Source organism: Meles meles, chromosome 5, assembly GCF_922984935.1.
Source record: "Meles meles chromosome 5, mMelMel3.1 paternal haplotype, whole genome shotgun sequence".
Taxonomy (NCBI): Eukaryota; Metazoa; Chordata; class Mammalia; order Carnivora; family Mustelidae; genus Meles; species Meles meles.
In genome coordinates, this window is record NC_060070.1 from 35,205,114 (window position 1) to 35,349,292 (window position 144,179).

Sequence of the window (144,179 nt, forward strand, 5' to 3'; positions counted from 1 at the left end):
TTTACTGACCCGAAATCAATTACAGTATACAATATAGGAGTTTTACTTGTATCTTTGTGTGTATGGCAGTCTAATGAGGTCTTCTTTCTTCATAGTTTCGCATATGTGTATTAAGTCCACAGTGGCACTGTTTTTCAGCTCTAGGGAAGATCTCTGTGTCTGGCAATCTCGCATTTCCATACCCTGATCTCCCACCACCCCCAGAACCACAGTGGTTTGAACTCCAACTCTGTGCATGGTACAATACATATCTGATAATGAAGCTAAATTCTAAATATGGAATTATTTATATGTGAAAATATATATACTTAAGTATATGTATCAAAGGAGAAAAGAATCTCTATCTCAGAAATGATTCTGTGAATTTTAATTGTACAGATAGAATGCAAACCTGACCACGTGCATACTTGCCCATACACAAAGCAAAATGCTTAAACATTACTCACTGTTTAACTTAGAAAACATCACATTTTGCACGTTTTTCTATAACTGGTTAACTGAGACAATGTTACATATCGTATATTTATCCAGACCTTTTAAAAGTGCTTGGTTTGCTAAATATATAATGCACTATTATGTTCTGGATCATAGCACAATTGGTGTGTTTAGTTCTATACGTGCAATTTCAAACGATGCAGGAAAAATATTGAAGTTTTACCTACGTCTTACACTGTGAATGTGAAAAATTATCTTGGTGTTGTTACTACACATACACAAAAAAAGACAGTTATACTTTTCAAACAGCCTTTGTAGCCTGACCTTTTATTAGCAACTCTAAATTGTTAGCATCTCCAAACGTCCTTGCATTTTGAACTATTTCGAAAATTGTGTTTCCATAACAATTTTAATTGCATCTCCTGTGATACTATTTTAATCACTGTAATCAGCTACATCATATAATTAGGTTTCAATCAGAACCTTTAGTGCTAGGCAGTAATCTGAAAGTAGACACTTATAAAAATGTTACGTCCGTGTGGGTTTCTTCTGAACTCCCTCTACTCCAGCTAAGTGACACTATAACAAGGACAGTAATTGACCATGGAGAAAGAGGTTGCTTTCCATTTATCCCTCATAATGTGGAAAATACTGCAGCTAGGTAGGGTGATCATTAGTTGATGTCTGGCAGAAAGACACGCATAGACTTTTCATTAAGGCTGTTTCTTCTCTTGTGACCGATAAACACTGACTTATTTGTAGAATGACTGCTCAGGGTTGGGAGTGCACCTGTGGGCCATGCCGGAGATTGGCACTCTTGGACATGGTTGGCATGGGTTGAGGTGGGTGGCACAGGTGTGGTATAACAGTGGGGAGGGCTCATCTACAGCCCACTTTGCTATATGGTATTGCTTTGCAGGTCCAGAATTATCAGCAGCGAATTATTTTTTCTCACTTCTTATTATTACTAAATTTCGTCAAAGCCCACTTTCATGTCTTCTCATTAATCATCTGTGTAATTTTAGAAGGCAAAATGCATGAAGCTCAGAGGTAATTATGCATTCTATTATGCCTGTAGATATCTGGATGAAAGTCATGTTCCATCGCTCAATCCCTTTCCTAAAACTCATTTCCACAAGTGATGACTTAATGATCTATTTACTTTAAAGGTTTTCCTTTGGGGACAATGATTACCCCAGTTAGCTCATTTGAGAGAATAGACTTCTCTTTCATGGAATCTGTTAAGTATTTAGAAAAATCATGTGGGCTTTGAAAATGCGTTTGGTACAACATGTGTTGAAACCTAGGCTTTAACTATTCCCAGGTAGAGAGGACCCCTTTATAACCATGCAGAGTATGAGAGCCACAGAGTCCAAATTCTCATTTCCATTTGTTAAACATGGAACCAACCAGCTCTGGAAGCAGCATAGAGGAGGGCAAATTGCAGTTTTGTTTTGCAACTCCAAAGTCAGGATGTGTGAATAAAAGAATGATAAAGGGACAGAATTCTCAAATAGGATGATTACTGATCAGTTTTTCTGATTAGTTTTGTTCTACCAACAATAGCCAGTCTATCACTTTATATATAATTAGCTCGCTAGGAATGCAAACATTAGCTTCACATGTGCCTGTCAATTTAATCTCTCAATTTCCTTTTTTACTCTGCAGTTTTGAAAACATCAGTCTTTGGTAATAACACCCTTCCTTTTAGGTATAGGTCATATGTTTGATGACAATAAGGAGATATTTTCCTATGTTTTTAACAGCAGAGTGCAGTATTTTGCAAGGAGAGATGCCTTTGTGAGTTAGGATATGTTCATTCCTGTTCGACTGCTTTTTCTGAGCTCTTACGATACAGTTCAATCAGTGTGTGTGTGTGCAAAAATCCTTCTGCTATAAACTCTACATCAAAATTTGCTGAAACATAAGTCAGAATTACTACTTCAAGCAAGGTCTGAATTTAGTGAGAACAAAAGCAAGGTGGATTTCCGGTGAGGAAAGGCTGTCTCCCTCTAGATGTCAGTGTCCAATCCAGAGCCACATTTACGGCAGAAGATTTCCTTGTTCTGGGTCAGGAAGCCTTCCCCCACCAAGGAGACCGAGCACTTCCCACAGTTAAAGCATTCACTGTGCCACTGGCGGTCTTGAAAGCAGATAAACTTGGCACCTCTGAGACCTGTAAAGGAATTGGGGGAAAAATATTCTTCCAATGAATAGATTAAGGATTCCATCTGGTACTCTCCTAGGAACTGTAGAGAACAGCAATGAGCAAGAAGACTGCATAGAGGCAAGTATGTGGCCTTCCATGCCCCCGTGTCCACCTGGGAATGACACCCTAGCCAATTTCCTGATGAGATCCAGCCTGAGTCCCAATTTTTTCCATAATCTACAAAAGTAGTTAGAATCTGAATGTACAAAGCAGGTATTTTGGGAAACACATAAAGATCACTTAAGAGAAGGGGGACAGATTTCAAAGTAAGAGATATCTGGGTATGACTATCTTTTTTTCTCTCTTCATGACCCTGTTTTCTTAAAGCAAAATTAAGGTACAATAAAATAAATGTATACTTCCTAGCCTGGTGTCTGATGTTTTAATGACATCCTCTATTTCTATGTTTAGTTTTACTTAAGATAAATTTCCATGGTCATACTGTGGTTTGGGACACGATTTCCAAAAGTCCCCAGTAGAAGATTTCATCCAGACCATCATGTAACTAGCCTAACATGATGAACTGATTGCCTTGCCCAGAGACAACATCAGCCCAAGCTTGCAATAAAGATCTATGAGTCTGATCACTTGGACCACTGAAGCCATGCTATCCAGTAATTTGTCTCTAAGAGGTGCCTTGTCAGCCTCTACAACTTCCACCTGGGCTTCGCCTGAATCGTAATGTTTCCAAGAAAGGGAATAGAATTTGAGTCTTCAGTGACAATGTCTTTCCATATCCCTAATATGGATCCAGGCTACAGTTTAAGGAACTGGCTTTGAGGAGTTGAAAGGGAGAAAAGGTGTAGCAGTTGGGAATGGTTTGGGATGCCTTGGGTCTTCATTTATTTGCCAAGTTTTTTTCCAAGTGATCATAGTGTTACAAACCTCCCATGATTTGCTCATTACTCAGAGAGTGTGGCTAACATAGTTCGTGGGTTGATTCACATGTAATTTCCAAATATTCCATTTGGGGAAGCAAAAAACGTGAATAAGCATGCTATTTCAGATTTATATATAATATAAATATATGGTAATTTGTAAATTTATAATATATAAAATTTATATATAACACATAATATACAAATTTATAAAATATAAATATAAATATGGATATATAATATGATACTATTTAAATATGATAATGAACACTTATTTCCATACTAAAAATGTTATTTGATGTCTTTACATGAAATTAGTTTATAAGTAAATGCATATCAAATTTCCTTACCTTCTTTGATTAAATTTATAGCTTGCTTATTTATGATGCTGTCATCATTACTTGCTAATAAGAGTAAATCAGTAATGAACCAATTAATTCCCTGAGTGTTATTCAAAACATTAATAAGCTGACTGCAAGAATCATGTTCTATATATACATGAATCATCGCTGTTCATAAAACTAATTATTACATATCTTGCATTTTGATGCTCATGAGTTTTTCTTGATTTTATTTTTAGCCCATATAAGTGGTAAATATAAAAACAATTCCTCCAGAATTTTACAAAGAAGAGAGAAATAGAAGCATCTGGTAGCAGGAATTTAAGAGAGGTGGACTCAACATGTCAGATGCTTATAAATTGTTTCAATTTTGAATAAATTTCCTCCATTAGGTTGTGAGGGTCATTGAAGTAGGAAAGTCCCCCAGGAAACCCATCTCTGGCCCTTGTTTTATTTGACTTCATTTATTACTGAAAATTCAGTAGAATAAAAGCTAGCATTTGTTGAGCACTTGAAAATGAGTCCATCACTATCCTAAGCCCTTCACATATCTGCATCACATAGCTCTCATCTTACCTTCCTGAGTAGATATTATCATCAACTCTGCTTCGCAGACAAAAATTCATGAACAGAGAGGTTCAACCACTTGCCCAAATCAGCCATTTGGTATGTAGCAGATCTGGGATTCAATCCTAGGCCATCTGGCTTCAGGACCTGTGCTCTTAACTTTCCCAAATTCAGTCTGAATTTATCTTTTGTAAAGACCATAATCAGGAACACTAGCATTCTTTTCTGGAGAAATAACATCTGAAACTTCTTTTGCTCAAAATAAACAGAAATGGCAGAAAGTGAAGATGTGATCCTGTTCAACTCTGCATTTGCAAGTAAGGAAATGAGGACCTCCATGCTGGTGAGTTCTTTATCCGTGGTCACACAGTAGTCAGGGGGCACAGGCAAGGCCAAGTTCTTTTACTCCCACTACATCAAGCAGCTTCACTTATCCCAGAAAATTTGAAAGGTTGATCCTATCTTAGAGGAGAAAAATATTACAGTTCCACCTTGAATTTGTTCAAATGAATCAAATTTATTCAATGAGATTTAAAAAAATTCACACCTGAGACTCATAGATTTATTTAATATAAAAAAGTATTTTGAAAACACCCTAACATAGTTTCTTAGATTGACATATTGTTGGCATGAACGTGCAATTTTCAAAAGATAAATATATGGCAGAATAAGAATTCCCTGTGGAACATTAATTCAAAGAGCTCAATTTTAAAGAAACACTACTTCAAAGCGCACGTGTGTGTGTGTGTGTGTGTGTGTGTGTGTGTATTTTTTTTTTTTTGAGATAAAAAAATAGTGAAGTGAGTTTGAAGTTTTTGCAGACATTATAGTCTCAGGTGTCTCTCATCAGAGCCAAAGGAAGATTATGATAATTATAAAAAAGCTGATTATTCTGAATTAACTACATAATCCCATATTTGGATTACTTTTGGGTCAAATCTGTGATTCTTAAGGCATCCTTATATTACATGCAGGACAATGTGTTTTTTCTCTCTGAACCTCAAAGACCTGGGCTCAGTGATTAACAGGAAACAACCCAACAGAAAAAAGTCACTTAGCTACATGAATCTGTGATGGATCAGAATTGAAACTCCGCAAGTTCATGTACTTTTGGCTGCAGAGATGGGTTTTGCACTTGTTTCCAAACATGTGCAGGCCAAACAAAACAAACCTGCCAGCCAGCTGTAGCTCTGGACAGGGTGGGATGCTGAAAAACAGTGCCCTGTGCAGACAAATGGGATTTTGTTTGTCAGGGTAACTCTCTCTCTCCCCCTTGCAAGTCAGTGAAAACCTGCCAAGTTGGGTTTGCAGTGGAACTCTTCTTTCTTTGGAGACATAAGAAGATTCAACTTTTATTTTGTGATATATTTGAAGATGGAGGAGGAGGAAAAGGATAAAATCATCTTTAATTCTATGTTACATAAACTGAACTAAAAGAAATGGAATATGATCTAAGAATCCTAGGAATGGGGAATAGAAGTACAGTTCTGCCTAAAAGTATAGCTGCTGTGGTTCTCAGGTCATGCCAACTTCTTCTTCTTCTTCTTCTTCTTCTTCTTTTTTTTTTTTTTACTATAGGATTAGCATTTTGGAGGTATTTCCGAAGAAAATATAATGCATCATTTTACCTTGAAAATCTTTTAAACACGAATCAATTTATCATTTGTGATATTTTTAAATCATATCACATGTATTTTGTTCATTCAGCACAATGCTATCCTGTTTTATTTCATCTATTCATAATTAAAATGTATTGCAAGTGGATAGAAAGAGGATGATACACTTGTTAGAAGCATCTTAAAATGAAATTTAATTAATTCCTGACCTATGCCACCCTAATTATTACAGCTTTAGATTTTTGTACAATACTTTGCATTTAATTAAAACTTTTTCTATCTCAGGGACCCTTGCCCTTATTTGGAATTAAGCAGGATTTTTCTTTATAAATATCCCTTTCTCCCACTCAAATCATTAAATGTCAGGCTCCTCGTGAAGTTCTTCTCTGACCTCTCAGCTCATCCTATTCCTGAATGATTACTTTACTTTAGTCATTACCATTAGGTTTAGTATTAATTACCCTCTACAGAACATGGGTGCCCTAATTATGCTCTCCACTTTCTCTGAGGGGGTCTGTGTAATATTTGTATTTATGTGTGGGTACCCCTGCATGTGTATCTTAGAAGGCACAAAGAGATGGAAGACCATTCCATGCTCATGGATCAGGAGAATAAACATTGTTGAAATGTCTATACTGCCTAGAGCAATCTATACTTTCAATCCCATCCTGATAAAAATTCCACCAGCATTTTTCAAAGAGCTGGAACAAACAATCCTAAAATTTGTATGGAACCAGAAGAGACCCCGAATTGCTAAGGAAATGTTGAAAAAGAAAAACAAAACCGGGGGCATCACGTTGTCTGATTTCAAGCTTTACTACAAAGCTGTGATCACCAAGACAGCATGGTACTGGCACAAAAACAGACACATAGACAAGTGGAACAGAGTAGAGAGCCCAGATATGGACCCTCAACTCTATGGTCAAATTATCTTCGACAAAACAGTAAAATATATACAGTGGAAAAAAGACAGTCTCTTCAATAAATAGTGCTGGGAAAACTGGACAGCTATGTGTAGAAGAATGAAACTCAACCATTCTCTTACACCATACACAAAGATAAACTCGAAATGGATAAAAGACCTCAATGTGAGGCAAGAATCTATCAAAATCCTAGAGGAGCACATAGGCAGTAACCTCTTCGACATCAGTCACAGCAACTTCTTTCAAGATGTATCTCCAAAGGCAAAGAAAACAAAAGCAAAAATGAACTTTTGGAACTTCATCAAGATCAAAAGTTTCTGCACAGCAAAGGAAACATTCAACAAAACAAAGAGGCAACCCACGGAATGAGAGAAGATATTTGCAAATGACACTACAGACAAAGGGCTGATATCCAAGATCTATAAAGAACTCTCAAACTCAACACACACAAAACAGATAATCAGGGGCAGAAAATATGAACAGACACTTCTCCGAAGACGACATACAAATGGCTAACAGACACATGAAAAAATGTTCATCATAATTAGCCATCAGGGAGATTCAAATCAAAACCATATTGAGATACGACCTTACACCAGTTAGAATGGCTGAAATTAACAAGACAGTAAACAACAAGTGTTGGAGAGGATGTGAAGAAAGGGGAACTCTGTTACACTGTTGGTGGGAATGCAAGTTGGTGCAGCCACTTTGAACAGTGTGGAGATTCCTCAAGAAATTAAAAGTAGAGCTACTCTATGACCCTGCAATTACACTACTGGGTATTTACCCCAAAGATACAGATGTAGTGAAAAGAAGGGCCACTTGGGCCCCAATGTTCATAGTAGCAATGGCCACAGTTGCCAAATTGTGGAAAGAACCGAACCAAGATGCCCTTTAATGGAAAAATGGATAAAGAAGATATGGTCCATATATACTACTGAGTATTATGCCTCCATCAGAAAGGATGAAGACCCAACTTTTGTATCAACATGGATGGGACTGGAAGAGATTATGCTGAGTGAAATAAGTCAACCAGAGAGAGTTAAATATCATATGGTTTCACTTACTTGTGGAGCGTAAGGATTAACATGGAGGACATGGGAAGATGGAGAGGACAAGTGAGTTGGGGGAAACTGGAGGGGGAGACAAACCATGAGAGACTGTAGACTCTGAGAAACAAACTGAGGGTTTTGAAGGGGAGCAGTTTGGGGGGTTGGGTGAACCTGGTGGTGGGTATTATGGAGGGCATGTATCACATAGAACACTGGGTGTGGTGCATAAACAATGAATTTGGGAACACTGAAAAGACATAAAATAAAATAAAATGAAAAAAGAAGATTATCATTTTTCTACTCACCTTTCCCAAATCAACTATATAGCATCCACATAGCCATCGTAGGACCATATTAAACTGAAGAACTTACCAGTAATGGACTTGGTGCAAGCTGCACACTTTTTGGCATAAAGATGATTGTAGCAGTCCAGACAGAATGGATAATCATCTCTGGACATAAACTCTTCTTCACAGAGCTCTTTCCTACAGCCACTGCACAGAAAACACTCTTTATGCCACGGCTGGTCACGAAACGTTATCCCACCTGATGTTATCACCTGCCAAAGGATCACAAAAAGGCAGTGACCATGGGAGCTAGTACGATTTGTCATGATCCTCTTCTATGTCCACAAGTGGTACTTTGGGCTGCTGTATCACCTTGTGTCAAGATGTCCTTTCCTTGTGATTTTTTTGAATCAATATGAGAAGCAAAATGTTATAAGGATTAAATAGAACCAGCTAGAAATATCCTAATTTTTCTCCTACAGTGGAATAGAAAAGAAGCAGGGTCATTATGGACTCAGGAAAATGAAAAAGAAGTAGAGCCTTGATTCCTTTTCTCATTGTTCTCTTTTTTTGTTGGGCTTCAAAGATCTGCCATCAGAACTAAGATATTTTCTGCACCACGTTCTTATTTCCATGTCTAACTTTTAAGGATACTGAAAAAAGTGACCTTTCCCTGAAAGCTTTAATCCAATAGTAACAACCCTGCATGGCATTGTTAAGCACCATCATCCACTAATCATGACTAATATTTCTGAAGTGAGCTTTCAGTCCTCAGCCCTGTGCTAAGCGATGACCTCTTCTTTTGTTCTTTTTTTTTTTTTTTAAGATTTTTATTTATTTATTTGACAGAGAGAGATCACAAGTAGGCAGAGAGGCAGGCAGAGAGAGAGGAGGAAGCAGGCTCCCCACGGAGCAGAGAGCCTGATGCGGGGCTCGATCCCAGGACCCTGAGATCATGACCTGAGCCGAAGGCAGCGGCTTAATCCACTGAGCCACCCAGGCGCCCCATCTCTTCTTTTGTTCTTAACACCCAACACAGCGAAGACTATTATCTTTCCCCTTTAAGAGATGAGAAACTACTGAGTGTTAGAGTGGTCAGGTCACTCGCCAGGTCTCACAGAACTAGCATGCAAACCTACACAGTCTGACTCCTGAGCCAGTGTGCTTAGCCAGTAAAACAATACTGACCAAGGTTACTTTTCGCTCATGAACAGTTGATAAGTCCTTGTTGAATGATTGAACAAACTCCAAGGGAAAAAACATTTGGACAACAATTCTGGTATTGTATCTAGCACAGATGGAGTGCTGTGCCAACTGTGTGGGTTTTCAGCTTTAGAACTCTATGTAATGAGCACAGCTTGTATGTTGAACCTTAATGTGTGATGTGCGAGGGTTTTGTCAGACATACTTATTATTCCTCTGTAATATATATAACGGAGGAATTATATATATATATATATATATATATATATATATAAATACAAATACACACACACACACACCAAAACAGTTTATTTATTTATTTTTAAAGATCTTATTTACTTATTTGACAGACAGAGATCACAAGTAGACAGAGAGGCAGGCGCAGGGGCGGGGTGGGGGAAGCAGGCTCTCTGCTTAATGGAGAGCCCGGTGTGGGGCTTGATCCCAGAACACTGGGACCATGACCTGAGCCAAAGGCAGAGGCTTAATCCACTGAGCCACCCAGGTGCCCCATATTCCAAACCAGTTTAATCCATGGGTTGTAATTTTTAAAAGGTGGAGACATCTTTATTTAGAATCAGATGGGTAAATATTGGACAACTGTTCTTGGGTAGCAATTTTTAAGTCATAGTGTCTTTAGAATCCATGGCTGTTGAGCTCTTGGAGAGCTCTGGAATCTAGAATGTGTTCATCTGCTCCCTGAGGCAAGTCCTGCAATCTCTGTATTCAAATTAACTGGATATAGAAAATGTAGAGACTCTTCTAAGCCATCTTATTGATGAAAAATTTTAAAAAATGTTGTCTATGATACATGCTTTTGAAAAGATGATTCTAAAGATATTTTTGAATCTACAACAAATATCTTAAAAATTAAAGATATTTGATAGAAAAGTTACTTTTCCTACCAGAAAAAATGTATACTAGTCTAAATGAGTAATGGGAAACATAATGATGTGTGTGAACTAAAGCAATTTAAAATACCCCCTACTGATTTCAAATGCCTCATTGCAGGCACAGCAGAATTCAAGATGCCTTTGATTTGTTTGGTCAAATTATTAGCAGGCAACGCTTTAAAGATTCCAAACTTGAAAAATATATTCACAGCAAAAGAAAACTTGATATATACACCAAAGACTGTTTAATTAGAGAGAAGAAACTCTGGAACATTAAAATAGTTTGCTTGTGATGATGTTCCTTTTGAAGGGGCAAGCCCACTACGATGAAGCTGAATATCCAGGCGTGATGTTTGCCATTGGTTGATCCCGGGATTTGGAACAAGTTTCTTCTCTGGCAAAGTGGAGGCAGTATTGGTTTTGTGCTTAGTAGACCATAGCCAATGAATCAGAGAATATTCTATTTGAACCTCGAGGAGATTGGATTCAAAGCACCTGTGGTTTGAGGTTACTTGTTTTTGGTAGAAAATAAGTTTTAATCTATTTCTATTTTTTTAATTATTAATTTATTATTTCTATTTTATTAATTTATTTATTTTTTATAATTATTAATCTATTTCTTTTTTTTTTTTAGAGAGAGGGAGGGAGAGGGAGAGTAGGGGCGGTGGGGGCAGAGGGAGGAGGAGAGAATTCCAAACAGTCTCCATGCCCAGCAAGGAGCCCGATGTGGGGCTTGACCCCAGGACCCTGAGATCATGACCTGAGCCAAAATCGAGTCAGACCCTTAACCAACTGAGCTACCCAGGCACTCCGGAAAATAAGTTTTAGTTTTACAAAATGAAATCTATGAAATAAGTTCTAAGGGGCTGGTTGTCCAGTATTCTTTGCCCATTTTTGTTTGTTTTATTTGGTCTTTGGTTTGAGTTGAAACATTGTTTTTCTTGATCAGTAACATTTATATCCAACTTTCCTTAAAAGACTTGTGGTTTTAAAAATTAAATAGAAAATAATCTGGCATGTCGTGGTCTGTCTACCACCCAGTATAAATATTTCACAAAGTTTTGGTGACTTCAAATCATATTCTAAATATAGGACAGGCTCCTATAACTTGGAAAATGCCAGTGCTTTGGCCTCAAACAGTGCTTAGCATGGGTGTACTAGAGAAATTCCCCCTCTTGAATCTTTATAGCATTAGAAGAAGCTTTATATTGTATGCCCAATAATTCCTACAAGTCTCATTCATATTTTAACTTAAGTCTTTAAGAAACATAATGTGAACATGGCCCACTTAGTTGTCCTACAAAGCAGTGAGATAAATCTATTTGTTTCCAGCATGTTTCTAAAGATTTTATTTATTTATTTGACAGAGAGAGAGATCACAACTAGACAGAGAGGCAGGCAGAGAGAGAGGGAGAAGGAGGCTCCCTGCTGAGCAAAGAGCCTGATGTGGGGCTCAATTCCAGGACCTGAGCTGAAGGCAGAGGCTTAATCCACCGAGCCACCCAAGTGCCCTCTGGCATCTGTTTCTAAAATGGATGTCTTCAGGGCCGCCTGGGTGGCTCAGCCGTTAAGCAGCTGCATTTGGCTCAGGTTATGATCCCAGGGTCCTGGGATTGAGCCCCACATCGGGCTCCTTGCTCAGCAGGAAGCCTGCTTCTCCCTCTTCCACTCCCCCTGATTGGATTCCCTCTCTCACTGTGTCTCTCTCTGTCAAATAAATAACATCTTTAAAAATAAATAAATAAATAAATAAATAAATAAATAAATAAATAAATGTCTTCAGGGTGTCTGGGTGACTCAGTCGGTTGAGTATCCAACTCTTTTTTTTTTTTTTAAGATTTTATTATTTATTTGACACAGAGAGATCACAAGTAGGCAGAGAGTCAGGCAGAGAGAGAGAGGGAAGCATGCTCCCTGCTGAGCAGAGAGCCTGATGTGGGACTCGATCCCAGGACCCTGAGATCATCCTGAGCTGAAGACAGAGGCTTAACCAACTGAGCCACCCAGGCACCCAAGCATTCAACTCTTGATTTCAGCTCAGATGATGATCTCAGTGTTGTGGATGGAACCCCATGAGAGGCTCCATACCCAGCATGGAGCCTTCTTAAGATTCTCTCTCCTTTTACCTCTGCATCTACCTACCTCCCTTGTGTGTGCTCTCTCTCTCTCAAAAAATAATAAAATAAAAAAAAATAAAATGCAGGTCATCAGCTCTGGTAAATCGTCTGAGCTACATATATTGCAGGGTCATAGGATCTGAGGGTTGCCTATAAAGTCATTGTCTAAGTCAGTGTTTCTGATTGAATAATGGAAGTCTCTGGGTATAAGATGGTTTTCTATCATGTTACTATCAATTGTAATTTCAGCCATAATTATAGTGTATTCTTTTTTTTTTAAGATTTTATTTATTTATTTGACAGAGATCACAAGTAGGCAGAGAGGCAGGCAGAGAGAGAGAGAGGGGGAAGCAGGCTCCCTGCTGAGCAGAGAGCCTGATTCGGGGCTCGATCTCAGGACACTGGGATCATGACCAGAGTAGAAGGCAGAGGCCTTAACCCACTGAGCCACCCAGGCGCCCCCATAATTATAGTGTATTCTAATGGTTATGATGTAGGAGTTTATTGTTTTCTCTGCAAATGCAGTCCTTTTGTTTTAAATACATGTAGAAAATTACTGTGCACATGCGCTCCCATAGAAAGTGGTAGTGAGGCTTCCAGCTGTCTAGATGCAATTATACAAATGGTCTTGAGATCTGCCAAACCAACCCATAGATCAAAAATATTTAGACACCACTGCTTTCCCATCACAATTTATCATGTTATTTTAAACTTTATGATGCCTTATGGGTCAAGGATTTCTTCAAGTACATCAATATATATTAAGAAATACAGACACATTTTATCAAGGTGATAGAGATGAGTGACTTTTCACATTAATGCTTAAAGGCTAAAAAAGGTTGGACAAAGTTTACTTGAAAGCATGACTTTTTTTCTTATTGGAAGATATGGTTTGAATGGGTATCCAAGTCAGAACAATCTGGAACTGGAAGCAAACCACTTGCTGCCCTTGTCCTCTTTCTGTCTTTATGTCTAATGAATTTCCCTAATGATCTTGTCACTCTCTTGAGTCTACTTTATCTACTTTTTAGAAATATTAAAGCTTCAAGCCAAGAAGACATTTGTGTTGCTGGGACATAATGTGAGAAGTTAAACCCCGTTTAAACTGGTTCCTTTAGTGACTCTGAGAAAAATCGTATTTCTCTGAAATGAAATGGATCCAAAACTACTTTCTAAAAAATGTCTTGTATTCTACGAGATGTACGCCCTTTGCCAAAATACATGAATCTTGTGAGGTAGCAGTGAATAGAACTGGACTATCTTGAGCTTTTGGAATCTTACGTTCACATTCTGGGTGGAATTTCATGATGATTAAAGTAGGTGGCTGTCTTCATCATGACGGGCAGTGTGCGTCTGGCCATAATGGAATTCAAAACTAATGTGAACGTGTAAAGACAGAACATGATGGTATCGGTGCATTCCAAATATCTAGTGAGTTTAAAAAGCAATGGTCTGGAAGGTTCCACAAGCTTCATCCTCTTTAGATAATTACCTTCTTACAAAAGCTGCAGTAATGAGCAAACTCCTTCTCAAAACATGGCACACAATAATTGCCACTCTCTCTGGAAATCAAGGGTTTAGTTCCTATTGGCTGTCGGCAATGCTCACACACAAAGCAGGTTTCATGCCAGTAGTTTCCCTTAAATTCCATTTTGCGGGAACCTGTGACCCCCCCAAATAAGAACCTGTTAGTACAAATGAAACATCATTTTATTTATTTTAAGTAAAGATATGTCAAATTACTCAAACTGTATATTGTAATGTTAAGATGATAAGCCTAATTGTCCTCACAGAAAAACAGTGTTTTGTTGGCTTCTAAACCACTTACCTGAGAAAAAGAAGGTGGAGTTCAGCCATGATGAGGATGAGTCACTCTTTTATTGATTCTCTTGTACTGTGTAAGCTACAATTTTGAGATTTGAAAGTACAACTAGTGGAGATTCTGAAAGGCTGCATAGGGTTTAGACGGACTGGGCCATAATTATTAATCTGGGGATATTAGGGATGCCTGAGGCACAAACTCTTGAGATTGATGTTGTACAGTTATGGTCTTCTAGAAACTCTTTGAATTCATAATAAGAAAATGAGAGAGAATTGTGTTTTATGCTGCTGTCCCTGGGGATTTAGAAGATAATCAAAACAGAGAAGGTGCTTGCCTGGAAGTATAATCATATACATGAATCCTTGACTTGCCTAGAAGGAATAAAGATGAGGGACCCTCAAACCATTTTTTTTTTTTTTGTCCTGCTACAAAATGATGGTTGGCCCCATTCTCCTGTGATGAATTATGCTTCCTGATGCCATTGTTTTTGCCCAAGACAGGGTGTTTAGTGCAGTCTTAGTGTTATTGGTTTAGATGTTATCTTTTTTTTTTAATATTTTATTTATTTATTTGACAGAGAGAGGTCACAAGTAGGCAGAGAGGCAGGCAGAGAGAGGGGGAGAAACAGGCTCCCCACTGAGCAGAGAGCCCGATGCGGGGCTCGATCCCAGGACCCTGAGATCATGACCTGAGCCGAAGGCAGAGGCTTAAACCACTGAGCCACCCAGGCGCCCCCAGTTTAGATGTTATTTTTATTCTACGGCCCAGATTGTGGTTGAAAATGTCTCTGTGAATTAACTTCATGAAAATACATCGAACACTGTAATTTACCCATACAGAATAATTACCCAGAAAGAATAATCCTTTAATTTCTAAAAATGTACAAAATGAAATCAGGAGATAGCAAGATAGATGTCTTTCTCCAAAGGAGGGCTTTCTTAGCTACTCTGCTCTTCCTGTGCTTGGGTGTAATTCAAAGCCTTGCAGCTTCAGTGAGAGACTGGAGCTCCCTTGGGATCTTACCAGGCATGATGGTCTTCTTGCAGTGGAAGCACTTGCAGGAACACTCGTTAGAATAGCACTCTGAGCACAGCAGGCGCTCATCCTTGGCAGCAAAAGGCTTTTCCACCAAGGAGTGATTGCATTTGGCACAGTGGAAGCATGCTTCATGCCAGTGTCGGCCTTTGTAACAAAGATCCTTCGAGGCAGTAAATATGAGTTAATTAAATGTGCTAGTGACAAAACAGGTCATTTGATAAGACAAAAATGAACACTCCTGAGACTCTGGTGTCAGTAGTTTGTGCTGATAGCTTGAGGGAAAGTTGTCATTGATACTATTACCCATGGAGAGGAGGCTCTCTGGGGCAATTAAGAGCTGGGGCCTGGGGCTTTCTTAGTTGGTCACTGAAGACCGATGGAAAATAAACTCATTTCTTCAGATTTCCTCTTCCTTCCTTTTGTAAACTGAAGGATCATGGAAATCATGGAATGATTTTTATTTTTAGGTTGTAATATCCTATTATTGTTTGAGATTAAACAAAATCTCAACACCACAACACAAATACAAAAAAGAAAAAGAAAAAGAAAAAACCAGTAATGTGCATTGTGGGAGGAATGGGCTGTATGAGGGCACAGTGGACTTAGGAGAGATGAGCCTGATTCGAAGTTAGAAAATACAGATTTTTGAATCTCTACACTTGCAATGATTTATGTATTTATTCATTTATACTCTTGTTATTCCAGAAAGAAATCAGCATTTTCGCTGTGTAACATAACCTCCTTAATCTTTAGCATCTTTACCTATCTTCTAAGACCACTGTGAGGATTAAAATGTGTGTTATGTTTCATAGTGCTAGACGCCATACCTGGTCATGATGGTAACTTTGAAGGTGCTTATATCCAGTAGTGGAGCAATACAGTATTAACAGTCAATACTGAAGGAAACGAGACATTCCCAAGCATTGGTCTGATTGTTTGCATGCAATCATTCTGTGAATTGAAGACCTACCTTGGAACCTGATTCGATTGGTTCTTTGCACTCCTCACAATAGTTAGAAAAGATACGATCGTAACATGAAACACAATATGGATTGTTATTCTTTAGTACATACTTCTTCCCAAGAAGTGATGCTGTGCAGTATTGACAATCAAATTGAGCAGTTGTCATATTGGATCAGTCCTGTGAATAAGAAAATGATTCACGTACATGAAAGCAAATTTTTTTATAAGAGAAATTATAAAATCTTAATAGGAGCCAAACACTTGAATGAATTTATATCTTAAGCAAAACAAACAGACAAAAAAACCCCAAAACCACCAATTTAGGAAAATATGCTGTAGTCATGGTGACATTTGGAGTGATTTAGGAAAGGCTCCTCTCCCATTTTGGCAGTTCCTGTGCGTTTTGCTAACAAAATGCAGTAAGCCAGCAGCCAGATTGTGCAAAACATCTTGTATTCATCATTCACTAATGTGAACTTCAATGAAAATGTGATATGTGTTGAAAGAGGACAGTTTCACCTCAAGGATATAAATATGAACTGTTGATCGGTCTTTCACTAACTGTCATCACTTACTAACTTGCTGGAGAGTTCTGGAGGTAGAGTTCCTTGGAAATCACAACCATCTGAAATAGAAGTTACTAATCAAGCACATTGTCATTTTCTAGGCCATTCTTTTATTTCTCAAATTATTATTGGGCACTTAAGGAGAGTTCTGCCCATTAGTCCTTAGATCTGTCTGTACTACTTACTCTGTTGGGACATCCTCCTTCCTTGTGGCTTGAACCTCCCCAAATATGCTGTTGACTCCCAGATCCATAGCTGAAGCTACGCTTGCCTCCTGGGCATCTCCTTTGGGATGGCCCACACTAAACTGGCCAAATACAACTCCTAAGCAGGTAAGACTTAGTCCAAGCGCTTGCTCTTTCTGGTTGCTGTTGAGCAATTACCCAGACATAGAAGCACAGTGGAAACCATCAGTGGTAGGAAAGAACTCAAGCCTTCTTTAGGTTTTAGAACTAAACTAAAACTAAAATGTATATAGAATGGTGAATTACAGGGGCATTTGCTGAATGAGAAACTGTTATGAAACATAAAGCAAAGGCAAGGATAAGAAACCAGTAAAGAACAGAACATATGGCTTTCAAAAGGTTTAATTAGGCATCGAACATGAGTTTTTCATTGTCGTAAAAGCACTATCACTGATTTTCTTGGAAAATGAGATTTGTTATCTCTGGATTTACTGGAATATATTAGGAGCTATGAATATGTCCTAATTCTCTACCTTGGAAATTTTTTTTTTTAATTTTAGCAAAATCAGAAAATCCATTAATTATTGATGCTTTTTACAACATTTTTTGAAAAATTTATTATGTTGTTAGTTTTTACAGCTTTTTTTTAAAAAAAAGATGTTATTTATTTATTTGACAGAGATCACAAGTAGGCAGAGAGGCAGGCAGAGAGAGAAGGGGAAGCAGCCTTTCCGCTGAGTAGAGAGCCTGATGCAGGGCTCGATCCCAGGACCCTGAGATCATGACCCAAGCCGAAGGCAGAGGCTTTAACCCACTGAGCCACCCAGGTACCCCTTTCACAGCATTTTTAATGCCAGTTTTTATTTAGTACATTCAAATTGTATTCCCATACATTTTTGCCTTCTTTTATTTAATGATGAGGTATTCAGAAGACTGTCTTGTTGAATATATATTGTCATTAATTCTGTACATGGAAGCTTTGCTATATTGTTTTTCACTAACAAAGAAAAGACAGGATTTAGAACATGTGGGGTTTTTTTCCCAGGGAAGATGAAAATTCATACTAGAAAGTTCCCAATGGAACATGCCAAAATTATCTGCAAGGAACATTGAATTCCCTATTTGATTAATTCCACAGAAATGTCCTTTCCAAGTGAATACAAACACACTCAAAGAGTTACTGAGGATTTAGAAACAGGAGGAAAATAGATCTAATTCCCCTGAAAGATTTTGAAATGCGAGTTTTATTCACATTTGCAGTGATCATGTGTTTATCTCTTAATAGTGAAATAAGGTCTCTATACCTTTAACCTTCATCACTTTGTATGGAAAATGCCGTTTTCATTATTAGTATTTATTTGGCATTAGATGTATATAATAACATTGTGGAGCAAGGAAACTCCCAGTCTACTTCCATTTTGTGAGGCTTTTAGTATCTGATAAAATGAAGAAGCAACTAAAGGGATTACAAAACTGGTAGTGTTTCAGCATTTTAAACACAACACTGCAATACCTATATCTCATTTATTTTATAAATTTATACATATAGATATCAAAATATATATCAATAAATATAAATACTTATCTAAATAAGTATCACCATTCTAACCACATAATAGGTCTTGCTCCCTAGAAAGTTCTTAACAAAATGGACCATATTTTATTATTTTCTAAGAAAAAAGTTATTTCCTTTTTTTCCCCTAAGATTTCATTTATTTGACAGAGAGAGATAGATCACAAGTAGGCAGAGCCGCAGGCAGAGAGGCTGGGGTGGGGGGAAGCAGGCTCCCTGCTGAGCAGAGAGCCAGACGTAGGGCTTGATCCGAGGACCCTAAGATCATGACCAGTGAGCCAAAGACAGAGGCTTCATCCACTGAGCCACCAAGGCACCCCTAAAAAGAAAGTTATTTCTTATTTTCTCTCTTTTTTTTTTTTCCTTAAAGCAGCATCAGAGAGTTGGGTAGGGTGAGAACAGTCATTTCAACATCTCAAAACCTTGTGATTTTGCAGTATACAGTGAGATAGTCAACATGTGTTGAAAATCTACTCTGTAATATTTGAATTCCCTGCCCTCCAGAAGTCTGGATTCTCTTAGTTTAACTCTTACCTTGGTCGTGGTGGACATAATTTGAGGTAAGAGAACAAACTAAATGTTCATTTTCTTATTCCTGGTTGGGGAAAATACACTAAGAAATTCAGCCATCATGTTCATGAAGTCTCTTATTTACCTGTAGGTATGCGAACAATGTCCAAAGAGGCGTTGTAACCATATAAGTGATACATATTCTACTGGAACCATGGAGTTCTTAAGGAGCTAATAGAGAAGAGGGTGAGGAGCTATAGCATCAGGAAACCTTCCTGGGGAGATTTTAAGAATGTTAAGTTGTTGGAACTCAGGAAGCAAGGGAGGGAAGGTGGGAGGAATGTTCTTGATTTGGGCAAAAAAGGAAGTAGAAGGGGCGCCTGGGTGGCTCAGTGGGTTAAAGCCTCTGCCTTCGGCTCAGGTCATGATCTCAGGGTCCTGGGATGGAGCCCCACATTGGGCTCTCTGCTCAGCAGGGAGCCTGCTTCTTCCCTCTCTCTCTGCCTGCCTCTCTGCCTACTTGTGATATCTCTCTCTATCAAATAAATAAAGTATTAAAAAAAAAGAAAAAGGAAGTAGAAAAGACAAATGGGAGAATGGCATGGGATCTCTTCCAAAGTTGGGAAACGGTGAGTCTTGGAAACAGATTTTCAAGACCTTGAAACTAAAGCTTCTTAAAGCTATTTGAGCTTTTAATACAAGCAGCTCTAAATGGGGTGGGGGCAGGCAAGAGAAGCATTGTATTTCTCTAATCAAGTCACTTTTTGCCGAACCTTATTCTTTTCTCAACATCATTCTGTCCTTTTTCCTCTTCTTTATCCCTAACATTAGTATTTTCAAATACTTGGGGAAAAACTTTGTAGTTGGGAGAGCAGATGAAATGGCTTGCTTTTGATCATTTCCTAACACTCAAAGCTGTAAGAAAGGGGATGAGGACCATGTGATTTTTGTCTCAGGAGCCCCCATCTGAGGGTCAATTTGGCAAAGATACTGGGAAAAATTTCCCTTTCAAATATTTTAAATCTTTCTTTCTTTCAAAGATTTAAAAAGCAGATCTATAATAATAAATGATAAGAAATCTTAATATTAACAATGTAACCCAGTTGGATAGCATTTAATTTTTTTAGGTATAAATTCAGAAATACTAGTATCAATATCAAGTAGATGTTCTTGTCCAACTTCTTTCGAAGGGATTATATATTTCAACTAGATATATTCTAGTCAAACTTCTTTCAAAGTCATTCTGTAATTATACAATAGTTTAAGTACAGAATTTTTATCTTTGCATACTGGGGTTTTAAAAGATAGATTTAGAGATACACTGATATAGCAAAGAACTGATATATCTAAAAATATAATAAGTCGCTCAGAAATACAGTGTCATGACCAGTGTTCCCTCCTTTATTTCAGATTTCTACTTAAAACGATGTGAGTTTATTGGCAATAGTTTCCAAAAACTGAAAATGCCATTGCTTAGATGTTATTTTTTCCAAACCAAGAATAATTTTGTGTCAAGTTATATTTTATGGTGAATTATTGATTAGAAGACTAATGCTGTAAGCAATATATCCATTTATATTTTTACTACGCTGAGCAGAATTAATAGATTCACAAGAAATGTACTTGAGACAATGTCAAGCAGGAGGGATGCAGGGATTTGATGTGTGGTATCTTTAATATGCTTTTGTTTGCAAGGCATCATACATCATTTATTCATGCAGTCAATCAAAATTAAAGTTTTTTTTTATTTGCAAAGTAATCCACCAGAAGTTGTGAAGGACATAAAAGAGAGTAGATTCAAATCCTATCCTCAGAGAACTTGTAATCTAGTAGGAAGAGTAAGGACATTTTATAAATAACTAAATAGAAGTTAGGAAGTGATGAGGAGAAACGAAAGATTGTAAGAATTTAGAGCAGTCATTCTAAACACAGAGTGCACCTGGGAGTTTAAAAATTTCTGTAGTGCACCCCCACCCCAAACCAATTAAATCAGAACTTCTGGAGGCAAAGAACAAGAATAAGTGTTTTTTCAGGTCCAACGTGCTTTAATGTCCAATGAGGTTTGTCCAATGGTGGTGAACACTGCCAATTTAGAGGAGACGGAAGAATGATGACTTTTTACTAGGAAAAATCCAGGAACAAGTTGGAGAAGGTGGAGTTTGAATGAATCATGCAGTAGACATTATAGGTTAGCTCTCTCAACCTTGGCTTTACCCTCCTCGCTCGAGAGGTCAGGAAACTAAAAATATTTCCTGGCCCCTCTTCAGCTGGTGTTCAGGAGGCAAATTTGGCTCTGCTAACTCAAACCATGTGTGTAAACTGGATGCTGGGAGGGAAATGGAGGATGTGTTCCTGCTGCTGTTGATGCTGGCAGACTGTGTCTGAGCTATGTGAGTGACTTCTACTGTTTTGAAATGCTTGGGACTCAGGTTGTCCCGGGTTCAGTGACTGGAGTTCTGGCTGTGAGAAACAGTTGTAATGGTTTCAGGGGCAGCTGCAGCAGGTCTCTGATCTCTGGATTACAGAGCAGAATGGATGTAGGGGTGGGCAAAGATTGATCACTCCTACCCTTGGTATTTTATTTTATTTTTTATTTTATTTTATTTTTTTTCTGTTAATAAATTTTATTCTTGCTGCCACAACAATCCCAACTTAGAAAATAATTGAAAAATAAACCGGACACTCAAGCAGAAAAGTTTTCACAATGAATCCCAAAAGAAGATAGTTACACTATTGGGAAAGAGTGCTTCCTCCCAGCCCTACAACCAGACTATCTGATTTTTATGCTCCAGCAACTGGGATATTACAGAAACATCTCTTTCTGACATTGTTCAAGAGAATGCTCAATAATGGAGGGGGGGAATGAACAGGTTTTATCATTAAATAGTATATAGGATCCCAATATGCTGAAGTTGGAGCCCACTGATCCAAAAGTTACATACTGATCCAAAAGTTATATATTCAGAATTATTAATTTTTCTTCAAAGACTGTCTGTGGTTTTGATTCTGAGAGGGTCCTGTGATCCAGAAAACATTACAAGCCACTGAAACAGTAATTTCTTCCTGAGCTCTTTTGATCACCATTACGTTTTATAAAACTGAAGGGATAAGACACATTGTTTTAGTTATTTGTTCTTCTAATGCTTTAGTAAATACAAATATGACCAATGATATCAAATATTCATGTTCCCTGAGTCCCAAAGGCTGTATTAACCATTTTGTATGGATTATCTCCTTTATCCCTCACTTAATCCTCTATTATTATTATCCCCATAAGTATCCCTTTAATGGAGAAACCAAAGCTTAGTGAGGCCAAGGGCACCTGACTGGTAAAAATACTGGATTTAGAATTCAAATCTACTGGTCAGAAACTGAAGCCTAGGGTCTTAGCCTGTGCAAGCCTCTCTTTCCCTGGAGATGTGGGGAAGGGCACTTAAGATAGAGCAACAGAATTAGGGCAGACATTCATACTCAGATATATGAGGCAGGTATGGGAAGTGATAAGTAGTTTATTCAAAGTGGCTTACAGGGCATGAGAAGGCAAATATTGGAAGACAAATTGGAATTGAACATATTTTTTCTATAGAAAAGAAAATAACCACTGATGACTGAAAATAGATGACTGAAATTTTTTGAATGGAGACTCATGAAAATTAATTTAAAAATAATGATAGAAAGGGTTGGAAGATGAACATACCACAAACAGGCAAATCAATTGGGATTCTATTTTTGAATATTCCATTTGATCAACAAATATTGTTCTTCCCATGTAAGAAAAGTGTGTTTTACATGTTTTATGGGGAACATGAAGGAGAATTCTTTTCTTTCTTCTTCTTCTTCTTTTTTTTTTTTTTTTGAGAGAAGGAGAGAGAGAGGTGGGGGAGGGGCAAAGGGAGAGAGAAAATCCCAAGCACACTCCACATCCAGAGCAGAGCCTGACAAAGGGCTCAATCCCAGGACCCTGAGATCATGACCTGAGCTAAAATCAAGAGTGGGACACTTAACTGAATGAGCCACCCAGGCGCCCCAAGAGCATTCTTATTGAAGAAATAATGGTCAGTCTTCCCAAACTGACAGATTACATAATGATACAAATTTATAAAACAAAGCAAAGCAAAAACTATGAACTTCAACCAGGCTAAACACACACACTGAGGCATCTCAGGGCAAAACCACTAAAAACCAAAGGTACATACATAACATCTAAAATATAGGGTTAAAATATTATGTGCATTGTAAAAATAAATTAAGAAGTTACCTACTTCCTGATAGAAAAATATGGAAGCTATAAATGGAAGATAAGGTAAAAATTGCTGAAAGAAATTAGAAGCTAACCTATTTTATCCTCAGATAAAATGGTTTTTTATAATGAAGATGGACAAAAGATATTTTTCAGACAATCAGAAACTGAATATATCCAGAGCACACCCAAATTAAAATAAATGCCAAAAACCACTTCTCAGGCAAAAAAGCATTGATTGGTCTTAGATTGAGCTCAGAGATGAAGAAAGCAGTAAAAAAACAACAATTATAAATATGGAGGTATATCTAAATAAACATGGACTCTGTGGAAGAACTTTAGTTAAATAATTAGAAAATTTGGATAAAGTGGGAAACATCTAAGATAAATAAAGTATTAAAACTGATAAAACAATATAAAATTATAACTAGTTGGTAACTATCAGAGAAACTGAATTTGTTATTTAAAGCCTAGGATCACAGTAAAATGCAAGACCAAATTGCTTCACCAGTGAATTTTACCAAGCCTTAAGAAATAGCACCATGCCTAATAAGGTATACCAAATATTATGAACAGGAAGCATATTGTGAACCCATTAAAACTCTGATACCAAAACCTGAAAACATGAACGAAAAAAACTTATAGGCCAATTATGCTTATAATAAAAAATAAATTTTGCAGTATACATAATCTTTCCTCAAATAATAACTAACTGACCCTAGTGATATGTGAAAATGTTAATCATATCATGATAGACTGCGTTTCTCCCAGGAATGCGATTTTTGTTTAAAATTGAAAAGAGAATCACTGTATTTCTCAACATTTAACCAGTAAAAGAGAAAGCCATATAATTATCTTAGTAGATGCATTAAAGCCTTTGATGAAATTTGACTTCAATTCATAATCAAAAACTTAGTAAACTAAGAATAAAAGGAATTTCTTTAATGCAATTTGAAAAATAGCAAACATATTTAATGGTGAATGGTGATAACTTTTATTCTGAGGTCAGAAACAGAAAAAGAATGTCTGTGATCATCACTTCTATTCAGTTTTATGTGAGAGGTCCTGGCCAGTGCACTATGATGAGAAAAAGAAAAATATCAGAATTGAAAGGGAACAAGTAAACTGTCATTATTTGCTGCGGACTGATTTTATGTGAAGAAAATCTAAATAATTCTTTAATAAACAATTATAATTTGTAAGTGGGTTAATAGAGTTGCTGGATAAAAGGTCTATATGCAAAAATCTAATTCTTATAACAACAAACAGAAAATGAAATATAAAAAATTAATTGCAGGTAATGCATCCTCAGAGATGAACTTTACAATATTGAGTGAAGCAAGTAAGTTGCAAAAAGTAAATACACTTTTATAAAGTTCAAGAACAGCCCAAACTGATTATTAGGAATGATAATAAATAAGTTAACATATTAAAAATGCATGTTAATATGTTAGTTAACATGTCATTAAACATAATAAACATGTATTATTCAAGCTATTTTAAGAAGCATGATGGTAACAAATACAAAAATCAGAATGCAATTTAAGATTAACTTCTGGAATTAGATAGGGTATTGAGAAGTTGCAAAAAGGGTTTCATATATATAGGATCTAGGTTTTTACCCAAAGGATACCAAAACACTGATTCCAAGGGATACATGCAGTCCAATGTTTATAACAAAACTATCAACAATAGCCAAATTATGGAACGAGCACAAATGCCCACTGAGTGATGAATGGATAGAAGGTTGTGGTATATATACACAATGGAATATTACTCAGCCATCAAAAAGAATGAAATCTTGCCTTTTGCAATGACATGGATGGAGTTAGATAGAGTATATTATGCTAAGCAAAATAAGTCAGAGAAAAACAAACATCATATGATTTCACTCATATGTGGAATTTAAGAAATGAAACAGGTGAACATAGGGGGACAAAAAAAGAGAGAGGCAAACCATGAAACACACTCTTAACTGTAGAGAGCAAACTGAGGGTTGCTTATGGGATATGGATGGAGAATGGGTTAAATGGATGATGGGGATTAAGGAGGGCAGTTATGATTGAGCACTGGGTGTTATATGTAAGTGATGAATCACTAAATTCTACTCCTGAAACAATATTACTATATGTTAACTAACTGCAATTTAAATAAAAACCTGAAACTACAAAAAAATCCACATAGATCTAGAGGAAATGTTTGATTTCTTAGACTAAGTTGCTATTATACTTTGCATATATATTAGAAATATTCTTTCCTATATGTGAAATGCTTTATTTTTTAGAGATTTCAAAAAATGAGTTGATGATAAAGGAGAGTAGTATATATTAAGCAATCCTTTCTTATATTTATCAAAAGAGAAATAATCCATAAGGATGTAGTAATATCTAGAGAAAGGCTTTGCCTGCTGATGGTGGTCATGGAAATTGTTTAAACAGGGAAGATCCGGGATGCATGTTGACTGAATCAAAAGGGACCTGAGGGAGACCATTTTATTTTACTTTTTATTTTGTAAAGATTTTATTTATTTATTTGAGAGAGAGAAAGAGAGAGAGAGAGAGAGAGAGATTGTGCACCCATGAAGGGAGGGGCAGAGGGAGAGGGAGAAGCAGATTCCTCGCTGAGCAGGGAGCCCAAAATGAGCTCAATCCTAGGACCCTGAGATGATGATCTGAGCCAAAAGCAGATACTTAACCAACAAAGCTATGCAGGCACCCCAAGGGGGACCTTTTTAGATGCAAAAGAGGGGAGGAGTTGTCTCTCACACATTCTGTATTTCTCAGTACTGTGGAAGTGTGCAAGCAAGAACATGGTTACAATATGCATGAGCTTTGTGCCATGAACATTGTGCAAATCAAGGACAATTCTGTATGTATCTTATGACTCTCCTGTCATGGATTGCAAGTTTCAAATGTGAGAGGGCTTTTCCATCTTATGGTGGAGGTGAAATGTACAAAGATATAATTTGAGTCTTCTGGCTTCCAGTAACATCTCTATTTGGGGTGTATTTTTGAGGAATTTTATTTATTGAGGTGGTTGAATTACCCTATTTTTTAAATTTTAAACACCAATTATAACTCAGGTTGTTTGATAACAGCTTTTTGTTCCCTGTGGAAGCAGGTGATAATGTATAAAATCATCACATTGATTGCAATCCTAAAAATAGAGGATATACAATAAATGGTATTTAAGATTACTTCTGTCCCTGATACATGATTTGTAACTTTGGCAAAATAGATGCAAATAATGCCATAACTACTACTTTTGCACATATCTAAAAGTGTACTGCTCTCTAATTCAACGTTCACAGGGATTTCTGGCTTAATTTCCATCGGGTTATTCCAAGCAGCTTTGCTCAGTCTGTATGAATACATCCATGGTCCTAGGAGAGTGCGGCATGACTATTTCAACTGCCCATTCAGGCTTTATTTGACTCAGTAATGTAGATTTGTTTCTGCTTTTCTTTAGGGAAGAGCTCGGGGAGGAACTAAATCTAAGTGGTGTAGGGAATAGTTAAATCCTCTCGGGAAGTGTTAGTACAAAATGATGAAGTCTTTGAGATTTGTGATTGATCTACCAAACTTCAGTGGAAACAGAAAACAGGATGAGGAATCTTAATTCAGACTATACTTAACTGAATTTATCTGTGATTTTCCCATTTTGGATTTTATTATTATTATTTTTAAAGATTTTATTTCTTTATTTGATAGAAAGAGATCACAAGTAGGCAGAGAGGCAGGCAGAGAGAGAGGAAGGGAAGCAGGCTCTCCGCTGAACAGAGAGCCCGATGCAGGGCTCTATCCCAGGACCCTGGGATCATGACCTGAGCTGAAGGCAGAGGCTTTAACCCACTGAGCCACCCAGGCACCCCTCCCATTTTGGATTTTAATTTGAATTGTTGCTCTGATGGCCAGTCAGGAGCGTTTTGGAAACCTCATTGAACAAAATAGATTTCCCTATGCTCTGTGGTTATAGAAACCATCTACAATGCCTTATTAGATAATCACCTACACTCCTGAGGCAACTGTTTCTACCATTCTCCTCTCCTCCCTCCCTTCCCGCACCCCCTACCTATGTTTATTGGGTACCACAACCTATTGATCCCACTTCCGAAGCACCCTTTCAATCTTCATTTAGGCCCTTCTCATATTTCTGATGGGTCATAGTGGTTTACATTGACCTGAGAGATTATTAAAGATTTTGTCTTCTATTGAGTGGAAAACCAAGCACATTTCTACTACATGACTTTTGTTCTCTAATGATAAGCTCAATTTCCCCTAGGGAGTTTTAGAACATTCTCCACATGCTGAGGAAGAATCTTTCTCAGACTCCTCTGATCATCCCCCCTCTGGGGAAAAAACCCCCAGTGGCTCATGTTTTATTATAAAATGAAGTATAAACTCCATTAGTTAGCATAAAGACCCTTTGCTACCTTGCTACTTTCCCCCCTCTCTCCAGCCTTTTCCAGACCCAGCACTGCCACACCCTCATCCCATGTACGCTTCAGCTTCTACCAGTGACTCTCAGGTCTTCTAATACATTACATCCATTTATGCTGTTGAGCATCTACCCAGGGATTTTCTTCTGTATCTAATGCCCTCCTCCCTGTCACACTGACCTTGTCTGCTTGATGCTTCTCCTCATCCATCAAGGTCCAGTTAAAAATCCTTCTCTCTGTAGCTTTCTCATATCCCTCAGGAAAGAGTTGTTGCTCTCATTAGTTCATACATATGTCTGGTTTCTTTTGCCACATTTTGTGACAGTATTTTGTCCCATATATGTCTCTCTCACTTGTGAGCTCCTCAAAGAGTAAGGACATTGCTTATTTCATTTGTGTATCTCAGGTCTGAGCAGCACCTCAGAACATGATTTATGACTAAAAAAACAAATGCCTGGAAAACGTCCTGGTCTCTGAGGGCTTGGGTCCAAGACAAGTACTGATGGAAACACATATCTAAAGAGGATTTCTATCAACAGAATAAAGTGTACAGGCTCAAGTAGAAAAGAGCTAAGAATTAGTATGCTAAGTGTCTGTCCACTTGAGTAGTGAATTCATTTGTATCTGTTACCTCTGTGGCAAATATGTCAAAGGATGGAAAATGAAGGTGAGAGAACAGAAGGCAAAAACCCAAGGGCCTGTCTGTGGCAAGGAATGTTCTTTCACTTTCCCTGTGAGGGCAGCCAAAGAAGACAGCTGGAGGGCTCCTCCACTACCAGCCAAGGAAGATATCAAAGAAATAGTAGAAGTAGGTGGTTTATCTGCTGATATTATTAAAGGGTTTTTTTTTCCTCTAAACTAGGAGGACAAATATGCTTCTATTAACAGTTTTTTTTTTAAATATTTATTTATTTATTTAAAAATGAGAGTGGGGGCGCCTGGGTGGCTCAGTGGGTTAAAGCCTCTGCCTTCGGCTCAGGTCATGATCCCAGGGTCCTGGGATCGAGCCCCACATCGGGCTCTCTGCTCCGCGGGGAGCCTGCTTCCTCCTCTCTCTCTGCCTGCCTCTCTGCCTAGTTGTGATTTCTCTCTGTCAAATAAATAAAATATTAAAAAAAATAAAAAAAAAAATAAAAATGAGAGTGTGTGTGCAAGGGGAGGGGCAGAGGGAGAGGGGAGAGAGAGAGAATCCTGAAGCAGACTCCCTGCTGAACGTGGAGCCTGACATGCAGCTCGATCCCAGGACCCTGAGATCATGACCTGAGCTGAAATCAAGTTGGCAGCTTAACTGACTGAGCCACCCAGGCACCCCTATCAGCAGTTTTTGAGCTGTTGCATCAGATACTTCAGTTGTCTGTTGGAAGTTACACCAGGCTTTTCAGGTCTGTGCACATAGCATTTTGAGACAAACCATGTCTTTACCCAGATCACAAGGTCTTTGTCTTCTGAGATCTCTGATGTTAGCTATTTGATTGAGTGATTGAATTTGACAAAGTTTAGGGAAGTTAAATGAGATATATTAAAAAGTAAATCTTCCAAAGTTTGTGTAAACTAGGCCAGATGGGGCAAGTATATGTTTTACAGCAGAAGCAATTCAAATGCACATATTTTTAAAAATATGGAGGAGTTAAGATAACTCATAAAGAAGTTCTACTTTTAGGTTTTCCTCTCTTCTCCTGGTTCTGAGGGTTGAGTTGAGCAGACCTGCTTGTACTTCCTTAGCTGCTTTTGCTTGTAACCCAAGACAGAACATATTGAGAAGAACTAGGTTAGAAATCAGATGCTGTGGATGATTGCACTGTTTGCTTGAGCACTAGCATATAACTTATCCACTGTTGCGGAAACCATTTAACCTTCCAGGTCCTTATGTTCCTTAACTATAAATGAGAACAATAATAGCTGCTCATGATCCCACCCAAATGTCAGCTGAGATGTAAGAATGGAAAAGTCATGGGTAAATTAACTGTAGGTATACTCGACTTGATGGAAAATGTGTAATTATAACTAGTTCCCATTTTGAACAAGGAAGCTATTTCCCCCTGCCCCAAACACTACTTTTAAAAAACTCAGCAAACAATTTTTAAAAATAACTAAAGCCATAACTTCAGGCCATCAATCAAAAATAACCCAAAACAAGCTTCATAGAATTGTGGTGGAATGTTTGATATTAGTCTCTAGGGACATATTTGCAAACCCAGTTTGTTGGAAGCTGAATGTCTTGTGTGGAAAGGTCAAATACGAATTCTCCTGAGAGCTGATGAACTACTCTCCCATGAAACAAAACAGCTGACTAGAGCTTTCCATCTGGTTAATTTGTTCTATGGATACTAACAAAGGAAATAAAAAATGCTTTGATGGTTTTCTTGGAGGGATTACATTCAGAATCATCTAGTTATAGCAGTTATTACTGAAATAGTGGTAAATAGATTGGCAATATATAACTATATTTTATCAAACATTATATTCTTTAAGGATAAGTCATAAAATATATAGGTTTAATACCATCCTCGATTTCTTTTTTTCCTCACTGGGGTATAAGAAAATTGTCAAGACTAAAGAAAAAAAAAGTACTTTTAAGATGAAACTAGATTATCCAAATCTCTGTCTATTCAGATCCCAATTTTCTGTTTTTAAATTCATGGTTAAGTTTGCTTCTGTAGTTTTGAGCACAAAGGAACCACGAGCATTTCAGTAGGTTTAAGTTGAGTTTTCTCTTTTACTTCCTGCAAAATTACTGTTATTTCTGTAAAGTATGTATTGAAAAAGCAGATCTGTTCCTAGGTTGACTTAGGGTCTCCTCAAAGTCTTGAGGTTCTGATGAAGTGCAGGGTTTGGTAAACATAGGGACAGCACTAAAAGAGACATTTTAATCTAAAAGTATTTAGCATAGGTCAGCACATGGTAAGAGCAGGGACTGAATGTTTCTTGTATATGAAGCCCCCAATTAACCCCATTTCCTGCAGATGGAGTCTATGAAGACACTGCACATCTAATATAAATATTAGGAAGTATTTCCCTTGCCTCCTCTCTATGCTTTTTTGGAAAATTCAAGGAATACTCTTTGGAGTAGTAATTGTATCCTTAAGGGTAGTAATTGTATCAGTTTGTTTTGTTATGTTGGTCTTCCTTTCATTTGAAGATTGCCTTCATCATACTCATGAACTACTATCTATGTAAACACTAGGAGCTGTTTTCTAACACTGAGTAGGGAGCACCCTTGATTCCTTCATTTAACCCTGTTTCTATCTGCCTCCCCTTGCATTTAATGACAACTACAAGCTTCTTTAGCAAGAAGCGGAATCTGCCACTGTAAGAACGAAGGCTACCGAGGAAAGACTGAATCTGGAACCTCGGCCATGCCTGTAACACACACTCATCAGCTGAGTCACCCCCACAAGGTCAGCTGTTTGAGCGCATGAGATCGCATGAAAAATATGCTATGGTCTGGGGGATATACTTCATCAGAGAGAAAATACAATGTCTTTTGTACCTCTTTTTCTTTCCATTTTTGAGTTCAGTATCATGGGTTAGAAAAAGATTCTGAATTAATCACTGTAAAGCCAAGATGGTTATTTTATTTTCCCCGATGTTTTAAAATACACTCTAATTTCCCTCCGTAATTAGTGATGAGAAACTCAATCCTCATTCAATTAATTCATCTTAAGAGGATGTTCAGTGTAAGCAGGTTAGGTTAATAACCTGTTAATAACCATGGATTCAGGCACTGTGCCAAGTGCGCCAATCTTCGCAGAACAGTCGGTTCATCTGAACCCTCTCAAATCTTGAAAAAATTAAAGAAATACTCCTTATAATATAGGAGAACCAAACAAAAAAAAATACTTCCTATGATTTTCTTTTAAACAAATATGTTTTAAAATATAAGAAATAAACCATCTCTATTCACATAAAACAGTATTAGAAATTATCGAAGAAAAGTAAGGGTGTTCTTTATTTGGAAGGTGGGCAATATAAAATGATAGATGTATTCTTTATCCAATAAAGCCTATAAAGTAGTTTTTTAAATCCATGACTTACCTAAATGACAACTCCATTTCAACAAATTAGTTAGGAAGAACTTTTAGCCATTCAACTAAGAGCAATAAACAAGATTTCATGATAATCACATAATTCTTTCCTGAGAATAAGCCAAGTCTAACCATACAACATATTGGCTTTCATATATCCTGGCATTAATGTGCATTATAGCTTCTGTTGGTTTATGATCTTCAAATTCAGAAAACACAGTGCTGAAAGAAGAGTTCCTTTTTGAACCTTCCGAAACAAGGGCAGCCTTTCAACAAGTTCTATTTCACCTTGGGCTTACAGCTGCAGACATTTCTGAATTTTAAGGTATATAAAGGCACATTTATAAATTGTATTATGAATGTTTGATGAATGCCCTTTTTGTTTTCTTAGATACTGTTTATATTCTACCTTGTATGATAAATGTTCTGGAGGTCTGTTGTATTTCTTATAACCATAATATAAATTCACTGAGGGCAGCCACTGTGTCTTACTCATTTCTGTGCTCTATTTGAAGCCTAACGATGCCCCATACTTGGTGGGTGGTCTTTCAGAATGTCTTGGATAAAACTGATGGTAATTGTTAAAGGATTTCTGCGTTATTGAAAGTGATGATGGCTCAAGATCAGTTGTAATAATAAGCTGTAACACCTCCAGTCTTAGAATCTTCTGTTGGAGGGGGCAGAATATCACATGATTCCCCTGTATCACCTCCAGGTTGTAACACCTCCAGTCTTAGAATCTTCTGTTGGAGGGGGCAGAATATCACAGGATTCCCCAGCAACTAGAAGTGCTCATCAAACACCTTTTCCTTGATTTCTGGAGGGGAGGCTCCAGATACTCTCTTTTTTCCTTGGAACTAAGAGGCCAAATCAAAGGATAACAAGGGTCCTATCTCTTTGCATATCCACCAGCAGTTTTGCAGATGATTGTAGAGTAGGTATTTGCTGTCTCTTTGGATCTTTTTCTTCTGTGTTCAAAATTAGTGGTACTTGCAGTTTTTTGACTCCTACAGAGCCTATGGCTGGGAGGGAAATGCTGGACCTTGGATGAGAGGAACTCTGCCTGGTCCTTTACAGACCTGGGGAGGACAGAGTCCCAAGCACTTCTGTGGAGCCCAGCAGCCTGTTACTAAGGCCTGGTGTTAAGTCAGATGCATCCCTTCTCATATGCATGACATTTCTAAACTATCACCAAATTAATTAATTAATTAATTAATTAAATTTTTAAAAAAAGATTATTTATTTATTTGAGAGAGAGAGCAAGAGAGAGAGAGAGAGAGACAGGGAGAAGCAGACTCTCTGCTGACCAGAAAGCCTGACTCAGAGCTTGATCCCAGGGCCCTGGGATCATGACCTGAGCCAAAGGCAGATGCCACCCAAGTACCCCATCACCAAATTCTTAACTTTCAGTTGATTTTGGGGGACAGATAACAGTAATATTTTACAAAACCACTCAATTATTAACATTCTAATTTTTGGCATTTTGACAACTCTAAAATACATATATGGTAAGAAAAAATGGCATTTATATTTTGCCTTGCAAAGTGGAGTATTGTAAATAATGTCCATAAATGGTGCTTTAGAGCAAATGAGATAATACATATCAATATATCTTAAAAACAATCATGCAAGTATATGCAAGTATAAACATTGCTGAGGAGGAAAGCATATAGGAATGAGAATAATTATAGGTGGAAAATGACAAAATTTTAAGAATATTTACAATTTGTTATCCTAGTAGAGTTTAATATGTGGTATTGATCAAAGCCAATCTTGGTTTCTTAGCAACTAATATTTCACTTAAAAAATACTTAGAGTCATGGCACCATTGTGACTCAGTCATTTAAGCATCTGACTTTTGACTTCAGATTTCAGCTCAGGTCATGATCTCAGGGTAACGATCTCAGGGTCATACGACTGAGCCTGTGTGGCCAGGCTCAGTTCTGGTCATGGAGCTTGCTTAGGATTTTCTTTCTCCCCCTGGCTCGCTTCCTCCCTCCCCCATGCCCTATCTCTCTCTCTCTAAAAACACAAAAAAACAAATAAACTTGGAGTCATTCTTGGAGAAACCACAAGACAGTGTGATGAATACAGGGAAGATGTACTTTTCACAGTATAGTGAAATTTACTTTTCACTGTCTATATAGCCCCTTGTACATTTGAATTTTGTTCCAAAGGTATGTGTCTATTTTAAAAATTAAATAAAATCTTAACACAAATCAAAAGACTAAATATATTTTCACCTTACTCTCTTGTTCCTAATTATAGAACATAAGGCCTAGGAGAGATAGATTAGTTTCAACTCATTTTATGGATATGGAAACTAAATTTGAAAGGTAATATTCATAGTTACTTTCCAGAAAAATTAGGAAAAATGGAATATATCTTCCAAATTATATTTTGTAGGCACTTAATAGAAAATACCCACATTGCTAATCAAAATGAGTTTTTAAAAATATCACCATTTTATTACCACATCTGTCATTGCATGAATCTTAACAAGTTTCTTTTTAGACTAGATTACTGCTTTGTAATGAGTGACCTATACAGGACCAGGTTGTTAAATCAGTATGAAAGATTTTCTTTAAGATCGGCCAAAATTGATTGGCAGTTTAGTGACCCACTTAAAGAATCTTACATTTACCACCATTTTGGTAATTTTTCACAATTTGTTTCTCAGCTTTGCTCAATGTGACCTTGTTTTCTCAAGGACAAAGAACGTATTAACTCCCACCCCCCAATAAATCAGTTGCACAACCAGTCTTTGCTATAACAGTTTACTTAAAAAAAAAAAACAAACAAAAAACTTGACCATTACATCTAGGAGGGGGGGGAGGGAGAGAACGAAGGGAGGAGGGTGATCCCAGAAGAGAGTTTTGGGAAACTCAGGAAAAGGAATCCCCTCTGGGTACAATAAGATATTTAGAGATAAAGCCTCTTAGTGCCCCAGTCATTTTGATATTTGTCCTTCCCTGTAAAAGCATGCTTCTGATCCAGTCCCATTTTGACAGAACCACTAAATCTAGGAACTGGGCGGGATTCTTGAAATTCCCTAGTTTGTTCCTCTCATCTAATAAGTGAGAAAAACTGAAGTTCGGGCAGGCACGTTGTTTTTTAAAGCTGACAAAGTGGTTCCTGGAAAAGCTTCCATCGGAGTTCAGATTTCTGGCTGGTGATAGAAGCCATTTCATGTATAGAAAAGCTCGTATGGAGTGACGGCCTTGGTTACTGCTGTGATTTTTTTCCAAAGGCGAAAAAAATGAAATCTCTCCTTACTTCTGTCTGGCACTCGAGGTTTAAATTACTGACCAGGTGACAACCTCCCATGTGTAAGCAGAGAGGTTCATTCTGTCGCTCAAGCCGAGCTGCCATTAGCTGTAGAAAACAAACCAATTATCCTCAAAAGCAAGTACATGTCCCCTCCAACATCCAAGGCAATTCAATTTCTGTTGGGTTTTGGTTCATTATAGCTATTACTGATTTACTCTGGAGTTGGGACAAAAAGTCCAAAACCACATTTGGTTTTATTTTCTGGATCCTCATCTAAAAAACAAAACAAAACAAAACAACAAGGTAGCAATGTGTATGTGTGGTTTGTATATTTGTGTGTATGTGAATACGCGTGGGTATCTGTGCTGTGTGGCATGTGTGGCGTGTGTGGAGGTGTTTGGGTTGAGCATGGGGGGCGAGTGGTGGAAGTTGATGTTAACTAATTTTTCCTGTATTTTTGCCTGAGGCAAAATAATCTTCTTCCTACAAGAATGTGATTTAAAAAGACACAAGGCAGATTTATATCCTGTTCTTTGGTGATAACACTAATCAACAATTTCAAATTACCCTCTCGACAGTTTAAAATTTGTTGGTGATGGGGGGGTGACCATTTGAGTGGTTGTATGGTGATATTTAAAATCAGTTTTTTTTTTAAGATTTTTTTTTTTTTTAATTTGACAGAGAGAGAGAGATCACAAGTAGGCAGAGAGGTAGGTAGAGGGGGAGGAGGAAGCAGGCTCCCTTCTGAGCAGAGAGCCTGATGTGGAGCTTGATCCCAGGACCCTGAGATCATGACCTGAGCCAAAGGCAGAGGCTTAACCCACTGAGCCACCCAGGAGCCCCTAAAACCAGCTTTAATTTTTATCTGTTCCCAGTCTTAGAGACTTAGATAAAGTTGGTTCTCAGCATCTATCAAAGGGAAATGACAGTCAAAATGCTCACAGTCTCACTGGGCAACTGTGGCTTACACTTACATGATGTGTTGATCTCAGGTGGCTCGTGCTAATTTTGGAGAGAAAGTAAATGGGAAAATCTGTTATCATTCCCTTGGAAACCAAATGTTCATAGTATTAGCTGACAAATATTGGTTATGATTTATTATTATTTTCATTTTCACCCAAAGCCTCACTCAGTGTGTCAATTTTAAGGCATGTCAATGTGTCACACACACAGGGGCAGAGAACTCTCCTGCCTGGTTCAGGGCTGTGTCCCTGGCATCTAAAACAGAGCTTGGCTCAAATATGTGTTGAATGAATGCAGGAAGAAAGAAGTCAGTTGTTTGGCCACAGAATATTAAGGATTTAGAGCCAAAGAGCCACTTTCCTCCCATTTTATAAATAGAGGCCAACCCAGAGTCTTTGGATGACTTGTGTTTGAATCATGCTACTTTCTGTGACCTTCATAATCCAAGCTCGTTAGCATAGCATTCCAGATCTTTCATAATCTGGTTTTTTCACTTTTAAACCCAACAATATCTAACAGCTCTCTGAACACAGTGTACTTTAGGTCTGTAGGTTTCACAAAGAACTCTGGAGTGCCGGCTTGGCAGTGAAGGTAAAACAGTTCTTCCCTGTGAAAAGCTTCCATCCTGGCGTGGGAGAGAGACTCACAGAAAATTTCTTTACTCTGACCTTCCACCAGATGAGGAATCTGACTCTTAAGTTCTCATGGCTCTCGGTACTCCACACATACAGTTGGCCTTAGCTCTAGTTCATCATCTTTCCTACTCAACAGTAAACTTCAGGTGGGACAGATGCTCTGTTCCCACTAGACTCCTGGTGTCTAGCATCACACCACCATGTGCTGAGTACTCAGTAGATATTGCAGATGGAAGGAATGAGGACAGAAAGGAGAGATGACATGCAGAAATACTTGAACAAACACATGGGGTGCTCTGGGAATTTCAGGAAATTTCTAGAAAATTTCAAGAAAAGCTTCTTCTAGAGCTGCATCATGAAGGTTAAGAAAGGCTAGTCTCTAGAAAAAGGTGGAGGAAGGTTCCTAGGCAGTAAGGAGTCCACAGAGCTGTGGAGGGGATGTGGGAGCATGCCGATGGGTGTGGGTGACAAGCCAAGGAGCACTATGACAGCCGCTTGAAAGACCACAGCTGCAGGGAAGGATTTCGACCATAGTTGAATAAGAAAAAAGTCATTTAGAAACTAAATATTTTTACATGTCAGAGCTTTAAAAACTCAGCTATACATTGCCACGAATATATTTAGCCTACTGTTTTACTCTTTCAACTGAAGACCACACTTTGTAAAAGGAGGTCTTTGACATACACTTTTAACTAAACATCTCTGACTCAGCATTTCCGCAAGTCACCTTGATGACTTAAATTTATAAGAAGCCAGGAATGCTTCGTTGAATAAAAATCATGAAAGGGAAAAAAAATCACATGAGAGCTCTCATTTCCTCAGGTTTCAAAGTCCTCAGAAAAAGGAATTTTTCTTTTGAAATTAGAGATGTCCCCACCCCAACACGCCAGATCTCTGGGCTCTCTGATTCTGTTACACTTGAGGAGTGACTTAACTGATAAGTACCCGGGCAAAGGGGGCCTCTCCTTTGTGAGTGAGGGTAACTCACTCTCTTCCCCATCACTCTGATGGAAATTGCCAGTGCACAGGCTTCCACTCTGCTCTCCTCCCTAGACACAGCCCAAAGCAGCTGCTCAGCTCAGCCCCATGAAGGCAACTGTCACTGTGGGAGCCCTTCCTGCCCTGACCTGGGAGGGGCAGTCTTTGGGAGAAAACTTTTTTCAATTCAGCTTTAGTAAAAATAAAATTGCTAATAAGTTGATTCACATATGACACCTGTGTCCACTTCTCAGTTGTCTTAATACTTGAAAAGTAGAGATACACGATTAAGTGGCTCTTTCAAATCCACACATATGTTGCAATAAAGGTGGTTTTATTCTTCAGTTTCTTTGTTGAACTACTTATATGTGTATGTGGGGAAAAGGGAGGAGAGACAGGAATACATATACTGCTTTTATTAACCAGGATGTTGAAAATTGGGATTTTTCTGGTTATGCTAACTTTGTAGTTTATAACTTAAAAACAAAATGAAGGAATGATTAGCATTATTTTTAAGCTCTTGGCTCAGCCAAAAAATAAACAAAACAATAAATATTCTAATTACCTTGATCAGAATAACTGTTAATTCTTATTTTTAGTGTGTTTGGGAATTTGACTTAACTATTTTCTCTTTAGGTTCTAGTTTATAAGGTTTTTGGATTTCAAGTATCAGTTTCCTAGGTGCAATTTTGGAAATGGCATACATTTATTTCTATTAATCAATTTTTTCAGGTCATTTGGGGGTTTAATTGAGTAACATTATAAGTGAAATACCAATATGTGTTTTAATAAATGATTTATGGTTGAGATGCCTGCTTCTCCCTGTCCCTCTGAGCCTCCCCCCCACTTCTACATGCTCTCTCTCTCTCTCAAATAAATGAATAAAATCTTTAAAAAAATGTCTTATGATTCACAAAGTGTTTTCATGTATATTATCTGAAACATGATTTTTAAATATTTTAGTTTAAGAATTTGTTTAGCATCTAATGAAAGCTATGTACCTCTTCTTAAGAACATATATCAATGCATGTTCTCACAGAAGCTTCTCAAACCTGGTGAAGCCAAAGTTCTTGGAACCAGGTTTCAGATTAGAGGTTGCCTTCTTAAACCCAAGGACCAAAATCTAGCCGCTGCTTGTGTCTGTACGGCCTTTGACCTAAACATAGCTTTTACATTTTTAAATGAAGAAAAAGAAACATAAATCCAAAAGAAGAATACAATGTTTTGACATGTGAAATGATAGGAAATTTAAATTTGTGCCCATAAATAAAGTTTTTTTGGAACATGGCCACACTTCCATTTACATATAGTCCGTGGCTACTTTATTTTTTTTTAAGATTTTATTTTTATTTTAAGTAATCTCTATATTTATTGTCTGGCTCTTTACAAGGAATGTTTACTGATCCCCGATGTAAAGTTTCAAAGTATATTTTGTGTTTTTTTAGTTCTATTTTGTTAACTGCTTAAATTGTGTCTAAGTTTAGGATTTGAAAAGGACTTCTACAGGCTGCTTAAAAGAATATGAAATTATTTACTAAATGACTTTAAAATAATACTAGAAGTCACTAATATGGTGTTTGGAAGAGTATTTAATGATGTGGCAAAATGGTTCTGATATTGCTTTAAGTAAGAAAAAGAGTATGAAGTGAATAATTAGTGTGATCTCAACCACATAAGTATCATTGGAGAGTAGAAAACAAGTTTAGAAGAAAATACACTCAAATGCTAGGCCTCTTGATTGAAGTTATGGATTTTTAAAAACATTTTTACTGGCCAGTACTCTATAGAAATTGTATAATATATCCTTTGATAATAAGAAAAATAAAATATTGAACAAAGTTAAGGGTATAGTTGTTTAATTAAAAAAAAAACTTTCGAAGATTAGAATCTTCTGTGATAGTATAACTCTAAAAGTGTTCAAGAGAACAGATTAATAGAGTGAATGTAATTATAGGACCAGAAATCATTTTTAAAAATTAAGTCTTCCTTCATTTAGGTAGCATGACAGCTTGGTGTCAGATGCTTTATTTTTCCCTCCATGCAAATTATACCTACGAATCTGCTAAAGAAGTGTTGGTCTTAATGTTAAGACACAATTTTCCACAAAACTGAAGCATTGTGAGTTCTATACTGAGAGGCGTTTGGTCAAAATATATGCTTGACCATTCTTTGTTCAAAGGAGACTCAGGAAATGTTCATCATCATAATGTAGAGATTCACGCTCTACAGAAAACTGAACAGTTGACCCATTTCTCTAGATGCTGTGCTGACTTGTTCTGCTTGATGAATGAATGAGTGAATATATGAATGAATGAATTACCTTTATGTATGACTTTTTGGCTCTGTAAAAAAAATTAATATTTTTTTAAAACATGCTAGGAGATACATGACCATGTTAATTAAATTGTCTTATGAACAGCTGTAAGGAAAAGGAATAATTAAAGAGAACAGGATCAAGCTGGGAGACAGGAATCCCAGAAGCCTGTTCTGCACCATCTTCAGTGCTATAATTATGATTAAATTCATAATTTAATGTATTGTTAAATAACATGAGGGGAGAATCTGATACATCAAAGTGATCTACTGAAAAACAAGACTCGGGATCCATTTGGTGAATACCGCTCTGGCGGAATAAACAAGCAAAGGAATATCTCAAATTTGCTAGTAGCAATAGAATTGTAGCAGAAGAATTTGAGAAGAAATAAAAATTTAAAATTACTTTGCTCTAATACAAAATTCTACAAAATAGGTGTTTGTATTCCATTTTTAAGGCAGGGAGGCAAACTCATCTGCCTGAGTTCATAGGGGACTCAACATGGACCAGACCTCAAAGTCTTGACTCTCTTCTCTGTATCACACTATCACCATTTCATTGACTTATTAGCCTTGTTTATTTATTTTATGAATTTGAAACTTTTTTTCTCCTTTCCATTGTATTAACAGTCCGACCCAGAGCAGCATTTGGAGGGTTACATCAGATATTTCCCTTTTCTCAAACCAGATCTTAAAGCTCTCTGTTCCCTATCTCCATTTCTCATTTTACAGGTCTTTGGAAATGCGTCTATAAAATGCATTCATTCTTTACTGATCCCCGCAACCTGGAGAAGAGTGTGAGATGCTAGAAAGTCAGCAGTAATTGCCGCAGTCCTTTACTCTAATGGGACAGATAGTCTTAGAGGAGATACAGATAAACAAATGAGATAATCTGAGACCAGAGGGTACACTGGTAATGTGAGAATACTCAAAAGTGGTGTGAAGTGTGAACTTGGATGGAGGATGGTCTGTCAGTACTTCCTGGAAGACACATCATCTGAGCTGAGATCTAAATTAAGATGAGGGGGACCAAGTTGAGTAAGGTCTGTGTTCAGAGGGCTCTGGAAAATGGGAACTTGACGGAAAAGAGGCATTTGCTCTATTCTTAATTTGCTAGAGGTCATTTGGTATGAGTGAGCAGTAGTGTGTGTGTGTGTGTGTGTGTGTGTGTGTGTGCGTGTGTATGAGCACACACATCAGTGCCATAGTAAAAATTGGTTTGGAGAAGAATGGAGAGGCTAAGTTATTGAAAGTCTTGACTAATGATAGTAAGTAGCACTTAACACTTACTCTGTGTTAGGCACTGCAGCAAATAATTTTAATATAACATGTTTATTCCTTATAACAAACCTAAGAAAAAAGTTAACCATCATGATCTCCATTTTATATACAAGGAAAAGGAGACACACAGAGGCTAAGTGATTTCTTCACGTTCTCAGACCAAGTGAGTGACACACCTCAGACTTGAGCTCCAGCCAATCTAGCATGAGAAGCATGGTCCTTCAACGAGTATCATTAGCTTCACCTGGAAATCTTGTTAGACATGTAAAAATTCAGGCATCGATCCAGACCTACAGAACCAGAATCTGCATTTTAACAAAGACCAGGTCCTACCCGAGCACCTTAATGTTTGAAGAGATCTGCTGTAATCCCCTAGACTCTATTGTTTCTCTTTAACCTTGAGAAGGAATCTGGACATTATCTTAAGGTCAGTGGAGTATTAGGGAAACGTGTGAAGAAAGAGGTTGGCAGAATTAAATGTGTTTTTAGACCAATTGTTTTAGGTCAGTAGTTCTGGCTTCAGTATGGAGAATGTAGTAGAAGAGGACAATTCTGAAGGAATTCTGAAGGAATTCTGAAGAATGTAGTAGAAGAGGACAATTCTGAAGGCAGGGAGACCAGTGAAAGGGCTGCCGAGTAAAAGAAGATGGCAGCCTCAAGTAGTGTGGTGGTAGTGTCAGAGGAGAGGCATAGGTGAATGAATGAACTTGGAGATTCTTTGGGTCTCCAAAGATACATGAATTGAGGGAGGGAGGAGTTCCCCCAAATTTCTGGCTTGGGCAACTGGTTTCTTTATGGTATTGTTTACCATGTAAGAGTATACTTTAGGGAAGTAGGGTGGGGAGCAGGAGAGGGAAATGATGAATTTACTTTTAGATTAAATCATGAGATTTGAGACTTTGGGGTATCCAAGTAGAGTTGTTTAGCCAGGACTAAAGAGAGCACTGGAAACCATATAAATGACAGAGAAACCATATAAATTACTTGGGCATATTGGAAGGTGTCTTAGAGAAAGTCCTCGTTGTTCCTGATGTCCCTCCCTCCTTCCCCATTTTACTCACCAGGCCCCAAGCCTGCTCTACTCAGTTCTGTTTTCAGCAGACAGTTGAACACGTAAGTCTATAGCTCAGAAAAGATATCTCAGATCTAGATTTTTGGATTTGCCTATAGAACGGATGATAACTGAAGCAGTGAAATCGCCCAGGAAGAGAAAAGGAGTCCAGCATACAGGGAGAAGAAGGGGAACCTGCAAAACAGACCAAGAAGAGTGGTCTTAGTGGGAGAGAACCATGAGTTTGGTATCATGGAAGCTCTGGGTAAAGAGTGTCTCAAGATGGGGAAAGTGGAGAAGAGGGTGAAATTGATTTAAGACACTGCCTAGACAATGAGAAATGTCTGCTGGATTTAACAATACGCTAGTGATTGATAACCTTCATGAGAACTGGGGAAAACTGGTGAGGACGAAAGCCAGACTTCAATAGATTGAGAAGTGAGACTCAGGAAGTAGAGATTAATAGAGTGTAGACAAATTTTCCGGAGCTTGATCTATGAAGCTGCGGGAGAGGGGGAAGTGTAAGAGCTCAGTCATGAAGGAGAGGCATTTTAAGATGGAAAATTTGAGCATGTTTAAGTGCTGATGGAGGGAGCCAATCTAGAAGGGAAGGTTGAAGACGGTGAGCCCTGAAGGGTAAGGTATGCCCCATTAGGGCACTGGTTTGGCTCTTCCCTTTTAGGTTCTAATGTACCGATAGGTAGGTATGGAGATTTAGGAGGATGGTCGGAGAAAGAGGAGGACATCCCCACAGTCACCAATTCCACATTCTGGGGTACTCAGTGGGTTAATCCTATTCCCCTTCCATCCTCAGCCTTGTTCTCCACAAAAGGATCTGTTCTGCTATTTGAATACTCCGCTTTTATTTGCATGACCCGCTGTCCAGGACAGGTATGGCCATGAATTAACTAAGCACCTGCTTTAAAAATTAACCCTTAAACTAAAATCCTGGCCTTTGCCTTACCTATCTTCAGGTGAGGACAGTTTAAAGAGACAGTTTAAGTGTTCTTCCTTCCACCTTAAGACTTCTGAAGATTTTGGTGAACCCACTGGCACTAAGGTATGCCTAAATCTGAGGTTTCTGGCTTCACGGAAAACAGTGGTTCATAATCAGGACCTCCAAGAATACTCAAGGACAGATTTCAGGGGTCTGTCAATCCCGGAAATGTCACTGAAAAATCTATTTGCAATAGGCCTTTTTTGTTTGTTTTTAGAAGAGAGTACACTGATTCTGTCAGATTCTTTTTTTTTTTTTTTTAAGATTTTATTTACTTATTTTTGACAGAGGGAGAGAGATCACAAGTAGGCAGAGAGGCAGGCAGAGAGAGGAGGGAAAGCAGGCTCCCCGCTGAACAGAGAACCCGATGCGGGGCTCAATCCCAGGACCCTGGGATCATGATCTGAGCCGAAGGCAGAGGCTCAACCCACTGAGCCACCCAGGCACCCCTGATTCTGTCAGATTCTTAAGGGCGCCTGTAATCTGTGGAGACAAATAAATGCCCAAGCTGATCATTTCCAGGGCATCAAAAGGTAACCAAGAAAAATTATGACAATCACAGAGGAAAAAGACAATTACAAGAGCACAGAAATACAAGTTTGTTGAACTGATATCTGACTCAGAACTCCCCATGCGAACCCAAGGATTTGGTTTTCAATTCTAAAGAAATCATGTTTCCTAGATTGAAAACATAAAAAACAAATCAGAGCTTTTCCAACGTGTTCTAGATGAACATTTATTTTCAATATTACAGTAGAAAGTTACTAAGCTTGCCTAAGGAACGCAAATTAATCTACCTACCTTTATTCAAAACGTTGTTGGCAAGTATAATAAAAATAAGAGGTAAACTTGTCAGTGAGGCGATGTGACATTAGGAAGCAAATGTGCCCCTCTTGGTTAGGTAGAACAGACTCAGAACTGGCAACTAATGATAACGTGTGGAAATCAATAGAGCAAGTGTGGAAAATAGACGTGGGTGTTTACCTTCCCCATCAAATGATTCGGAGTATGGCTTCAGGCATATATCATAACAAATATGGTAAGAAATACCGTGTATGGAACATTTTTGCAGTGTTTGTGTTAAATATTCATCTATAGCCTTTGCTAATGGAAACGCTAGAATTTATACATGACGGATGTGAAATGACAGCTGAAGTGACTTGAGGATTTTCTTACATTTTATTTATCAGGATTACACGTTTTATTAATGATTCTTTTTAGTTTCCACCTTTCTGAAACCCAGACTGACAGCTGAGGGATTACATTTGGTTTTTCAAATGGCGGACAGACTCCGAAGGGAGTCTGACTATATGCTGGTGAAAAACGTAAACACGTGAGGGATGCATGCTTTTGCTGCAGTAACGGTTTGCTTCAGGACACAATGCTTTCGATTCCTGTACTAGATTGTATATTTGTGTGGGCCAGACACACAGACATTTCAGTTCGATCTTCGAAAACCTCACTTTAGGAATGGTGTTTAAGCCTGCATCTGGAAAATAGGCAGATTTTTCTTGAAAATAGAAGGAATCTCACTAACATTTAAAATCTGCAAATGACTTTGAATTGTGCTCTGGATGTATAAACCCAGCCATAAAATAACCACAGTAATAAAGTTAGTCATTCAAATAAGTGAAGCCAAGTAAATCCCCAGAATCCTGCCACCTCCTTTGCACGGCAACAAAACTATACATGCCCCCATATATAAAGACACTTTCAGAACAGAGGCAACAACTCGGAAGTGTTCTCTGACCGCTGTGTAACCGCCGCATGCATGTTATTGAAACGAGACATCTGAAAAGCTCATCTTATAAAATTTGACAACTCTTGGCTCAACTGGCTTTTGAAGAGTTTCTAAGAAACTTCAAGATACGCACTTACTTGCCAAGTAAGAATTTTCTCATAAGCAGTCACTAGAAACTTTATGACTCTCTCATACTTAAAAAAAAAAAAAAAACAAAACTAAAGCCGAAATACCACATAAAAAAACTACAAAGGAAATATTATGGAAAAGAAAACAAAACTTACTTTTTCTCAAGGCTGACTTTTCCTGTGATTTAAAGAGTATGAGAGGAGAATATATGATGATGATTTTGTCCTCCAACACTTTCAAACGTCAACTCCAAAAGGAACAGAATGGACCACCAGAGCTATCTGAGGGTCCCTCCCCACTGGAGCTTTTTCAGCTTTGTAGAAGGAAATAGGAGAGTGAGTTGGTTTCCTCCAAGTCTTGTGATGTGCACATAGCTGACTCCTACTGGGCTGAAAAAGCACTCCCTGTCAATTTTTACGTCGCATTGTGAGGAACAAATTCTCTGCAGGATATCCTTAAAGGGAAATCCTGCCAAAATTAGTACTTGGAATATCTGGATAAGCCCCCAAAAGTTTAAAATACAAGTGTATACACAGACAACTCACATACATACGCAAGAAATTTCCACTGCTTAGGCTAAATTAAGGGCATATTTAAATTTTTAAAAATTTCCAAAAGGATGATGTATTTTCTTTTTCCTTGATTAATATTTTTTTTTTTTAAATTTTGTTTTGTCTTGTTTTCTGATGACTCTCTGAACCTATCTTTTAGGTTATAAATGGTTGCATTACAGAGCTTTTCTGTTGAACTATCTGGAAAGAGATGAGGCCCCATGTTCTTACCTGCAGAATTTTTTGTTGCTTGAGAGATAAACCTTGGGGTATGGCCTCTATCACCGCATTCTTAGGAAATTTAAGAACTTAGAGCCTTGGATTTGAGTAGAATAACTGTAGGTAGTTACCTGCTTCCTGAACCTCGCTGTGGACTCACCATTCCCTGCTTTTACCTATTGCCCTATGAGTTGGCAACAATTATTATGTCACGGCATGGCTGTGTGACTTCATTTAAACAGAGACTTGTCTGGTCTTTTGAAATCTTTGATTAAAAAATGAGGAAAAGTGTCTTCTTCAATTTCTTTCATGAGTGTTCTGTAGTTCCTCGAGTACAGGTCCTTTACTTCTTTGGTTAGGTTTATGCCCAGGTATCTTATGGTTCTTGGTGCTATAGTAAATGGAATCGATTCTCTAATTTCCCTTTCTGTATTTTCATTGTTAGTGTATAAGAAAGCCACTGATTTCTGTACATTGACTTTGTATCCTGCCACGTTACTGAATTGCTGTATGAGTTCTAGTAGTTTGGGGGTGGAGTCTTTGGGGTTTTCCATATAAAGAATCATGTCATCTGCGAAGAGAGAGAGTTTGACTTCTTCCTTGCCAATTTGGATACCTTTTATTTCTCTTTGTTGTCTGATTGCCGTTGCTAGAACTTCTAATACTATGTTGAACAAGAGTGGTGAGAGTGGGCATCCTTGTCGTGTTCCTGATCTCAAAGAAAAAAAAAAAAAAATGAGGAAAAGTGGATTGGGATCCCTGGGTGGCTCACTCGGTTAAGCTCCTGACTTTGGCTCAGGTCATGACCTCAAGATCAAGCCCAGCACAGGTATCCTTGCTCAGCAGGGAGCCTGCTTCTCCCTCTGCCTGCTGCTCCCCTTGCTTGTGTTGCCTGTGCACTCTCTCTGCACCCCTCTCTCTCTCTCTCTGACCAATAAATAAATCTTAAAAAAAAAAAAAGTGGATAGAGATTTCAAGAGTTGAATCTAAAGAAATGTTTGAATATTGAACTAATCCAGGACAGGAATTTTCCGTGGGTCAATTTGATTCATAAAGCAAATAATGTTTGTTCCTAGGATCTCTACTTGAGGCTGTCTCTTTGTTTTATAAGGTGGGGTGAGAGGAGCAGTGTTCTGCCTTCACCCCATTTATTCCCAGACAAAAGCTGTTCTTGTTCTGAGTGCTAACAAAATTACATACTAATATTCTCTGAGATCGAACTCAGGTAGATACAACAAAAAAACTTGAGTTAGGGAAATGCAAAGCCAGTCAAGTGTGTGCATTGCTATTCACTTGAATTTGATGATTAAGATATGAAAATGAAAACATGAAAAAAAATAAAAAGAAACCATGCGAGCAGCGACAACAAATCGATTCAGTGAGAGAACACAAATACATTCAACTAGAAATAGATTTTAACCCTCATGATACTGTTGCTAGCCAGGAATTATTTTGTCCTTTTCAGGGTGAGGAAGTAGAGTCTTGGAGATATAAAATTGCATATGTTCCCACCTAATTATGGGGCCATCATCTTTGTTTACTCCTATGCTTCCCGAGAGGGTGGTCTACATTCACTGATAAAACTTCTGATCCTGGGGCGCCTGGGTGGCTCAGTGGGTTAAAGCCTCTGCCTTTGGCTCAGGTCATGATCCCAGGGTCCTGGGATTGAGCCCTGCATTGAGTTCTCTGCTCAGCAGGGAGCCTGCTTCCCCCTCTCTCTCTGCCTGCCTCTCTGCCTGCTTGTGATCTCTGTCTGTCAAATAAATAAAATCTTTAAAAAACAAAAAACAAAACTTCTGATCCTTCTGGTTCCTCCTCAGACTGTTGCATTAAGTCTTCTCCTTGAACCACTCCACCAAAATAGCTTACGTTCGTAAAAGGTCTTAATGAGCACTTTAAAGGGTGCTGTCTTTAACCTTACCTCAAATTTCTCATCTTTGGCCCTATTTCTTTCTGAATTTTCCCTTGGTTTTCCTAAGTTACGCGCTCCTGATTTCCTCCTTGTTCTTACCATCCTCAGCCTCCTCTCCCTTTATTCATCTCACCCTCCCTAGAGCTTCCTCCTCAGGTCAGCAGGCTTCTCTGCGCGCTCTCCATGGCACTCCTGATGGAAACCATTAGCGATTATATGACTCCCAAACCTGTGTTCTCACTTGTTCTCTCTCTCTAAGGTTCCAGACCTGTCTCCTGTTGGCAGTTGGCTGTCTTTGTCTACAGGTCCTCATGCACCTCAAACTGAAAAGTCCCTAATAAGTCATCTCATCTTCTCCCCACTCCAAACCTGCTAGACTACTGGAGTTCCTCCTCAGGGCATGACACAATCATCCAAGCCGTCACCTTAGACCGTTCTCCCTTATTCTGCACCAGCCCCATTATTTATTCCCATCCCCAACTTCTGCTGGTTCTACTTCGTTAAATCTCCCCCTCAAATTTGTCATCATCCCTGCATTCTGGTGTTCACTTTTCTCCCTTGGATTACTGTATCAGTCTTAAAATGGTCGGTATCCCCTCCTGTCATTTCTCTACATCACTGTAAAACAATATTTTTATCAGTTTATCAAATTATAAAATACATGCTTCTTGCAGAAAACCTGGATTAAGATTTGAAACAAATAAGGAAAATTTAAAATGACTTGCAATCTAAGAGAGTCGCAATCCAAATCTTTAGAACATTTTGTATGCATGCATAGAACTATACAAGGAAATGTTTATGTAAATGTACTTATGCAAATGTTTATACAGTATATTTAATTAGAAAACCAAGGCCACATTATATATATAGTTCTGCATCCTTTTCTACTTAATATACTGTGAATGATCTTCCAAATCAAACATTTTAAAGTGGTTATGAATTAAGGCTGCAAAATAATGAAGCACATGAAATATATTGTGGAATAGTGCACTTCTCTCTCTCTGATTTGTTCTCTTCAACAGGAAAACTTACCCTGAGCGTTTATAATGTATGAATCACAAGGACTTAGATATCAGTAAGAAAGGAGAAAAATACAGAACACTCATTTTGTTCATTTACGTTCATTAGATACTATTTAAACCACTATGAATTCTATACTCTGTATAGATCTGTAAGTCTACGTGATAGAGTTAAGGTACAGGTACGTTTTAGGTGAGTAGACAAGCTCAGTAGGAAAGCAATTTGACCAGGCACTTTTTCTTCTTCACATTGAATGACAAGAAGTATAAGAGAAAACCTTTGGGAACTTTGTCTTAGCTTGACTAGTCAGAGTAAGGTGTTTTTGTTTGTTTGTTTGGTTTCGTTTTAGTGGACTGTCATCTGAATAAGCAAGAATATTTCAAAGCCAAGAAGACCACCTCCTTTCTGTGTAAGACAGGTTGTCCATGCTCCTCTTTGACTACAGGCTGGGAAAAAGACTCCTACATACTAAGACCCCATTTTACTTTTCAGATAGAAGAGGCACTGATTTCACAAATACTGTATTTTAAAGGATTTTGGTAAGTTGTCAAACTGCCTCTCAGAATGGGTGGTCTTTCTGAAAGACAGATCTAATTACCTTACTTTCCTGCTTAATTAAATCTCAAAAATGTTTCCCTTATTTTCAGGAAAATGGCTAAACTTTCTCGCTTAGTGTACATATAAGGAATTTCAGGATCTCTCTCTGGTCTCTTCAGCTTCCTCTTACCCTACTTCCCCAGACCATTTTTCATATTTCTCATACTTAGGGTTTCCGAAATGTCTATTTCATGTTAGTTCATGTTTTAGTACTTCTAGATCTCTTCTGTCCCAGAAATGCCTGCCTGCTTTTCCTTCCCCTATTTTCCCAAAGCTAGTCCTCCTTTTCTTTCAGGACCTAGTTCAGGAGGTGATCTCTAGTCTGTTTAGTTCCCTCTCGCTCTCAAAGACAGTTGACTTTCATTTCTTCCCCCACATCACCCTCTGCTTATTTCTCTCAAAACGCTATATTGAACTACAGTTGTTGATTCTTGCCATCTCCTCGAAAACAAGGTGTATTTTTAAGATATACATTGGTACTTCTAGTACTTGGCAGTCATACCCGTATCCAGGAGATTGTTGCGCCAAGGATTTAAATTCACCACATCTCCCTTTCTTCTATCACACGACATAATCCCTTCCTTCCTGTTCTTTAAACACACATCAAGGTTAAGTTTTGCTACTAATCATTGAAGGGAAATAGAGGTACAAATAGAGGCAAGGCTGGTAAAACAAATAAAACATAACACTGGGAACTTATAGAAATTTAATACATGTCCAAAGTAATTATTCCTTCTTGTTTGGTGATGTAAATGAAATAAACACTGTATTTCTGAAAGCCTGAACGTCAAGGTTTCTTTTTTCAATGGTTTGGAGTCTGTCTCTCTTGGGTTCTATCTATTTAGTGTGGTCTTTAAGGTAGAACAACTTGTGTGAATCCTTAGGCCATTTTAATGGCCACTTTCTTAGTGGTCCCAGATTTCTGTGGAAAATATACATCCCAGAGGAGTTTATCTATGTGTTTCTTTCACCTCTTTTCTTCATCTCTTTTTTCATTTCATATACACTGGGGTAGTCTTCATTGGTATTAGTCAAAGAAAGCAAACCTTCCATTGATCCCAGCCTCTACCCAACTCACATGCTAGTCCTTGATAGAAATAAAGTCCCATTTGGCCCTGGGTTGAGTAGTGTTTCTGGGGAAGGAATGAACTGCTCCTTCTCAACCTATACACTGTACTATCACAGTTGCACTTTGACCTCATCCTTGGTGCTTTATGTTCTGACTAAAATATATTCTCTAAGAGTTCAAGATGGTTCTATATTCAGTTTAAGCAACTTCTACACTTATTACTCTGATCCCGTATTAATGTCTTTTCTGAAAATTCACTGATTTTGATAAGATATGCCACTGTTCATTGAATTCTTCTGATGACCAGAAGTGGGTTTCCCTTGACTCTTCAGAAACACATGGTCTGGAGACAGAGACATGAACACATTATTCAAGTATCTCTGCTGTACCTGCGACAGTAGGAAGTAGCAGATATGAGAGTACAGCTGCACATTTCCTGAAATTCAGCTAACTGAAAATGATTTACTAAGGTGAAATGGTTCATGAATGGTAAACATTTAAGGAACGAGATACTGAGGACTATGGAACTATTTTTGCTAAGAAAAATTTAATAAAAAGTTTGAAAAATGTTCAGTATCAGAATTTCAAAACGTAAATACACTACATATAACACACACACAAAGCATTCTAGTAATTAAAATAATGAAAGCTTCAAAGTACCACAAAATTTAATAGAAACAGAACTTTATTTTTAATAACATCCTTAAATTTGCCTACAAAGATCATAGTAGATAACCATTTAAGAATTTTTATTTTATCGAAATTAGAATTTTACATACAAAATCAGCTGGATTTTTTTCAATAACAATAAAAACTCTTATTTACTGTGGAAAAATATGAACCATTTTGATGAATGAAAAAAAATGAATGTGAACAGGACAGAATGGTTTTCTTTTTATTTGCTTGGTTGTTTCTCCTATTTTTATTCCCACAAATTAATAAAGTCAGAATGATTTTATTTGCTCCATTGTCTATGATCTAGTTTGACACAAATGTGGATTACTTTGGTATCTGCTAAACATAATTGAGAAGGTTCTTGAAGACTGAATAAAACATTAGACTGGGTGTTCAGTATTTTGAAAACTGAATAAACAAAATTAACTGAAATTTGTGGTCACAGAGGATTTGTCATTTTTCTTCCTTTGCCCATATGAAAATACATTAATAGAAAATTACCAATGGAAAAACATTTTAAAATTTATGTTACATTCTTACCAACTTTAATAATAATGCTTAGTTAGCAATTATATCAATTTCTTTCACTCAGTATTAATACTTTGGAATTAGAAGTAGACTGATATTTGTATTCAGATATTTTGAAACATGTACCATACAGGGAATTACATAAAATAGTACTTTCTTGATACTTGAGATTTAACTTACTATTCTATTCAAAATAAATTTTTTGATGTATAATAAATTGTTGCTTAAATCTCACTTGCTTGAAATTATTACTCCAAGGAACTATTTGTTACTTTTAACTACTAATAATCTTTAGAAAATAAGAATACCTATTTTCTTATAAGGATTCTCATTTTTGGAAAAAAAAAAAGTCCTATAAAGTCCTAATGACTTCAGTGCACTTATGGATCCTCCCATAACAAAGAATTAGGTGCCAGAGTGACTACTGTTATAGAAAAAAAAGACATTTAGAAATGCAAACTGGGTTAAAGAAAAATACTTGAATTACACTTTTAGTTATTCTAATGTTAAAATGTGACCTATACCTCTTAAGAAGGAACTTTTTTCTCTCACTTGTTAGCATCTTGTGTTAGAAAAGACCACAGCAGTGCATGGGCCCCTCTGGTATTTTGCACCTTTAAAGATATCCCCAACCGCATAAAAGTTCACTCTTGTGGGGGATATGGGAGGCCCTCTATCTGCCAGAAATAAGAGCAAGGACCTAGTAATAAAAAAAGTTTTTGTAAATTTCTGTATTTTAGGTTTGAAGCACTATTAATTTTAAAATCCATGATTTTATTCTGACACCCAAGGGTTTTCTCTTCCTTAAAAAAAAAAAAAAGGACCACATTTTAAGGTGCTGCCTAATATGTATATAAATGTAAGAATGCCACTTGAAATCTAACAACACAATGCATGAGTCCTTTTCTGGATGAAAGATTTCAGAAAATTTATTCTTCATTCAGCATCTGAAAAGAAAATAAACCTGAAATGGTAATTTTTAGAATTATAATGTGAAAAAGAAGTCTTCTATGGTTGAACCCAATTTACAAAAATTTCACATTTTTCTAAGATTTACACTGAATACAATGACACTCCTCTTTAAACTGAATTGTGTGTGGGGGGGTGTTATAGGGGGAATTGAGGGTTGTGAAGGGAGTATTTTTTGGTAACCACTCACTTTAAACTTCGGGAAAAATGTTTACTATATGACAAAAGTAAATCAAGATCATTACTCTTCTGTCACAGATGATTTCCTGGACTTGAGAACAAGGTCTTTAATGGATGAAGAAAGTTCTTGAAGCTCTTTGCGAGTAGTGTTGGTGGTATCTTCTTGTTCTTTGTCTAATTCATCACTCAAGGGATCATCTCCCTGTCCAGTCTTCTTATTTTGACTAACTAAATGCTTTACAACTAAACCTTGATACTTTACCAAAAGAGTATGCTGATCCTGTGAAAACAGAAAAGAGAAGAAAGATTAACAATAATGATTTAATTTTCTATGGAACAAACCGGATTTGTTCAACCAATACACAGTGAAGGTCTTCATCTTTACAAATCACTGGCCAAGTAAGTAGAAAGCTCAAACTAGTAAGGTCCTTGCTGGCAAGGAGTTGACAGGTTAGGGGTGATCAAACATGAGTACGCATCATTTTAATGTAAACTGACTCAGCTAAATTCTATTAACTAGAGATTAAGTCAAAGTGATATGGAAGTTCAAAGAAGCCAGATTCCTTTTAGCTGACAAATTTCTCAGAAGAATTTGTGCAGGTTAAGACTTTTGGAACTGGTCCTTGAAGAACAGGTTAAATTTGCGTAAGCTGAAATGGAAGACTTCTTTTTACCATAGATCTTACAGAATCCCCAAAAGATTCTTGAGCTATGCTGAGTTTTTAAAAATCAATCTTCTGATTCACTGTTCACATTCTTAGAACAGGAAGTCATATTAATATGTTTTGTGTCTTATTGTTCATGATGATTTATACCTATCCATTCAAAATATTCAGAATCTAAAAGCTTTAAAAGTTTCAAGTGCGTGGAAAATGTAATACCTCTGGAATTTTACTATTAAGAAAAGCAATGATCTGTGGGACACATCTTCCAGGTGCATGGAGCATACTGTGGGTCGAGAACTGAAACAGAAGGACTGCTGTGAGGTGCAGAATAAGAGCAGGGTCTTCTGTGACTTTTAGCTGTTCAGCCAGCGCTTGTCGATGCTGGAACAGGATCTGCCTAAACAAAAATAAAATCACAAAAACACATTCTCATGTTTAAACAAGCTCTCACCAATTTTAGTTCTTCCCTTCTGTATTCATTTTTAGCTTCTCTAGTTTAATTATCTAGTTCCATAAACATCTTCAGGGACATTTAAAATGTGAAATATAGACATATAACCCTAAATGCTGTGGATAAACTAATATACTAGAACACGACAGAGAAAATGATATAGCTGGGATCCTCAAAGTGTACTTTTTATTCTGAGTTGCTGGGGATCAAACAGAAGTGCACTGATATAAGTAATATTTCCTGTAAAGAAGGTCTCAAAGTGGTATAAAGTTCCCAGGCTTGGGATTAGGGAGCCTTGCTACCTTATTGATACTGGTCAGAGAGGGCCACCTATGTATTGAATATGCTCGACGGTACGCAGCCGTTTGGATACAAGCGTTCACTGTGAAGATTCAGAGAATCAAATTCCAACTTTGGATATGAAATATCACACATCTAAGAATTTATTAATAATACAGATTAATTCAATGTTACCTTTCCCTTTTTTTGTCTCCCCTTTTCACCATAATATCGCAAGCTTCTGCTGCAGAATCCAGACAAGAAAGAAAGTCTTCTATGCTCTGAAACAGGTATTTAATACAGCGATTTACTTTTATTAACAGGTTGACTAAAGAAATATAGTCACTTAATGGTATTGTAATTTTACATCCTAAATACAATTTTTTAAAAGGTCATTTTGTTACTGAACTTGAAATTATGATTTAGGATAAAATGTTCCTAGCCTGTTCTCCCACTTTATCTCTAGAAGAGATTGAGTTTATATTTATTCTGATAAAAATCTACTCAAAGATCACAAATTCTAGTCCACTATCTAAGCAGAATCAAACTTTACTTACCTTTTCATTCAGAGAGCTATGGAGTTTTGTGAGAGCTACTTTGGTTTCTTCTGATAATTTACTTAAAATTTTTTTCCTTACCTATAAAGGAAAAAAAGTTCTCTTGGGATTGTGACTTTGACATGTGGTAGATAGAAGACCAAACAAAAGAAAACAAAGCATATTTATTACTATAATAGAATGCGGAATGGAATTTATCCTTGTTTTTGAATTTCAGCTTTCAAACTAGGGACAAAAATATGCTAAAAAACATTCTAAAACTGGAGAGCTAGCCAACAGCCAGTCAGCCAATCAAGCTAGGTATAGTCCTACTCCTCCTTTTTGGCCCAGAAGCAGAGGAGGAAGATGGGGAGGGGAGGGAGAGAGAGAAAAGCATTCATCTTTTAGGGAAAAGAAAATCTGGGGTTAAGAGGCTACTCCCTCCATTTTCCATTGGGGTGGGAAGAATGTTCTTCCCTAATGCCAGATGAGTGGGTTCCCACTCCTAAGTTCCAGAATGCCTATAAACTAGAGAACTTGCTCCATGGCTGGCTGGCTATTATACTCTATGGTGGGTGGAATCTTTTCAGCATCCCTCTACACATAGATGTGTCTTGTGAAATATGATGGCATTCTTGACCAGAGTCTGATGGCCCTATGAGGTGTGAAATTTCTGGTGGAGGCCTAGTGGAATGGGTTGGCTGGCAGGTCCTGAAAGTTACAGTGAATCTTGGAAGATGAGGGAGACCTACTGACTCCCTGTCACATGCCACACCAGTTCTTCTGTAGCCCCCGAAGGGCATGGGACAGGACCCCATGTGTTTCCCACAGCAGAGGTTGGCACAGAGAGGCAGGATATATGAAATTGTCCAGGCAGTTGGAGAGTCACTGCTCAGGCTGAAGGAGGGAAGGGATACAGTACTTTGTTGGGGTAGGAGGGCGAAATAAACTTGTCTCTGTTTGGAGGTTTAGGGGAAGGTCCTTGCTAAAGGGGGAGTCACATGCTAAAAAATAGCCCCAAAACAACCTACACCACCTGTGGGGCAAGAGACACATAAGGCCACAGCATTAGACCTAGATGATAACCAATGATATGTAGTCACTCCTATGAAACACTTTTGCTTCCTTCATTTTTCCTAAATCTCCAACTTTAAGTGGATCTATAGGGATAGAGAAGAGAAGGAGGAGGAGTCATAGGGATAGATCACATCCTACCTTCTCTAAGCAACTGGGAGCCATAGCTCTACCTTACATTTTGAGAGAGGAAGAAATGAACTTTGACTTTAGTTTGAGATTAGCATTTTAACAAAAAAATGCAATTCATCTAAATATTGAAATGAGATGGTGTCACTACTCAGAAATGACTGCGAAATTATGGAATCTGGCCAGAAAACAGTCAAGGGATCGGCAACTCAGCCAGAAAAACGGATGTGACGTAACAAAAAGTAGGAAAAAAATAAGTGTTGATTCCAAAGTAATTAAGCATCATTTTCAACAGACTGGTTATATCACCAATTTAAACTAAAAATCTGATTTTTTTTCTTAAAAACCCTTTCCTTTATTTTACTTTCCTTTAGACTATTTCTTATGTGGGAAAATAAAATATGCTTTTATTTCAAAACACGATGCATCGAGAATACAAGAAAATCACTATCATACTTCACTTGTAATGGCTGCAGGATCGTCTACTGCCATCATTAAATCCGAAGCCAAGAAGTTGAAAATGAGGTTAGTGATATCAGTACATACTGTCTTCAGCAAGTGCTTTGTAAGAGCAGCCTGTGTATCATCTGGAAAATGAAGGTGCTTTATTAAAATGAATGTCCAGGAACAATTATGAAAATCAATGAAACAACAATATTAAGCATACCTGTAAAGAACTTCACCCCTTTTTCAAATAGCCGAATATTATTGTATAGGTTTGAAACCTCTTCTTGCAAGTCCTTGATGGTGCGCTTTCTACCAGTTCCAGAGGCAGAAGATGTTGAAGACATGAACACTGAACGTACCACCTCGAGATAAGTTTTGTTAAGAGGTCTGTGCACAAGATAAATATATTTAGTTGATTAAAAAGTACTGGGTTTATGCATATAAGAAATTTTGCTTCTATGGAAATAAGCCTTAAGAAAATACCTCTAGATTTTGTAAACAAATAAGGTTAATTTGGAGTATAGTTCACAAGAATTTGTCCTCTAAACCTAAGACTTAAATAACTTAAATGCATTATTTTTCTCAGTTTTAAAGTACTCAAAATTACTGCACTAAAGACAGCAAGAATAGCAGTAACAAAAGCTTTAATTCAAATTCAGTCCAAAGTAGTTTTTAAGTTAATTTGGAGAATAGGACATAAATCTGTTCCCCACACACAGGAATAATAAATTCTCAATTTCTAAAATTCTAAAAAAGATAATATATTCAAAACTTTTTTTCAAAACTTTTTATGCTCAACAACTTCAGAATAGATTATTTTAAGTAATGGCAAATGGTTAGTAGTAACTATCTTTTTACATATGAAAAATATGATTATGTACTGTATTCATGCATCAAAAATATTCAGTGAAAAGAAAAAAAAGAACTACAAAAGTTGTATTTTTAAATTCAAAGTTAGATGCACTGGGCTCCTAGATTGCATTTATCAATGCTTACACACTGGAACTAACTTGAGGGGAAATCATGTTAGCTAGTAATGGTCAAGTTATACACAATTTCTTTTACTTCTGTATAAAAATAAATTTAGCTTGGCTTAATTATAAGCTAGTGCTGTCTAAATTTGTTCTCAGAACACAGTTTATAACTTTATTTCTCCCTAAAAGTGCACTGTGTACTGTCTGTCAAGTCTAGATAGATAAAGGTCTTTTCTTTCTTTTAGTTGTTACTTTTCATGCTATGTCAGAGAGCAGTCAGTGATTGGTGTTGGTGTTTTTCTCCCAACTAGGACTGAAACATCAATGACTGAGGATGCCTCCACACTCTTGTCTTTTATTTCCCACACTGCCTCACCCAAAGCACTTACATGTTTGTTAAACTGAACAGCCTCTATAGGCAAACAAAATCTGGAATTTGGTGGCTGGATTAAATTCTAAGCTTTGAAAAGACCTAAAATCTATATTTGCCATGATGTTGGGTCAAAAATAAATAACTCATTGAATTTCTATCATAAAACAGAAAAAATATGTTTTTATACTTACTTTATTAAGTACTCAGCAAGTTCAGAAATAAATTCCTCAGGGGCATCTTGTACGTGTTTTCTCAAAACATCTTCAATTTCATCCTGGAACATAAAAGTGATCTCTGGCTTCTTCTTTCCTACAGTAGAAATGCACAATAGGAAAAACAACAAAACATAAAGCAATCTAAAAGCAAACAAGGTTAATTAACATATTTACTAAGATGGTAATTCATTCACCACCTACCATAAAGACTCTGACATTGCCAGTGACAGCATTACCCAATGAAAACAATTTTAAAAATAGTGGCATTTCTTATGAGTAATAATTTTCTAACTTTAAAAAAATTTTTTCTAACTTTATTTAATGACTGTTTTAATGTCAATCAAAAAATAATAAAGATGATTTTCCCCGATCTAACTTGGATGATGCAAATTGTGGCAAATCAAAACAATCAACTGGATGGAAAAAAAATCTTTTAAGAAAAAGATAAGTTCTCTTTGTTGAACAATGTATACCATGCAGAATTTCCTTCTTTGTAAACATGAATAGTTACTAAAAAACAAATCATCCTTACAATTTGTAGGAGATCTTCAGGAAAAGTCTTTATAATCATATGAACGCAACTCCAGTAGAATTAAGCTAAAAACTGTCCTTTGGGAAAGGCAAAGATGAAGAAATATTATAGTTTTACACTCACCATTTATTTTTCTTCTTACAAAAATAATTCTATGCCAGGGGGCGCCTGGGTGGCTCAGTGGGTTAAAGCCTCTGCCTTCAGCTCCGGTCATGATCCCAGGGTCCTGGTCATGATCCCAGGGTCCTGGTCATGATCCCTAGGGTCTTGGGATCGAGCCCTGCATTGGGCTCTCTGCTTGGTGGGGAGCCTGCTTCCCCTTCTCTCTCTGCCTGCCTCCCTGCCTACTTGTGATCTCTGTCTGTCAAATAAATAAATAAAATCTTAAAAAAATAATAATAATTCTACACCAGGAAAAATTTGTATTGCAGCTACTATAATGGAAATAATTCTTAAGTGTGGAATTGTCATGCCTTCTCACCGACTTGCATAAACATGGGTTGCAAAGAAAGCTAACAATATTTCTATTATTAATATTGTAAAAATATAAAAGTCATTATTTCCAGCTAAATTCGGTTACTGTAAAAACTTAGACATAAAAATAAAAAATAGTAAAATAAATAAAATAAAAACTAACTCAAAAATCAGTCTTTGCTATGTGTCAAGATCTAAGTAAGCTGCCATCACTGCTTTAGAACAGATGGACATGTTAGAACAGATCCACTATCCTGAGATCTGCTATCCTCCATTCCTGAGCTTTCGCATCACATAGTTTCTGCTTTCTGTTTGCTTCCTGCATGCGTTTTACAAGTTATTAAATTATATGTCCATCTAGTAATCTTTCACACTGAGTTGGTGCTGTATTTTAGCTGAGAACCTAATTATATCCCCCATTTCAGAGATTATAACACAACCCCCTTTCAAAGGCACTGAAATTATATCTTTTTAGGTAGAATGGTTTTACTACCTTTATAGACCCTTTCCATAATTTGTGCATAAAAGGAGTATCACATGCCTCATTTAACAATTACGGCTACAGATATTAGAGAAGTATTTTACGAAATGCCCCTTCTCTCCCATCTCGGGAATAGAAAATTCGTTTATCAATGAAAAATTAAAACCCATAGAGGACAGTCTTAATACTATTTAAAATAAGAACAGGGCTAGTAGTTTCTATGAAGAAAGTTTTAATTAATATTATTTTATACATGTTGAGAACAGTAGCTATTTTGACCTATCTTAGAATATTTTAAAGATGGCTCTTAAGCAACAATGCTATCATGAGTAGTAGCACATTAATTGCTGAAGCCTTGTCACCTGATAGCTCCCAGCTCTAGCCCATACATAACGAGCTCTTCGAAAGAGGTAAAATAAGAAATTTCAAATTATCGGGGCACCTGGGTGGCTCAGTGGGTTAAAGCCTCTGCCTTCGGCTCGGGTCATGATCCCAGGGTCCTGGGATCGAGCCCCACATCGGGCTCTCTGCTCCGCAGGGAGCCTGCTTCCTCCTCTCTCTCTGCCTGCCTCTCTGCCTAGTTGTGATTTCTCTCTGTCAAATAAATAAAATATTAAAAAAAAAAAAAAAGAAATTTCAAATTATCATCATTTCAAGTTTTCTTCTCTTCTCAGTTTCGTTAAGTAAATTTATTTAAAACACAACATAAAAGAATCATAATTTTACTTAGAAAAACTAACATGTCCCTTGCTAACTTAACTGCACCAAATGTTAACAAGTCTCCAAAAAGGAAAATGGATATACTTAATTCTCCTGTTAGAAGCAATCAAGCAGGGGCACCTGGGTGGCTCAGTGGGTTAAAGCTTCTGCCTTCGGCTCAGGTCATGATCCCAGGGTCCTGGGATGGAGCCCCGCATCGGGCTCTCTGCTCAGCAGGCAGCCTGCCTCTCCCCCTTCTCTGCCTACTTGTGATCTCTGTGTGTCAAATAAATAAATAAAATCTTAAAAAAAAAAAAAAAGAAGGAATCAACCAATTAGGAGAAAATCAATGTTTCCTACTTGACTATGCAGAAATCCACTTTTTTATAAAATATTGTAATTTGTTTTGTAGGGCAGTGGGAAAGCATAAAAATGACTATGCAAGATGAAACTGTGCAAGGTCTTCTCATCAAACAATGGGAAAACTTATGATTGTTCCGTGATTTTTTTAAAAATGTCTGTGAAAACATTAAGAGCTCTTACTGTTGGTTATAAATGTAGAGGGAAATGAAAAAGAAAACCAGTACTTATAATTTAGTATACTGTAATTTAGCTTATCAGAAACACTGGGCAACAAAGTATTTTATTTCTTCACGAAAAACTTAATCAAAAATAGTCCGAACAGAGCTTGCCTTCTTCTAAGGCTATAACTTACAATACAGAGCAAGCATCTTTTCTATGCCTTGGCAAGATGTCATACTCCTTTCTTAACTCTGGATCAGCTCAGAGCATTTTATCCTTTCCCCTTTCAATGTTGTGAAACATCTCTGAGAATTCCTTTAATATGAAGTTTTCTGCCAACTTCACACCCTCTAAGACATTTTAATCCTTTCTGTCACAACCACTTCCCCCATTTACATCAGTAAGTGTGCCTTTGCCGAGCTCCTGTGGCCGCATACCTAGTCTCCTGAACAGTGGCAATGCCAACATTCCCATAGTCAGCTAGTTCTTCTCGAACACCATTTATTCATGATTCATATTTTATTTCCAGTGTTATCACTTTTCATTCCTTGGCTGCATTTTCATCTTTGTTGGCCAATTCCCTTTTGATTATCCATTTTGCAAAATGTCATATGGATTCATCACTGGGAGACAAGGAGGCAACATAACTACATGGTTTGTTGTCTGTGCATAAAGTGAAGAAGAGACGCACAGTGATCAGACTTCGAAATAAGTGATGTGACTGTCATAGCTCATGATGCACATGTATTATTTATGCGCTGATCAATGGACTGAGGAGCCAGCAGCTATGTCTGTACTTTATACAATTACTCACTGTTAATACACCCTGGTAACGAAAATATGAACCGTGTTGTTGGGGGGCTGGGGTCAGCATCTAAGGTGTGGTAACTGAAATTAGCATCTACTCACTGGGCAAAGCAAGGTCTTCTTGCATTAGCATATACATCTAATAATGTACATCTCAAGAAAATTGTTTACAAAATCACACACATACAAAAGAGGAGCAAAATATGGTACATACCAGTGTGAGATGACTCATCATCACTATCCTCTTCTTTCCTTCCTTTCTTCTTGATTTTTTTGATTTTGTATTCTCTGGCATTGCCGCCACCACCTCCTCTCACACTTCCACTGCCCTCTGGTGGAAAATGGTATTAGTTAGTATTAGCTAACTAAATAACTATTTTTAGAAAACGATGACACTACTACTAGTCATATTTAACTTTACAGCAGAACAATAAAAGCCAAATAATTAAACTTTTAGCTGCTATTTAAGGTGGGAGGGGTTTTTCTTTAAATTATAATGGAAGTTTTGTAATTTGGTCAATAAAAAATTAATAAAATGTGAAATCTCTTAAATTTGAGCAACTCACTTAGATAGCTTACCAGCTCTAAAGGTAATCTCTTCCAGTCTCTTCTTCCTTCTCTAAAGATACTCTTTTCTATAGTTTTGTCTGACTTTTCCTTGGCCAAACCCATTCCTTTACTACTTCGTCTCCCTTCCCCAAAAGAAACGTGCCCTCATTTGCCATCTTTGTTACTACAGCTTCATTAATATCCCATTACAGTACTTCACAAGTTTAATTACCCTCAGTTTTGTCTTTCTGGTTGAAAGATTATTTTTCTTATTTACAGGAGACATCCTGAGTCTCCCACCACCCAATGAGATAATGAATTTTTGAGAACAGGGAGCAAGTCTCACTAATGTTTGTGTCCTTGGGGTTAAAGCAATGCTTGACACATGAAAAGGTGCTCGATAAATGCTTACCACAAATATTAAATTAGATCAGTAGAGAAATATAGTTATCAATCACCTACTGGCTAGAGACTTAAAAAAATACACATTATGAGACAAACTAAAACACTGCAAATAAAAGTAATGTTATTGAGATATTTCTCTGCTATTAAATATTTACATTTAAAGTATCTATTCAACAAAATACTTATCTAGAAATGGGATTGAAACATGAAAAATAATAATACACTCCTTCATAAAAGAGTCATTTTTCAATAAACTAAAATGACATATAAACTACAGATCTTTTTCTAAATTCTAAGTACAATTCCTTTAAATTCTATCATGTCCTATAATTTTAAGTTCTATTAATTTATTTTCCCTTGCTTTTATGATAGAAAAATACAATTTTCAAAAGCAGACCTATGGCAATAAATTTCTTATAGGGAAGACATTTATATTTGACATTATTCCATGCACTATACCTAAACTATTACAATATGATAGTACTATAATTGAGATGATGACCAGATGACTCTGAAATTTTAGAAGGAAATAAAACAGACGAGCTATTCTGACATAAGTGCAACCAACTGATTAAGGTGAATTTATAAGTATATCTTCAAATCATATGATAAAAATATGCATGGCTATGAACAGTACTATGATTTATTGCAGTAGTCTTCCCAGAAAAATAGAGAGAAATTTCAAAGTATCAAAATCAAAAAATTTTGTAGAAAAATGTGTTTGAAGAGGAAAGAAACAATCTCAGAGATATAGGAGTGAATTTCAACAACAAATAAAAATGAAGTTTTGGGGGTGCCTGGGTGGCTCAGTGGGTTAAGTCTCTGCCTTCAGCTCGGGTCATGATCTCAGGGTCCTGGGATCGAGCCCCACATCAGGCTCTCTGCTCAGCAGGGAGCCTGCTTCCTCTTCTCTGCCTACCTCTCTGTCTACTTGTGATCTCTCTCTCTGTCAAACAAATAAAATCTTAAAAAAAAAATGAAGTTTTTATAACACATATCCAATATAGCTGTATTAATGAAACATGTTGAATATCTAGTTTCTTTAACCCTGATAGAGCCCTAATAAAACTGTTATTAGTATTGAAAGTATGGAAAACAAATTAATTTCCAAATGCAAGTTACTAGTATCCAGTGCTACCTCAAATAATTTCCAGTGACTCTTAATTACCAAAAAGAAAAAAAAAAAAAAAAAAGAAAGGAAAAAAACGAGATGTCCCTGGGAAATCCAATAATTTAATAAATATTTATAGAACACCTAAAATACACCAACAGGTGCTCTAAGAACTAGGAAACAATAAACAAGATGTACAAGGTTTCCCAACAATAAAACACAAGACAGTGATAAAAGCAATACAAAAAGACTGAAAGATAATATATGGAGAATGATTGTGTCTACAATTCCAGGTGGTGAGGGAGGAACTGACATTTAAAGTTGAGCTCTGAATGACAAGAAATCTGTTACCTGAAGTTTGAGAGAGAACATTCAGGTAGTGGGAACAGCTAGTGCAAAGGCTTTCAGGTAACCACAAACTTGCCAAATTTGGCGGGGGGGGAAAGGCTACTGGTCTGGAACATAGACAGTGAGGGGCAAACAATGGGACATGGGCCAGGTCATGAAATTAACTTAGTTCTCACAAAAAAATAAAAAGTATAAGTAATCACTAATATTTCCATTATCATAATCAAGAGTTAATTCATTAGCAAAAGATTTGGCTAATATTAGAAATTAAAAATAAATCAACCAAATAAAAGAGTGCAATAAATGTAGAGTTCACTGCAATAAATAAATGAAACTCATCTTTGAATCTTCTTGGTTAATAATAACTTATTACCTGTTGCTTTTCTCCTTCGTTCATCTTTTTTATCCTTTTTACTTGTATTAATGCTTTCTAAAATGGAGACCTGTTTCAGTTCTTCTTCAGTGATTAAATGAACAGGATTATTTTTCATTTCCTGAAATAAAACATGCTTTTCTTGGTAAGCAAAAATATATGGCATTACAGAAAACATAAAATAGTTACATACTCAAATTATTATTATTAATCCTAATTATTCTTGTTTGATCTCATTGCTAAGAACTATAGAGCCTGGTCCAACAGTTGCCACTGTGAGACTATTTCTCTTTGCCAAAGATCAGTCTCTTCCCTTGCTGTTCTTGACTTGTTGAATCTGTGATCAAAAAATAAAAAATCCTATCTGGTCCCTGAAAAACTGATCATACAACAGATGCAATCCTCTTCAGCTGATTTGGCTTCTTTACCACTGCTTACTGGGTGACCTTGCTCTTCTTCTCTTTGAGGCTCCCAAGTCCAGTGCCACTTGGGTACCTGAGAGCACAAAATCTCTATCCTCCAACCTAACAGAATGAGCATTTAGGATGAGTTGTACACTTAATCATATAATCTGTTTTTTCCTCCAGACTCATTCCTGATCTCTGCTTTTTAAAAATTTATGTTAAGACTAATGAACTATTTCCATGTTCAGAAACTGTTTTTTCAGCATGGGACAGGGTTCTAAATCTGCAATGGCAAAAGTACATTTTCATGTTAAAAATGGTATTTCCATTTTGGTTTCCTAAAGAAAAATGTTTAGAATGTTGACAGTTCAAACAACAGAATCACCTTTTTTTTTCCCCTCAAAGTTATTTTTGTAGTTGGAAGGAGGAGCACAAAGAATGAAAACTGATGACCACGTTTTTATCTTAGTGCAAATAAAAATAATGTAGCCATTTAGTGACTTAGGAGATAATATGTGCTAGACTTTTGGTATACATCTCTTCTTTATTTAAATTTATCTTTAGAAAGGAGAAAAGAGGCATCATCATCCTTCCTTTGAAGATGTGGAAACTGGAGGTCTATTTGTCCAAAGTCAAACAGTAAACAAGGTGAGAATGGAACTCAGGTGTATTGGTAACAATCTTATGTACTTTTACTCTGCTGCTTTGTAGGCAAGACAGAAAATTATCTCTCTTCTTTAAACTGTTAAAGAGCTTAAAAGGAATAGAGATGAATACAAATCATTTACCTACTTAATAAGGATTTATTAACAGTCTAAGATAAATAGGCTTATTCTGCCTATCCGTGAGCAGGCTTTATAAGTAAATGGGGCTGCTAACTAGAAACATGAATTGAATAGTCATTAAAGCAGACCTGACCAGACCTCTGCTTCTAGAAACTATGATAGCACTCGCTCTCAGGAACTAATCAATTTTTGATAGTATCAACAATTTCTTTCCTCAGTAAGTTATCCCATTTGTGCATCCTAAATAGGTAAAATTAATAAGGCTCTACCTGATTTACTAAATGAATAGTATAGTGATTGATAGCTATACTGTATACTTGTAAATATAATCCACAGATATAATTTTTGTGGATTTCAATGTTGGACCAATACCCTTATGTAACTTAACTATGAAATGTATAATTTCATTTATATGATTTCAAATTATAAAATTATAAATTATAAAATTATAAATGTAATAATCATAATTATAAAATCTATAAATTTTATAAAAATATAAAATTATATAATCAGCTCCCTAAGTTCTAACTTGTATGTCCTGATGGGAGTGAAGAAGAGGAAAAACAGATCGAGGAGAAATAAAAAGGAACGATGCATTAAAAGGAAATGATGCATGAAACACAGTGTTCACTTTCGGGTGTATGCTGCTTACTGCTTACTGCATTTTTCAAAAAATGTCAGATGATTCTAACATGAAAATCCTATTAAGATTAGTAGGAGAAAGGAAATCTGGCTTACCTTTTCAGCTTTCTGGTGCATCAGTTCACTGAAGAGTTCTGTGCAGTTATTTATGAATTTTTCACTGACTACAACAGTGTCACTAAAAACTACAGCTGAAGCCTGCTTGCTGAATGCTCTCATCACCTGCTGAAGCAACATGGCAGCATCTTCAACTGATAAAGAACTGGGTAACAGAGGCTAGAAGCAGAAACAAAGTGAAAACAAGTATACATATGATAACATACAGATAAACCGTTTGTTACATATATGCCCTCCCTAGGTGATCTCATTAAGTCTAATAGCCTTCAGAACCATCTCTATGCTGATAACCTCCCAAACTGTATTTCTGCTTTCATTATCACTCTGAGCTCTGGAGTCATATGATTCCATATGTCATGTGGAGACACAAAGATGTCTCCCTAACATCTCTGCTCTTATGTCTAACAGGCATCTCAAATTCCACATGTCCAGAAGGACACTGATTGCAGCTGCCTCCCCACCAACACCTAACTCCCACCCACCTTTCTCCATTGTTCCTCCTCTCAATTAATGGTACTGTTCTACATGCAGTTATCAGGCCCCAAACCTATATGTCACACTCAGTTCCTGTCATAAACCCATAAACAATCCATCATCAAGTCCTGACAACTTTACCTACAAAATAGATTTCTTAGCTCTTTGGACTATCTGAAATTACCGTTTTCATTAACTATCTCCACCTAGGAAACTTGTGTGGGCACCACATTCCTGGCAAGTAAAATGGTTCCTGGGACAAAGATGGTACTTAAAATTTGCTAAATGAATGAATGGAACACCAAAATTTGGAACCTCTGGAAACTTGTGTATCCAAAAAGTAATTTTTTACTTTATAAAGACAATCTGGGCCCTGCCTAGTAATAATGGGATGGCCTCTTGTTTCTTTCTCTTCACCTATACTTTTCTCTTTGGCATAATAAAGGCAGGTCAATACTGAATACTGAAGTAAAACACTAACAGGGCTAAAGCAGGTCATGTTAATACATGAGCAGAGATCAATGAATGGATAAAGGATACACAAATACTATACAGTGGCTAATGCCAATAAACTTGTAAATACTTGGATAAGATTGTGAGAAATCTCATCAGTATCAATGGCAAGACTGTTATGAGTATTATATTGTTTGCTTACTTGTTTTGAGATTTATGGAATTCTGGATGTTGACTATCCATATCTAAAAGGTCATTCTACCTCAAAAGCTAAAAGTCTTTAAGCATAATTAAGATTGTTTTTGCCATAACAATGTCTGCTAGAATTTGGCTACAAAGCCAAGACTATCTTTATGTACCCTAATTATTAAAATGACCACATACTAGTGAATATCAGTTATCACTGGTTTAAAGAAAAATTAACAAGAAGAAGATAAAACATACTGCAATATCAACCCATGTTCCAGAGCTGATGGCTTCCTCTACTGATGCTTCCACCTGATCCACAAGTCCTTGACCAACACAAGCTGCTTTCAAAAACAAGAGTTGTGCCGTCTTGTATCTTTTCTTTATATAGCTCACAGCATCTGGGATTCCAAGTCTGGACAAAGCATCAAATTCTAGAAATACATCACAAATAGAAATGGAATAGAATACATTAGAACAAAATTGTCAATCATTCCCATCTTTTAGAAATCCTAGAAAAAATAAGTTCTACCAATATCTATTCTTTGTGAATGCACTTCCAAATATTTATTACTAAACATAGCTGTAGAAAAATTAGTTCAAATACTTCTTCAATCCCAGCTATGTCACACCCTCTCCAATTGTGGGGTCAAAGGGAAACGTGAGAACTACAGATCAAAAAGGTAGAAATGGGGGGCACCTGGGTGGCTCAGTGGGTTAAGCCTCTGCCTTCAACTCAGGTCACAATCTCAGGGTCCTGGGATCGAGCCCCACATCAGGCTCTCTGCTTAGCAGGGAGCCTGCTTCCCTCTCGCTCTCTGCTTGCCTCTCTGCCTACTTGTGATCTCTCTGCCAAATAAATAAATAAAATCTTTAAAAAAAAAAAAAAGGTAGAAATGGGGGAGAAGGAGAATGTAATAATTTACAGAAACAAAAGTAGAATTTATTTTGCTTATTACAGTTAACTAAAGGTATCAGACAACTTAAGACAAAGTAATTCCCTGGTTTAATTTAAACTAGACTTAGCATATAAACAAAAGTAAAAACAAAAACAAAACAAAAAAAAGACTTAAATTTACAGCCATTAAGGTTATTGGAGGTGTTTATTGTACTCTCTGCCCCCAACTAATCTATTTAAGAAAATTAATTATAACAAAGTTCTAATCCAAGTTCATGGTTGAAGAAACTGAAAGGTACATAACAGAAAGTGAAGAAAACATTAAGTGAAACCCAGTATTCTAGTATAGATTTAAATTGTTTGAACCATTAGTATCTTACAGGTTTATTACTGAGAAAGCAACTGATTTCTTACATGATTTGACTTGGGTTATGAAACTGATCAAACTAAGTGAGCTACATGTACAGACATAATGTACATGAATATTATATATAATATACATATGCTAATTGTTTTAATGATTAAGTTCAGTCAATCTACTTTACCCAAATGACAGAACCTCAGGAAAAGGAATGAGAATAGCTTCAGCGTTTCTGAAGAAGTGAGTGACAAATAAAAATGCACACTGTAAAGCTGATAGCCAATAAAGTATTTCTAAGATTATGTATCTGAATAATTGGACAACTTCATAAAATATAAGATATAGTAAGTAAGATTATTTTTTGTGACTTAAAATATACTTGAAGTTGTAATAGTGTCACATCACTGGAACACTGGTAACAATCAATACCAGTTTTGGCCTTCCCATATTACAACTGTTCAGTAACTATGAAATTAAACTCAGTTCCAAAACCAACAAAAATCTGCAATTCGGCCACTTTTACATTCACAGAGAACCATTATAATCTTCTGCCAATAGCACAGCATGTGTGTACTCCCAGGACTAATAAAATACTTTCTTAGAACATGTGCAATATAAGAAAGAAATTTTAGTTTCAAAGACAAAAAGAAGTAGTTACCTAGATAGCCATTCTGCCTGAGAAAGGAATCCACCCAAGTACTTTGTGTTCTGGAGTAAATGTCAGGGACAAACACCGCCTTATCCTGTCTCCCGCCAACCACAGTGCCTCGTAAACGTCCGCTATTAACGAGTTCCTCAAGCACAGCTTAAAACAAAACCAAATACAAATAAATCAGAGCAGGTATAAATGTCAAAGAGTAAAATACTATTTCACAATTTAGTTATTCTCCTTTAAAAAAGCAATTTTAAAGTTTAATTAAATAAATGAAGACATTATATTTTAGACAAAACTTTCCTGCCATTTATGAGAATATTCAGGTCACAAATTTAGGAAATTCTGGCAACTAGCTAAAAGTACTGAACTTGTAACTCAAACTGGTTAATATTAACATTGAATTTTTTTCTTAAGATTTTATTTATTTATTTGACAGAGATCACAAGTAGGCAAAGAGGCAGGCAGAGAGAGAGGGAGAGGAAGCAGGCTCTGCGTTGAGCAGAGAGCTGGAAGCGGGGCTCCATCCCAGGACCCTGAGATCATGACCTGAGCAGAAGGCAGAGGCTTAACCCACTGAGCCACCCAGGCGCCCCTAACATTGAATTTTTTAGTTAAGAGCAATTTTGGGGGAAAAAATGCCATTATTTATATGTTTGAAAGTGGATGACTAAACACTTTGAGAATAGATAATATGCAATCACTAAGTGTTTCCAAATTCAGTTTTCTCATATTTAGAACATTTAAGATACCTGGATCACATTAGAATCAACTGTGTGAAAATAAAGACAAGAAAAAATTTTTTTTAATTTTTTTAAGGATTTAATTAATTAATTAATTAATTTGACAGAGAGAGACACAGTGAGAGAGCGAACACAAGCAGATGGAGAGGGAGAAGCAGGCTTCCCACCAAGCAGGCAGCCCAATGTGGGGCTCGATCCCAGGACCATGGGATCATGACCCGAGCCGGAGGCAGATGTTCAACTACTGAGCCACCCAGGCACCCTAAGCCATGAAAATTTTTATGTTATTATATTTCTACTGTTTTCTTTTTTTAATGTCATTACATTTCTACTGTTTATATTGCAACACATGTAAGAGAAGTACAATGCTTAGGTTAAGAGGATGGATCTAGATTTGGACACCCTTTAAGTCCAAATCTCAACTCTGTCACCTGCTCCCTGACAAAAACTGGGCAAGTCATTTTACTTATGCTTCCATTTTCTCAGCCATGAAATAGGGATAATAGCAAGTGTCTCCAAGAATTATTGTATTCAAGTCAAGTGCTTGGAACAGTAGCTGGTGAATGATAAGCACGCAGTAAATTTTAACTAAATATCACCAACCACCACACATCATCATCATTAATCACCCTCATCATCATCAAAAGGCTAATGCCAGTCTGAGACCTGGATAGTACTGCCATTAACATAAAATACATGCTTTTTTATTTAAACCATAATATTTAACTAAACATTTCATTGTTTAAATACCAAAATACCCTGAAAAAGACAAAAGCAGGTAGGAAAGAGTTATTTCTAAGCAAATTAGAAAGCACCGTCAATACATGACTGACAAAGAAATGTTTATGAAAATCAGCCTTTACCAGAAATAAAAATTAGCTTATATGAGTTACAAGATTTTGGTGCTGAGTAAATTAGGATACATTAGAAAAGTCTAGATTTTTCAACAGACTGTAACAAATAAATTTCATGACTGTAGAGCACAAATCTGTGCTAAATTAAAAGTTATCAAGTTATCAATTATTACTTGAAAAACATGAAATCCCACCAATCACCAATTTGTAGATTCTAATATATGTTACATTTTTAATTTTAAATTTATTAAACAAAAAATTTAACTCCATATTCTGAAAAATATCGGGAATTAAAGCTAACTTTTGGTTTTAAACATGAATTTCTTTTCTATCCTTCATTTTAATTCTTCTATTTACACAGATATCTGAGCCAAAAGATTAAGTCATTGTTTTTAAAAGTTATTCCACCAAGACTTTTAAAAAGACCCTCAAAACCTGGTAACAGCTTCACAAACACACACATAATATAGGTAATGAATCAAGACTATTCTGGAGATATTACAGTGTTGTTTAAATGCTAAGAACATATTTTTACTGGTATTATCCTCTTTGTAAAATGATTTATTTCTTAAAATATTTTATTTACTTACTTATTAATTAAGTAAGCTCTATGCCCAATGTGGGGCTTGAACTCATGACCCTGAAATCAAGAGTCGAATGTTCTACTGACTTAGCCAGCCTAGCACCTCTGTAAAAATTTTTTAGACAAACACTATTTACTTTCATGTTAGAAAATGTAGCAAGAATCTGTAAGAAACAAAGTGAAAATTATTCTTAATCCTACAATTTAAAATATCTCTCTATAAATATATATGCATAGCAGTATTTTACACACACACACACACACACACACACACAGTTTGTTTTTCATTCTATTCCTCTGTGGTAGCCAACATTAAATGTTTGGTGGATGGAACAGATACATACAGGAAAATTGGTATAGAGAAGCTTGAAAATAGAGAAGAGAAATATTTTAGTTATATAAGTTTTAAGGTTAAGATAAGTCAAAATGTGAAAAATTAGTTAAGTTTCACTTTAATAGTCTATTTAACAGCTAATTAAATGACATATAATTTAAAGCAAACTCACAGTAAAGCAGCTGCTCTTGAAATCCATATTTTGAAATGAGAGAATTTACTGCTGTAGGCCTTTATGGAAAGAAAGAAAAAGACCTTATTTATTCTAGAGTTACACATATTTATGAATTATAAAAATAACTAGGATAACTAGTTTATGAAAAACACCAATTAATTTAAAAGAAAAGTGAAGGCAAAAATAACACCAGATTTTACAACATTAATCAGAATTACACTACTGAAATTTGTATTCGCAATCCAGGATCAATTCACTTTCTCACCAAATTCCCACCTCAGATTTAGTGATATCTGATCAGCTTTTATTTTATGTTTTTCTTTATTCTAGTCTTTCTCTCTGGGAGACTCTTTCTCCACCTAGGAATAGCCAGATGAATGTTATCTGATTCTGTTTTTGAAGAAAAGTGAAATTATATATGTAGTGAAAGGAATCTGGAATGATATTCTCCCAGATTAGGTGGATGACTGGAAGGGAGTCACTTAAAATGCTCCTTCTTGTTTATCACTATTTTCTGTAATGACTGCTTTAAAACAAAACAAAAACCCCAGCTTTAATGAGGCATAATTTACATACAATTCAAGCATCTTAATAAATTTATGAAGTTGAGGAATCATCACTATAGCTCTCAAGTCTAGAATATTTCCATCACCCAAATAATTCCTGCACAGATGTTTGCAGTTAATTCTTGCTCTAACCCTCGTCCTAGAGAACCACTGATCTGCTTTCTTCCTCTACATATTTGCCCTTCTAGAAATTTCATAGAAATGGAATCAATATATGGTCTCTTATGTCTGGCTTTTTTCACTTAGCATCATTTTGAGGTTCATGCATGATGAAGCCTGAATCAGTATTCACTCCTTTTTATTGCTGAATAGCATTCCCTGTATGGAGATACCACGTTTTGTTTATTCATCCATCAAATGATGGACATTTGGATTGTTTCCAGTTTGGGGCTATTATGAACAATGCTGCTACAAACATTTTTTTTTTTTATGCCTTTGTGTGGACTTATCTATTCATTTTTGGGGGGTAGATCCCTGCGAATGCTTTTCTTTTATAATAATTACCTTTTTTTTTTTTAAGATTTTATTTATTTATTTGACAGAGATCACAAGTAGGCAGAGAGGCAGGCAGAGAGAGGGGAGGAAGCAGGCTCCCTGCTAAGCAGAGAGCCCGATGTGTGGCTTGATCCCAGGACCCTGGGATCATGACCTGAGCCAAAGGCAGAGGCTTTAAACCACTGAGCCACCCAGGTGCCCCAATTATCTTTTTTTTTTTTTTTTTAAAGTAAGGGAAATTATAAAGAAAACAACACAGACTTTCTTTTTATGACTATATTTTTTTTCCCTATTCATTTTAAGCCAGTTATGCTTGTTTTCTGGTTTAGGTTTATAGTCTATGTTTTTATTTTTATGCACATAACTAAGAGACTTTTAAGTTATTCCAAGTACTCAATTGATGATTTAAGATGTTATGAATTTTCTCTGTTACAAACTTGGGAGAGCATTTGTCTGAATATGAATTGATACTTAAAACCCCTATGCTTGGGAATTTTAGCTAAATTATTATTTTTACCAAATTCTCATTTAGATTATTTGTTTGTCATTAAATTAACTTATCTTACTGTTTCAGCTAAATTATCTAGAGCCCCCAAACCAATCAGGTCCATTTAGGTACTTGAAGTTTGCTCTCTGCTTGTCTTATAATTATTACAACCTTCTCATGTTTTGTTTTTTTGTTTTCTGTTCCCTTCTACCTGAACACATGCCTACAAAAATGTAGAGGGCTCCTTGAAGGTCTTTATCTTAAAATTTCTGCATGTATAACTTATTGTGGGTTTTCAGTAAACGTTTAATTGAGCTGCACAAAATTTTTAGCTTTTTTTTAAAATAAAACTTGGCTGTTGAATTTTTATTTCAATTTGGAATACAGTGTAGTTTAGTATACCTATATATGTCCCTGCTCTAAGTATTTCCCGCTCTTCTTTCTGGCTACCTATAATAACAACAATATAAAGCTTTTAAAACCAGAGATGAAGGTGATTTCTCTAAATTTAGACTAGAAAAGTGGAGGGGGTGCAGGCTCCTTATATTTAAGAGACAAATATGATGATATGGTACATTAAATGGAACTATCTGGAAGCCACACAGCCTATCAAAATCTTTTGAGGCTCAGAATTTGTTTTGCCCTCACGCTTTAATAATACCTCTTCAAGGCTACTGTGAGTCAGAAAAAATATTATTTGCCAAACCTGCTGGTAACTACACTCACCATAATAATTAGTCAAAGAAAAAAAATCTGTCAATAAAGAAATTATATTTTGTTCTTATTTTTTGATCAAGTAATAAACACACACAGTACAAAAAAGGTACAAAACTAAATCCCCTATATTCTCATCATTCAACTACCCAGTACTCCAGAAACAACTACTGTTACCAGTTTCTTGTGTCAGGAGGGCACAGGCTGTCGGAGCCTATGTGGACAAAGGAGGGTGTCCACATGGGGATGAGAGCTGCAGCAGCAATGGGGTATCAGTTACATGAAGGGGAATCATTCAAATAAGCAAATTTAGCTGACCCTTGAACAATGTGGATCTGAACCTCATGGGTCTACTTTATAGGTAGATTTTGTTTTTTTTAAGATTTATTTATTCATTTTAGAGAAAGACAGAGAGTAAGAGAGTACATGAGTACAGAGTAGAGGGGCAGAGGGAAAGAAAGTCCAACCTGACTGAGCATGGAGCCTGGTGCCGGGCTCAATCTCACGACCCTAATATCATGACCTGAGCAGAAACCAAGAGTCAGATGCTTAAAACCAGCGGTGCTATTCAGGCGCCCCATATGTAGATTTTAAAAATATACATATAGTACAGCACTGAAAATGTATTTTCTTTTTCTGATGATATTCTTGTTTGTTTTTTTTTTTTTGGAAGATTTTATTTATTTATTTGAGAGACAGAGTGAGTGAGCATAAGTGGGGGGGATAGGCAGAGGGAAAGGGAGAAGCAGACTCCCTGCTTAGGAGGGAGCCCGATGACATGGGACTAGATCCCAAGACCCCAGGATCATGACCCAAGCAGATGCTTAACTGACTGAGCCACCCAAGAGCCCCGTCTTTCTTATGATATTCTTATTATTTTCTTTTCTCTAGCTTACTTTATTGTAAGAATATGGTATATAATTCATATAACATATAAAAGATGCATTATTCAACTATTTGTCACCTTCTGGTAAACAGAAGGCTGCTAGTAGTTAAGTTTTGGGGGAGTCAAAAGTTATTCCCAGATTTTCAACTGCAGTGTGGGGGTTGGTGATCCTAACCTCTGTGTTGTTCAAGGGCCAAGTGTATATTAAGTATAATGGGAAGTAGGTTTCTCAAGGTCAGAGAAGGGAGCTGCAAATATGGAAAAGGAGAAAACTAGGACAAAACTGGGTGCTTGGAAGGGAACTGGAAGGATCAGTGTGAACTCATGGTTTTCGATAAAAAATACAAAAATATAGGTAAATAGAGGGGTGTATACTAGTGTGTCTGTGTATCCTCTAATTTTTCTGCTGAGGGGGCTTGGGAGCGGTGACAACCAAATAGCAATAACCAATTTAAGTGTCCAGATATTGGTTTCTAAATAGCATACTCAACTAAAAAGAACCAGGCAGGGTTCCTTAAGGAAATGGCTGATTCTAGGCTTGGGCAATAAAATTATGAGCTGAGCTTACAACTTCTTGTTTTACCAGAAAAAAGAGATGTGTTCCAAGAATGATGGGATAATAAGGACACAGAAGTCAGCGTGAGGGGTGGGCCAAGAGCTAAGTCAGAGCCAATTTAAAAATATCTAAATAATGGTAATAATAGATTTTAATCCAATGGATAAAATAGGGAGCCATGAGTCCATACTGATTTAAACAAATGAATAAACTGAAAGTTTGATTAAAAAAAAACCCAAAACACCATAACTTATAAGATCTCAAACTGCCCTCCCCACAAATACTTATAAAGGAAAACCAAGTAGCTTTATGGCAAGTCTAACAGATATCTCCTTACTAAGAAGTTATACTGCATACCATCAGTAACTAGAAAAATCTAAACTGTCTACTCCTTGCTAGGATTCAATAACAAGAACAGAGAATCACTTTGGTTACATTCCTGTCAAAGATGCATAACCTGAACATCAGCATGAAAAAAATAGCAGACAAGCAAAATTAAGCATGTTATAAAATAACTGGCCTATGGTATTAACAAAAGTGTCAAGGTTATGAAAGTTAAAAAAAAAAAGACCACGTTTAAGTGTTCCAGATTGAAGGTGCCTAAGGAGACATGACAATTAAATGCAATATATGATTCTGAACTGGGTCCTTTTACAGTAGAGGACATTATTGGAAAACTGGTAAAATGTGAATGAGCTCTGAGGACTAGACGGCAGGAATGTATCAATGTCAATATTCCGATGTTTGTATTATAGATATGTGGTTATATAGGACAATGCCCTTGTCTGTAGGACACAGACTAATGTATCTGTGGTGATGGGATACATGTTAGGAAGGAACTTCCTCTCAAATGGACAGGAAAAAAAAAAAGGTTCTCTTGCAATTTTTCTGTAATTGCGAGATGATTAAAAAAGGAAAAAAGAAAATGGTTGCACTAACTTGCAAACTTTCTTCTCTAACCTAGTCTTTTGTACCAGTACCTTGCACATATTAGGTGCTCATTAAATGCTTTTGATTTGCTGAAGGACAAAAGAACAATGTCCCAGAAGGTAATAAAAGTAGAGGAAGTGAGACTGGTTAGAAAGCTCCTACAATAGTCCAGCTAAAAACTGGACTGAAGTGGGAAGAATGGTCATGTCACATAAGTAAAGATTACATAAATATTTAGAACACAGAATTTAAAAGCCTTTGTGTTCTGATAAAGGGGGAAGTGAAACAAAGAATGGTGTAAAGGATGACTCCCAGGACCATGGCAAAACCAACTGGATTAATAACATTTACTACTAAAATGGAAATACAAGTGGAAGAATAAATTCAGGTGGGGTAGGGTGGGATTCAGGGATAAAGAGTTATTTTAATTATGTTTAAATATGCTGAATTAGAGGGACTTATAAAACATTTCAGTAGAGATTTGTGTGGGTAATATGAGTCTGAAATTTAAAAGAAAGGTAAAGTTACCTAGGAAGGCAGTGCTAGGCTAAGAATAAAAGATGGCCTGAAATAAAACTTTAAAGGCTAGGAAAGGAGGAATACCCAGAAAAGGTGACTTATAAGGTACAACCAAAGGAGGTAAGAAGAAAGCAGTAAAATGTTATGTTAAAAACAAAAACAAAAAGGAGAGGAACATTTTAAGAAGACTTAACTGAAGTTAAATATTGCTGCCAAGTCAAGGGAAACAATGTCAGAAAGTATCCATTAAAGTTCATGATATTGACATCATTACTTTGTAACCTGGTAAAAGCCAGATGGGTGAGCTGAGAAGACATCAACTCTTGAGATGGTTTACTTTAAGGAATGGGACAAACGAGGTGGCAGACAGAGTGGAATATGGGGTTGAGAGGTTTGATTGTTTTAAAATGGGAGAAATTTGGATCCAAAAGCCACAGAGATAATTAATGACACAAGAGAGAGGACATAACTGAGAATGTCCTCCATATTGGAGAGTCACTCAGGATCCACACATTTCAGAAATTCTTTTTTTTTTTTTAAAGATTTTATTTATTTGAGAGAGAGCAAGAGCGAGAGAGAGGGCATGAATGGGATGAAGGGCAGAGGGAGAAGCAGACCCCTGCTGAGCAGGGAGCCCAATGTGGGGCTTGATCCTGGGATTTTGGGATCATGATCTGAGCTGAAGGCAGACACGTAACCAACTAAGCCGCCCAGGCACCCCCATTTACAGAAATTCTTATTTTAGAAAAGTTCAAGTGATTTTGAAATGAACATTGTTATTCATTAGAACTACAGGATGGCATTTAGTCTAAAATCATCTAGTCCCATCTGAGGTTCAAAGGCGTTAGGTAACTGACTTATCTGCTGCAGCTCACATGGTTACTGTATGACAGAGCTAGGGCCCGAGGACTTCTGACTTTAAACAGCATGCTCCTTCCATGATCCCAGGATGACTTCATATACCCCTCTAGTGGTTCTGTAGATTCACATCTGGGGTTATGAGGGCGATTAACATGGGGAGTGGAAGGAGATGTGGGTTGGAGAGAGTCTGGCTACATTCTAGGGCTCTGGAATCCCTATTCCCATTTCACAGAAGGAACCAATCCTTCTGTATGTCTAAAAAATTAGGGTCCTGAATGAGATTTTAATTAAAAAACAAAAAAAAAAAAAGAAAGAAAAGAGAAAAAGCTCATAGCAGAAAAAAAAGCAAACCATGGTCAAAGATATGTAAAAATATACCTATTTTAAAACAGGCTTAAAAAAAAATGAAATAGGCTTACCGGGTAATGGCACTGAAGAGTCCACGGATACGTGCTTTATGTCGAGCTACAAAAGCTTCAGTAAATATTACTCCTCTGTTATCAAGATCAATGTGTCCATTAATAATTCTACCTAGTCGCTGAGTTAGTGCCTGGGGATAAAGATGCAAATTTTTATTAATTTGGAAGAACAAAATTATACATATATAATTGTATAGCCTTAATAAAGTCATGCTGCTAGTTGATGTTGTAGTACCCATACAATTGAAAATTTCAACGAACACAAATTCAGAGGCTCTATAAGCTAAAATGAAGACTTAGGATCTAGGAAACTTCATGTCAGAGCAAAACCGAGAATTCAATGAGTCAAATAGCTGGTATCTTAAAAGGCTTTGCTACTTGCTAAGAAGGGCTATTTTTTTTTTTTTTAAGATTTTTAAAAAACTTATTTATCAGAGAGAGAGTGAGCGAGCTTACGAGCGCACAAGCAGGCAGAGGCAGAGAGGGAGAAGCAGGCTACCTGCCAAGCAAGAAGCCCAATGCAGGACTTGATCCCAGGACCCTGGGATCATGACCTGAGCTGAAGGCAGCAGCTTAACCCACTGAGCCACCCAGGTGTCGGCTTAACCCACTGAGCCACCCAGGTTCCCAAGAAGGGCTATTTCTAATGTAAAATAAAAGTGACTGCTTAACCAATTTTCTAGATATAGGCAGCCTGAAACATAAAGGCAGCCAACATACATACACAGGTCTTCAAGAAGACCCTATCTGGAGCTTTGAACACTGAGTAAAATAAATGTAATTCCAAGATTCTGAAACCTACGCAAACATTAAGACCTAAAAAGTTCTCTTCTCTGATGCAAATATTAACAAGTTTATCTGTGCCCAGAGATCTATACTAGCAGATAACATGATTCCCTGGTAATCCCGAGGGTATTTCTAGGACTAGGGTTGGGGTCAGGTACATCTGAAATAAGTCTGGACATATTTCACATCCCAAGATGAGTTAGAACTACTCAGGGGAGTAGCTGATACTTTTCTGATATAGAAAAATGCATTTCAACAATTTCTTAATGCGCTTTTAGAATACTGTCTGTGATGTTCAGAAAAACTAGAACTAAAAAATGTTAAGAAAACATACACGTTTCCAGAATGTGTCAACAGTGCTGTTTTCTAAGAAATCATTTGGGTCTATTCTGATACTATTTTTTTTTTTTTTTAAAGATTTTATTTACTTGACACAGAGAGAGACCACAAGTAGGCAGAGAGGCAGGCAGAGAGAGAAGCGGAAGCAGGGTCCCCGCTGAGCAGAGAACCTGATGCGGGGCTTGATCCCAGGACCCTGAGATCGTGATCTGAGCCGAAGGCAGAGGCTTTAACCCACTGAGCCACCCAGGCGCCCCTGATACTATTAAAACGTGTTTTAAAAATGTATTTTTGACCTTCTTTTTTTTTTTTAAATATTTTATTTATTTGACAGAGAGAAATCACAACTAGGCAGAGAAGCAGGCAGAGAGAGAGGAGGAAGCAGGCTCCCCACGGAGCAGAGAGCCCGATGTGGGGCTCGATCCCAGGACCCTGGGATCATGACCTGAGCCGAAGGCAGAGGCTTTAACCCACTGAGCCACCCAGGCGCCCCTATTTTTGACCTTCTATGATTAAAATATATTTGCTCACTTAAAATAGAAATTAGCTCCTGAAATACTACATAAAATAGGTCTATATTCAAATGGTATTTTAGATGCCATAATAGGAAATCACTCTCTCAAAATGGTTGAGTAAATCTGTTTGTATTATAAATTAGTCTCATGCAATTATGGTTTGATATATTTTTGTAAGCTGAATTTTCTTAAAGTGATATATACCTAAGAAGAGATTTGGTTTTTCTCTTATTTATTCCAGTAAATACAAAACAAAATCATCATTTATTGAGTACCTCCACTGTTCCAGACATCTCACTATATATACCATGTATATAACCTTACTAAGTCTATTAAAAAGCTGATTATTCTCATTTCAGATATGTAAAGGGAAGCACAAAAGAGTTGAAATAATTTTCCTAACACTAAATAACTAAACAGTGGCATAAATGAATTCAAATCAAAGTCTGTATAACTCCAAAGCCCAGCACTTTCCATTGTGCAAAATAAATGTCTATAATTCTAAAATACCAAAACTACTTTAAGAGGAAAGAAATAATCATTTCTAAATGATCTCATCAGAGCCATAAATGTTCAGAAGTATCTCCAAAATAAACTGTTACAACAGCAATAGTCAAATACTTGCAATAGTCAAACAAGTAATGATAAGAAAATCTAGTTTTTTTCTTCCAATTAAAATTCTTTATTTATCTGAAAAGATATTATATTATTAAGAAAAATACCTGTGTCAGAAAGTTTCCAGGAAGATCATAGGTTTTACACAGCTCTGATATGGTGACCTGACCACTTTCTTGCAATTTATCATTAACCTCTTCTGCTAACCGATCCATATAACTCCTAATAGTTAAAAAAAAAAAAAAAATTACAAGTAATGATTTTCCTCTTTTATGTTTAATTTCTGTGCAATAAAATATGCCAACAAAATAGTGAATAGGGTATGTTTAGGTAAACTTGATTTGTGACTCATATTCTCAAGATTATTTTTTTCTTATCCATGTAAATATGTAAGGTCAATCAAATGATAAGTGCTGGGATTTTTTTTTTAAACAATGTAAATACAATGTAAATTCCTTCAGTCATTTTTCATTAATATTTTTGGAAGAATGTTTTGCTTTCAGAGTTAAGATTATATAGGAAAGATCATAAAAGCTATATTTTGTGCTGCTTTAAGATAACTGGGAAAAAAATCCTACTTTTTATTATTTCCAAGTACTCCATACAATCAAGCATTTATTAAGTACAAGGATCTTAATAATGAAAATCAGCACTATGAGAGTTCTAAACAAAATGCCAAACTGATCACAACTGTTCTAAATTTAAACACTAAATTATTTAAATTTAAACACTAAACTGTTCTAATTTTAAACATGAAAAAAAAAAAACACAAAAAAGTGCTCTTAAATACTGTACTTACTCATCTATCAGTTGTCCCAACACTAACTGAACATGTTTTTCTGATTTTACAATGTCACCAATTCTACTTTCAATATGAGTCAGATCCACATTAATTACCTGGAAAATAAATAAAATTCTATTAGTGATAAGTTCATATTGTTTCTTGAGTTTGTTACATATTAGAACTATAATATTACATATTAGAACTATGAATACAGTTACTATTAGAACTATCTTTTTAAAATGTTACTTTCTCTTAGATGAATTTCAAAATTAATTTGAAATATTGTGAAAAAGTCTCAGTCAAATAAAAACTTAGAAGCTTATTGCTTACTAACTTTCATTTCTGAACAATACATTTTCACTTGCTAGGAGAGTTTGCCTTAAGAAGCTATATTTTTATACAACAAGCACCACTTACACAAGATTGTCCAGCCTCTTGTATACAGTGTACCTTGCTAATGACATGCACACTTATATTTTCTAGAAATATATTCTACTTTTAAAAATATTTCTTTACTCCTTTGATATACTAAAAGCATGTAAACATGAAAATTTTCCTCTCCAAATTACATTAACTCTGTGACTACATAAAATGACAACTATGAGTTTATCTGGTAAAGAATAAGTACCTGAGAAAGAAGAATTTATTTATTTTTATTTATTTTTTTAAAGATTTTATTTATTTATTTGACCAACAGAGATTACAAGTAGACAAGAGAGCAGGCAGGGAGAGAGAGGAGGAAGCAGGCTTTCTGCAGAGCAGAGAGCCCGATGTGGGGCTCAATCCCAGGACCCTGGGATCATGACCTGAGCCAAAAGCAGAGGCTTTAACCCACTGAGCCACCCAGGCGCCCCAAAAAGAAGAATTTATTAAATCATTCAATATATTAAAACTTATTCAATTGATTAAATTTAATACTGAGGACTATAAAACTATTTCTTCACAAATGTTATACAAATACGATACAAGCATTAATGAATATTTAAGTCACACTATCAAAAACTTGAGAAAGGAAAAAATTTTATAAATTTAAAATTTACCTGTTGCAGATCAACAATGTTCACTCGACCTAAAGACAAGACATTTGTTAATGTCATATTTACATGTAAGTACACACAAGCCAAAAACCGTAAATGTCAACAGATTTACATTATGGGCAGTCGAAGTCTTCCTTCTACATAGGACATAAAGCCACAACAATTAATGTTTTCAAATACAAACCATTAGCTGAATAATTATTTATGGCTGAAGGCACAGGAAATAATTTATTTTTGAAGTTTTATCTGTCACATCAGGTCAGTAACAAACATAACTGAGACACAAGTTGGCCAGACCTATAGACTTAAGATTTACCTCTCATCACAATTTATCTACTGTGACCAAAGGGATACAACTAAATTCAGATGAACTTTTAAAAATTTTTGGAATGAGTACATTTCCTCCTATTGGCAAAAGAAAATCTGTTAAGTATTCCAAATTATAGCTAATATTTTATTAGTATTATGCTAGAAGATGAATCAGCACCAAAGGTACATCTGATATCATCTACTGAAGAGTTGTTTTCATAGTTGCTTCTATTTTAATCAAATAGTATTCAAATTAGCTCAGTAGTGTGTTCAAATTTTAAAAAGACAAAAACTTCATGTGCTTGTAATAGCGTTTCCTACAATAACTGTAGCACCATACTGCTGGCTAATTTACAAATACATAAAGGTAAGTTTTTAAAAAGAGTGTGGTAGTATAGCCCCATGTTTCAACAATCTATAACCCTTTAAAATCTCTGTTCTCCTTTCATAATTACCACCTGATAATAGATAGCTAAAGTTTATTGCATGACTCCTCTGAGTCATGCAATAAACTCATGAACTGTGAATAGAAACAGTTGATTAATTCACCTATAGGAAATATAACTCCTAAAAATAATATTATTATAATAATAATAAAATTAGGTGGTCCTATATCCTCCAAATAATTTATTATTTATGTTTCAAGTTGTTTTTTCCCTTCCAAATAACCAGACGAGAAAAATAAGGAATTACTTACCACCTCGGACATGTAGCTCATCTCTCATTTCTTTACTAATTTGAGCTGGTGTAATATATTCCTTCCCATCAAGTGTGTGAACTACTTCTAGCTGTTTTTGAGCAATCAATTTATTCACAATCTCAATGCAGTTCCGCTCTGACAACCTGAGAGACACAAGAAGTTTTAAAATGCACTCATTACATTTGTGCTTAGCAAAATTAACAATGCATGAAAACGGGCTTTTTTTAAAAAAAAAAGTTTGGATGAAGAGTCACTAGGTTCTATATTACAAAATCTGTTATCTCTTATTAGTAATCACCATACTGATTCAGTAAGTTAAAAAAACAACAACAACAATTCTTGGGAGCGAGCAGGTTTACATAAACTTAAATCATATATCTAATTGGTATAAACCATTCATTCTATTACAGAAATTCAAGTTTACTCCCTCCTCTGGACCTGCTTCTACTCTTCAAATCTGAATAGAAAAGTGAGGACATATAATTTAGATAGGAAAAATCCTGCTCTTCTAACTTCAATTTACAGTTTAAGGTCAATAAAAAAAAAAAAAAACCAAGCCAGAATTTTCTTTTAAATAAGTGTGTGATTGTTTCTCTACTACTATTGGTCTGTAGGCAGGATATGGCCTAGGAAAACCATGATGGCAACTGTTATCCAAGCACTTAAGTATTTGCCCTAGTTTGCTCTCAGTGCTACAAAATAGCGTATTAAAGGATTTAAGGTCTTCAAGCCCCAGAAGGCACAAAAACATCGAAGGTGAGAGACAGTCCACAGATAGGATAGCATTCTGTTAACACTGTATATGTGTTCTGTAACATAAAAAGCAGAGTTAGGGTGCCCAGAACACATCCCCCCAAGGTTAGTGGGTTTGCCAGTGTCCAAGGAGTCCTTAAAAATGACAGATGGGACCATGGGTCTGGCCTAGCACAACTCTTCTGGTGCACAAAAAGACACAATGTTTCAAGAGTCAACATAACATTCGCTAAGTACTGTATTTTGGCCTTAGCCTCTCCTCTCCAGCTTATTCTAGATCAGGTAATGTATAATAGGCCATAATGCCACAGGGACTTGACTGGTAAATAAGGATCGGAGGGACACTCTAAAAACAGCTAGAAGTCACCAGCCTCGGCCATCGAGAGGGCGGGGCGCGCCAGCTCTTGGCTTGGGCATGGCTGGGGGGTTCGGGGCGTAGAAGCTTTCGGGTTTCACCGCCGAGAAGTATACTTGGAACTGCAATCCAGCCTATGGGAGATAGGAGAAGGCAGAAATGGTGACACAGGGTGGGAAGGTGCGGGGTCCAGAGCCAGGGATTCCCGGCCTCAGATCTCGGCGTGGCTGCCAGGGGCTATTTTGGACTCCGCAACGGAGAGGGAGGGTCGGCACCTCTGTGTGGCCTCGGCGAACTGCGCCCGCTGGAAGTCAGCCGCCAACCGCCTGATCTCTTCCCAGGCGTCCGCCATCACAGCCCCACTCGCCGAGCCGCCGAAGAACTGCCGACACGTCAGCCTAAAGGCAGCGGGAGCCGAAGCGGAACAGGCCGCGCGGAGGGACAAAACGCTCCTCCCCCGACGCAGATACAGAGCGCGCGGTCTGCGCCGGCAGGGGCGTGCCGGAAGAGCCGCAGCCCCGCCCACCTCGCAGGGGCGGAGCGTTCCCCTTGTGTAGCTGCAGGTTTTAGCTTTTGCGAGACAGTACTGAAGGTAGGTACGCAATTTTTTTTTTTTTTCCCACAAAGGTGACTAATTTGGGTACCATAAAGGCTGGGAATTGCTTTCATCTCATTCTGGATTTGGAATGTTACTTTTTCCTATTTCTCCTCTGGGGAAGGTTGGCTGCATCAAGCAATAAAGAAATAGAAACATACGATGATACGTATGTACAGTTATGGATGAAATACAGAAGGTAAAGGGCACGTTTATTTTGCTTTCCCCTGCATAGATACCAGTAAACGGTATTTAATCTGGAGTAAATTTCTTGTCCCCTTTTACTTTTATACCAAACTTCTTTTAACTGCATGCCCTATAGAGTTGGTGAAGGGGGATTGTTTCAGTTCTTTTCGAATCTCAGTATCTTATTTGGGGTGACTCAAATCCAATGCCACAAAGGTACTTATCCAGTAGAGTTCCCAGCTTTGTTTAAAATGCAGAGAACCCAGTCACGAAACCTGTCACTAAGTACTGCCGCCAAATAGCCACACCATCTGGCCATGTGATTGCCAACCAAGAGGTGGAACAGCAGAAGTCAAGAAGGTAACTTGGAAGAGAGTGAGTGGTGTGGTGCCCAAGAGTATCAGCTTCAGAACAACCAGAAACATTCATTCATATAACAGAGACTTATGGATTCTCTACCAGATACCATGGAATACCTTGGTTGGTAAGGCAGACATGATTTTGCCATAAACAACCTGTAAAACTAATAAGGCAAATTTTTAAAAAATGTACTCAGTATACACTATAATGCAGTAGGGAGGTATAGTGTACCATGTGACCACTTGGCATTCAAACTTCTTCCTTACCATATAAGTCTCCATGAGCCTGGATTCTACTTTTTGGCAGCATCACACCACATGTGAAGTACTGACCTAGACACACCAAACCCTTTCAGGACTCCATATTGTTCTGGAATGCCTGTTCTATTCCTCACTGCACCATACTCCCATTTATTTTGTAACTTATTTTTCCCTGATGTCCCAGATTAAATAAAATAAAACTCTTTAATGAAATTAAATAAAACTTTTTTAAAATAAAACTTTTTAATGAAACCTTTTTAAATTCGTACAGTTATTTTGTATGCAGTGTCTCCACAATTTTTTATGCAGGTGTCTAAAATAGCAAGCAAAACTGCATTTCGTTTTTACTTACTACATTTCTAAATAGTGTGAACTCCTCAATGTTCCATAGCATTAGTATGACAACTGGTACATAGTGCCTGATATATTTCATATATATTTAATAAATAAATCAGTATAAATGTTTTGGTGCAGCATTTTACTTTGGTTTAATATAACATTTATTCTTTTTTTTTTTAAAGATTTTATTTATCTTTAAATAAAGAGAGAGTGAGCAAGAGAGAACTGGAGTGAGAGGAGGGGCAGAGGAAGAGGGAGAAGTAGACTCTCTGCTGATCAAGGAGTCTGATATGGGACTCCAGGTTCATGATCTAAGCTGAAGGCAGACACTTAACCAACTGACTCACCCAGGCAACCTCATTTACATTTATTCTTAGAAGGCAATAATTTCTAAAAAAGGAATAATTCATGATTATATTTTCTAGAGACTAAAAATGCTAGCCACTAGCAAGATGAAGCTATTTAAATTTTAATTAAAATTAAATAAAATGATACCAACAATGAACAAGTAGAATTTGAAATTGAAAACACAATGTAGACTACATTAGCACCCCCCAAAATGAAAGCTTAGGCTTAAATTTAGCAAAATAGCTACAAGATCTATATGAGAAAAACTACAAACTTTGATGAGTGAAATCAAAGAACTACTAAATAAATGGGAAGGTATTCCATGTTCATGGATAGGAAAACCAAGGGGGGGGGGACTCTTATTGTCAAGATGTCAGTTCTCCTCTGACAATCCCAATCAAATGCAATCCCATCAATGCAATCCCAATCAAAATTCCCCCAAAATTAATTAGTGGATATCAACAGACTTATTGTAAAGTTTATATAAATAATAACCAGAATAACCAATACAATATTTAAGGAGAGCAAAAAGTTGGAGGACTGGCAGTACCTGACTTTAAGACCTACTATGAAGATACCCTAATCAAGATAATGTGGTATTGGTGAAAGAATAGGCAAATACATCAATGAAACAGAATAGAGGGACCAGAACTAGACCCACATAAATATAGTCAACTAATCTTTGACAAAGGAAAAAGAGGCAATTCTATGGAGAAAAGATTTTTTTTTCAACAAATGTTGCTAGAATAATTGGACATTCACAGACACACAAAGGAATCTAGATGCACAACTTACAGCCTTCATAAAAATTAAATTTGGATCACAGATCTAAATGTAAAATGCAATGATAAAGCCCCTAGAAGATAACTAGAGAAAATTTAGATGACTTTGGGTATATCAATGACTTTTTAGATACAATACCAGAAGTACAACACATGAAAGCAAGAATCGATAAGCTGGACTTGATTAGAATTAAAAACTGCTCTTCAAAAGTCAAAGTAAAGAGAATAGAAGATAAGATAAACTGGGAGGAAATAGTTGCAAAGGATATATCTGATAAAAGACTGTTATTGAAATATATGAAGTCCTAAAACTCAACAGTAAGAAAGCAAGGAACCCAATTTAAAAATGGGCCAAAGACCTTAAGAGACACTTCACCAGAAAAAGATATACAGATAGCAAAACAACATATAAAGAGATGTTCTGCATCATGTCATCAAAGAAATGCAAAAAAAAAAAAAAAAAAACAAAAAACCATCACACAACTATGAGATTGACCAAAATCCAGAATACTGACAATGCCAAATGCTGATGAGGATGTGAAGCAATAGGAACTCTCATTTGTGGCAGGTGGGAATGCAAAAAGGTACAGCCACTTTGAAAGGCAGTTTGGTGCTTTCTTACAAAACTAAAAATACTCTTACTGTATAATCCAGCAATTGCACACCTCAGCATTTACCCAAATGAGTTGAAAACTTATGTCTATGCAAAAACCTACACACAGATATTTAAGGCATCTTTATTCATAATTGCCAAAACTTGGAAGCAGCTAAGATTTCCTTCAGTAGGTGAATGGATAAATGAACTGTGATACATCCAGACAACGTAATATTATTTGGCACTAAAATGAAATGAGCTATCGAGTCCTGAAAAGACGTGGAGGAGCCTTGAATGCAGGCAACTAAGTGAAAGAAGCCAATCTGAAAAGACTACATACTGTATGATTCCAACTGTATGACATTATGGAAAAAGCAAAATTATGGAGACAGTAGAAAGACCAGTGCTTGCTAGGGGTTGGGGAGGGTGGAGGAATGAACAGGCAGAGCAGTGAGGATTTTTAGGGCAGGGAAAATACCCTGTATGGTATTACAATGATGGACATGTGTTACTATATGTATGTTCACACCAGTAGAATGTAGGACACCAATAATGAGCTATGATGTAAACAATGAACTTTGAGCGATTATGATATGTTAATGTAAGTTCATAAATTGTAAGAAATGTTCCTCTCTGGTGGGGGATTTTGATAATGGAAAGGCTATACATGTGTGGATGTGGAGATTGTATGGGAAATCTCTATACCTTCCTTTAAATTTTTCTGTGAACCTAAAATTGCCCTTAAAAATAATGTTTAAAATATTAAATAAAATTTAAAAGCTAGGGACACCTGAGTGGCTCAGTGGGTTAAGCTTCTGCCTTCGGCTCAGGTCATGATCCTGGAGTCATGGAATCTAGCCCCGCATCGGGCTCTCTGCTCGGTGGGAAGCCTGCTTCCCCCTCTCTACCTGCCTCCCCCTCTCTCTCTGCCTGCCTCTCCGCCTGCTTGTGATCTCTGTCTGTCAAATAAATAAATAAAATTTAAAAAAAAATTTAAAAGCTAGTTACTCAGTCACAATAGCTACCTTTCAAATGTGTGATAGTCATATGTGGCTCATAGTTATCTTATGCGACAGTATAGAAAACCATTTTCACCTTCACCAGAAGTTCTGTGGGACAACTCTGACTTCGACCTTTGATAAATGCACATGTTTGTTTACTCTGAGATCCTAAGACTCAAAACAATGATCTGAACTTAGCAGCCATATACCTTAACTGTAGCAGTTTCAGTTATTTTGAAGGGGGAATAAGAATTTGAATGGGGATCATTTCAAAGTTGGCTAACATTGTGGTACAGAGTAGAGGAGCTTTAAGTGATCTAATGTATGAATAGGGTAATGGTAAACAGTACAAGTGGCCACTGAATAAGAGATGAGAGATTCCTTTCAAGAACAAACTTCATGTAGATTTAGAAAACAGAGCTTCAGTTCTCTAAAAAAAAACCTAACAGCTTGTGTCTACAAACGTAAGTAAAATTTTGACATGTATTATGTGGGAGGCACTCATGGTCTTTTCAGCTACACTAGATCCATGATTGTTACACCGTCCTCAGACTCATTTTAAATTAGAAGACTAATAAAACATTCTAACATAATGTGGATTGATGGTTTCTTTGATAATATAAGATGTGATACTGTAAAGTCCCTCCAAGATAAACTTTTCTTTTAATAAAATTTGAAGCATTTTCCCCTGTTTACTAGTATATAATAAAATTTGAAGTGCTTTCTCTATCTCAACTAGGAAAATAAACCGAAACAACTGCTATCCCAACTAGGAAAATAAACCAAAACAACTGCAAAATGTATATTGTCAAACAAGTCATTGCAGAGAAATTACAAAGACATTGTGTTAATTATGTCACCGATGTTATCTTATTGTAGTCAGGGACTTAACAATTACTTTAATACCAACATCAAAAATGGCAGTAAAGGGGCGCCTGGGTGGCTCAGTGGGTTAAAGCCTCTGCCTTCAGCTCAGGTCATGATTCCAGGGTCCTGGGATCAAGCCCCACATCGGGCTCTCTGCTCAGCAGGGAGCCTGCTTCCTCCTCTCTCTTCCTGCCTGCCTCTCTGACTAGTTGCAGTCTCTGTCTATCAAATAAATAAATAAAATCTTTTTAAAAAATGGCAGTATAATCTTATGCATAAAAAGCATTAATGCCGTAAGAAACCACTATGATTTACGGGTGGAAGAAAGCAAAAAGGTCAGGAAAAAGATGAAACTGAAGAACTAGCAATAAAGGAAACAAGAAGGTATAGGGGATGGAATAGTTAATACCTCTACGGAGTCAAAAATAATGAAAATAGATGCAAGCCTATTAGCTAGTAGAGCAAAGAGGTTATGACTTTTAAGAGGGGATTATTTTCCTGCTATGATAGCAATGGAAGTCAGATTGTAGGATACCTCATGAGCAAATTAACTGGAGAAAGAGGCAAAGAGACCTGATCAGATGTTGCACGAATAGAAGGTAAGTCAGTGAAGAGAGAGATTATGATGATGTTGAAGAGGTAGGCAGCAATCACTCAGGAATCAGAGAATCGCAGCATTATAGGGCAGGAAAGGCTCTTCAGATCACTCATGCTAATATCCACCCACAGTAATAATTTCTCTGCAAGGCCCTGGCAGATCATGTACTTTTTGCTTGACCATTTAAAGTGATGAAGTATTCCCTTTTTTGCAAAGTATGTTAATCCATTTTGGGACAGATCTAGCAGTTAGAAATTCCTTCCTTATACTAAAGCAAGATCTCTTTCTTTGTAGCTTCCACGTTCTTTCCTTGGGTCCACAGAGTGACTAATATATCTTTCCCATGACAACCCTCCAGATATTCAACATGTCCCTCCTGTTTTTGTTCTTCAAGTTAAGCATCTCAGATCCTTTGATTATGTCTCCCAACTGAAGTTCCAGACCTCTAGATATCCTGGCCACCCTCTCTAATGGAACTGTAGTTTGCCAATATCATCTTTAGAAAGTGAGGCCCAGAGGAATGTAGTATTTTGCACGTAGTCTAACTAGAGCAGATAACAGTGAGATTAATTTCCCTAGATGTTACATTTCTGTTAATTGGACTCTTGGCTTACATGGAGCTGGTAATGCACTATATCTGACTGATCTTTATCTAAATTGCTATCAAACTAGGTCTAGTCAACTCTGTACCTAAAAAACTTAATTTCACCTTGTTAGCTTTGATCGGTCGATTGATTGATTCCTTCATCCATTATTTCACAAATAGTATTTGAGGATGACTATCTGCCAAACTTTGTTGTATGCCTTGAGACTACCAAGAAGAACAAACTGTTCTAACCAATTGAGATTATTTCAAAAATTAAATATCATTCAACTTTGTTCCTTCTGATGTCACTTGTCATTTATATATTTTAAAAAATATAATTAAGCTTTCATTTAAGTTAATAATTAAATTGATTAAGAGAGAAATAAGGGTATATATTGTAATAAGCTGATGACACTGCTATGTTAGGATCCTAGATTCAAAAAATTTTAGAGCTAGAGGGGACTTTAGGGACATCTAAAAGTCTGATTCATTTATTTTATAAAGTAGAGTTAACATGTATCTTTGAGTGTGATTGTCTTAAATATCATATTTCTCCTTTTATCTAAGGGGAAAGTCATGGAATGACAGCTTTTATGGACTAAAAAATAAAATTTATGGAATTCCAGAATTCAGATTTATCAGTCTTAGAGGGAGCAAATTTTTCAAGACTTAAAGAACTCATGCTGTTTTATAATAATCAGTTTTCTTTATCAAAATCCTACAAAAAGCCATCTATTTGCTAACTTATTTTAGAATATCTTTTGCCTTCCTCTATTTTTCTTTTTCTCCTCATTCCAAAACGAGGTTTAATTTTTTTTTTTTAATATTTGTAGGTTCTGTTTGGGGGGAGTGAGAGAGCAAATTTCTGCTCATTGTGACCTTACATCTTTATCAGTAAAGCAATAACAGGTGTTCCTTCTGGTTCACACCATTTTATCATTGGTATATAATCTTTATAGCGTGACCTATGGAGTCGAATGCATGTGAATACTTCATAAAGTATAAAATTATCTATGTATTTATGCCCCCCTTACTCCTCACTACTGTTGTAACTCTACTGTCATTTCATTTTAGAAGCATATTTTGTGAAAATTCTTCTACAAATATATATATTTATTCCCAAAACATGAAGTATTCACTTGTTTCCAAGGGAACAAATTCTATATTAATCTTTTCTGGATTTGTACCCCCCCATTTCTTCACAATGGTGTATTTAGAGTCAGACTTATTAGCTCCAGGCATCACTTGCTTTCCTGTGTGCATTTTTGCACAATATAACTGCCAGGCAAAATGACAAAGGCAAACGCGCAAAGGAACAAGTAAGTGTTCTTGTCAGTGCTTGGGCGTTGCTCTCAAAGGAACTGAAATTTTTCTATTTTATCAACTAAATGGGATATAAAGGAATATATGGGCAGTTTGTGTCACCGCTAAGGCAGTGGTGTCTAGAATGGTATGTAGAGTTAATAGTCACAGGGACATATTCTAAACAAATATATAGTATCTGGGTTTCCTGCCAAACAAGGAAAAAGTCACACTGGCTCCAATCTCCAGGATTGACTTGAATGTCTTTCTTCCTCTTCTTGGTACGTTTGACCACTTTCACCTACTTCGCCCACCTCCAACACCTCACCCTGGCAACACACTATCTGATCTCTATCTCTCTGATCTATCTGATCTCTTTATCTATGAGTTTGTTTTATTTTAGATTCCACATTTAAGTGAGATCACAGAGGATTTGTCTTTCTCTGTCAGTTGTCTTTCTTCTTCATCTCTTGTTCCTTCTCTCTTGATTTTCTCCTCCTCCTCTTCTTCTTCCTCCATGTATTAATCATTAATTACACCAAGACGGCATGTTATAAAGAAACCGAGGACTTGTAACAGATGCCACATTATGGCAGCAGCAGTGACAACATCTGGAAGTTAAAAGCCACAGCTGGCATTTCTAATAGTCACCTTTTTGAATTCCATTCTGAGGAGATTGTTTCTGAAAGTAAGTTCTGGTCAAGCTCCTAAACGTTCCAAAAATCAAGGGTAGTTGGCATTTATCCTAGTTCATGTGTGAGGTAAAAATGTCTTCAGATACATAGATGAACAGTCTATGTCACTACAAATCTTTAAGGTAATTCTTATGTTCTCTCAAATTAATTTGTTTCTTTGAATCTTAAAATCTGTGTTCATATTTTTTTTAAATTTCTTTTCAGCGTAACAGTATTCATTGTTTATGCACCACACCCAGTGCTCCATGCAATACATGCCCTCCCTATTACCCACCACCTTGTTCCCCCAACCTCCCACCCCCCCTTCAAAACCCTCAGGTTGTTTTTCAGAGTCCATAGTCTCTCATGGTTCATCTCCCCTTCCAATTTCCCTCAACTCCCTTCTCCTCTTCATCTCCCCATGTCTTCCATGTTATTTGTTATGCTCCACAAATAAGTGAGACCATATGATACTTGACTCTCTCTGCTTGACTTATTTCACTCAGCATAATCTCTTCCAGTCCCGTCCATGTTGCTACAAAAGTTGGGTATTCATCCTTCCTGATGGAGGCATAATACTCCATTGTGTATATGGACCACATCTTCCTTATCCATTCGTCCGTTGAAGGGCATCTTGGTTCTTTCCACAGTGTTCATATTTTAAGCAGGTTGAGTTTGTTTATGAGAGATATTATTGCTGCTGATAACTGTCACTCATCATAGTAACTACATTCCCACGTAATTTTTACATGGATTAAACACTTAATATCTTGCTTACATCTGTTTGACCATAGCAATTCCAATTGATTTCTTTTGGTCAGCAAATACACAGCACATAAGCCCACACTCTTCCTTTTAGTACCCACAGTAGACCACTAATCAATTATGGCATTTGTCTTGCTAAGCCTGGAAATGCCCGAGAATATTTCTCAAACAATATTCCAGCCAACTATTAACAATATATCAGAGTTGGCACTTGCTATGAAATATACTCCCCATTTTAGAGCAAGGCCATACCTCTGAGAAATATCCTGATGTAAAAAGACCTCTGGGCAGTGGCATCACAAATATAAAGATCACCTGTGGATTAGTCAATGCCTCTCTGAACGGGGGAGTTGCACCAGGAGAATCAGATACAGATCCCAATTTCTCAGGAGCCAGGCAAAAAGATAATTCTGGTTTGGACTTAGAGTAAATGTAGGATGGAAACAAAAAGAGAAAACATACTTTGGGGTTATATCTGTAAATCTATAAATTATGTGGCTGTCACTCAGGTTCCTCTTATTCTACTGAGCAGTTTTTTGTATCTCACAGGGGTGCTTAATTGTGATAGCATAGGTGTTTCCTGGGACGAAGGATCCAAAATAGTGAAAGGGGACACATTTGCTTTTAGTTTTGTCTTACCACAGCAGAGAGGAAGGAGCTTCTTAAAAGACAGAGTTCATTCTTTCTCTAGTTCTCACTGTTTCATCTCAGAAAAATTTTGTGATCTTAAACAGTCTGAGGATCTCTCAAAAAGCTTTTGTATATGGGTTATATCTATTAATATTTACTGTGTTAAAATTAAAACAGAACTAAAGTAGTTATTAAAAATGACTATAGTAAAATGACAACATAAATAATATATTTTTTTGGAAAATTGATCTGTAGAACAAAAAAATTAGTGAGAGGAGTGGCATTGTTTTATGTTTTTCCAAATCTTTTTAACGTTTGGCTTATTAAAGAAAATTCAGAGAACTTTATTTGATATGAGTATTTTATTGAGAAGAAACAAACTATTCATAAGCAGGGAGACTTCAAAACTAAAAGTGGTGGAAGTGTGGCTTTCAGTGGTTTATAAAGCATGAATGAGGGGGTGTATTGTTTTCTGTTGTGACTTATTACAAGAAACTTGCATTCCTTTTAGGGTAGTAGCACTCTATATACTGATTTGTTTGCCTGTCTGCTTCCTTGACTGACTAGGAAGCTATAAAGTCATGCTGATATGAAGAAAGCATAAGTTTTGTTTAAGGTCAGAGTCAGCAGTTCTGGAAATCAGGACAACTTTAAACTTTGGTTAATGACTATAAATGTTTGGTGTTCGAGTATATTCAGATGGCGTCCTTCATTTTGAAGCGTAATAGAAGCTTCTTAATTTATTATGATATTCCATATCATGTAGTCTCTGGAAAACTTCACTATATACTCAGGAAAAAATAAGTGTGAAAAAGACAAATAATGACCTCTAATACCATTTTGAAAATAGTTTTCACCTCACAGAGCCCCTGAAATATTGTAGGGACTCCAGTTGTCCCTGACTGACCCTTTCAGAACTGATGCTTCAACCCCTTCTGTGATGACTGCTGACCTGAGGTAGAATGAATATATCAAGTCTCTTGCTAGGGCTGTTCTTGGCATTTCATCATTTAAAAGTATCAGATCTATGGAAACAACATAATCAACTGAAATAATCTATTCAACTAAATGTTTATTAAAGAGATTTTCATAACTTTTACAATACTTGCATTCATAATTTAGAGAAAGTATTAACCCCCCACCCCCCCATACAAGTAAACATAGAAAGTCAAGTTCTGGGGGAAAATAATGCAGATATTCAGGCCATATAGCTCTATAAAGTTGGCTCATTCATTTATTTAATACATATTTATTAAACACCTATACTGGGCATAGGGGATGCATGAAAGACCTTCATTGGTTGTTACCTTCATTTGAGCTTACATTTTAGTTGTATGACTTGCACCCCAAATACAGCTTTTGAGCAAAACAAAAACAAATACGTCGATTACAGGATTATCATTGGCCAAAATTGAAGAGAGACACTCAGGGGAAGCAAAGGTTTTTGGAGATGTGCTATAGTAAATAGTTTTCCTTAGTAGATGTCGCAGTGGATTTTGTGAAGCTATTTATTATAGCCTCCATTGATGAAAGCTGAGGACATGAGAACAAAATGGAGCTGAGAGTATCACAAACACTGCTTTCTGTGAAACTAACATTATCATTCATTTGTTGTCGGTCTTAGAAGATGGTGACCCTAAAATGAAATTACTTTTCTTTTTTATGTCCACATTTTATAGTATAAGCCTCTATTGGTCCATTAGAGCTGTGGTACAGCTTCCCCAAAATTAGTCCCAAGGTTATGCCTTATAGCTAGAGGGCCAAGAAATGTGGAGAAACACAGATTATTTGATAGGAAGTAAATATTTGATACAGTTGATACTTTGAGGGAGTATTTCTTTAGATGGAGTGTTTTCTGTTCTTGTTTTTTTCCAGAATAGGAAAGAATAGTCTGTGTCATGGAGTGAATTGTGTTTTCTCCAAATTTATATGTGGAAGTCCTAAAACCAGCACCTCAGAATGGGACTGTTTTTGGAGAAAGGGTCTTTAAGATGTAATCAGGGTACAATGAGGTCATTAGGGTGGGCCTTAATCTAATATGACTGGAGTCCTTCTAAAGAAGGAAATTTGGACACAGAAATGTACGGAGGGAAAATCATGTGAGGAGAGAGAGAAGACACTATCTACAAGCCAAGGAGAGAGGCCTCAGAAACCAAGCCTGCCCTCACCTTGATCTCAGATTTCTGGCTTCTGGAATTGTGGAAAAATAAATTTCTGTTTTTTAAGCCACCCAGTCTGTGGTACTTTGTTATAGCAGCCCTAGCAAACTAACACAGCATGGATATATGATGAGGGGAAGGAACTATTGAAGGGAAAATAATCATAGATGAGAGAAAGGGAGGAGGCAGCAGAAGGGTGGGAATCAAGGGGAGAAAATTCCAGACATGCAGAAAAGTATGAGATAAAATCACAGATAGTTGGTGTGTGGTCTTTTGAAAAATAGCACCAAAAGATAGCCAGGTCGATTTCCTGGAATTGATGAATATTACTTTATTTTATTTTTTAAAAAAGATTTATTTATTCATTTAAGAGAAAGAGAGGGAGAGAGTATGCCCAACTGTGTGGGGAGGGGCAGAGGAAGAGAATCTCAAGCAGACTCCCCACTGAGCTTAGGGATCAGACCAAGACCCTGAGATCATGACCTGAGCTGAAAACAAGAGTCAGTCTTAACCAATTGAGCCACCCAAGAGCACCTATGAATATGACTTTGTATGACAAAAGATGTGATAATGTTAAGTCTCTTGAGAGGAAAAGTTTATCTTGGATTATCTGAATGGGCCCTTACCATAATCATGTGTGTCCTTTTAAGAGAGAGGCACACAGAAAGGGAGAAGGGAATGTGATGTAGCCTCAAGCTGAAGAAAGCCTTTAGCCACCTGAAGCAGATGAGGAAAGGAAAGAATGTATTTCTGGTATTTGAAGCCACCAAGTTTGTGGTCATTTCTTATCGCAGTCATGGAAAACCAATAAAGATGGGCTAAGACTGGGTATCACAAGGGAAATTTCTTCCTTTTAGACATGAAGTACAAAAGTAGGGTTGTATATCCACTAATTATCTTGGAAGGGTGAAGTAATCGACATAATTAAGACTATCCATTTTGCAAGTACTAATGCCTCACAAACGTATCTGATTTTTTTTTTATTTGGTAGAGACTCCAGAATTCAGTCTGAAGTTCAAATATAGTAGAAAGCATTGAGATTTTTAAAAAATGTTTGCCAACCTTTTATCAACAAACAGCAAAACCTCTTATTTTACTTCATGAAGTTTTCATTATAAATTTTTAAAAAATCAGAGACTAAAAAAAGGGTCAGTAATGAAAAACCTAACTCCTCAAGATATGCATGTTTTATAAGTAAAGTTAGAAATTTCCAGTTGCTTTTCCTGAGGTCAAACCACATTCATAACAAGACTGCTTCTTTGAAATTCTGTAACAGTACAATGTTCTAGATTGTGATATACTGTAATATAGCAAAGTCTAATGGATTTTGCTCATGAAAATCTATAAAATTGCTATGACTGAACACTGCTTCAGAACTTGGTAAATACATTGTTTATCTAAAATCTTGTATGTGTTATCATACTTATTCTGGCAGGTGGGTGGGGGAAATTTGGGTGAATGTTTGTTGTTAGCAGAAGGATGAATTAGTTTTGCAGGATGAGTTGGCATCCCATAAAAACCCATTCACAAAATAGTTGTTTACTGGAGTTGTTCATCATTATGGCTGAGAAAGAGAGGCACATCTGTGTTCTTTGCAATGTGAGACATTCATCTTTCAAGCAAATGATACGCACTAGAATCAATAGCGATATGAGAGAAAAAAAGACTCAGTACATAGTTTTACTTGAGACCTTGATTCCAACACTAGAGACAGAATTGAGATTCAACTCTATAGCTACACTATGAAAAGCCACACATTTCACTTCTATGATGTGGAGGCTTCACACATTTCACTTCTGTCTATGATTGCTTTCTTTTGAGTAATTTGGTAGAGAAAGCAACATGTTGGAGCACCTGGGTATCTCAGGCAGTTAAGCGTTTACCTACAGCTCAGGTCATGACCCCAGGTTCGTGGAATCATGCCTGCTTCTCCCTCTCCACCTGCCGCTCTGCCTGCTCATGATCTCTCTCTCTCAAAGAAATAAATAAAATCTTAAAAACAACAACATAAAAAAGAAATGTGTTTAGAAGTCCTTAAAGTATTTTTTAAAATATTTTATTTATTTATTTATTTGACAGGAGAGAGAGATCACAAGCAGGCAGATAGGCAGGCAGAGAGAGGGAAGAAGCAGGCTCCTTGCTGAGCAGAGATCCCGATGAGGGGCTCGATCCCAGGACCCTGGGATCATGATCTGAGCCGAAGGCAGAGGCTTTAACCCACTGAGCCACCCAGGCACCCCATGAAGTCCTTAAAGTATTACTAATTATTTGTTTAGCTTGGTTTCAGAAATTTGATATGTTGCTTTCTTAAACAACAAATATGAAATTTTCTAAGCATACAGCATGAAATCATGTTCTAAACCCAAAGTGCTTTTTCTTCCTCATGGCATTTGTTCAATAGCACACAGCTAGACAATGGAAAGGGACATTGTATATATGTGCGTGTGTGTGTTTGTGTGTGCACGCACGTGCTAGGGAGTGGTTAGAAGGTATAAAAAAACCAACCACCAGGGACATCTTCTAGCACTTCTTGAACGCCAAAGATTCTTTGCCTCTAAACTCTTACATGCTTCACCTGTTTCAATTCTCTTTTCAAACACCAGCAACCTGTCTTATGAGTTTCCTGGCTTTAAGGTCAATGTCATTCATTTTTGTACTCACACATTCATATAGCACAGTGCCTTGAGGTGAGATATTGTCACATTATATATTAGATTATTACAGTAGTCACTTACCTGTTTTGCCAATTTCAGTTTACATTTCTATAACATATTTATATTAAAATATAATTATTTTAAAAGCATGGTTCATGACTTACATGCTTTTAAAAATACTTAATGGCCCTGCATTGGTCAAAACAATGAAGTGCAGACTCCTAAAAATCTCCTGAAATGACTCTATATGTTCTGTCCCCAATTTACTGCTCCAGCAACATCCAAATCTTCCTCAGCACCCTTAATGAAGGCTGGGATCCAGCCACATGCCACATTGTTGTTCCTCTCAAAATCTCCAGGATTCCTGTAGAGCTCTGAATATTTGTACCTAATAGTTTGTCTTTCTGAAAGGCACTTTCCTCTCTTCTTTATCCCTGGCCATGTAATTTTCTCCCTTCTGTTCTCTAAGAGTCTTTATCTGCTCTCCTCTTGAATAATAGAAGGATCTTAGAAAACTTTAATTTTTTCCACCTATATAATTTTTAAAGTTTATTCCATTATCTTATTCTCCAAATTAGTCAAAGACATAACATTCCCCGCCCCCCCCACCCCAAATTTCATCTTCCTTCTACTCCTTCTTTCTTGGTTCAAATCCCTTCATTATGAGATAGATCCATTAAAAATACTCTCTGAAAATAGCCATCAGTAGTGAAACTATCATAGTCTTTATTTGTCCATCAGCAAATCCCATTTGATCTTCAAAATGGCTGCAGAATCTGACCACTTTTACAACATCCCTACCATCATTCTAGTCCTCTTCAAATGGGTGATGGGAACAGCTTGCTACCTGATCGTCCTCCTTCTACTCTTATCCTCTCAGTAAATATTGCTAAGTACCTCCCAATGATCCATTCTCTCCTCTTCTGTTAAAAATTGTACCCTATTAGAGCTTGAAGTCCGGAATTGTGATGCCACCAACTTTGGCTTTCTTTTTCAATATTCCTTTGGCTATTCGAGGTCTTTTCTGGTTCCATATAAATTTTAGGATTATTTGTTCCATTTCTTTGAAAAAAATGGATGGTATTTTGATAGGGATTGCATTAAATGTGTAGATTGTAGATTGCTTTAGGTAGCATGGACATTTTCACAATATTTATTCTTCCAATCCAGGAGCATGGAACATTTTTCCATTTCTTTGTGTCTTCCTCAATTTCTTTCATGAGTACTTTATGATTTTCTGTGTATAGATTCTTAGCCTCTTTGGTTAGGTTTATTCCTAGGTATCTTATAGTTTTGGGTATAATTGTAAATGGGATTGACTCCTTAATTTCTCTTTCTTCTGTCTTGTTGTTGGTGTACAGAAATGCAACTGATTTCTGTGCATTGATTTTATATCCTGACACTTTACTGAATTCCTGGACAAGTTCTAGCAGTTTTGGAGTGGAGTCTTTTGGGTTTTCAACATATAGTATCATATCATCTGCGAAGAGTGATAGTTTGACTTCTTCTTTACCAATTTGGATGCCTTTAATTTCTTTTTGTTGTCTGATTGCTGAGGCTAGGATCTCCCTGATATGAGGACATGGAGAAGCAACATGGGGGGTTAGGGGGATAGGAGAAGAATAAATGAAACAAGATGGGATTGGGAGGGAGACAAACCATAAATGACTCTTAATTTCACAAAACAAACTGGGGGTTGCTGGGGGGAGGTGGGATTGGGAGAGGGGGAGAGGGCTATGGACATTGGGGAGGGTATGTGCTATGGTGAGTGCTGTGAAGTGTGTAAACCTGGCGATTCACAGACCTGTACCCCTGGGGATAAAAATACATTATATGTTTATTAAAAAAAAAAATTTGGAAGGGGAGGCGAACCATAAGAGACTATGGACTCTGAAAAACAACCTGAGGGTTTTGAAGGGTCAGGGGTGGGAGGTTGGGGGAACAGGTGGTGGGTAATGGGGAGGGCACGTTTTGCATGGAGCACTGGGTGTTGTGCAAAAACAATGAATACTGTTACGCTGAAAAAATAAATAAAATGGAAAAAAGATTGTACCCTATTATACTGAAGTGACATAGTAGTGAGCTAAAAAATGACAATTCCTTACCTCTCTTGCAAATGAAGTGGTTGAGGAGTTTTTACAGTTGTCTCTGGGTGAAGCTTTGGGGAAAGCTCTCATTTGAAGGAGCTGATAAATCTGGGAAGAACACCATTTTTGTATTGCTCCTTCCTGCATTTTAATGTCTATCCTGTGGAAGTGGTAGCAAGAATTTCAGCAAAATCTAAAAGTAAATCCAGGTGAATTACTGAGACTAAGAGTCTATATTAGCAATCTCCTAGTTGATATAATTAATAGAGTTTAAGACTACTGCCCACAAAGCAGCCAGGGAAATATTTTGAAAATGTTGGTTTGTAAGAGAAACCATAAAGAAACATTTTTTTCCTCTTTGGAGTAGGAAAAAAATTCCTTATACATCCCCCCCCCCAATACTAACCAAAAGGAAAACCATGACAAATTGAAGTATATTAAAATCAAAAACTTTCATCAAAGATAACAATAGATATTGAAGACACAGGGTGGTAGAAAATAGTTTCAACACATACATCTGACACAGAATTTGTATGCAAGAAATACAAAGGACTCCTACAAATCAGTAAGAAAAATACCACAACCCAACAGGAAAATGAGCAAAAGATTTAATAAGTGCTTTACAAAAGAGTATTTAAATTACAATTAAACATTTGAAATGGGCTAATCTGCTCTACCTCATTAATTATTAGGAGATTGCTAATGACATGAAATGAAAACTAAGGTAATGATGAAACAATATACATCCACCAGAATAGCTAAAACTAAGACCGATGGTACCAAGTATTGGTGTGTATGTGAAACACAGCGGGTGGAAGTATAAGTAGATACAACAATTTAGAAACACTGATTGGCTTATCTACTATGCTGAACATAATGAATATTTTATACATTAATAGTTGTATTCCAAGGTAAAATCCAATAGAATGCATGTGTATTGCAGTAGGATGGATAATGTCCCTTTTAAGAATGTGCACATCTTAGTCCTCAGAACCGGTATTACCTTACATGACAAAAGAACTTGGCAGTTGCAATTAAGTTAATGCTATTGAGATGGGAAGATTATCTTTGGTTATCTGGGTGGGCCTGATGTAATCAGGAGTCCTTATAAAAGGATTGCAAGAGCGGTGAGAGAGAGGGCAGAGTGGAGTGAAGCAATGCCAGCAGTCTCTGAAAGCCTGAGGGGCAAACATAGAAATCCCCCTGAAGACCCCAGAAGGAACCAGACCTGCTGACATCCTTATTCTTATCCCGTGCACTTTATTTCAGACTTCTGAACTCAGAACTATGAGAGCAAAAACTTTATTTTCATTAATACCATGGCGCTAGATCTAGATAAATGTAAGTGCCCAATAATAATCTTTGGGGAAAAAAAATGTGTGAATGAATGAATGCAAATATATTTTATTTCACTCTTACTCTGATAGTTAGTTACCATAGTGTACAATTCTAGGTGGACAGTTACTTTCAGCACATTAAAGAGTTTTCTGGCTTCTCTCTTATCTTTCTATTCTTTCCTTTGCAACTTCGACTGGGTGTCTAGCCTCTGTCTCAGTATTACATGGATGGAGGTTCCTGTGATTTGCCCTGAATAAGCAACCACTCAGACCTACACATACACAGGCAGGCTACAGAATGTTGTTTATGAGGCTCATGATGCATAGGTGACTTTTCTTTTATTTTTATTCAAATATAGTTATTTTATAGTGGCTGCTCAATAACTACACTGTTAGAAGTTTTGGAGGATATAATCTGTTATTTAATGTGGGCTTTTAAAAAGAGATCTCTGTGTTTGCATCCTAGATTTCTTCTTCTTCTTTTTTTTTTTTTTAAGATTTAATTATTTATTTTAGAGAGAAAGGGAGAAAGAACATGCATATGAGTAGGGGGAGGAGCAGAGGGAGATAATCTCAAGCAGATTCCCTGCTGAGTGTGGAGCCTGGCCTGGGCCTCCTTCTCACAACCCATGAGATCACAAACTGTTCCAAAACCAAGAGTCAGACGGTTTAGACTGAGCCACCCAGACACCCCTAGATTTATTTCTTAGTAGTTGCGTGACCTTAGGCAGTTTGCCTAAATTTTTAAGGGTAAATTTCCCTCATCTCTTTGAAATAGAAATCATGTTAAATATAATTCCCATAGTTGGTTGCAAGGTCGATTTTTGTTTTTATCTGTTTGGTTAATATAAGGTGAGAAAATTTGGACTAATTCTTTTTTCTAATGAAATAAGTTATAAACGTTTTGTTTTGTAGGTCTAGAAAACTTTGTATTTTGGAGCTCCCTATAATCACAATGATTCAGTCTGACATTATCTTGATAGACAGGACTTCAATCTTACTGTTCGAGAAACCTGAGAACTTTGCTCCTAGCACTATGGAGGGCTCAATCTCCTACTACAAAATATGCTGAACACAATGCAAAAACTTTTTAAAATTTATAAGGGAATTCCTCATTGTCCATAAATAAAGAAAAAGCAGGAATCTGATGTGGTAAGCCAACACTGGATTTATGGCTGCATGAAGGCATTTTCTGATGCAAAGAGGCTTGTATTCTCATGGCTCAATAACCTTGTACCTGCACAAAATGATTTCAATAGTCTGTTCCCTCAAAGGAATATTTTCTCAGTAAAAAGTTAAGCTAGAAGAGAAAATATTCCCATCAGCAAAGATACATGACAAAGGCACTTGTTCATCCTTGGTTCTGGTTCTGGCTAGGGCAAAAAGAAAGAATTTCTTAAGAATTCCGAAACACAACACTGACCTCTTGTGGAATTGTTATTCAGATTTATATATTCCCAATCCTAGGAATTAGAATAATGTGGTCATGGGTATCTGGCAGAAACAAATACAATTGCTCTCTAAAAAAGTCCACATTTAACTCCAATCCTATCATTATTCCCATAGATTTAGATTACCTGAGCTCAAAATTCAGAATTATAAAACACCTAAGAAACAAGCCATCATGAGTGAGAATCGGTATGAACAATAATAGAATTTGAAATTTGGTACAGCATCCTTGGGAGTTTTTTTTTTTTTGTTGTTTGTTTGTTTTTTTTGCTTTGTTTCATTCTTCATTAAGATGGAACAGATGTAAGTATGCTTCTAAGACAATATCAAAACCAGATTTAGATGGAAAGAACAGGGCAAATAGTTGACAGAAATCCTGAACACACCAAAAGAATAGAGAACAGAGGTTGAAGGAAGATGGCCCATTCATCCCTTGAGGAAGGGAAGCTGAGGTTGAAATATGAATTAAGCAGGAACAAGATCGTGACTGATGTGTGGTTCAATTTTCTCAATGTAATAGGAAGACTGAAGGAGGTGAGAATGAGTAGTGGAATTGAAAGCTTGAGGTCATGAGTAACAGTTTAGATTTTGTAGGGAGGAGAGGAAGATTAACAAGAGAAGGACTGATGATCAGTGTTGAGTGCCTGAATGTGGATTTGAAAATTTGAGCTATATTCACTGTGTGAGGTTGTGGCATTTTCTACCAGATGTGGGAAGATGGAAGCTCTGAAAACCAGTTATAACCAAAGGCATATTTAGAGCAAGGGCAAATGAGTAACTGCAATTCTTGCATCAAGAAAAATATGAAATTCTATTTAATATTCAGATTTCAAGAAGGAAGGAATTGTGCATAGGAATTTTGAAAGCTTTTGTTGAAGTTGAAGTGATTATAAATTTTAAAGTTTTTATGTTACAAAGAGTAAACATTAGCTATCCAAAAAAATTATTTACCTGAACAAATACTGGACAAATGAACTCTGACTGAATTTCTTTATTTTTATCGGATTATATTGATTGTCACAAGTTCTAAATTGTTTTCCTTTTTGCAAAGCACGGAACAAAAAAAAATCAACCTTAAAACTCTTTTAAACAGTATATTAAGAAACTGGTTGGTTACTATGCATGTTAATTTGGAATCTGGACAGCCAAAGAACAAGTACGTGTATGAATTTTAAGTGATTTCCTCCATCATCATTTTAATGCTCCTGGGATTATTCACTCTGTTAGGTGCTCTAATCATTTATTGATTTTCTGGTAACTAGCAAGGCAGCAGCAACAAAAGCCTTCCCACATTTCTGTCTAGAATTACTGCTGTATCACAGCACCTGCTGTGAGGAAAATTAAGTATAGATGAGAGATCCTTGTTGATTTTACTCCCAGCAGGTTCCACATGGGGAAAAAAAAATACATTGGTCCAGGACATCCTGAAACAAGAGAAAAGCGAGGAGAAATGAAGGGGATCTGAAACAATAAAAGATAAAATAAGGTGGAAAAGTAAACAAGGTAAGGCATAATTTGAAGAATTGTGAAATTCAGAGGCCGAGAAGAAAGGGCCTCCCCAACATTGGTCTGGTGAGAGAGCGAAGTCTGGGAAGTGCCCATCGTCAAAGGAAGTCAAGAGTTGGTCTGATGCCAGTGCCCTTGGCATCTCACCCAGTTCCTTGGCAAGTGCGTCTCCTCTGGAGGCTGCTAACCGCTGAGTACCCCTCAGGGGGAGTTTATGAAGAACATTAGGTAATATAGAACCCTGTTTAACTTAGTTGCTACCTTCCATTTTGCTACTAAAGATTTCATAAGTTGCCAATATTTTCCTTTTGTTATTTTAACATTGTACTGTTGGGGAAGGCAATGAGAATTAGGATGAGGTCTATTTTAGGTCTGACTAAAATGAGATCAGGGCCAAGAAACTTCTCGCATCTCATAGACATGAGTCTATTTTGACTTAGCCTAGGAAGCTCAAGGAAGCTGCTGTTTCCACACCACTCAGTTGTTACATGCTACTCCCTTGACAGCACGCTGCTTCAGCCCATCTACTCCCTGCTTCTGTTTCTGCCTTGGCGAAAGGAAGCACACTCTGTGGAGTAACTGAACATGAACAGAAACATGCTCACTGAAAATATGGTTAAAGGAAGTAAGTTTTTAATTTATGAATGTAAAGGTGACAGCTTACAAAAATAGTGCTATAAAAAAAAAAGAGTCCAAAGAGAAAGTAAAAATAAATATCTCAGTGTTTAAACTTTGCACCATAAGCCCCTAATGCTTTTTTTTTTTTTTTAGAGGAAATCCCGTTAACTACTCATCCAGAGGTCACCTAATTGTCTACTTTTTTCCCATTTACAAATGGTACATGGGATAGGTCGATCTAGATAATCCTGAGAAATCCACTCAATTACAGACCCCATGAAGGCAGAGACCATATTTATCTTATTCAGTTTTGGATTTCTAGGGTCTATGCCTACCACACAGTAGCAGCACAATAAATATTTGTTGAATCAGTGAATAAATGAAAATTAGTTACGGGGATCAGGAAATCTAGACCTTTCCCATTACCCAGATGTGTGCCATGTCCTGAGAGACCTGAAAAATCTCAGTTATGTTGTTAACAGTCTTGCCTTTTAGAAACAACTGGGATGGAAAATGTTTCACTTTTTTCCTGAGGTCTGTTAGCTTTGTGTTGAATGACCTAAATTGTGAGATTTATAGTTGAGAATATTGGCAACTACTTAGATTGAAAACAAACTATATTCAAAAAATAGTGATCTCCAGGGAGAAAATTGATTTTCTTTTATTAGTTTCTTAAACCAGGCTTATTTTTAATGTGACTTGCACGTCTAAAACATACTCTTTCAAACTTAACTCTAAGTTATGATGCAATAACACAAATATTGTCTCAACTAAAAAATTTTTGATCAAAGTAACAAGCTACTTATTGCCTTATTTCAGTGTAAAGTAGTTGGACTCCAGAAACTAATCCCATGACAGCAATAGACTTTGAGTAGTGTACATTCTTTTTGCTTCATTTCTGAAGAAAGACCATGAATAGCAAGACAGCTGTAAACAGTAGAAACCTATTCCCTTATAACATGGTTTTAAATGAAAGAGAAAACATGTTAGAATATTATTAGTATGTGTTATAATCAAGGATGTATGCCAGGAAATAATCTTTCCATCTGGAACGAGTGAGCTAACCATAAAATATACTGATTAAGAGCACAGACTCTGGAACCAGACTAAGGCACTGATGTCCTGGCTATACCACTTAGTGGCTACATGATTTTAGTGATCCTTAACCTTTCTAGGCTTCAGATCCATATGTAAAAGGATGGTAATAAAATTACCTATATAATAGGGATGTTGGAAAAATCAAATGAGATAAGATGAAATTCCCAGAAAGTGCCTGGAATATCATTAGTGCTAGGTAAATGTTTAGTTTCCCATCCTTTCTGATAAAGTAGCACGGAGAACTTGAATCATCCTTTGGAGAAACTTTTATGAAAGGGAAGAATGACAAGAACCCTGTCAACATTTATTCCATCAACACCTTGGCTGTTTTCTCTATGCATTTGGGCAATCATTATACTACTGTTTCTGTCCTATGATGACTTTATTTTGGTAGACATGGAAGAGATTTATAGAATTCTTTGGAAACCAAACTCCTTGGTGTGGTTCTCTCTTGGCTTAGACTAGTATACCAGATTTGAGTAGTCACCCCCTTGAATAGAGCCATCAGCCCCCAGGAGTCTAGCGGTCTGCCTCTAACTTCTTTGCTGAGGGCTGTTTTTCCAGGTAGGTGACAGTTTTGGAAAGAATCCAAGATGCCTCCCCAGCTTGTTCTCTCTAATATGTGACCACATCTGCCCACAGAACGCAGGAATGCATCTTTATGCATGCTAACCCCAAAGCACCACAAGGAGAGGTGCAGGAAGGAGCACCTCTCCTTGCTACCACCAAAGCGAAGTGCCAGTGTGCTCTTGCCCTCCAGAGTTCCTGGGCAGGAGGCAGTCACCAGTCCACATGGCCCTCCTAACTCTGGGGCACACATTGAGTTCTCTGAGTGCTCCTTCTAAAGACCTTCTGCACCCGACCTTGGCTCACAGCATCCCAGCAGCTCTCCCCACAAAAACCCTTCTCCTAAATCCTTTCTCCATTTCTACCGCTAACCCATTTATACTCTCTGCATGAGATTTAGAGTTGTCTAAATTTCCACCACATCACTTCGAAATATTTAAGTTTTACTGGATGTTGCCTCTTAACTAATTTTGAACATCTAGTGCTCCTCATATCTTGGTGCCTTAGTTAAAATTTCCTGTTTTGTCCTTTTACAGAAGCAAACCTTAGTTCTATGAGGGCATTAATGATAGACTTTTTAAAAGGTTTTTGTTTTTCGTTTGTTTGTTTGTTTTTAATCTAAAATTTCTGTTTCCTGAAAGTTTCTTTTTGCAAGATGCGTTGCTGTCCTCTGTCTTTCATCCTGGGTCCTTCCCTCAACAGTCTGGTGGTCCCTAACTGTCTGCTCCCATTTCAGAGTGAGACACAAGTAGGTGAGAGGAAGCCTTCTCTGCATGCACACAGACTGGAATATTGACTCGTGGGTTTCTCTGTAGCATAGCATCCAGCCAGGCAGTTTTACTGCGGAACACTAGTCATAAAGGGATCTGTTAGGGCTTTCCTCTAGGGATGGTCACCTCAAGAAAGAAATCTCCCAGTCGCCTGCTTTCAACTTATGGATCATTGAAACTGGATTGCCAGTTTTCTCCAAGCCCAGAAGTAGAAGGGTATTAGGGTTTCACCATTTATAATGTAGTACTTGACTAACACAATCTGTGGAATCAGCCCTACCATCTTTGTGGAAGTGACATTTAGATGACAACCTGAAGGTTAAGTCAGGTGACCGATATAGGGAGTAGAAAAGGCTGGTTTTGCTGTGGGCACAGCATATCTGAAATTCTTTTTTTTTTTTTAAAAAGATTTTATTTATTTATTTGACAGACAGAGATCACAAGTAGGCAGAGAGGCAGGCAGAGGGAGAGGAGGAAGCAGGCTCCCTGCTGAGCAGAGAGCCCAATGCGGGGCTCAATCCCAGGACCCTGAGATCATGACCTGAGCTGAAAGCAGAGGCTTTAACCCACTGAGCCACCCAGACGCCCCAGCATATCTGAAATTCTTGGGCAGGGTTACTGTTTAGTAAGTTTAAACATTTGAGGTGTTACCAGAACCCGATAGACAAACAGAGCAGGTAAGTTGGAGTGGAAATGGTGGACAGAGGGCAGATGTGTAAGTTATTAAAGACGATACTTAGAATTCTGGATTGATTCTGGGTGTAATGAGAAGCCATATAAAGATGTTAAGGAGAGTGGCATGATTAATACTGGGTTTCTAATAAAATAACTCTGGCTGCTGCAGGGAGAATATATTTTAACAGAGCAAAATTGTGAGTCAAAGAAGAGTTACAGGCCCTTGGGAACTAGAGGCTGTGGCTGTAATTCAGAGTGATGACTTGAAAATGAATGCCAAGGATGGAATTCCAATCCCAGTAACTGCAGAAAACTGGACTGACTCTTCCACAGATAGCAATTATAATACACACACACACGTGTGCATACATGTATACATGTATATATGCGTACATGTATGCACACATGTGTTTGTGTATATATGATTAGAAGGCACTGAAGAATGGCCAGAAGCAGGCAGAATTTAGAATTTAATCCTTAAAAGAAGACAGTCATACACACTGGGTGAAATCCACATTTATATAATTTTTTAAAAACACAAGTCACATGCCACCTGCATGATATAGAATATCTACACCTAAACTGAAAGCCGGAGTTCTATTGTTTTGACAAATGAGAGGATGAAGTTTGAGAATGCCAGAGTGACTGAAAATTTAGAAGAACCTCCTGCAAAGGAGGAGTTTATGGAAAGGGAGACTAAATATATGAAGATGAACTCTCTTCAAGTCCTTGGCTGACTTCTGAATCGTGTATGCATGGGGGAGATGCCAAGAAATCCATTAGAAAGTAAGAGCTGAAAGGATGGCAAATGGATAGAAATTCTAGATGCTTCTCAAAACAGAGAAGACAGAGGTTGGAGTTTGAGTCCTTTTAAATTAGGGAATTTGGTAAACCCCAGGGATTTTCTACCCACCCACCCTTGCAAAGCATAACATTAACCCTCCATAGATTCTAAATAATCATCCAGTAATTTAACTTCCTTCCAGAAAAGAACCCAACATTTTCTGGAGAAATATAATAGACTCCAGCATTTCTACAATGAAACACAGTATCTAATATAGAACACAAATTTTTAGACGTGCAAAAAACCCCCAAAAGAATGTGGCCCATAATTAAGACAAAAAGCAAATGAATCAGATGTGAAAATCAGCATACAAAGACTTTAAACTTGATTTTGTAAATATGTTAAATGACCTAAGGGGAACAATAGATATCAAGGGAAAACAGATGAGAAATCTCAGTAAATGTTGGTTCACAACCTACAGAGTTCCCAGAGTGAAATTCAAAACTGGCCCCTATACACATAAGGCAAGCAGAGACCAAATAAAGGGGCAGACCACTACAGGTTGGTAGATGATAATTTTAATAAACACCTTGGGCATCTGCAAGATGAATAGGTCTCCATAACCAACGACCAGAATCTAAAGTTTATATAGAAGCCTCAGTGGGGTTCAGTCATATTCAGTCCAGATAGTTTCAACAACACATTCCTTTAGCAAGTCTGTGTCCTTGCAATGACTCCTAGAATGGCTGGAATGTACATTTCAATGACAGGGAAGGGAATGAGGAGCTTCTGATTGCTTGGGTCCAGCTCATGAGTCAATTAGCGGTTATGTCTTTTTGATGACCTCCTGTAGTACTAAGGAATGAAAATCTATAAAAAACTAGCCATTTCAGAATTGAAATGTACAGTTTCTGAAACGATAAAAATTCACAGAATGGGCTTAACAGCAGATTGGAGGAAGCAGAAGAGAGTCAGTAACTAGAAGACAGGTCAAAAAAGATGATCTCATTTGAAGAAGAGAAAGAAAACCAACATTGAAGAAAGAAACAACATAACTGCAGTGGCCTACGGGATTATATTGAGTAATATAACATATGACTAGTCTGAATTTCAGAAAAAAAAGAAAGACTGGGGAAGAAAAATATTTGAAGAAAACAATGGCTTCAAGTTAAGTGAAAAACATCATCTGACAGATCCAGGAAGCTCAGCATTTGCCAAAAAAGATAAATATACAAAGAGGAGTCACACTTTAGGCGCATCATAGTCAAAGTGTTGGAAAGCAAACATGGATTTCCGTCACGTTGCACACACAGGACTGGTGATAGGAACGTTAGGTGCCTTCTCATTAGAAACACAGGAAGAGGGACACCTGGGTGGCTCAGTCGGTTAAGCCGCTGCCTTCGGCTCAGGTCATGATCCCAGGGTTCTTGGGCTCCTTGCTCACTGGGGAGCCTGCTTCTGTCTCTGCTTCCGCCTGCCACTTTGCCTGCTTGGCTCTCTCTCTGTGATAAATAAATAAAATCTTAAAAAAAAAAAAAAGGAAACACAGGAAGACTGAAGACAACAGAATGGCATCCCCAAAATGCTGAAAGAAAAATAAAAGTAATTGTTGAGCTAAGGTTCTATATCCAATGAAAATACTCTTAAAATATGAGGGCAGGGGCACCTGGGTGCCTCAGTGGGTTAAAGCCTCTGCCTTCAGCTCAGGTCATGGTCTCAGGGTCCTGGGATTGAGCCCCACATCTGGCTCTCTGCTCGGTGGGGAGACTCTTCCCCCTTCTCTCTCTCTCTGTGCTTACCTCTCTGCCTACTTGTGATCTCTCTGTCATAAGTAAATAAAATATAAAAAAAATATGAGGGCAAAATAGAAATATTTTCAGATAAATGAAAGCTCAGAGAATTAGTTCTCATTAGGCCTATACTTTCAAGAAATATTCGAGGCTGGTCTTCATGACAGAGAGAAAGAACGCCTGATGAAAATTGAACTTACTGGGAAGAAGGAAAAAGCAAGAAATGACAAACATATAGGTAAATATAAAACATTACTCTTTTTTTCTACTCCTATTTTCTGCATAAGATAACTGACTGAGGTTCATGACATTTATAACACAAGTAAAATACATAAAAACAATAGCAAAACAATAGGAAGTAGTTAAGTGGAATTTTACTCTCACAAGATGGTTAATTTTACATGCATTAATACATCATTAAGTCTAAGTAGACAGTGGCGTTAATCTCTAGGATAACCACCCAAAATAATACAAACAGATATAGCTAAAAAGTTGATACATGAATTAAAATGAAATACTGATAACTATTTGGTAAGTCCTTTTATCCCCCAAGAAAGTTAGGAAAGGAGGAACTGAGAATCAAAAAACAGGACAAATAGGAACCAAGCAGCAATATATCCATAACTGCATTAAATGTACGTGGTCTCTCAGGCCAATCCAAAGGCAGAGTCGGTAACAGGAGAGACGAAATTGAAGGATGAGATGGAGAGATGCGTTGGTAGTAGATTCTGGCTAATGTAGAAGTGTGTATTGTGAAAACTATCTGATATGAAGTGATACTGCTCTATTTTATATGTTAGAGCTTTCACAGATTTATCAGGCCTAACGTTAGCACCACGAACAGAACTCGCTATCCCTAACGGTCTACTTCATTCCCTGCATCCGCTGGAGATTAAAGCTCCCACCCAGGTACTAAATTATCTTTTTCTTTTGGATGTTTACAGTCTGGAAGGCATTGAAATACCTCAAGAATAATAAAACAGGAGAATGGGGGCCAATACACCCTTGGTTATTTCTTTCCAGAGTTATTACTTTCCTTTTTATCATCCAACACAATGTAGTCTGTATCTATTTTTAATGACACCCAGGGGATAAGATTCCTCCTGGCAACTTAGAGCAATGCTTAGCAGGTTTCTCTGGAAAGGAATGTTTTAGATGTAGCATGAATCCCTTGTGTTGCTCTTTGAGTTTATTTGAGTAAATTAAACATTTGTCGGACACCTGCTATGTGTAGTACACTGAGGGATGACAATTAAAGGCAAAAACAATAATAAAAAAGTGTCTCTATTTCTTACTAAATTTAAATATATGTATGGAGAGAACTATATAAATATTCAAGTAGTTAATTAAAAAATGTAAGAAATATGACAAATATTAATTGACTGGTCAAGATAATAAATGTAATATAACTCCCTAAGAAGTATAGACAACTGTGGGATGGGCTGGTTAGGGACAGCTTCGGAGAGAACATAAGACTGTCCCTGACCCTGAAGTCCAGGTAGGGTTCAGACTGATGGAGAAAAGGACGAGAGCTCATTCCAAGCAAAGAAAATTGAAGAACAGTGCTGTGTGCTAGTGGGTGTACATGGCTTGAAAACAAAGGGCCAACTAGCCCAACTGCAGCAGAGGTTTTGAGTGGCTGTGCACCAGGGTCTAAGACAGGAAAGGCAGGCTGGGAAGAGCTTATGGAGGCAGTGGACACCGGTCAGGTTATTTTGACTATCACCAGGAAGCCGTTGGCTGTAGCCAAGGAGAAATGTAATATGGTGGAGACAGTATGAAAATAAACTTAGTTTTGAAGAGTTGCCTGGGTTAGAGGCACGAAGATTCCTCTTGTTTTGACTTGAGTACAGTCAGAGGAAGATTTGAGTAAAGCAGAGTACCATGCGAGAAAAGAATAAGTACATTTACTATAGTCCACCTTTATAAAGCAGGTAAGAAAATGCTAATATTGTTAATTGTGGAACCATTCTAATGACAACATTACACTTGTTGAATATCTGTGAATTTTAGCTCAAGGAAATTTATGTGACCTTAGTTATGATCTTTTAGTAATCCTACAGTTATATCTTCTAATAGCCTAGAACTCAATTTAGATGAACTACCCTGGGTCCCCAGGAGAAAGGCTCAGAATTTAAAAGTCTGTCACTGCTGTGACTTTATTATCTCTCCTTTGTTCACGGGGCATAGAAGCTTTCTATAGAAATGCAATTTTTTTATTAATAAAAATGAATTAATAATGCCTCCATAGAAGTTTTCATTTTGTATTTCATTTTTGTTTCAGGCTTATTTCAACCTTCTTTGTGATAAAGTGGAGGCACACTTTTATCTTTACTTATTTGCTGTGGAAGATTTATGTAACTCAGGTACCAAAATATCTAGAGCACCTGAATGAATATGGAAACTTTAGAGTGCTAATTGGCAATATGGTACATCACCAGATCAGCACATCAGATGGTACTCTTCGAAAGAAATATCAAAAGCTCTTTTCTTCTACTTTTCTTGATAACAGCTTTATTTATTGTGAAGCGTTGTGGATTGGATCATAGGCTGAGCTGGGAAGGAATTAGAGTAGATATTTTAATGTGAAAAAACTTTAGAGAAAAATGGGTTCTTTAGAGCTTTTCTTGTGTAATTCATAGGGAATTTCATAGGGAATTCATAGGGAATCTTGAATAATTCACAGGGAATTTCACTGACTGACGCCCACTGGCATCGTGGATAATCTGTACCTATGATGCCAGTGGGCTTCAGTCAGTGAAATTCCCTGTGAATTATTCTCTGCCTTGCTTAGGTCTCCCTGGCATATCAAGAAAGCTATTTATGTCCAAGAGGGCCCTGGCAACAGTATGGGAGAGGACTCTGCAATTTGATGATGCAGTGACACTACCTGTTAGATCATTTCAGGGAAAAATTTGGTAATAGGCTGGTTATGATTTATATAGTAATAGTATGGTTGAAGATGTTAGGAAACGATTTAACTCTGATGTATTTTCATTTTTGGCTTTTATATATGGGTTTGAATCATATGTGTTATTAAGATTTGGTGAATGCAGAGCTCATTTATCGTTACGCAGAATTCTACAAGCCTAATGCAATTTGAGTACATTAGAGATACTCAGAATTACTGACTTTTAAATGAATGAATCATTATATGCTTCAAAGTAATTTTATATGTAGAAGAAAGTTTAGTAATTATCAAGATGTAGCTTTTGAGTTGTTTTCCTGGTCTTACATAAAACCTAGCTTTAGACAAACCATTACAAAAAATCAGGAAAAATTTTCTCACAAAAATACCCTGCTCATTAAAATCTGGACAAAACCTTGGCCAGGCCATTTCCACCATGGGGAAATTTCAGGATAACTATTCTCCACTAACCTTTAAGAAGTGTGGAGAGGGCAGGCATTCAGAGATGGAAAAAGATTATTTTGTCCTCCATCCTCCTGTTCAGAGATTTCACATGAATAAATTTTTAGTTTGCATGAAATGGAAGAACGCCACATATAAATAAGAGGGATGAATATGTGATTATTCACATGTTGACTTTTATCTGCATCTCACAATGGTTTAGAGATGTCTTAGTTTGGCATGGCTCTCTTTCTGGCTATTTTCACTTGCATTTGCAAGTATTTGTGTATGTCTGGGTTTCTGATCTCAAGAATACTGCGCTTCCTTACTTTTTCTCTTTTTGTAATTTCATGCGGCTTATGAATCTTTTTCTCATAATTTTTGCCTACTTATTTGAAGTAGCATATTAACAAAAGGCATTCAAAAACATTACTTATAACAGATATTATAAAACAGCTTCAAATATTCAATGCAGCATGGAGTTGGCAGAGAAAACAGAACCTGCTTTGTATTCTCTTCAAAACAGTGGAATAGTCCTGAGTTTGACTGTAGCAGAGCAAAATCATGGTAAGATATGGAGAAAAAAATAAGAAGAACTTCTCATTACTTACATTTTTCTTGTCCTTGTTCTAGCCTTCCAGAGCAAATGTGATATAGTAGTATTATGATGTCCGTTCCTAATTGAAATCTATTATTTTACTGTGATTGAATTTAGACACAGGCAATCAAATCCTATCCTGTAAACTGATGGTTATCAGAGGGGAGGTGGGTAAGGGATGGGTTAAATAGGTGATGGGGATTAAAGAAAGCAGTTGTAATAGCACTGGGTGATGTATGGAATTATCGAATCATTATATTGTATGCGTGAAACTACTATAACACTGTATGTTAGCTAACTGGAATTAAGATAAAAACTTCAAAAAATCCTATCCTGTTGTGAGCATGGAGACCCAAGTTTATATGTTATCTCTGAATGCATTATGTACTATATGAGAGTTCAGTCACTAAATAGAGGGGAGGGGGTTACGGTGATCATGCCCCTTCCCGAGTGTATTTGGGAAATCGGATTGCCACTTGGCCCAGTGTCCAAGGAAAGGAACACCAGCTTTTATTCACTTTAGATTTCTAAGTATCTGCTGGACCTTAGTTAGGACACTGTTTAGGAGTTAAAATTCTTTATTATTTTTTCCTAAGTGTGACACCTTTCTATCAAATGACCTAAAAATATACCTGATATCACCATGGCTTTGCTTCATTCTATTTTCATTGTAGGCTGGACGGTTGCAGGTGATGATGGAATGATTCTACTCCTAAAATTTGTAGGTGAATGCAAAGCAGACCAGAGTGTAGGGAGGGGTTAATGAAGAAAACAGGAGGAAAAAAATGAAGTTTTCCTACCAAGAATCAAAGACAGTAACAGTTTATGAAAATGTCATGTCAGCAAGAGAGATTTGAAGGCTGGAAAGGAGACATTGGTTACTGGTCATGGAAAACTTCAGTATCTTTATGGTTGGATCTTTTTCCCCCTATACATAATGGATAGTATTAACAAAACATTTTTTCTTGTGGGGTGGAAATATGTTCCTTCTATTTTCTTCTGATCCTCATGCAATTTCTAATTATAACCAAGAAATTTAACTAGCTGCTTATGTCCTGCCCTCTACTGTGTAACTTCAATCCCTGAACCCTAAAAATGGTTTACCCAAAGTTGTGTGCACAGAGAAACCTGTAGAGAGATACAGAAAGCCTGTAGATGAGGCTCTAGGAAATGGCCAAGGTATACACCATCTGGTCTCTGTGGTTTATCAGAGCACAGCAGGTGGGACTTTCACCCCGACGCATGGGTGGTAGGCCAGAAGGCAAGAGCTTCGATCTCCTAGATAGTCCTGTTCTGTTCTAAATGATTATTCCAGTCATTAAAAAATAAAAGTAGTACTTGCCTGTGAGAGACAACTGGTTTAAAAATATTAGTTATAGCAGATGCTGTTTATTTCTATTTTGAATTACTTTCACCTTTTTCTTGATCCTATGTATCTTATATAAATTAGGTAAGTAACCAATTAACATTATAGAATTATTTATTGTATTTTATTTTGTCATTTTTATTATGTTCAGTTAGCCATGTATCTATAACTATAAAAGTATAGAATTTTAAAATGGCATTGTGAATACACAGCCAAGTTCTACGTCACTGGTCTTTCAAGATCACTGCCTTGATTAGCTTTAGGAAATAACTGTCTCTAGGTGGCAGCATTTCAAGCCTTTGTAGTATATATTTTAAAATGTACAGAACAAGGTGACTAGTGATGATTTGAGGAAACTGCCTAGTTTGCTGAGAAAAATCAAGGACTTGTTCAAGATTTAGAACATACTGACATTAATCGAAACCAAACTTCCAGGAAAATAACTGCCAATGAAATAAAATAAGACTGGGGACACCTGGGTGGCATAGTCAGTGAAGCAGGTTAAGAATCTGCTTTCAGCTCAGGTAATGATCCCGGGGTTCTGGGATGGAGTCCCACATCGGGCTCCCTGCTAGTCAGGGAGTTCGCTTATCCCTCTCCCATTCTCCCTGCTCGTGCTCTCTGGCTCTCTCTCTCTCTCTCTGTCAAATAAATAAAGAAAGAAAATCTTAAAATCTTAAAAAGAAAGAGAGAGAGAGACAAAGAGACCAAGACTGTGTTTTTGTTCGCAGCTGGGCTTTCTAAGGTGATTCTCCATCCATCACAGCATCTACAGCTTTGATGGAAAGAAGACCCTCTCCAGGCAAACTTGGCAGAGTGTGTGAGTGCCAGGAGCATTCTCTGCTGCAGTGTCTGTGTGGTTCCCTCACCCCTTTAGCAAAGGGTAGGAATTAGGACCTGGCCCTAGTTGCCTGCCCCAGATGATACCAGGATGGATGTCTATCATTACCACTAACATTTATGGACGGCTTATTGTGTGCTAGCTTCACTGTCTTTACTTACATATGCTCACAGTAACCCTGACAGGAAGGCACTTTACTTTGCAAATGAAGTACTAAGACAGAGAGAGCATAAGTGATCTTGTCCAAGGTAACGTTGCTACAAAAATGGCAGAACTGAGGCTTGCAGTCAGCCATTGTGCTCCGGAGATTTTGCGCTGATCCAGCATGTTCTACTGTATAGTCCTGAGCAGGGAAAAGGCCTGGAGAGAGTGAGAAAAGTATAGCAACAGGTGTAGCATAGCTTTTATTGGGCGTAAGGGAAAAATATCACTTCTTTATGCTCAAGGCTCTGCAGGGGATTCTTCTGACGCTTTGGCATCTACTTTCTGACCCAGTAGTTCAATTCAACATACATTTATCGAGTCTCTCTTATGATCTAGGAATCATGTAAAATGCTAGGGACACAAAGACAGGGAAGATACAGATGAAACTACACATTAAATCTCAGAAAGGTGTTCTTTATTTTATAAGTGTCCTCTGATGGCAATTCTTTGCTGATGTCCTTGAAGGAGTGGAATGATACAGTGAGAAAGCAAAGCTCCAAATGCATGCTTATTTCTTAGTAGAGGTCAACCTGCCTTTTTGTGCACATCTCAGGTCATTCAGTGAAATACAACTGAAGATGTACATGTCAGATGAATCTGATTCACAGTGTCCTCGCTGGCTATCAGTAGTAAGCCATGATTGCTTGAAGCTGCTTATTAACCTGCTGACTCCAGATGAGCTTCTCAGACCACGGACATGCAATAACTTTAATGGAAGAAAAAGAGTCAACTCTTTTTTTTTTCATTTCTGTATTTTAGATCATTTTTGCTTCAAACCTTGCTTCATTTGTTTTTTAAAATAGAAAATAGCATGTAGAAAAATCCATCATCTGTTAAACAGTCATGCAAAGAATGACATGGCCATCCTGCCCCTCTAGCATTGAAGACATCCTCTGAAATACTACCATCAAATCTCATGACTTACTTGAAATAAATAAATGGAAACCCCATCTGTTAGCTGTTTAGCAGCCACTGAAATAACCCCATCCATTAGCTGCTTAGCGCCACTGAAATTCTTGGTTCTGTGATTATTTTCTACAATTGACTTTGAGAATTAATTAGAAATGCTTGAACCTCACAGATAGGTTCACAAGACAGACTTCATAAGACTTCTTATCTTCATCTCATATCTATGGGTTAAGTGACACATTTCGAGGGAGGGGTAATTTGGGGCCATGTTATTGGTATCACCCCAAGTATTTCATGATAGTAACCACAATAACCGGTAGGTATTGAGCCAGGCCTTATTCTAAGTATTTAACAACATATCATCTCATTTAATCCTCCAAAACATCAATTTTTTCATATATGAAAACAAACAGTCTCAGAGATGTTGCTTTTCCCAGGTCACAGAACTAATGCAGCAGAGGGGTGCTACCCACCTGGGAGATTTATCTAAGTCCATACTCATTGCTACCTTTCCATAATCTCTAAAAAAGTTATTTTGTTTATTAACTCTAGTTAGTGCCCTCTCACTCAGCGTATCATAGCCATAAGCCATTCCTGAGTCTCTGAATTTTTATGGATTTATTGTGAGAAATAAATTCATCCCCTAATTATATACTGTCACTTCTTCTGATAGCTTCATTTTACAACTTGCCATAGTCATTATTTTATCTTCATTTGTGTTGTGGATTTCACTAGTGTCAGTATTAGTTAGCTATTGATGAAACAAATTACTCTGAAACTCTGTGGCTTGATGCAACAATCATCACTTATTATGTTTCCTGGTTTCCGAGGGTAAGGAATTAGATAGAGTACAACAGGGATGAATTATTTCTGCTCCATAATGTCTGAAGCCCAAGCTGGGGTGGAATCATCTGAAGGCTCACTCTAGTATCTGGCCGTTGAAGCTGGCTGTCAGCCAAGGGTCTAGCTGAGGCTTTTGTTAGAATATCTATACAAAGCCTCTCCATCAGTCCTGGGCTTTCTCACGACATGATGGCTTCTTTCAAGGGAAATTATCTCAAGACAGAGACCACCAGTGCAAAAGCCAAATTACCTTTTTTCTTTTTTTTAGTGTATGTGTGTGTGTGTGCATGCATGCAACTTTATTAAGATAATTCACATATTATACAGTTCACCCATTGCAAGTGTACTGAATATCTTTCAAAGTCTCTACCATTGGCATTCATATAAATAGAGGCATAGTTAAATAAAATACATGCTAATGCTGGGGTTATTGATAAAGTGAAGATAATTAGATGTTCTTGAAGCATTCCATAAATCATCTCACCATCTCAGATTATAGTTGCCTTATTTGAAAATATGGTCCTTGGTAGAAGAAAAAGCCTGTTGAGTACCTGCACAACATACATACATACGTACTCTGTATCTTTGTCAGGAAACTTCTATTCATGTATGACTACCCCAAGAATAGTCTCACAAAGTAGCTGATAAACGTGACTTCTATAGTGGAAGAGTAAGGAGTTCCAGCTGTAGACACTACTGATGGGCTGTCCTATATTTGCTCCTCCCACTTCATTGCAAACAAATCTCTGATTTTGTTCAGATGTATGACTGAAATGTGAGCAGGGAAGGTGGAATTCCACTCAGGCCCTCTGGCTCCAGGGAGTCAACAGTGGAGTGAAGCCCATTCTTTCATGCCTTAGGAGTTGTGGTATGAGGGCAAGGCACTTGGAGGTGTGACAGCCATTTTGTGACCATAAGAGGAGGGGCAATAAAGTAGTAGAGAAGACAACCCAGAGCCCTGACAGTTTTGAGAAGCTATAGTAACCAACTCTGAAACTTCTATTTCAAAGGTTTTGATAAGATACATAAATGTCCTTGATGTTCAAGACATTTTAGAATAATTCTTTTTTTTAAAGATGTATTTATTTTAGAGAGAGAGAGAGAGGAGGGGCAGAAGAGAGAGAGAGAGAGAGAGAGAGAGAGAGAAACCTAAGCAGACTCTGCTTCTGAGTGCAGAGTCTGATGCGGGGCTTAGACCGGTTATCCTGAGATCATGACCTGAGCCAAAACCTAGAGTTGGACTTAGAGGACTGTGCCACCCAGGTGCTCCTGTTCAAGCCACTTTAATTCACATATTTTGTTACCTAAAGCAGAACTACTTCTAACTGACAAACTCCTGTGGAGAAAAACCAGTCATGCTTATCAGGAACAGAACGAAAGTATACAACTACTTACTTTCATTAACAGCACTGCTACAAACTGTGAATTAATCTTAAGGTTATTATAATTTCTAATTTTTCTTTTGGAAAATCAGTGTCAGTAACAGCATTTGTATCTTCTAGGCACCTGAGGCCATAATGACTGTGTTAAAGAAATATTGAATTAAGATTAAACTAAACAATAGTTTACCCACGTTTTGAATTTTATGCTTTAAAATATTACAAAAGCTGAGGAGAAAGCTCTAAAGATCTAAGCCAATGATCTAGGAAATAAGAGGCTGGGGTTGGAAACTATAAAATATCTTTATGGAAGAGGCATAGACTGCTAGGCTAGGGGTCATTTTGTACTACCAAATTGTGTGCAGGACTCCCACTGGAGTCAATCAGAGTCATATGCAGAAATCAATGTCAGGATCTTTCCCTAAAACCATAAATGAGGAAAGAGGAAAAATCTGAACTATTTCTTGATAAATGTCTGGGAGAGCACCAAATGTCAGGGAGGCCAGGTGTTTGATGGAAATGAATGTGCTTGATACTCTAATATTGCTGGATAAATTAACAAGAAAGGAGAATTTTATTCACGGTCTTTCCTTAAACTTGAAATGATTTTTTTTAAGCCCTCAGAACTTCTTCAATAATTATTTTTTCCAGATGGTTGAGAATTTTAATGAATAATATTCACTCTTTGTAGAAACAATATGAGTAGTCTTTTTCTTTCCAATAATCTTAGAAAAAAAAATCTTTCCTTTTAGGCCTAAATTTAACCTGTAGGAGAGTGGTTAACTTCTGTGCACTCTTGTTTCTGGAGTAGAAAGTATTAGCTTAATATGCTCTGCACCAACCACTTTATTATGAGGCTCTTTAACTGTTAGAAAGGAGGGTGAGGTAGTGAGGGTGCAGCATTTGGCAATGTCAGGTCTCTGAAAACCAACTTTTTGAATAATTCTGTCATGGAGTTTCTGGAGAATAATTAAAAATCATCTTCTAATGATTAAAAATCATCCAGATATGGTTACATAATTTAAATAGAAGCTGTGACTTATGAAAAAAATAATGCTTTAATTGCGGAGGTGTTTGAAGAGCCAGTAATTGCTTGAAGTTAGTGTTGATTAGAACTATTTCATATCAGTTGTGATAACAGAGGGGATTGAAAAAAAATCTTGATTTTAATCTTTAGTTATGAAAATTTTCACTGGCTTTACCAGGCTAGTTCTGTAATTTATAAGCTCATCACTCATGGGGATAAGTGGCTATTGTATTTTTTTGCTGTCTCCTTCTTGTGGGACACACTTCATCATTTTTTATTAGAATGTTATCACTCTATAGTATTTATTAAGTTTGTAACAGAGATTTATACCATGCATCATTTTAGGGTTTACTGTAGGAACTCTAAGGCAATTTTGATAAAAAAAGGAATAATACTGATATATTGATTGAATGATCTAAGTTTTTTGTTTGTATTAGACTTCAAAGAGGTTCTTAGTGGGTAAGACCAAAGGTATAGACAATCTAGTATTTGTAGACAGAGCCCTCAAGAAATTTGCTATTTGCCGGAAATGTGACTTTCATGGTATTGTGTAGAATATAGGCTTTACAGACACAGCATTTGGCTCTCTTTTATATTCAAAGGACTGGAGGAGCACCTAAGGGGTCCCTTATCTTGGGGACCATACAGTGAGTTAGTGGAATAGGAAAGGAGGCCTCTTCTTCTTCTTCTTTTAAAAATGTTATTTATTTATTTGAGGGAGAGAGTGCACAAGCAGTGGGAGCAGCAGGCAGAGGGAGAGGGAGAAGCAGACTTCCCCCTGAGCAGGGAGATACAGGGCTCAATGCCAGGATCCTGCGATCATGACCTAAGCTGAAGGCAGACACTTAACTCACTGAGCCACCCAAATGACCCAGGGGGCCACATGTTCTGACCCTTGTCCAGAGGTCCTTAGACCAAGTCATAATATCAATCTCAAAATTTTCTAATAATCTACTGGGGTCTATCATTTTATAGTTATCCAAACCCTGTTTTTCAATGACATTTGCGGAGTTATAGGTTCAATTAAAGTATCAGTACACAAAAATTGCATTTATTATTTTTGTCTTAGAACAATCTTTAGGAGTGCCTGGGTGGCTCAGGTGGTTAAGTGTCTGCCTTTGGCTGAGGTCATGGTATCTGGGTCCTGGGGTTGAGCCCCACATCGGGCTCCCTGCTCAGTGGGGGAGCCTGCTTCTCCCTCTTCCTGTGAGCCTTCCCCAACTCATGCATGTGCTCTGTCTCTCTCTTTCTCAAATAAATAAATAAAATTTTTAAAAAAAGAAGAATCTTTAAAATTTCAAGGTTATTTCTAGTTCCAGTGTTTTGGGATTTAATAAACTACAGCATAGTCTACTTCTACTCTTCATAATATAGCTCCTCTGGGTTACAGTGAGCTCATTATAAAATGAGGATATTGCTATAATTGATCTCAAAGGTCCAGCACTAGAATTCTATTAATCTATATGCAAAATCTGCTTATTCTTCGGATGAACTCTTCCTGGTATTAGTATTTTATTTGGTTTCTCTCATTGGGTAATAAAGGCTTACTTTGTGTATGTAAAATAATTTTAGGCATGAATGGTTAGAAACATTTTTTTTTTGGCAAATAGCCTCTTTATTCTTGAATTAAATTGGATTTAAGCCTGACTCTGAAGGTCAAACCACTGTAGTCTTGTAGAATGCTCTAGAGTCTGGATTGGAAGTCAAGTCCCTGGGCTAGCTTCTGTCTTCCATTTTCTGTAATGCAAGTCTCTCTTTTCTGATCTCTGAGTCCTTAAATTCTCAAGTGCCAGAAATGCAGAGCCATTACTCATTCTCCCTTCTCCTGCCACCTGTAACTGCTTGTATTTACTGACCTGACCTCTGGATAAACTATGGCCTTGTTCTCTAAAATTCCAAGGGCCTTAAAGCTCTCTCTCACCCAGTGCTCCTGGGCTTGTCAGGGGTGTTCTGGTGACCAGGTTCTCAAAGACTTCTCATATTGTGGTCATGGGCCTGGAACAACACTGTTGGGTATGAACATGTCTAATGTCAATACTAGGGTGTAAGATTGGAGTCACTCATACTGGAACTTCAGGGCCTGGTTTTTCTAATAAGTCAGCACAGTGTCGGTGTGCATGTGATTATACTGTTGATGGTAAAGAGAACTGAATTATAAATGTCATTGGGGAGGGGCGCCTGGGTGGCTCAGTGGGTTAAAGCCTCTGCCTTCGGCTTAGGTCATGATCCCAGAGTCCTGGGATCAAGCCCCACGTTGGGCTCTCTGCTCAGCAGGGAGCCTGCTTCCCTCCTCTCTCTGCCTCTTTGCCTACTTGTCATCTCTATCAAATAAATAAATAAAATCTAAAAAAAAAATGTCATTGGGGAAAACTGGAAATCTGTGCTCATAACAGATACAATATAAGTGGGGAAAATTCAAAATTTAATTTGGTTATAAAAAATATTAATTATAGTACTTTTGTGACCCAGTTTTAACTTAAGTTTATTTTTGAGCAGCAAAATAACAATTATATATATATAGCTGTATATGTCACATGGGTTTTATTACTTCATCGTTCAATTTTATTCATGTACTTTTGGTGTTCATATAATTTAGTTCTCCACTCATGCAATGGGGTAATTGTCTTATATCTTAAAGGAAAATTAGATTGCATCCTGACCAAGGTAATTTTGAGCTTAAAGGATTTGTGTGAATGCTAATGAGTGCCCACCTGAGAACTGTCAGGTGCCTACGGGCAGATCTTGGGAAGCATTTTGAAACAGAGAGTTTTTAATCACACATTAATTCTGTGAACAAATTTTTTTTTAAAAAAAGATTTTATTTATTTATTTGACAGACAGAGATCACAAGTAGGGAGAGAGGCAGGCAGAGAGAGAGAGAGGAGGAAGCAGGCTCCCTGCCAAGCAGGGAGCCCTATGCAGGGCTCGATCCCAGGACCCTGAGATCATGACCTGAGCGAAAGGCAGAGGCTTTAACCCACTGAGCCACCCAAGCACCCCAGTGTGAACAAATTTTTTAAAACAACATCTCTTGTTTGTTTACACATGTTCGTTGTAAAAGTAATGGAAATAGAGAAAAACTTATTATGTGAAATGATTATTTACCCACATAGCCCACAGATAAGTGAACACTAGTTAACATTTTGGTGTAAACTTTTATAATTCTTGTAAAATTCACACATACTTTTTTCTGTATTCCAAATTGCTCCCAATCTATTTTTCTTGTTTCTACTTTAAAATATTAACCTTTTAAAAAATTTTTTAAATTTAATTTCTTTTCTGTGTAACAGAATTCATTGTTTATGCACCACACCCAGTGCTCCATGCAATACGTGCCCTCCATAATACCCACCACCAGGCTCTCCGACCCTCCCACACCCCGCCCCTTCAAAACCCTCAAATTGTTTTTCAGAGTCCATAGTCTCTCATGGTTCATCTCCCTCTCCAATTTCCCTCACTCCCTTCTCCTCTCCATCTCCCCATGTCCTCCGTGTTATTTGTTATGCTCCATGAATAAGTGAAAACATATGCTAATTGACTCTCTCTGCTTGACTTATTTCACTCAGCATAATCTCTTCCAGTCCCGTCCATGTTGATACAAAAGTTGGGTATTCATCCTTTCTGATGGAGGCATAATACTCCATAGTATATATGGACCACATCTTCCTTATCCATTTGTCCGTTGAAGGGAATCTTGGTTCCTTCCACAGTTTCGCGACCGTGGTCATTGCTGCTATGAATATTGGGGTACAGATGGCCCTTCTTTTCACTACATCTATATCTTTGGGGTAAATACCCAGTAGTGCAATACTGCCTAGAGCAATCTATACTTTTAATGCCATTCTGATCAAAATCCCACTGGTATTTTTCAAAGAACTGGAGCAAATAATCCTAAAATTTGTATGGAATCAGAAGAGACCCTGAATTGCTAAGAAAATGTTGAAAAAGAAAAACAAAACTGGTGGCATCACGTTACCTGATTTCAAGCTTTACTACAAAGCTGTGATCACCAAGACAGCATGGTACTGGCATAAAAACAGACACATAGACCAGTGGAACAGAGTAGAGAGCCCAGATATGGACCCTATGTTCAAATAATCTTTGACAAAGCAGGAAAAAATATACAGTGGAAAAAAGATAGTCTCTTCAATAAATGGTGCTGGAAAAATTGGACAGCTATATGTAGAAGAATGAAACTTGACTATTCTCTTACAGTGTACACAAAGATAAACTCGAAATGGATAAAAGACCTCAACGTGAGGCAGGAATCCATCAGAATCCTAGAGGAGAACATAGGCAGTAACCTTTTCTACATCAGCCACAGCAACTTCTTTCAAGATACATCTCTAAAGGCAAAGGAAACAAAAGCAAAAACGAACTTTTGGGACTTCATCAAGATCAAAAGCTTCTGCACAACAAAGGAAACAGTCAACAAAACAAAGAGGCAACCCATGGAATGGGAGAAGATATTTGCAATTGTCAGTACAGACAAAAGGCTGATATCCAGGATCTATAAAGAACTTCTCAAACTCAACACACACAAAACAGATAATCATTGTCAAAAAATGGGCAGAAGACATGAACAGACACTTCTCCAATGAAGACATACAAATGGCTATCAGGCACATGAAAAAATGTTCATCATCGCTAGCCATCAGGGAGATTCAAATGAAAACGACATTGAGATACCACATTACACCAGTCAGAATGGCCAAAATTAGCAAGACAGGAAACAAGGAGTGTTGGAGAGGATGTGGAGAAAGGGGAACACTTTTACACTGTTGGTGGGAATGCAAGTTGGTGCAGCCAGTTTGGAGAACAGTGTGGAGATTCCTTAAGAAATTAAAAATAGAGCTTCCCTATGACCCTGCACATATTAGCCTTTTAGGTCTTAGTAGATAAATGAGGGTGTTACTATAATTGGTCTCTGAGGTCTAGCCCTACCAATTCTATGGACCTTAAAAATTTTTGCATATTCTTTGGATATAATCTCTTGCACACCAATATAAAAATTCTTTGGAATCCACCTATTTCATGCCTAACAATACTTTGTGAACATTTCTATGTCATTGAATATTATTAAACAATATAATTTTAGTGGCTTTATATTATTCTATGATTATAGTGTAGTGTTTTACCAAGTTCTTTTTAAACATTAAGGTTTTTTTCCCTAATTTTCCAGTTATATTTTACCCTCAATTATTGTCTTTATAATAAACTCTTATACATATGTCTGAGGATTTGTGTATAATAAATTTTTAAGTGTATAATTTGTAGAAATCTAAAGATTCCCAAGGCTTAAGAATTTTATAAGTGTATTGAAAATTACCTCCAGAGATGGTGCTCCAGTTTTTTTACTCCTGAATTTTAATTCAACTTATTATCGTTTGAAAATATTTGTTGATCAAGTTTAACATGACAAATTGTTTTATGTTCCTTTGTTTAAGAAGTTTTTCTTTTGTTTATTAATCATCTGTATTCCTTTGTACTTTTTTTTTGTACTTATCTGCTTTATCGATTCTTTCACCTATTAACACCTTGTCATAAATATTGCAAATATATTTTCCCGAGTTTAGTGCATGACACACTAGCTGTGTGATCTTGAGAATTCTGTGTATTTTGCCTGTGTCTCAGTTTCTTTAAAATTGGATTGATCTAGTCCATCTCTTCAGTTAATGTGCTCTGGACCTGGGGGTCTGAGTGGGATTCTGACTTTTTATTGGAGTGAGCACCCTCACCTTCCTGCTCTCCCATTCTCATCTTTGTACCTGGTTATAGAAATGAAGCAGCACCACTGTAGGCTGCAGGTCTATTTTGCCCCTAGAGGTGTCAAGCTCTTTCAACAGTTCCCTGTGAGTCAAAGCCTGGGGGTTGTCCCAACTGGCCCTGCCAGTTGTTCAGACAACCGTGGCCTCCTGGCTTCTGGTATTAAAGCACCACCATGTGGACTCTCATGGCCATGGATATGAACAAACCCAGCTCTGGGTCTGCCTGTCCCATAGTCAGCCCTGGCCTGCAGAGAGGGCCATCCACCATACAGCTTCTTAGTGATGCTGACATCCTTCACACCAGTGCTTTCTTCATGGCCTTGCTGAATGGCACAATTTTGTTGTCCTGTTCTTCCATTGGAAAATGATCCTCTGATGAGTATTTTGGTCTTAACTGATACATTTTATTCCAGCTCACCCACCTCTCGGAGCCCCTTTATTCTTTACTACCTGTCAGGCAAGTCAGACATTCCCACCTCATTCAGTGGGGGCCATCACTTTCCTTAGACTTCCAGGAGCCGCTCTGGCAACAAAGGTAACCACTCCTTGAACTTCCTGCCAACTTGTTAGCTCTCCTGCTGTGGAAAAGTGCCCCAAGAAAATAAGTCTTTTTTTTTTTTTTTAATCCAGTCTTAAATTCCAGCTCCATTTATTAGGTTCCCTCTAAATCCAACACCTGATTCAGTCTTCTGGCTCCTGTTGGTGTGAGGTATAGCTAATTCTTGCAGCTCCTTGGGTATATAATTTCTTTCCTTTGGTAGGCCCAGTGTGGCCCACACAGGTGAGGCTGGGATGTAACCCTAGCCATCAGGCTGGCAACCATGAAAGGAGGTACAGGCAGTTTCTGAGAGGTATAACTGTTGCTTCACATGGGAGAGGTCTCTGCAGCTTCTTCTAGCACAGGGACCTAGGGGTCAGGTCCCGTGTTTTTCTGCCTAGGGTCCTGACTTGAGGACAATAGACCCTCCTTGACTGAGTATTTCATCGTTTGTGGAGCTCTGACACTTTAACTCTCAAAGCTTCGATTCCTGCTCAACTGTGTCTTCTCTTCCACTTTGTAAGCTATCAAACAGGCCAACTGCTCTCACACTTAGCCTTTAACTGCTTTTTCGAAGCGCTTTTCTTGTTATTCCTTTATAGTTAACAGTACAATTTACCTGTAATCAACCAACTCTGCTGTCTTTGTAAGTATTGTTCCTCCTTATCTTCCAAATGCCTTTTGGGTCACTATTGAGGACTGTTAGTAATGGGGCTGACTTATGCCAGGGACTATCCACGTCCCATATACTACTCAGGATGGCTTCGTCTTTGCCTGCAGAGCAGTGAGAGACTGCAACCCCCAAACCCATCTTACTGCCTCTTTTCTTGGATCACAAGTGGCACCAACTGTGCTTGTTCAGGTCCTCAGGAAGCAGGGACCAGAACAGAATTAGACATATGTATTGGTTTCCTATGGCTGATTTAACGAATTACCATAAATTTAGTAGTTAAAAAAAAAAAAACACATTTATTCTCTCACAGTTTTGGATGCCGGAAGTTCTGAGATCAGTTTCCCTGGTTGAAATCGAGCTGTCAGCAGAACCACAGTCCGTCTGGAAAGCTCTAGGGGAGAATCTGTTCTTTGCCTCTTCCAGCTTCTGATGACTTCTATCACACCTTTGCATTACCAGCATCTTCAGGCCTCTCTCTCTCTCTCACTGCTATCTTCGCATTGTCTTCTCTGCTTGTGTTTATGCCAAATCTTGTTCATCCTCCCTTTTTTGAGGGCATCTGTAATAGCATTTGGACCCACCAGGGTAATCAATCCATCATCTCCAAATCCTTAACTAATTACAGTTGCAAAGACCCTTTTTCCAAGTTAGGTACATTTACAGATTTCTGGGATTATGAACTGATATCTTTGAATATCAGGATATTAAAATATAACCTTCTATAAAATGCAAGGTATTTATTAGGGAAATATATCTATGAGGAAAAAAAGGGGAGGGATCTAGAGACAGTGAAGAAAGACTTCACTACATGCTTGATGTCTCTGAAAGAGAGTGAGAAGGAAGGAGCAATGTGTATAAAGTGTTTCAGACTGCAGTGTAATTCCAGAAAATTTGTGTATGCTTATAGAGAGCCCTTGAGTCAAAGTATTCCATTGAAAAGGTCTTGTATCTGCAGGAAGGGGTCTATATCCATAAGCCCATTCGCAAAGTCACTGGGTTAGCGCAGCCCATGGGAATTGTGGCCTGGACTGGAAGGTGGTGGTAGATCCAGAAAAACAATAGCTTGAGCCATAAGTCAGTTATGCTCCCTAAAGCAGGAGAGCTGGGTATGCATTTTCATGGCCACCACATTCATCCATATACCTTTTCTTCAGATATTGTCATCAATCCTCACCTTTCTAAAGGTCCCTGACTAGCGAGGCAAACCATAGCCATTAACCTATCACCATTAGTGATTCACTGACTCATGCAATTTACTTTTGCTGTGTAGAACTTCTGGAGCTTAGTTTTGAGTGCACCTGCCACATCAAATAAGGCCTAGTTCACGATGGGCAGTCCTCACGTAGTCAGTATATAACAGGCAGTTTTATAAATAACCTTGCTAATGGGTTGGGGAAGCATGTTCAAAATATATTCTCTCCAAAATCTGAAAAAAAAATCCACCAAGCACGGTGCCTCTTCATGGTGGGAGTGCCAAGTGCAGACCTGCCAGAGACCACTGCTCCTCTAGAAGCTTCACCTGTGTGATAGGTCTCTGAACTTCCGGGGGGTTCGCTCACCTCCCTTAGGCATGTATGCGCCTTTCAAAAGCATCTTCTTTTACTACTTCCTGATCCCCAGGTCTAATTAACATCTCATCATCAGTGTAATGAACCAGCATGATATTCTGTGGAATACCAAGGCAATCAAGGTTCCTCTAGGACATTAGACTGATAACCAAGGGCTCATATAGCCTTGAGGTAAAAGAGTGAAGGTGAATCACTTCTAATCTTCTTTATTACCTGGTGTAGAAAAGAAAATGTTGCTGGGTCAATGACTGCGTAAAAGGTGCCAAGGGCTGTGATGATTTGCTCCAGTGACGATACCACATTGGGAATGCTGGCTGCAATTGGTGTCACAACCTGGTTAATTTTATGATAATGCGTAAGTATCCCTGAACATACATCTGGCTTGTGCACTAACTAAATAGGGGAATAAAAAGAGGATATGATAGGAATCATTACCTCTGCTCCTTTCATGTATCTGATGGTGGGAGTGCCAAGTGCCGACCTCCCAAAGACCCCTGCTTCTCTAGAAATTTCATCTGTGTGGTAGGTCTCTGACTTTTCAAGGGGTTTCATTCACCTCCCTTAGGCATGTTTGTGCATTTCAAAAGCATCTTCTTTTACTACTTCTTGATCACCAGGTCTCTGCACCATCCGGGGATACAGTATTGCTTTCAATAATGAGGGAGACATAAAAGGGCCTTTTTCTGTAATGGCCCTCACACTCTGCGTTATAGAACTAATGTGTGGACACCCCATTTTGGAGGAAAAGAGCCACAAAAATGGGTCTGCAGTCCCAGTGGATCAACTGTGAGATGGACTTGGGCCAAACCTCCAACTATCACCTTACCTCCAGAAGCCCCTCCGACTGACCATGGTGGCATTCTAGGCTTTGTGGGTGAACATGAGTTCAGGGTAGTATTGTTAACCCATGAATGTCTGAGTATTTCCCTTTCTCCAGTGCACAGACAACCTGGTGCATGGTCATATGTCCCTCTGGGGAAGGCTTGAAGGAAGTGTTTTTTTGTTTGTTTGTTTTTAAGATTTTATTTATTTATTTGACAGAGAGAGATCACAAGTAGGCAGAGAGAGGAGGAAGTAGGCTCCCTGCTGAGCAGAGAGCCTGATGCAGGGCTTGATCCCAGGACCCTGAGATCATGACCTGAGCTGAAGGCAGAGACTTAACCCACTGAGCCACCCAGGCGCCCCTTGAAGGAAGTGTTTAATAAACATATGTGGCATGTGGAGGGTCTTCCTCAAGCCCCCATCAAGGAACTCTGGGTCTGAGAACTGGCTTAAAAAAACACTTAAGTGGTCTTTTATCCCTGCTGTAAGTGCCTCACATTAAGTTTATGCCACTAGACCTAGAATTTTTTCACTTTTATTTGTCAAGCAGTATTTCAATGTCTGCCCATTTTTTTTTATCCCTCAGAATTTTCATACTCAATTAGCCACCACCAGAGATCATTTTAGGTTAAAAGACTTTGATTACTGCTCCACCCCATTGGCTTATTATAGTAATTGCACACAGCAAGTCTCTAGTGATTAAACAGTGCCACCTGGTCGCTATCCATCTGGAAATGAAACTAGGGAGCCCAATTTTATGACAGCATCTGCAACATCATGTCTATCCTATAGAGAACAACCACCATAAAGCTTTTTGAGAATGCTGGTCTTCCCCACACCAATACATTTGTTAATACCTTGGTAAAGGCAATGTCCTCTGAGTCCTAGCAAGAGGAATGGCTAGAGATGGCTACACAGATTGCATATAGTAGTTTTATTTGAATCTTCACACTCTTTTTTATTCTATGCCAGGGTCTAGCATCCTCACTCTCCTCACTCTCTGTAGGCCACTAATGAGCTCATACTTTAAATTTTATCCCTCATTTCTAAGGCCTTTGTATTTGGATTTTTTTTTTTTTTTAGATTAGATTAACAGTCTGTCAGATTGCAGGAACTGGGTTATTCTATGCTCTAAGATTAATGTTTATATTGGTTAGAATGCCATCTACATTTATTCATTATTTCATATTTCTCTTAACTACAGGGACCCTGTTATGCTTTAATTATCTGTTAAAAATTCCTTACCATATTATTAAAATTGTTTAAAGTTTTTGAGTATAACCCTTTATTATCAACCTACAAACAAGTTTTAATCTTAGTCTTTTGTGTTTTTATAAATCTCTATGATTAAGCTCTGCATTCCAGTGAGTTTCTCAGTAATGTCTTCCTACTTGTTAATTCTCAATTTGTGTACATTATAAAGTTTATCCCATTTTATTTCTCATTCAAGTTGCTATATTTTCTATTTCCAGCATCTTAACTAAAAAAATTTACATGCAGGGTGGTTCAGTTGGTTAAGCATCTGCTTTCAGCTCAGGTCATAATTTCAGGGTCCTGGGATTCCAGCCCCACATCAGACTCAGTGGGGAGTCTGTTTCTCCCTCTCCTTCTGCTCCTCTCCACCACTTGTGCTCTCTCCCTTTTTCTCAAAAAAATCAATATCTTCTTTAAAAAAATTAAAAATGTACATGTACTTCCCTCCCCAAATAATCTATAATACATATGTGATGGGCAGGCTTCTCAGATGCCTCAAGATTTTTGTCCCTTGGTTCACATGCCATGTATAATCCTCTCCCCTTGTATGTGGCAGTTTTTTTTCCTCTTACTTGTTTTTGTTATCCATCTCTGGGGAGTGGTTTTGCTGCTGCCTCCACTTAGCACATTTGTTCCAGTCTAGAATAAGGTCACATAATCCTTTTAAAGCCAGTTTCCTGTGATGATATTGGAGATGGTGAATACAGAGTTAATGTTGTGGGGGAGAGAAAGTTCCCTGGTTTTAGGTCCTGGTTTAGGGACTGTTCTAAATCCTTTGCCTCCTTAATTTGGACTATAATCCTAGACAGCATTCAGTTTTCTTTCAGGAGTTGGCATAGCAAAACATAGACCCTGGTTTCAAAGTGAGCCTGGCATTAGTTTTATGTGGAATTTTTGAGTTTCCTTTGTCCCCAGTATCAACTTCTGGCCCAAAGGCCAGCCATTCTGTATTTTGCTTTTCTGTCCATTTCTAGTCCATCATAATGTTTAACTGCTAAGTTGCTTGTTTTTCTCTTTTATATTACCTTTCTATCATTTGTATATCTCTGAGACAGAGACAGTTTTCAGTGTATGAACTTATTTTGCCATTTTCATACAGAAATCTCTCAGCATGATTATTTTCTTATAAAATGTATTTAGTTTATTATTGTTTCTGGTTCCAAATTAAGCTTTTTGTGATTGGATGGGGGGAATTTAACCCATTTATATTTATTGCTTTATAGACAGATTTGATCTTTCTGTTATATTGGCCATGCCTGAGAGTCCCGTTAGTGAGCATGAGATGACTATAAGAGATTTCATTCATGAATAGAAACTATTCCTATTCTTCTGAATTATTGTGTTGATTTTGCCCCTTAAGGACATTTGTACATAAAAGAAAAAAGTTGTCACTGTCTTCATTACTAGAAGAAAGTTGATTAATTTAATAAAACAATACTATAAAATTTTTACATGAAATTTAAGAGCCGACTAAATATAAGTCTTCTTCATAAGATCTTGACTGAAGATCTGCCATTGCTACTGGTTACTATCTTTCCTTCAAAAACTTTTAGTATATACAAGGGAGTGGCTTATTTTTGGTAGTTTTCTCCAATTATTATCTAGGGCTCTAACTCCCTACTTCTTGGACATCGTGAGTAAAGGATTAAAAAAAAGTAAAATTTTAATTTGGCGTAATTTTAGATTTACCAGAAAATGAAAGACAAAGATAATACATAGAGATCCTGTATGCTTCTTACCCAATTTCCCCTAAAGTTAACAACTAATCATTCATGGTACATATCTCAAAAAACTAATGGTACTTCACTTTAACTGAATTCTAAACTTCATTCGATTTCACAAGTTTTTTCACTATGTTCTTTTTCTGTTTCAGGATCCAGTCCATGATACTAGATTCCATTTAGTCATGGTGAATAGACCTAAGAAACTAAATAACATAGATTCAAAAACATTGGAATTTTGACAATTCTAGAGCAGAGAGTCTTACTTAGGGCCATAGACAGCACAAAGAAGAATTTTCTTCTCTTTTCTTTAAAAAAATTTTTTTAATTTATTTGAGAGAGAGAGAGAGTGTGGCAGGGGGTAGGAGAAAGGGGAGAAGGATAGAGAGAGTCTTAAGTAGACTCCTTGCTGAGCATGGAAACAGACGCAGGGCTCGACCTCATGATCCTGAGGTCATGACCCTGAGATCACGACCTGAGCAGAAACCAAGAATTAGATGCTCAACCAACTGTGCCACCAGACACCCCAAGGAAGCATTTTCAATCAGTTGCCTTGACACTGTGGAGTGCAACGAAAGTGAAGAAGAATTAAAACATCAAGGCATTGGCACCATGTGTAGTTGTGCCTTCTAACGGATAGAGATTTGTTGCTTATACAGAAAAAAGTATCAGGAATTCAGGACAGGTCACGCTGACCCAAAGGAGCATCTCAAGATGGATGGCAGACCATTTAACATCCTAGAATGCTGGACTCTCTAAGCTGGTTTCCCTGGCTACTGGAAGACTCTCTACTTAGTGGAGTTGAATGACCAATTGTTGAACATTTGAAAAAGGGGTCAGGGAATGAACTATGTGTTAATATTGGGGATACATGGTTACTAAGAAGGCAAACTCTTTTCAGAGGCCTGTAAGCAAATGAAAGAAGATGTTCTTCACAAAGATACATACTGACTAATCAGAAAAATCATACTTTTGTATGTTTGAGACTCTAGTGTCCTTCCTAGCAGCTAGAAGGGGTGGAACTTTTCACTGTTAAATGTTCTTACTCTTGGCTGACTAAATGCTTATAGGATTCAGAGGGATACATAAAGTAACACTTCTGTGTCTGTGTCTGTGTTGGAGTGTCTCCTTGAACCAGACACTCCAACCTACAGAGTCCATGGGATTTAGGAATGCCTCCTCTATTCTGTTCATCTCATGCTTCCCGTTTTTGGGGCTCAACTCTGGAGCTGCCTTATGGGGTTTCCAGTCTCATAGTTATTGGGAAATTCAAAACCTCTGCTTTTTTTTGACCTCCTCTGCTTTCTCTTCTCACCTCCCAGCTACCCCTTAACTCTGTCTCAGGGGAATGATTATTCAATTCTCTCTGTTTCTCTTTAGATAGGGTTGAAATTGTGTGGGTGGGGGCAGCAGTACTTTGGACTGCGTGGAATGGGAAGCTGCAAAGCAAATGCATATATTACTCGGACATATTATAGTGCATCTGTCCTGTGCACTTTTATGCTAGGAGCATGCTGGTTTCTTTCTCTAGCTCTAGTTGTAATACCAAATGTCTGCTTTTCTTCTCTTTGCTTACATATGTAACAGGAAGCCAGAAGAGAGCTGGCACTTTCTAGAAATCAGGAATGGAACATGGGGGGAGTGGGATGAGGATGAGGAAAATACCTTGTTCTGACTTACTTATTATAGGCTTTTATGTTCTTCAGACTTGTTAGTTTCTCTTTTTCTTTCCTGTGTTCCAATTTTGACTCAGTGTGTTGGCTTGTTTTTCTCCTCTGGTGAGCTGGAGAGTCTACTCTTTACTTTTATTATACTAGTGGCTATTTTTGACTTTTTATACCGTATTTGAAGCTCTTTTTCTCTATTGAACAATTCTCCCCAAAATGAGAGAATGTTTACTGAAGAACTGAAATTCAAACCGAAGCAGTTTCATTCTAGCATTGTTGTACTTAATTATTACGCTCATAAACCTGCACAATGATGTTTCAATCATTTGAGCCCTATTTAGGCTTTATATTTAGCATTATTTCCTAGGACTTTGTTGTCATGTATATTTACAAAGAAATCAGCAGAATCCCAGTTCTGTACATATCTTTGTACATTGTACATTGTGTGTGTGTGTGTGTGTGTGTGTGTGTGTGTGTGTGTATGTGTGTTTATTTGATTAGGGGGAGAGAGAGAGGTAAATTACCTAGATAAAAGAAAATACACAGGGAGTACATGGAAAACCTGAAACAAAGTGCAGTATGCCATAGTGTTAAAAACATATGCTCTTGCCATCCACTCTCATAGCTTTTGCAAGTCTGTCACGTAAAGGAGTTGGACTGTGTGATAGTTTACTAAGTCTGTGGCGGTCCATATAGCTGGTTTTTTTTTGTTTTTTTTTTTTTTTAATAAAATTCACCACTTCATGGAACATTGCTTCATTCCTCTGCTTTAATTAATTACCAACCTACCAAACTCAGCTCCATCAATTGATCAATTAAAATTTGTGCTGAAATTATGCTTCAATACATGTTAATTTATAAACATAGGACTTTGCTCTCTTTAATTTCCAATCAAAATGAGTTCCCTTTTCAAAAAAAAATGGCCTTAGTTATTACCTTGTATTTTACTTGTCCTTCTTTAGCTTACTTAAGTGTTCTCATTTGCCTTTTAAAATTTTTAAAACTATATTTCTCTTTGAAACCTGGATGTGTGAAGCACAATCACAAACAGAGTGTAAGTACAAAGCATCATAAGGAAATTGAGAACAATATGAAATCATCATATATTGTGGTAGATGAAGGCATTATTCCTAAGCTTCCCACGATGAACTTGGCAACAAAGAAGCTGATAGCTTTTTCCAAATACAAGCACTAAGTAGATAGCAAGCAGTAGTCAATCGAAAGAAATTTTGGATGTACTTAGATACCAATTTAAAAGTATAAGCTATTATTATTGTAAAGATGCAAATGAACATAAATTTCAGTATCTTTTATGTAAGGAAACAATGAGTGATAACTTCATGAAATAATCATTCTTCTCATACCAGTAACAAAGACTGGATTTATTCTCTTTGTGCATGTAACATTTTCATATTTCCTTTTTTCCAATCTCCATGTTCAGATATTTTATCAGAATACATCTAAATATATATTTTTCTCATTGATTATTCTTAGAACTCTGAGCTTTTTAATTGTTTGATTTGCAGACTCAGGGTTTTCTTTAGTGAAGAACATTTTTTGATCAGCTTTTTTTGCTCTTTAACGGTTCCCTTTCTTCCATTTTATTTTGGAATTCTTGCTTTATAGGTTGAGTATTTCATATTTGTCTTTCAGGGATCATCATTTGCATCTGCTAAACTTCTCTTCCTCTTATAGATGATTTCTTTAACTTTTGGTCACCTACTTAACATATTTAATTTTCCTTAGACAACACTTTCTGCTACTCTTTGGGTTTTGGAGCATTTTTTTCCTTATTATCTTTTAATAATATGCTATTTGAAAGACTTCTGACTCCAAAAATGGTGAGCTAGCTAATTTGGACAAATGAAGAACACCTAAACAGATTTGTAAAACAAAGACAAGAGTTAGAAAGGTAAGAACCAAAGATCTGATAGAAGGCATTGCAGAGCTGCCTTGGTAGAGAGGACTGGCCAGATTAAGACATGAAGAAAAGAGAAGCCCAGGGAAGTGTATGTCAGACATTCGGTCGGTCCTGCTTTTTGCCTTCATGCACTTGTCAATTTGAAAACAGTGACTGAGAGCCTAGGAAGCTGTATAGAACTTCTATCACACTCATAGAATTAGCAGAAAAAATATTGAAATTGGGCAACAAGGAAGTGTACTCACAAACAAACTAGGCTTTCAGTTGAAACCCTGAAGAACTACATGTTAGGAGGAAGGGTAAAAATATCATTAACTAGTCTTGCAAGGTCTGGCCTTACCTTCAAGTCATTTTGGATTAAGGGGATATTTTCATAGACTTATTCCCAGCAGAGAAAATGCAAATAAATTTTGATTGAAGAAAAAAATTATTATATGTTCAAATGAACTCTAGATAGTTCTACATATAATTTGCAACACTTGATTACAAAGTAACAAAACATAAAGGTAACTAAATAAAAACCAACAAAAAACTAAACATGTCCAAACAAAATGTAGATATTAAAGTTGGCAGACACAAATTTTAAAGGTGCTGTATTAATATTTTAAGATATTCAATGATAAGTTGACATATTTAACTAGAGGATGAGAAATAATGAAATACCTGAATGGAAATTTAAAACTAAAAACCAAAATAAATAAAATTAATTATGCAATCTTTGGCTTTAACAGCAGATTGGAAGCAGTTCTCGAAGAAAAAAGTGAGCTGGAGCATAGGTCAGAAGAAAGATGCAAAGTGAAACAAAGAGATACAAGGTGGAAAAGATACAACAGTGGGAAAGAAAATGTTATGAATGTGACATGCAAATAAAATGTCTGCAATTGGAGTCTTTGGTGGGGAGGACTGAGAGAATGGGGCAGAAGCAATCAGGGAAGACTTATGAGAGAAAAAATTCCAAAGCCGATGAAAGATATCAAATCATGGATGCAAAAGTATAAGCCTTCAAACAGGCTAAGTATGAGGAAAATCCCACACAGTAACACCATTACAAATGAAGACAGAGGCAAAATCTTAGGAGAAACCAGAGAAAAAGTTATATTATTTCAAAGGAACACTATCAAACTGACAGTTGGCTTCTCAGAAGACAAAGGAATAATATCTTCACAGTGTTGGAAAAAAAATAACTACCAACATAGATTCTATACCCAAAGAAAATATTCTTCCTAAAGGAGGACAAAAAAGACTATCATAGAAACAGAAACTGAAACTTCATCAACAGTAAACCTACAGTAAAGGAAATTCCAAAGGGAGATTATAAGACAAAAGGTAAATGACCCAAATGGATGAAGGACCTCAATGTGAGAAAGGAATCCATCAAAATCCTTGAGGAGAATGCAGGCAGCAACCTCTTCGACCTCAGCTGCAGCAACTTCTTCCTAGGAACAACGGCAAAAGCAAGGGAAGCAAGGGCAAAAATGAACTATTGGGATTTCATCAAGATCAAAAGCTTTTGCACAGCAAAGGAAACAGTTAACAAAACCAAAAGACAGCTGACAGAATGGGAGAAGATATTTGCAAACGACATATCAGATAAAGGGCTAGTATCCAAAATCTATAAGGAACTTAGCAAACTCAACACCCAAAGAACAAACAATCCAATCAAGAAATGGGCAGAGGACATGAACAGACATTTCTGCAAAGAAGACATCCAGATGGCCAACAGACACATGAAAAAGTGCTCCACGTCACTCGGCATCAGGGAAATACAAATCAAAACCACAATGAGATATCACCTCACACCAGTCAGAATGGCTAAAATGAACAAGTCAGGAAATGACAGATGCTGGCGAGGATGTGGAGAAAGGGGAACCCTCCTCCACTGTTGGTGGGAATGCAAGCTGGTCCAACCACTCTGGAAAACAGCATGGAGGTTCCTCAAAATGTTGAAAATAGAACTACCCTATGACCCAGCAATTGCACTACTGGGTATTTACCCTAAAGATACAAACATAGTGATCCGAAGGGGCACGTGTACCCGAATGTTTATAGCAGCAATGTCTACAATAGCCAGACTATGGAAAGAACCTAGATGTCCATCAACAGATGAATGGATAAAGAAGATGTGGTATATATACACAATGGAATACTATGCAGCCATCAAAAGAAATGAAATCTTGCCATTTGCGACGACGTGGATGGAACTAGAGCGTATCATGCTTAGTGAAATAAGTCAATCGGAGAAAGACAACTATCATATGATCTCCCTGATATGAGGACATGGAGAAGCAACATGGGGGGGTAGGGGGATAGGAGAAGAATAAATGAAACAAGATGGGATTGGGAGGGAGACAAACCATAAATGACTCTTAATCTCACAAAACAAACTGGGGGTTGCTGGGGGGAGGTGGGATTGGGAGAGGGGGAGCGGGCTATGGACATTGGGGAGGGGAGGCGAACCATGGGAGACTATGGACTCTGAAAAACAACCTGAGGGTTTTGAAGGGTCAGGGGTGGGAGGTTGGGGGAACAGGTGGTGGGTAATGGGGAGGGCACGTTTTGCATGGAGCACTGGGTGTTGTGCAAAAAGAATGAATACTGTTACGCTGAAAAAATAAATAAAATGGAAAAAAAAAAAAAAAAGGTAAATGACCATAGATGGAATGTTGGCAGTAAAGAAGAAATGAAAGGTATCAGAAGGAATAAATGTTTGGTAAATATAAATGAATATTATCTTTGAAGGAATAATAATAATAATGTCTTATGAGGTCTTAAATATATTTAAAATTAAAATATAATTATATTATATATAAATATATTTATATATTATATTATATATTATAATTATATTTTATATATAAATATATTTAAAATTGAAATTAAATATATTTAAAATTAAAACACACAAAAATGACATCAAAAATGTTTAAGAAAGGAAATATACAAGAATAAGTCTTTATTAAATCAAGTAGTCAGGTTATAATCACAGATAAGGGTTCAGTTGCACAGTAATAGTAAATGAATATATAAACCATACTCTTAGTTGTGGGGGGAAATGAATTAGATATATTTAGTTAGTCCCAAAGAAGCTAAAAGAGATAAATGTAATGCAAGTAGAATAAATAGTAACTAGCATTTATATGTGAGGCACTGGGTTAGGGGCAGGAGATATATTTAACAACTTATTCTTTGCCTTTAAGGATCTTAGAGTCTAGGTATTAGGGAGTGTTGTGGGACTGGTAGGAATATTTGGATTCCCCAGAAGCAGACCTGAAAAGGATTTCAGTGCAAGCAATTTCTTTGAAAGGTGCAGGATACACTGGCAAGAGAATGAAGAATAAGAGTAAGAAATATTGCAAAAATAGGTGTGCTATCAACCAGCTATTACTATGAGCTAACAGAGCTTAATTTCAAAGGAAAACTCTGGAATATGGTATAGAAGAAGCACATGAAGGAAAGGGGCTACCTTATTTCTGTCAATGGTTGGACAATGGTTCCCAGATGGTGTTGATTCCATGTTGCTTCTGGCCTGATGCTTTCTCCCAAGGCTTTGGAAAAAACTGTCAGACGGATGGAGATACTGGTGTCTGGAAGTCAAGAACACCAGGGTATTGACAGCTTTGGCTACATTCCATCCATTCACTATTTAGAGCCACTCCTGTTCCTATTAAATTTCACTCTGTCCAGTCTTCTTCAGGTTGGCCAACACTCAAAATTTCTATCAAAAATGATTTACATAGAAGGGTCTGTAGGACAAGCTATACTCTGCCATGCTGCTGCTGATGTTGAGGCCACTGTTCATATTCATCACCTATTTTATTTACCACCCATTCAATATATTCCTCATCCTCAGCCAGCATTTCTGTTGATTTAGAATGCTTAGTGAGTGGGGCAACCCAGATCTTTATGCCTGAGGGATCTGAGACTGTGGTTTTTGTACCCCTGTATGGCAATTGTTGCTACAGTTGTCCATTAAGAGTTGTTACACATATGAAAGTGCTCAGAGGGAAATCATTGACTTTGCTGAGTCCTTCACGAGTCCCACGAGAAAGTTGGGGGACTTTCTGCCCATGATCTAACAGCAATTCTATCTTTTCATGATAATCAGGGAGGAGCTGATTATCAATCACTCTTGTTAATATAGTACAGCAAATCTTTGTTTTTGCCTTGTGGTCTTCAGGCATGAGGAGCTTAAAATGGTCGGGCATAAAAAAAAAAAAAAATGCCAGGCACAAGACATAAATTTAGATTGAGTGGAATCTTTGCTGTGCCCGTGATGGAAGTATTTCCCCCTCTACTCCCAGGAAGCAGAGCCAATCAGCAGAGGCAAAAGGTGAGGGAACAAGAAGTGTGAATCCTCTGAGTGGATTACTGGGAGTGACATTTAGAAAAACCACCCCTAGATCTTCACTTTGGTTCCCAGACCAGGGGCACAATACTGTAAAATTGGTTCAGTGTGCACACTGCACTTTGAAGAACAGCCCTGCACACACAAGCTGGGACCTCAGCTTTCCTGTTAAGGGGCCATTACAATGTTAAATTAGGAGGAGAGCTTTTGAGTGATGAAGCTTGTGGTATGATGAGGACAGTCTGTGTGTATGTTCATCATCATGCTCTCTTTCCTCTGAAATGGGTCCCTTGGACTGTAGTGACAATACAAGAGATCCCATGACAATAAACACTCTGTAAGCCTTTACAGAGTGATGCTGATAAAGGGACTCCCTACAAGGAGAGCAAAACTATACCCAGAATATGTGCTAATTTTGTTAAAGGATGAATTCCTGCCCTGCTAAGGTAGACAAGATCTGAAATAACAAATTTGCTATCAAAGGAGCTGGTTGGTCTCCTAGAGGGGTGGTGTCATGTTGAAGACATAGTGTTAGTCTCCATACCCAGTCAGCTAGACTTACAGCAGCAAAAGGAGCTAGCTCAGTAGAGGTGAGAGGGAGCCGGTGCTTTAGACAATGCACAGCCTCTGGAACAGAGAGTAACATGGTTTGGTTGGCCTTCCTGGGTTGATGAGATGTGAGACAATAACCTTCTTCTCACCACACAAGCTCAGATTGAATTCCTCTGACTATTCCCCTGTAACTGAGTATAGATCTCAATACTCTACTCAAATTCATATTCCTGGTATTTATTTGAAACAGATAACATTTCTGCCTTGGATATATTGCTTGCTCTAAATTTTGTATATTTAGGTGCCTTATTTTCAGTTTGTATTTGTCTGATTTATTGTTGATTGTAAAATCTGAAAGCATAAACTTTTTTTATTCTTTTTGAATTAAAATTACTAAATACTTTGTATTACTATAGTAATGACTATTTATTATTGAACAGTAGCAGGCAATATTCTTGAATTATACAAGCCATCACAAGGGCAGGGATCTCTGCTATGTTTATGGTATATTCCAGGGATCTGGAAAAGTGCTCAGCACATAGTACATGTCAAGAAAGTTTAGTTTATTGACTAAATAGATTTTCTGTAATACTCTTGCAAGATATTGTTATCCTTCCCTTACTGATGGAAAAGTTAAAGCTCAAAGTGGTAAAATGACTTTCTAAGAGTAACACAGCCAGTGAATGGCAGAGGGAAAATTTGAACTTAATTTAATCTGACTTCACAGGTGTCACTTTCTCACAACTCAATAGAGACTACAAG

General features: G+C 37.2%; 2 protein-coding genes across 2 annotated transcripts; both read right to left on the reverse strand.

The window, feature by feature from the left end:
• Positions 1-2,260: 2,260 nt before the first annotated feature.
• Positions 2,261-45,584, reverse strand: FHL5 (four and a half LIM domains 5). The gene is made up of 6 exons (XM_046006939.1): positions 45,395-45,584; positions 16,352-16,522; positions 15,367-15,541; positions 14,014-14,183; positions 8,394-8,580; positions 2,261-2,611 (listed from the first exon to the last, which is right to left on the reverse strand). Exons 2-6 carry the CDS (start codon positions 16,508-16,510, stop codon positions 2,448-2,450), a joined length of 855 nt encoding a protein of 284 aa, XP_045862895.1. The 5' UTR covers positions 16,511-16,522; positions 45,395-45,584; the 3' UTR covers positions 2,261-2,447.
• A 6,728-nt stretch (positions 45,585-52,312) lies between these two features.
• UFL1 (UFM1 specific ligase 1) lies at positions 52,313-85,123 on the reverse strand. Its single transcript, XM_046006398.1, has 19 exons — positions 84,966-85,123; positions 83,580-83,725; positions 82,577-82,605; positions 81,552-81,649; positions 80,860-80,974; positions 78,498-78,628; positions 72,062-72,120; positions 69,382-69,528; positions 67,723-67,898; positions 66,331-66,510; positions 64,404-64,524; positions 61,832-61,948; positions 58,079-58,196; positions 56,761-56,927; positions 56,550-56,680; positions 54,912-54,992; positions 54,550-54,635; positions 53,841-54,021; positions 52,313-53,239 (listed from the first exon to the last, which is right to left on the reverse strand). Exons 1-19 carry the CDS (start codon positions 85,040-85,042, stop codon positions 53,021-53,023), a joined length of 2,379 nt encoding a protein of 792 aa, XP_045862354.1. The 5' UTR covers positions 85,043-85,123; the 3' UTR covers positions 52,313-53,020.
• Positions 85,124-144,179: the final 59,056 nt, after the last annotated feature.

Excerpts from the sequence above, each read along its gene's own strand:
- FHL5 (XM_046006939.1), bottom strand. The coding sequence starts at position 16,510 with ATGACAACTGCTCAATTTGATTGTCAATACTGCACAGCATCACTTCTT. Across the intron at positions 14,184-15,366 it reads CAAGAAGACCATCATGCCTG|GTTCCCGCAAAATGGAATTT; the intron begins GTAAGATCCCAA and ends GGGGGGTCACAG. Across the intron at positions 8,581-14,013 it reads ACTGCAGCTTTTGTAAGAAG|GTGATAACATCAGGTGGGAT; the intron begins GTAATTATCTAA and ends ATCCTTTGGCAG.
- UFL1 (XM_046006398.1), bottom strand. The coding sequence starts at position 85,042 with ATGGCGGACGCCTGGGAAGAGATCAGGCGGTTGGCGGCTGACTTCCAG. Across the intron at positions 83,726-84,965 it reads TTCGCCGAGGCCACACAGAG|GTTGTCAGAGCGGAACTGCA; the intron begins GTGCCGACCCTC and ends TGTGTCTCTCAG. Across the intron at positions 56,681-56,760 it reads AGGGGTGAAGTTCTTTACAG|ATGATACACAGGCTGCTCTT; the intron begins GTATGCTTAATA and ends TTCATTTTCCAG.